The sequence below is a fragment of the Embiotoca jacksoni genome, unplaced genomic scaffold, assembly GCF_022577435.1.
Source record: "Embiotoca jacksoni isolate LCO1_2020_lvr unplaced genomic scaffold, fEmbJac1.0.p SCAF_44, whole genome shotgun sequence".
NCBI lineage: Eukaryota > Metazoa > Chordata > Actinopteri > Embiotocidae > Embiotoca > Embiotoca jacksoni.
Window position 1 is genome coordinate 1,763,384 of NW_027185397.1, and position 111,577 is coordinate 1,874,960.

Genomic DNA, 111,577 nt, shown 5'->3' on the forward strand with positions numbered 1-111,577 from the left:
ACACTTACTCCAAAGCCACAATTCAACCTTTTAAAACAAAGATACAGGTTTTCGATCCAACTTAAATCTTTGTAAGGGTTTTTTTTTTTTTTTTTTTCAACAAAGATCCATATTGTGCTTTTGGAGGAAGTATCATGACATTACTCTCTTTACCTGATTTGTTTTTCTAGGTTGTTCAGAGCCTTTTTTTTTTTTTTTTTTGTCGGTGTCACTTTTTGAAGGTTTCCAGTAACTTCACACTTAAAAATAACCAGCAGATCCTCTAATAAAACATTATTTTCCTGATAATTATCAATGTTTTTATCAAGCGGTGGTGATATGAGTAACGTGAGAAAACCAAAAAAAGGTGACATTTAAGCTAAACAAACTGCCTGCTAGGAGAAATTAAAGTATATTTAGACACAAATTAACACTTAAGTCAAAAACCAACAAGTGAAAACATAAATACAGTTTTACTTTAAATCTCTGCTGGCAATAAAAACAAAAACTGGATGATAAGTGGTTTTGATTCAGTAGAAAATGTAAATGTGTTAAGTCTGTTTTGAGTCTTCTGCATATGTCGCGTAGCAATGAGGTGGTATGGAGGAACAGCGGCATGCTGGAGACCAAACAAGCTTCCTGCAGTTACAGGCAGCCTTCCTCCACATTTTCTTCTCCCTGAGTGCCAGAGCATCTCAAATAAACAGCTAGTTTAAATGTCTTGTTCTGTGCTTGTGTTTGATTCTCGCAGTGTGTAATCGCACATTTCTGTCACTGTGTTTATTTGCTCAGATGTAATAAGCTCTGCAGCGGCGGAGCGTGACTGGAGGAACACTCGCCCTGATGAAGAGGTTAGGAACAACACACATTTCTACCACTTCTTTTATGCCTCCTCATTTCACGTTACACTTTTTTTTTTTTTTTATTTCCGTATGTTGCATGACTGACAAAGGGGGGGGGGGGGGGGAAAGCAGTTTGATTTCACACAGTAAAGACAATAAAAACAGCATAATCATTGATTAAAACAAATTTCAGTGACATCAAGTCAAAATTCATGAGCATGCAAAAGCAAGCTTTGAAAAAGAATGAAGAATGAAACTACCAGAGGAGTTTTGTCTTTAGATTTGAGGACGTAGTGGAGCTTCTTCTGCTCAAAGTCTTCACACTCACTTTCTCTCAGTAACTTTAGAGATTTTAACCTGCAGTCAACAAGGAGAGTTAATGATTCAACGTATTGTCCATAAACTTCAGGATTACTTAGTCATTAAAAAGAAGATTTTGGAGAGGCGTGTCCCTGTCTGTATTTGATTGACAGCAGCAGATATGTAAATACTATTTAAGATGGATTTTAGTCAAATATGTCGGCGCTTTCAGATACATAATGGTAATTGAAATTTGGGTGTGGACTTTAAAACTGTATGTTGGAAACATGACATGAGACAATGACATGGTCTTTTTTTACTGGTTGTATTAAGATCAAAGGACAGTGCTGCTTCATCATGGAATTCATTCCCACTTGGTTATTTTTATGTAGACACAATTTCTCCATCAAATTACAAAGACATTTCTCATCATGAAGTAAAATAACATTGACAGTGGTGGAGCGACACTGTATAATGAATGCCTCTAATCTATTTAGGCTAATTTTATTTTGTTTTGCACTGTTGAACTTCCATACCATCAGAGGCCATGACTGTATTTATAATTTAAGACTCCAGGGAGGTCATCCTTAATATTATTCTCATGTCCAAAAGACAAATCTAGAAACGGAAATTAAAACACAAAAAGCTCACTGCGCCTTGGTCTAAACCAACATTATTATCATTTTTCACCATTATAATTTGTGTTCCTGGCTAATCCTCTGCACAAGTGACATTTACTTTTTGTCTTCTGAGACATTCATTAACACTTAGACAGTCAGGATATTAAGGATTAAAACATCCACAGCGGCATTCACAATGTCAAAGCTAAGGGTCATCTACAGTGCAGCTGCAGTGTCGACGGCTTTTATGTCCCTTAATCAGATTAAGTTTTCATTCCTGCCGTTTATTTCTGGTTTGAAGTTTCCTGAGTTAAATATTGCTTTCGACACTTGTGCTTTCCAGTGACCAAAAACATCTTAACAGCTCAGTTATTAATCTGTTGTCACTTCATAAAAATCATCATAGCTTTAAATCCAATGGTACAAAAAAAATGGTTTTAAGTACGAGTAAATTACATTTCTATTGTTTTTCTTTAGCAATTTAGAATAATTTTCAAATTTTTTCTTGGAGTTCTTGTTTCCAAACAAGTTAATTTTGAGTAAATCTTCTTTCAGATGTCTTTTAACATTCAGCTCGTCTGCATGAGCATCTGTTGGCTCCCGCGTTTCCATGTGGAGGGTTTTCTTTCTCCAGTCGTGTTGAAACAGGTTACTGAGGTTTTAAAATGAATAAAATAAACAACTGGAGCAGTTTGCCATTATAACCAAGTTAAAATTACTACGAAACTAGCATTTAGCTCACATTAGTAGTACCCGTACTTTAAGTGCAAAGTACCATGGGAGCTGTAGTTCTTCAGGGTTAACAAAATAATGTGAACGCGAACGACCAACAGTTAATCTTTGACATCAGATTTAAGTTGTTCCTCTTTTTTTGTTGTCTAACATGTGTAAAAAAAAAAAAAAAAAAAAAAAAAAAAAAAGTATTTAATGTTCACATCAGCAATGCAGCAAATGCCTGGGCTCAGTTTTATGGATTCAAACACCAAAGGCTGGATGTAAATGTAAATAATAAGTCAAATTGGCCAACGGAGATTTTTTTCTTTAAAGTGATTAAATATATTTACCGAATTACCCCAAAAGACATTCCTTGTAACCTTTGGCCAGTTTCTTAACTGACTTTCTACAGTATTTACGATGTCGCACTGTTTACATAAACACAGATATATATAACATTGTTACAATATAGAGTCACATATATCATGATAAAAGCTTTTCCCCCAATATACTCGTGAACTGTATCTTCCAGGAACATCTACAGCCATCGATACACTGCAGGCTGCTGCAACTTGATTTATTTGAATAACTTTAGAGGGAAATGAAAACGTTTGGAGGAAAATGGATAATGTGTAGTTAAAACATTCTTCTGTGTACATCTTGCTTCTCCAGATCGGGAACCACTGAGTTCAAATAAAACAGCAGAGATTAGAAACATGAAGTCAATTTTTCCCTTTTAAAATGCTTTTTTGTAAAATTCTGGTATTTATCTTTAGATTGTAAAATGACTACTTAATATACTAAATGCAGTCAGGTAATGTTTAATTTGGGATTATATACCATCAACATACCAATACAGTGTTATAGACAATCTGTAAAATGCAATAATAACTCTTAATATTTATAGATATCATATTTGAGAGTGCTTTAAATACAAACTTACTTCAGTCAATACTGTATTTACATTCAAAGATGTATTATAAATATGTTTCTTTACCTGTTGCTGGGTTTTACATATTCAAATCTATTAACATGTTTATATATATTCAAAACACACACATTCATATATATATACAGATAGTAAATGTTATATTTACAAACAGTATGTCACATTGCTGTGGATGTGAATTCGGAGCGCGGCGGCGTCCCCGAAGGCAGGAGGAGTATTGCTTTGTGTTCTCGATGTTTTCTGAGCGAGCTCGGTGAAACAGAGTCTCGCCCGCTGGCTCTCCGTCACTAAAACCACACCTGGACTTGGCAGAGTGTTGCCTGAGGTGTGGTCTTCTTCCATATTGCTTTCGATATTGCTGCTGTGTCCGGCGTGGAAGGAGAACCCCACGGAGAGCCGGGCCGTGGTAATTGAGCGGCACTGACAGTTTAATATGGGCGGGGGATTAAATGAGGCGTCAGGTCCTTTTGATGAGTCGGCTCTCGGTACATCGGCGGGGTCAGAAAAGATCCTGAGGGCCCAGGTGGATGATTATAGGAGTGGCGAGGGTCTGCGGCTGGTAATAGGCACTGTCGATGTACAGGCTGCCTGCAGACAGAAGACATGAGCAACCGGCGTTAACGGGAGCAGAAATAATCATTACAGAGCTAATAGAGGGCCTCCATTCTCTTCACCTTGATGACTATAACATGAATGTGTGTGGGAAGTGTTTCACATCCTTCTTCCATGTGACCACTGAGAATCAGTCCGAACCAAAAGCTGCCATTTTGAAGTCAATGATTATTAATTTCTGTATTGAAATTGTGATTTTAACCTAAAAATGAGCTGCATGAGGTTTTGAACTGTCAGTCGCTGATATAGTGTGAACTGTACTGTAGAAAAAAGTGAATTCACATCTTGGTAGTTGATGAGTTGACAGGTGGAGGACACTGTTGTCAAAGTCTCCTGTTAAACACCCACATTTGATCATTTACCCCGTTACTTGTTTTGTCTCTGAACTCCCTGTTGCCATTATACCGCCTCTAGTTATTATACATATAACGAGTCCTGATTGTGATGGGATCAAACGGCCTGATATATTTTGTCAAAGCGGGGAACACATGCAGCCCACACACTACATGACCTAACACACCTACATGCACCACAGATGAAAAATAAACTTCCAGCTGAGGCTAAATTTGGCATTAATTAGCTTAAAGTACAATGTTTCTGTGATGAGAAGTAAGTTTGGCACAAAAAAAAGAAACAATTTTTTGTTCTGACATATCTTGAAACTAACAAAATAATCTGTGATTGTTCATTCCATATTTGACACAAATCAGACCTTGATTTGTATTTTTTATTCAAAAGAATATTTTTAATTATGAAACAGTGCAAACAAATAACTTCTGTAGTTCTCACTGAGACTTCTGTAGTTCTCAGTGTGACTTCTGTAGTTCTCAGTGAGACTTCTGTAGTTCTCAGAGACTTCTGTAGTTCTCAGTGTGACTTCTGTAGTTCTCACTGAGACTTCTGTAGTTCTCAGTGAGACTTCTGTAGTTCTCAGCGTGACTTCTGTAGTTCTCAGAGACTTCTGTAGTTCTCAGTGAGACTTCTGTAGTTCTCAGTGAGACTTCTGTAGTTCTCAGTGAGACTTCTGTAGTTCTCAGAGACTTCTGTAGTTCTCAGAGACTTCTGTAGTTCTCAGTGTGACTTCTGTAGTTCTCAGAGACTTCTGTAGTTCTCACTGAGACTTCCTGTCAGCAGGTAGTTTGGTTCACTCTTTCAAATCAAACTGCTCCAGCTGTCTAATGTTTGAAGGCTGCCTTCTCCAGACTTTCAGCTCTTTCCACAGATGTTGGATAGGTTTCAGACCAGGACTCATAAAAAGCCACTTAAAATAATTCAATATTTAGTTCTGTAACATTCTTGCTGATTTGATCTGTTTTGGCTCATTATCCTGTTTGTGAACATGAACTGCGATAGTCTGAACTTTCTGACTACACGTTTTAAATATTGCAGTAAAGCTATTCCTTTAAACATGACATTACAGTCATTGCAACCACCCATCTTAAAGAATCCTTTTTCCAATCCGAGTTTTCATGAAGGCAGGTTTGCTGAAGGGTCAGTGATACTGGTTGGGAACGGGTCAGTTCACGTTGCACTCAAAGAAGAAGAACACGGGGAACGTTTTGCTCCAAAATTCAGTGATATTCTTGAGATTTCATTGAAACCTGCAGATTTAAGGAACTCTGTCAGATGAAGCAAAGCAGCTCTAAAACAGATCCGACCTTCAGCATGTTTCACAGCAGTTGTGCTGTTCTTTCCTTGAAAACCTTTTTGTCTGTGAACAAAGAGATACTCCATCCAAAGGAATTTCTCTGTAAAGTATCGGGGAATGTCTTATGCATTTAAGAAAATTCAGGTCTGTCTTTTAAAGGTTTTCTTCTAACGGTGGAGTCCTTCCCGGTCTTCTTCCACTGTTGTTCAAAAGGTGACGTGTGTGCGATCAGACACTGATGTACTTTGAACCGAAGGATGGAGGTTTCCGTTGACTCTCTCTCGAAGCGATACGAGCTGGACTCTAAAGTCGACCAGAGGTCGGATTTCCTCTTGTGGCTGCGTGCACTCAGTTGGACTGAAGTTCCATGGACCTTAAACTTCTGTATATGCAACTCTTGTCACAGGAACATGAAACTGCTTGGAGATGGACTTATAGCCTTAATCTTTAACACGGCTGTCTATATTCTCTCTGATCTCTCTGCTGTCTCCGGTCGTTGGTCGGCATGGTGCACATGATGATAGCAAAGAGCAGAATGACCACTCTTCTCCATTTTGATTGATTAAATAATTGATCACAAGATTAAAGACACACGTGATACTTATTAAAGAAAACAGTTAGTTTGAAATAAAACTATAATCCATTTATCTATAATCTTTTCTAGGGGTGAATAACATGCAGGTGCACATGCGACCATTACATTTTTTTAATGAGCTGTTAAGGATTCCAACAAATTTTTACATCCGGTCAATTTTCAAAGCGCTTCCCTTCTGAAACGTGTTGGAGAGGACGGGATAACCAACGCACAAACACGACGTTATAACCTGTGCCACGCAGCGGTAACAGTCCACGAGGTCACGTGGGAACCCAGGCTGAACAACTCAAGGCCTCTCTCACATCGGCTTATGTTAATGCTGATCAGTCCCCATCAGGAGAACACTGTACAACGATGCTGTGCATGGCAGGGTTACAAGCTGAAAAACACCGCCCTCCAAAAAAAAAATCATTGTAGCTCGTCTGCAGTTACGTCTACGTACTAAAAGCAAAGATTGACACACTACTGGTAATGGAGCATTTTCTTCAATAAATATATGACCAAGTATAATTATTTGTTGTATTTCATTTGCTTAATTGGGTTCACTTTATCTACTTTTAACTTGTGTCAAATTCTGATGATGTTTTATTTCATATTAAAGCGTAAATATAGAAAATTCCAAAATGCTCAACATGTGGAGGAATCCAAAGGTGGACAGATGCACAAACCAAGCCTTTTATTTTGAGTTTGAAATACCTTATAGTCCCTCATTGTGAAGGAGAGCTGTGTTGTGAAGAACCTTATATAATTAATGTTGGTCCCTTTAAATAAATAATTTGCTTGAAATCCTTAAAATGGACAACAGACATTTGAAAAATATCAAACAAAGAGAATAAGTCCTCATCCTTGAAGACACCACTGGGTCATTAGCTTGGTTAAAGAGCCCAAGTAAGACATCACTACCTTGAGAAAAGAAACAACAGATTTTTTTAGACCTACAAATATAAAGCTATTTTGTGCCAACAATGCATTGGGCTAACATGTTTATTCAGACCTGTCTAAATATAAGTGCTCAGATAAAACGTGTAATGCAGCAGTTCTTCCTTTGAAAGGTTCTCAGTGGACACGAGGTGGAAAAAGGGAGAGTTTTTCTTTTTTGCATTTCTGACACCCAAAAAAATTTAAATACGTGAAAGTGGGTCAAATCTGAAGTGTACATCAATGCACACGGTGAAGACAGTTCATTTAAGTTGTCCTGCAAACATAACATTTTTAGAACAGCATACCAGCCAGGGAGAGTAGTCAGGGTGAGTAAAGGCATTGTTTTGATCGAGACTTTTAGCATGCAACAAAAAAATCATGATCGCTTGCACTAAAATCATTACGAACCACAAGTTACTCAACTGTTGACAAAAAATATTTATTTACTTAAAAAGAATATTAACTTCAAACAGGTCAAAATAAAAAGTCTCTCTGAAATGAAAGGATTTGAACTCAAAATGGCTCATTTACTCCACAAAAGCTGTAAACTCGGACATTCAGTGTCCAAACAAAAGGAAAAGGTTTCTCAGTGCAACCGATTAATGTAAACCTGTTTTTGTTCTCTCAACAGAAACCTAAAACATTAGAAAACAGACACAAATCAAAATACCAAACAAAGTTCACATCCATGAGTGACTGTTAAAGGAATAATTGACCCTTTTAACAAAGAAGCTCTGAGCAGTTACAGATTTCATATTCGGTTTCTTTAGTTCCTTACAGTTGATCTCTATTAATAGAGATCAACTCCCTGCAGTGGATATTTGTAGTCAGGACATGTGTTTTAGTAAACTGTATTTTTGTATTTACCTTTGATTGGTATTGGTTGTATATGTTGGATATTGAGGTAGTCCCCATACAGAGGATAGTTAGTTCCCGACAGAAGATTGTATATTTAGCTGGTGGTCTATGGTTTGGGGTGTTCTTTGGTTCCTTGCGGTGATTTTTCAGTTTGCTACTATTTCATATATTCAGTAGCTTTGTGTATGGTTTGGAAGTTATTTAGTCCCTCAAAGTTTTTAATGGTTTATATATTGTAGTTCCCTATTTTCCTCCATTGTATATGGAGTTGTTGGTTTATAGTAGGTGTTTTCTGTTTGGTTCAAAACTGTAGATGTTTAGAAGTTATTGGTGGTTAGTATGTTCTTACGTTCCCTTCAAAGGATGTGTATATTTTATTTAGTTCCCTAGTTTCTGCATTGTATATTTATTAGTCTGTTTCCTAACTCATTATGGTGTACATCAATAAAGATCAAAAACATGGTTGGGGTTAGGAAAAAAAAAACTCAACAAAAACACGATTACCTCCTGGATTCAAGCATCATTCAAAATTCAAAATTGTCCTTTGTCGCCTCTGCTGTGGGACCTCGGTCACATGATCCGCACCACATTACATTTACGTGCGTGCAAGTTTCACATTTTCAAAACGTGTAACTGTCACGCCAGGTCAAGTGTGGCTATTTCACATTTTGTTGTCGTGAATCGGCATGTCGATTTCACGCTTTTCCGTGATACTGCGTTGTGTCTATATAAGAGATGTTTTTTGTGTTATTCTCAACTGTGGCTTCATCTACGCTGAATATTTAGTTGATGACTATCGGGGATCAAAAACACACACGAGGAAAATAAATAAAAACCCTGTGTAGGGACACAACAGGGAGTGTTTCTTTCATACTTAGGATGAGGATGGTTCTTTAGTCTGCCTTATTGGCTTACTTTTCCTTCAGTGTTGGTTTTTCATGGTGGACATTTAGTTCAGGGAACCTAACATGTTGGCAACTAAAAAAAACCCCGCCACAATTAGAGAACTGTTACTTCATTTCTTAACTATAGTTATTTATTTAGTTGTATTACCGAGGACATTTAGTGGTTGGTGTACTTTAGTGGCTGTTTTTTGCTCCTTAGGGTGACTGTATTTCTACTCTATTTTTGGGTCCATTCAATGACTGTATAGCGCTCTGCTTACTAATATTTACCAGATACATTTTTCACACACTGCAGCTCACTACATGCTGAATTCAGTTCTTTACAGCGTAATGCTCTGATAATCAAAAAGCCTCTTTGTCAACTCAAACTGTGCTCACACAGATAATAACAACATGGCTGCAGAGCTGTCTCACGGCCAAATGAGTCTAACAGATGGAAACATGCTGTGGAACAACAGTACTGCCTGATTTGATGCTTAAAAGTAACTGGACTGCAGTGTTCTGTTGTGAATACACAGCCAAAGTATGGATATTCCTTTAACAGGTGGTTTCCTGTGAGGTGGGTGGGGGAGAGTCCTAATAGGGGTAGAGGTGGGTGATGGGGTATGCTGTGGGGACTCTGATGACTGGGACAACTACTGAGGGCATTCTGGAGGGAAAACCTGAAGAAGAGCGAAGAAAAAGAAACTCAAATGTTGAGACGTGGTGATGGACTAATTTAAATGACTGGATTATGGATCAGTTAGAGAAACTCACTGTAAGCAGGAAGGGCACCTGCAGGGCTGTAACCATAAGGAGCACCAAAACCTGTGAAGGAAAACAAAGTGGAATTACTGTATTACACATATCTGCATCATCCACAGCCTAATTGCCCTCAGCGGAGAAAAGGCTCCCGTTTACAGCTGTAATTATTAATCAATGGAGAAAACTATTGATAGTTGATTAATCATTAGTATAATAATTAATCATCTAAAGATTTTCTGCCTCTAGCTTCTCAATGCAAGTTTTTCTTTGTTTTCTACTCAGCTGCCATTTCATTATGTACACCGAGGTACAACTAGTGAAGTGTAGTCCAACGGTCCTGTGAGTTTTTTTCCAACTGTATTTTGTCCACTAATTCAGCTAAAGCACCTCACAGTGGTATTGTTAAAAAAACAAAAACAAAACTAGAATTACCAACTTCTATGCCTAATCACTAACCACTCACATCGTAGTGTACATGCATGTTGGTGCCAAATTTGTAGAGCTTTCCTCATGACATTCCTGAGATATTGCGTTCATAGTGGGACGTACACGTGAACTCATAGTGACCTTGACCTTTGACCACCAAAATCGTATCAGTTTATCGTTGATACCAAGTGAATGTTTTTGCCAAGTTCAAAGAAATTCCCTCAAAGCGTTCTTGATATATATTGTGTTCACGTGACAGATGGAAAAAAGGGGACATAAGGTCACAGTGACCTTGAACTTTGACCTTTGACCACCAAACTCGAATCAGTTCATCCTTGGGGCCGAGTGAACTATTGTGACACATTTGAGGAAATTCCATCCTGGCGTTCCTGAGATATTACGCGCATGTGAATGTGTAGAATTGAGGCCACACTGACCTCGACCTTTGACCTTTGCCCCCCAAAATGTAATCGGTTCATCCTTGGTATCTGGTGAATGTTTTAGCCAAGCTTGAAGTAATTCCCTCGAGGCATTCTTGAGGTATCGCGTTCACAAGAACAGGACGGACGGACAACCGAGAAACAGAAATCCTCCAATTCAAACAAAACTAGTCAATATCCCAAAATGTGCTAATTTTCAATTCCAACCTGATGCACTTTCCTGGAGCCCTTTTGATTATTTGTCATTATTATTTGCTTATGAATCACATAAAAATCCAACCATCCGTATCAAAGTCGTACCTTCCTGTTGTGAGACTGCCGCCGCTGCGTCAGAAGCGTTGATGGGATCTGTCATGTGACTCACCTGGCGGGATGTATCCGTGTGTGGGAGGGGTGCTGATGTAGGGAGCTCTGGGAATTATGGGGAGCCGTGGAGGTCTGGCAGCGAGAGCCGGGAGGGTCAACATGGAGGTCACAGGTCGCTTCGGCTGCACACACACACACACAGACACACACACACACACACACACACACACACACACACACACACACACACAGACCACATCAGCGCTGGATGTGATGTTTCATTTAAGGAGCACTTTCGTCAGGTTTGTCTCGTATTTATGAAACTGCTAAAAGAGAAATGATGGATTTAAGATTTAAGTGTTAAACTCCCTTTCAGGTGCAGATGTCTCTATGTTGGTTAAAAATAGATTCTACATGTTTAATTTCTCAACAAAAAAATGCATTTTGTCTGTGTTGCAGCCAATTTCCTGTTATTTCCTTCATATATATGTTTTTCATTTCCTGTTAATTATTCTCGGCTATTCACACAAATTAAATGTTAAAAAAAAAAAAAAAAGATAACCAGATTGGAGATGTTCTTACAGAATAACAGCACTGAATAAACTGTAACATTTGGCCGTGAATAGGAGGACGACTCTGAGAGAAGACAGCCGTTAACTCACCGGCGGGTTGGGACGCTTCTTCTTGATGTTGGTGGACTTGCAGCCGGAGAACAGGCTGTTCAGGGCGGCGAGCGCGGCGCTGGCTTTGGCTACTTTCTTATTGGGACCTGTTCCCCGAAACACCTGCTTGTCCACCTCCACCTGTCCCAGCACACAGAGATAAGACAGGACGGCCCCTTGTTAGGTACTAAAGGGGGTGTAGATGACATTTCTCATTTCATAGTCATAAATTCTTATAGTGACTACACATTGGAGGGCGCTAGAGGCTTCTGGGACGTCCAGAGGGGATCTGACTTAAGAAAAAAAGGGCAAAAAAATTCAGACATGTTTTCTTTTTGTGGGACGTTGTGCAGATGGACACAAAGTCTTGGTCCATATGATGATCGATTACTTGAGTAAATCCTGTATTAGATAAGAAATACTCAACTTGTTACGCCAACATTTTTTCTTGTTTTTTTGATTTTTCAGAATTTTCCCGGAGACAGAAACATTCTGCGTTCGTCTCATGTGAAGGTGGAAGAGCTGTTAATGACTCGAGGTCGTATGATTGTAGTTAACTGGTGACTGACAACCGACACCACGTCCATTCAGTTTGGCCTTTCTCATGATGTGACAACGTTCACGTTGGTTTGATTTCCAGACTTGTCTTTAAGCTCCATGTTGGACATGTTTGAGCTTTCAGGAAAGCTGTTTCTCAGTTGTTGTGAAGTCGATACGAACAGAAATGACAAGTCAGAAACTGCCGATTAAAGCAACGACGTGCACATGACATGAGACATTTTAAATATGCTTCATGTGCACTTGTAGAAGCAGCCAATCAAAACTTTATTTACATCTGTAGCTCTAGTTTAAAAAAAAAAAAAAAATTCTAACACAGGGGTGTCAAACTCATTTTAGTTAAGGGGCCACATACTGCCCACTTTGATCTCAAGTGGGCCAGACCAGTAAATTCATAGCATAATAACGCATACATAACGACAATATTTCTCTCTGTTTAAATCATTGGTGAAGGTTTTTGGATGATAAACCCTATTTTAAGGTCTTTCTACAATAAACCAGAAACATAAAGACCAAAAACTCAGACATCAGCCCACTGTTTATCTGCCTGGGCTCTCCTCTGCAGATTCCCTCGCAGCGAGCGCTGCTGCCTCCGGAGCAGACGTCGCATTTATGCTGTTTTTGAAGCAATTACTGGATCGATTAAAAAAAACAAACAAAAAAAACGTTTGTACTCATAAACCTCCATATTCTCATAGAAATGCAATTTATGTCTTTCTGCAATTTTCACACTTCGCAAAGTCATCCGGCGGGCCGAGCTGGACCCCCTGGCGGGCCGGATCCGGCCTGCGGGCCGTATGTTTGACACCCCTGTTCTAACACATAAACAGCTCTTCTGTTTGGTTTAAACAGACCTTTGTGTGCCGACTAATTTCTTTTCTGGGGAACGTGTTGCCACATGTTTAACATTAAGATTATTCAGAGAAGTAAACCTCCATGTGACCTTCGTTTTATGCAAAAATTACTTGAAAGCACGAACAAGCACGTCAACGGTTGGCAATTCAGTCTGCATCGTCCAACACCAGAGAAACACACTCTGCAGGGCACTGATCTTAATTTATTTTGGCAGTTGTGACTTAAAAACAAAAACAGTAGATTATTTATTTAATAGTTGAAGTTCCAATCTCGCCGATCTGCGTGTCTTTCTGGCAGCACCTGTGATCGGGACGCACAAACTGCTGCTGTGTTTTGGGACTTCACTTCCCAGAGACGCCAGCTCATTACAAATCTGACCATTGAGTGACGGACAAAAACAACAACAAAAAACTGCTAAATCAGCACCGAGTGAACTCGTTTAGTGATATCGATCTGACAGACATTAAGTTAAATACAAATCTTTAACATTATTGTTTTAAGCTGTAAACCTGTAATTAAAGTGTTAACCACGTGTAAAGAAAGCAAAATGAATATCCATCCATGTTGTTGTTCCTGCTCATTACACAAAGCAACAACGGCCGTGCACCAGTTGAGGTGTGATGTCATCGTTTTCCCAACGAGTTTGTACGGAGAGGGCAATGTTTGTTTTGCAAATTATTTGTATTACGTGGCCAGAATCTCTTTAAACAGAGCAGAAAATGATTTACTGCAGTGATTCGCACGGATTTCACGAAGTGAAATTGGTTTCATTTTTGGCTCTTTGCTGGCATTTGAAGATGTTTTGATATGCAGGAAGCACCGAGTTGCTGAACATCAAACACATCCCCCCCACCCCCCTCATCAATTGCTAATAAGACCCTCTGAAAGGAAGACAGGAAATCTATGCTACAGAGTACAGAGGAGTGTGTGTGTGTGTGTGTGTGTGTGTGTGTGTGTGTGTGTGTGTGTGTGTGTGTGTTCGTACCTCTATGATAAAGCGTTTGTCGTAGCTGCTGCCGCTCTCTGATATCAGCTCGTATTTGAGGCCGCGGCGTTTCTCGTTCAGCTCCATCACCGGGTTTTTACCCCCCGCTGTCAGGATCGGACCTGGAGCTCTGGACTGTAGACGGGCAGAGAGAGCGGAGGTACATTCACTTTATTCTACAACCCCGTTTTCACAAGTTGGGACGCTGTGGAACATGTAAATATAAACAGAATGCAATGATTTACAATGGTTTGCTTTGCATGGCAGAGTTTTAACCTGCATTTGTGGACGCAGCGATGAACTGTGTTCACAGACGATGGTTTTCACAAATGTTCCTGAGCCCATGCAGTGATTTCCACTCCAGAATAGTGTGTTTTTAATGCAGTGCTGCCTGAGGGCCCGAAGATCACCACCATCCAATCTTGGTTTCCAGCCTTGTCCCTTGTGTTCAGAGATTTCTCCAGATTCTCTGAATCTTTTAATGATATTATGAACCGTCGACGATGAAATCCAATAATTCTTTGTAGTTTTACGTTGAGGAACATTATTCTTAGATTGTTGAACTATTTTCTCACACAGTCTTTCACAGAGTGGTGAACCTCTCCTCATCTTCACTGCTGAGAGACTCTGCTTCTCTGAAATAATCTTTTTATACCCAATCATGTTACTGACCTGTTGCCATGGTAACCCAATTAGTTGTGAGATTTTTATCTTCACACAATTTTTCCAGTCTTTTGTTGCAACTTTTTTGAGACGTTTTGCTGCCACCAAATTCAAAATAAGCATATATTTTTCATAAAACAATAGAATTTCTCCATTTTAACATCTGTTATGTTCTCTTTGTTCTATTTTTAATTAAATATAGTTTTATGTGATTTACAAATCATCACATTCTGTTGTTATTTACATTTTACACAGTGTCCCAGAGTGCTCGCTTTTCCTAAAAGTAAAACAAGATTTCCTAAATCTAGATGTATCAGTTTATGAATTATATTATATTACAGCCGAATATCATAAATAAAATTACTAATTAAAAGGGAAAGAAATGGAAGGGAAAGCGACAGACGATGGATTTCTCAGACAAGTCTGACAAACAACACAAACTGTTTTGAGTTATTTGTTTTTTTGAATTAATATCATAGATGTGTAAAGTCGCATTGTGATCCGTCTCAGGTTAGTGACACTGATATTTCACAAAAAGCCACTGTCTGTCTATGCATTAGTTTTGTGTGTGTGTGTGTGTGTGTGTGTGTGTGTGTGTGTGTGTGTGTGTGTGTGTGTTCCCACCTCCTGCGTGTCTGTGGAGGAGGTGATGGAGGCGGAGCTGGAGCTGGTGGACATTCTGTCGTTTTTGCCTTCGCCATCTGACCTCTCGTCGGCGCTCAGGGAGTCCACGTCTCCGTCGCCGCCGAGCACGTAACCCAGAGCCTGCAGCGCCTGAGGACGGGAAAAACAAAACACAAGATTTCAGCACCTTTCAATGATCTTTGAGACAGAACAATCATCTAATTGTAAAAGTAAGAAGTAAAACTCTCTCTAATGTGCTGACGGTCCCTGAATGCACCGACACAGAAATGAATCACGCTTTCAAATCCATCATCTCTGACTGAGCTGTCCTTGAGGTGCTGCTGCAGTGAACAACAACAACAACAACAGCATGAAAACTGGCTGTACTGGAAGTGTGAACGTGTAACTGAATGAATAAATGTGCGTGAAAAAGAAAAAGTGTTAGCAGTTGAAATGAGCAAGTTCAGTAAAAGCTTGGAAACAAAAAGAGCATCCTGTATTCACTCATCCGGTGAAACAAGTTCAGTTGTTTCTTTGTTGGAGTTAAAGTACACGATCACTGACAAACTACAAAGTTTCACAAAGATGGACAGTTTGGAGTCATGCCAGCAGCCACGAGGCTAACTGCCTTAATAAGCTCCTAATAAGCTCTTTACCATGTTGACCATGAGTGTTTCTCACAGGTTTTCCACAAAATACATGAGGACGATGACATCGGCATGTTTTTTTTTTATGTACTGGACAAATACAATATTTGACCTGATGATAATGCTGGATGAAAAGTTAAAGAATAATTCTGTTTATTTTGTATTTAATTTATTTATAAAATACATGTTACTACATGTCAAGTACCATATTTATTTATGTGTCTGTGTATGCCTGCGTGGGTGAGTGGCTGTTAATCAATTTGTACTAAAACGTTTCCTCTCACTGAAGATGGAAAATAACAAGTATCTAACTCTGGTACAAAGCCTGTCTTTTCTTTGTGAGATGAATGTATTTTCTACATGGTCTTCATTACAAATAAACCCAATAAACAAAACATTAAACTCTGTCAGCACCTTCAGGGCTACTTGAAGCTTGGCGGTCCTCTTGGAGTTTCCGGTGGCCTGGTAGGTCGTTCCCTGGATCTCCACGGACATGGTGAAGACCGGAGCGTGCACCGGTCCGGACTGGGACAGGAGGCGGTACTGAAGGCCCGGGTGAATCTGGTTCAGACGCATCAGAGCGTTCATGGGGTGGTTTGGATCCGTCATCCTCCAGTCCAGAACTGCAGGAGTGGAGATGCACATGTTAGACGGAGTGTACATCCCCGTGATTGGAAAAACCGTCCGGGCCCGTTCAAGCCTGTGGCGGCCAATCAGAGTCTGCCATATGAAGTGTTTTTCAAATGATATCATAATTTTCAAGATCATGACCAAATAAATGCATCATGATTCACTGAAGTACACATGGGGAAGATGGATGCATTGTCAGATGTGCTCCCTGTATCAAAATGAATGTCCGGTGAAGAAACATGTGAGGCTGCGGACGTTTTGTACTTTTGTAGAAGCCGCAATACTCTTGGATTAAAACCGCAACTGGGATATGTTTTTATAGTTTGCTAGTGATTTAAGATTTAGTGCCATGAAAAGTATCAAGACAGACAAATGGAGCAACTTCGATGTTGATATACTGACGAGGCTGCTCTTCAGTCGACCGCCCATTAAAACCACTCAGTCTCACTTTTTTCTTCCTTTTTAAACAAACTAATCCTTGGCCACACACCTGTCTGAGTGACACATGAGACCCCCATACTCATTAACATCTTATCATACATTTAAAAAGTGTAGTTTTCAGTTTTTGGCTGCTGGACCAGTGAAAATATACAAGCAGCCAGAAAAACTGAAACCATTGTTGCAACATCAATCAAACTTTTAGATGTACTTTGCATTACAGATGTGTATACATCCCAATAAACACAACCATGAGTTGATTTATATCATATACACAAACAGGTCAATAGAAAATGCTGATTAATTAAACGTTAAGTCACAAATTACACCGTTTTGCATTTGAATCACTTGCCAGCTGATCGTTACAGTTACTGAAGCTACAGTAACTCTGGTAAGGCTCAATAGCTGCTGTGAAAATGATGTCTTCCTTGAAATACAACCCTTAAACAAGTGTGTTTCTTCTTAAGAGACACAAGAAAAAAACCCACTATGAAGACAAATATCTTCCACAGCGTCTATAAAACTGACTGAACAATGACACTAGTGACGACTGGTATGTTGTATTTGTAGTTACGGGCTACAACATGTGAGACCTCTGGTTTGGTCCTTTAAATGATGCTATTTGATGCAGAACACAGCTCCCTGCTGAACTCTTGTACACAGTCCAGGTTGATATAAGAGTAATGAGTAAGATGGAGAGCTCACATCTCTCACCATGCCAGGAGCAGGAAGTGTCACCAGCAGTGGCTGAGCTGGCTGCTTGTTAGCAGCCCATTGATGGGATTGCGGTGACACTGGCCGCGGTGTTACACCGATGACACTTCACACCTACATACTGACGAGAGATGAAGAGCGCTCTCTCTTCCTCCCCAGAGTCCCCAGCAGTAATATCTCACAGATGAATGGGAAATGAAACCTGACACCTGGTCACATCTATTCTAAAAGTCAATTATTTTACTTTCTTCAACCTGTAAATAAACAAGATATAAAAACTGGGGAACTGAATTTGAATGAAATCTGAGAATCATGAAAAGAATTAACCTTTAATATTACCGTACAGTACGGAGAAACATGACTTCATAAGCCTGACAGAGTGGATTTTAGCTCTCAGAGATGCTTTTGCTGAGCGGAGTTTCAGCAATGCTTATTGATAGGCCAGTGTTTCTTTGGGTACTTTTCCAACAAGGGATGTGTGACGCACTCATCTGAGGCCATTTTGGTATCATTTTGAGGTGAAATTGCACTTGCAGGTCTGAGTACAGCTCAGCCGGTGGAGGGCTAATTTTGTCACGTCAGGGGACGGAGCGCTCATGAACAGACGGATCCAAAATCCCACAGGCAGGTCTGGCGGATGTTCAACATCTTTTATCCCACTTACATAAATAATTATAGCAAAATGTTTGGAATGCAACTTTCTGATTCAGTTAATCATATAAAAATGAAGATGACTCTTGTCTGTTGAATTGTTGAATCAGGCAGTTGGCGCCAAGCATCAACCAGCAGTGATGTCATCAACCAGCAGTGATGTCATCAACCATCAGTGATGTCATCGTTGGTTTGTGAACGTTATGAATCCTCCAGTTCAGATTCTGTCCGTCATCATCTTTGCTAGTTTGGAGCGGTTTGGAGCAGGAAGTGACCATATTTGGACGATCTGGGGGAGGAGCCAGCTGACCGATCTGATTGGAAACCTGACAATACTACGTCCCGCCCACCGATAGCTGTAACCTGACTGCACCACAGGCCTGTCAATCAAACAGACACGCCCCCAAAAACAGGTCTTCTTGAATCTTCTTTTCTAATGAATGAGGGATTATTTTCAGATGGACCTCCAGAAAACTAATAAGAAAGAGTGACTTTAGCTAACAACACCGAGATAACCTATGGACACATTTTATTCACTTTGGATTTGATGAGAGAAGTTGAATGGGAGTCTATGGAGCCGGAGGCTTTTTGGAGCCGACCTCTAGTGGCACTCGCTGGTATTGCAGCTTAAGACACTCGAAACCACAAATGGTTCCGATGCAGCTACGAACACTTTTACTTACTTGGCACGCTTCATGAAGCAACAGCCAATCTCTGCCATAAAATATAAAAGGCATTCAGGTGAACTACAAATGAATTGCAAGGAAATTACACATAAAGGGGTAAAATGGTAAATGGTCTGTACTTGTATAGTTTTATCACCTTTTGGTCTCAAAGTGCTTTAACATGGTTTTTCCATTCACACACTAATGAGACAGATCACCATGCAGGGTGTTGTCATCAGGAGAACATTCACACACTGATGGTACACCATCAGGAGCAACTTAGGGTTCAGTGTCTTGCTCAAGTACGCTTAGGCATGTGGACAGGAGGAGCTGGGGATCGAGCCACCAACCTTCCGATTGGTGTTCAACCCACTCTACCGTCTGAGCCACAGCCTCCCTAAGAAAACACGGTGCCATTTACACACAAAAGAAAGTAAAAGTCAAATACGCACAGCCACAGTCTCATTCCTCAACATCGTTCCAGCACCTGATTTCACTGTATTAGATGAAAAAATAAATAAAGCTATGAGTTCAATGAAGCACATTTCCAATGCATAACGTTCAATACTAGTGGGAAGAGCTACTCTGTTACAGACAGAAACGCATGGGGTGATTTTGAGAAGGGTCTGCGCCCTCTGGCTCTAAACTGGATTCAGGTTCTGGTGGCTTGAACGTGTACGGCAACAATAAATCCAACAAAGATGCTCGATGGAGCGGCCATGTTTCAGGTCATGGTGTTTGAGCCGAGAAGATGCACTTTATCTTTTTAATACTTTACAAGCACTTTAAGAGTTATATCTCCGTTACACTTTTGAGCCTGAAGAGGGAACTTCATTATTCCATCAGATTCTGCAGTCAGACACAAGAAAATGGATGTAAGCCGAACTACTGTCCAGCATGAGGATGCCATCCCTGCATCAATTGAGTGCATTAATCCACTAATAACAACACAAGTGGTAGGGTTGGTGGATCAGGTGAGGATCTGTAAAAGAAGTGAAATTCAGGGGCAAAGCGAATAAAAACTAAAAACTTTATTTTTCCAATCCAAACTAGGAAGCAAAGACAAGGTGTGTTAAATACAGAGAAAAACCTGCAAATAAAACTTGGAAGCCAACCAGACATTTGGAAACACTTCCCTGTGAGTTGGCAAATAACTGATTGGATCTCTTTCAAAGGAAGGAGCAGGAGATTAAGTCATTGTTTGAGGTTCTTTGTGGAAATCTGACATCAGATGACAAAGCTCGGCTGCAATACGGGTTCTTGCTGTGCGGCCACGGAAAAACACCTCAGAGCAAAGTCATCGACAAGAAATAAGTGGAGAAATGAAAATCCATCCTCCTGAGTAACAATAGTGTTTCTTGAAGCATTAACGATATCTTTGTTGGAAACATAATTTTAGGAGGATTTATCAGGAGGTTTGACAATTCCAATTAGAACAGCAGGTGCACATTGTTTTTGTCTATGGAACGAGTGCGTGGTTACAAAGTGGACCGGGGAGATTGAAAAGACATAATGACAGAAACAGCAGAGATGTGAAAAGAGTGAAGGAGGCAGCTGGCAAGGACATTGTAAAAAAAAAAAACTCCCAATCTTGACTATCTCTGAAAGAAGTAATCTGTGTCCTCAAGTGTTCTGAACTTTATCAAAGGCAGCTCTCTCAACAATACGCTTTTCTGATAAGCTGTGTGAGTTCCTCCCAGTGTTTGTGATTTGAGAAATTAAATTCCTGCTTTCCTCCTCAGGAAAGAAGTCCCCCTTAGTTGATTTGTTGACCGGCGACTGGCTTCCCGCGTTGTTGTATTGTCCACATGTTTTTTCATCTTTCAACCAGCTGAGTTTAAACTTCCAACGACAGCACTACAATGTTTTGTGAAATTGGGAGCACAATTCTCGCTTTCCAAAAGTCCCTGAAACTTTCACCTTGCAGGACTCAGACATCCAAACACAACTCACTGCATGTTTCCTACTGATGACACAAAACACCTGACTGGACTCATTCAGACAGACCGCATTGCACTCATTAATAACTTTGATTCCTATTTTCCAACTGACAAATATGACATTTTGAGAAATTTGAACTCCCAGAGTCGCTGCTGGAGGAAGGACTAATTCCTGCTGAAGAAGCAGAGCAGCGATCACACGAATGCACGACATTATCTTCATTCTGAAGGATCGTCTCGTCTACATATCCTGTCCTAATTTAGGCAAACATGTTGCTTTCATAACCACATATAACTGTGGAGTGGAATATTCTGTTCTCACAGAAATGAGGACATAAACACACAGAAATAGTCCAAAGTGGACCTAATCTGCACATTGCGCTGGAATACGATGTTAAAAAGCAAGAAGGCCCATCGATCATTCACAACATATGTGAACCATTCTGCATTTAGATGAAATGAAGGGTTTCTTTCTAATTTTACAAAAAGATGATGATACTTTTTTTTTTTTTTTACAAAACCGGAAGAAGAGTAATTTATATCATGTCATTTTAAATGCAGAAATTATAAAACCTTAATGAGCTATTGATCATGCTGAGGTACAGTAATGATTACAATAATTTTTGCATATGGCCGCCGACAGATTTGAGCTTTTGTGAAAAAGGTGTCACCGGGAGAATACTTGATGCCTGTAAAGTGTGGAGCAGCTCGGCCCCTGTGTGCGAAGACTGAAGACTGTAGGTTCACTATGAATATGGATGCAGACGCTGTGAAAGATGAATGTGAAGGGGATGATGGACAGGTGCTGGGAGGAGGAGAGGGGGAGGGGGAGGGTGTTTTAATCTGTGTGTGTCTGTGTGCACACAACTCAACATTTCTGTGCGCATGATGTGTGCGCACGCTCGTACGCTAACACACGTGTGTGTGGTGGGAGGCGATGAGATAATTGCATGGCAGCAGTCTGCAGGTTTAATCCCTCTCTACGGTATCTCTGCCTCCCGTCACCCCCTTTGAACTGGAAGCAGGGGAGAGTTGCCGGGGAGGATTGTCCCAGTGAGGGCTGATTTAATTACTGTGACACCGATGGGCAAGACCAAGGAAAGGAAGTGGGGGAGGAGGTCAGGGGGGAGTTAAGAGGTCGAAGGCCGCAGACATCCTTAGGAGGACGGTTTGGTTCAGGGCTGCAGCTCATGATTATTTTCACTGTCAATTAATCTGCGAATTATTTTCTCAATTCATTTATATGTATATATATATATAGAATGCAGTTATATATCACTGATAACAAGCTGGATGGTCCCTCTCTTCTTCAGCCTGGAGAACGCAGCGTCCATTATTTTCCAAAAATAATTTAATATTTGGCTTTATCAGACCTCAGGACAGTTTTCCACTTCGCCTCAGTCCATCTTCAATGATCTCGGGTCCAGAGATCATTGAAGTGTTTCTGGATCATGTTTCTATCTGGTTTCTTCTTTGGAGAGTTTTAACCTGCATTTGTGGACGCAGCTATGAACTGTGTTCACAGACGATGGTTTTCACAAGTGTTCCTGAGCCCATGCAGTGATTTCCACAACAGAATTGTGGCTGTTTTATTTGCGGTGCCTCCAAAAGGCCCAAAGATCACAGTCATCTAATATTGGTTTCAGTCTTTCCCCAGTCTTTCCCCAAACTCTCTGTAATTTAACATTGAGGGACACGATGACATTAAGAACATATAAGACTCTGGATTTAGATCTCACTGACATTAACACACAGGCCTTGTCTAACCTGAACACAGGGCTGACTGATTGTTGATAAACTCCGTGTCTTTCAGCTCTTACCAGCTTCCTTTTCCCACATTTGCTTGCAGCTCTGTGAAGATCTGATAATTTCACACAATTTTCTGCTTCAGGGATACATCTCACCTAAAAGTCACTAGCATAACAATTTCAACTCTTTATTTGATCTCTTTCATGAAACTGGGTGATGTGACTGATGCCTCTCAGAGAGACGGTGATGGGTTGATTCAGTGCACTGAACTGGATTCCTAATCTGATCCTGTGAAGATATCAGCCGTGACTGCTGAATTTCACACATTGGCCTGCGATGACTCGCACTCAGGCGGGGTCAGGTTATTTTCCCTCGTTTGATACAGACATTCAAGCGAAAACAGTCATCTTTTTAACGTGACAGGCACTTATGATCCCTTCAGACCTCATCTCTAAGGAAAGATCAGCCTCACTGCTCACTTCTTCTTTCAGCTCCACTGACTTACTTTTCCACCTTTTAGACAAAACCTGTCAGGAAGCACTTTGTTCCCAGTCACCTGAAGTTAACACGCGTCCTGCACGCACACACAGCGGACAACAAAGTCTTTTGTCTCGACGATATCCACTCATGGGCGTTAAGTAACTGAGGATTCTCATGGGAAGGCCGCCTCCACGTCATGTGGTGGGTTTGAACAATACAGGTTTCTGAGGGCTGAAATAAATAAATAGATAAATAAATATATTTTGCTTAAATTGACCATTTTCCATTATAGTAAATTCAGCTTTAACATTATAATCTTAAAGGGACACGAGCAGGACCCACAGACATCGTTCACACTGACATAAACACTGCATATAAACTCCACTTCTTATTTGTTGAGTTGCTACAACAAAACATCATTCAGCAACACGGTGATCAGCATTCAAATACGTACAAGTGTACCTTCGTGGAAGCTTATTTTTTTTAGTGTCAATGCGGTAATTCTACTATTAATCTAGAACAGGTGAAAAATATTTGCCGCCTGAATAACTTTGCTGTAAACTCCTGTAAACTACCAGAGCATCATACGCTTTTATTATGTAGATATATAAAAGCTCTGTTTGTATGCAGGAAATTAGTAAGTTAACTGTACAGGGAAATTTCAATCCATAAACATAATTTTGAACATGTATTGAATTTTGGGACAGAAATATACAAATAAATAGTGTAAAATAAAGGTGTAACAATGAATTTGATGTTTTGAAATTGTATATGCTGTTCTCTACTTCTGAAGGACACTGTGTATAGTATCTATCTTTTATAAATCCTTCATCTGTTCAGCCCTCCATCAGAAGGTAGAAAGTTGCTCCTCTGACCCAAATCAGCTGTTTCTAAAAGGGATCGGACCTGGCAGAAAGCTCCTGTGGTTCTGGGGACGGTTTAATACACCAAAAAGACAAAGCAGAGACAAAACTAAACCAAAAAAAGCCGTAGTGGTCATAAATAGATCTGAACCAGTTGTCCTGCACCACTTCACTTCTACTGTAACGCGTCCTGTGTTTCAGAGGGGGGAGCAGGAGGAGGAAGCAAGAGAATCGATGTTCAAAGTCACCTTTCATCCTTTTGATGAAGTCTCTGTCATCTGACCCGACGTCCTCCCGAAGCCTCTTGCTGCCTGCGGAGCGGAAACAAAGCAGATCATCACTTAACCCGACACACATCCAACGCAGACACAACTTATCCAAAGTTATTATTAATACAGCCAGTAGGGCATCACCTTCAGGAGATTTTAATTAACAATTTATTGTCATAAAAAAAAATACTGATTAACAATTTAATCTGTTCATGTTATACCACATTTATGTTGGTGTTTGCAGCTCAATCCATGATATTAATGTCAATAGATACTATTGCTTGAGCATTGGAAGTTCTGCATCTCGAGATAAACAGTTGGTGGCGCTAATAGATCAGACCGGTATGTCGTCATCCAGGGCAGGCTCTCGTGACCACGCCCCTTTCTGGGGGAAAACAGACCCGCGCTGACAGCAGCGGAGGATCGCAGGAAGTTGAGACTTTTCTCCAAACTTGTGCTTCAAACTAAATACTTTTTGCTTTGCTGAAGAGTTGCACCAACAATGATGAACTCTTAGCTTTGATTTCCCCCCCCCCCCCCCCCCCGTCGAGTCCTAAAAAAGATCCTGATAGAAGGACTTTATGGCACCACTCTACACAAGGGAATCCATCGTGTGCTGCTGTGGGTTTTAATGGAGCTCAGCCAGTTGTCGGAGCACGTTTGCTCACCTGGAGAAGGTGAAGTCGATGTCCGCGTTGGACACCTCTGGACACTGAGTGGGGTTAAACATTAGCCTGATGCTAGCCAGGAGACTGAAAGGACATAACTAAGGAGGGATCAAATTTAACTTGTTTATCTATCCAGCTGGCAGAGTGGACATATATTTACTTGACATGGTGTTTTGGGGTCATTTAAAAAGTGATTTAACTCTGGTGGTTTTCTAATAATTTGGTTTTGTTCTGCTCTTTTACATTAAACTCTACGGAAGGTCACTTGTTTTCCCCCAAAAGGGGGCGGGGACGTGCTGGAAGACAAAGTTCCTGGATGTCTGATCTATTGTGCATTTTTGTAACATTAAACCGTAGCAGAAGAAGAAAGTTTGAACAACGAGATGATGTCATTAAAAGAGCGCCAGTCAAACCTGAAGATACGGAAAACGATGTGGAAATGATGGAAATATCTGTTAGTTTCATCCAGCTGCTTTTATACAGATGTATTTAACCCTCCCGTTGTACACGGGTCAAAATGACCCGCAGCTGTGTTCAACCAAGTTCTATTTTATTTCTATATTTTTATATTTTTTGGGATCATTGGTGATCATTCTTTAAAGAAACCCTCACAGCCTCCTTGTCACCAATGATCCCAAAAAATATGAAAATAAAATAGGGTCATTTTGACCCGAGGATAACGGGAGAGTTAAATGATTCTAACAATTATGCAAAATGATTATCGTTAGCTCACATAATCACGATCAGGCAATTATGTATTTGTGACACACCTAATATTCTAGACTGTATCTAAACAGAGGAGTTTACAAAGGACTCTGCAGGGAGGCATAAAGCAGAATGTAGTGGGGAAGATAAAAATAGTGAATAAAATAAAGATGCACATGGATGCAGACAAATGAAAACAGAAATGATTCACACACCCGGAGAAACCCAGAACACTAACACACCTTCTAGCAGCCGTGGTGAGGGCTTGCTGGCGGGCAGAGGATCCATATTCAACACCTTGTAAAGCTGTCCAAAGGCTAGGAGGCGTAACGCATGCTGAAACACACACACATACACACACACAGCAGACAGAATAAGGGCACATCACTGTAGTGGTAAAGCAACAGACCCCCCCCTCAGCCCCTCCCACACACACACAAACAAACCTGCCCTCACAGGAGAGCAGAGAAACAGGCAGCAACGCTATCATCGATCAATAGCCTTTAATTATCGAGGAAACTCGAAGCATTTGTGTAGACCAACTGAGGAACTTCATGCAGGCGGAGCCATAAACACTCTGGGGGCTTGACGGAGGAGGTGGAAAAGAAAGAAATATATTCCCAGACTTTCAGTTCAGTCCAGAGAGAAAAACGAGGACAGACAGAGAGAGAGAGAGAGAGAGTCGCAGGAAAAAGATGAATCTGAAGTTGTCTTCATATTTCTCAGTGCTGAGCCCACATTTCTGGCCCGGGGGGCAGACTTTGTTGTTTTTTATGTGCTGCGCGGTGGCAGTGTCAACACGAGCAGCAGCCGTGGTAGTAATAGTAGCAGTGCTGGTGTGGGTGGAAACGGGGAGGAGTGTTCCCACGCTTATTAGATGGCTAATTAGGCTCGTCAGGCCTCCAACGCACTGAGGGGCTGCTTATCCGAGGTCAGAGTCCGGCCTTTTTGCGGACACTCAGCTATTTATAGTGCTGACGTGAGCTCGGGGGCTTCGCCGGGACGGCCGAGGACTCGCTCCAAATAACCCTCCTTCAATCAGCGTAGTAGGAGGAAGAGCGCTACCAGTCCGGTTGACTGGAAGAAATGCTGACTTTGGAAATACACCCCAGCGGGATGTTTCAAGGTCTTTGGAGATGCACGGCTGAGGCTCAGTTTCTGTTTCTCAGCCTGGCTAATGATTACGCTCAGTTAAGTAGAGGAGACAGGAAGCAGGAAGGGAAGTTTTATGATGCTCTGAGGAGTTACTGAAAAGATAATGTTCATAATGAAGCAGGTTTTAGATGTAAGAAGTCTGAAATCAGAGCATGTCTGTGCTTTTGCAGCATTATTCACCATCGGGGAGGAAGGAGCTTCTATTTGAGTTTGGACTGTAATGATATATGAAAATACTCCAAACAATCCAGACTTAACTTTAAATTTCAAACAACAATTCTATTAATGATTTTGTACACAAAATATTTCTGTTTTTGATGATATTTAAGGTGAGCATTCATTTTAACTTCAGCACCTTTGGGAGCAGTTAAAAGCAGAGCAGCTGCTCAGCGGCGAGACATGGACTGTTTCTGGAAGCTTTTGATGGAGCCAACGGGATAATGTGGATGGGAAATGCTTCTGTCTTCCTTAATAACTTCCATAAAAGTGTCTTTGAGCTCGACAGTAATGTGATTTTTATCATTATATGATTGGGACACTCACTAACACACCTCTGATTAAATTATTTTTTTTTTAGGTTGTGTCTGGAGTTCAACTGACAGCATTCACACCAGAAGAAATGAACCAAACTAATCAGGCAAATACAAAAAAAAAAACTTTAATTCCTTCAGTTTGCTGTTTACTGAGACTTCTGAGGTTTTTCTTGCTGAAGAGATAATTAGATTTAACTGAGGGATATTTTACACTCGACTTTAAAGCGGACCAACCACACAAAAACTCTCCAGTGCTTTAGTATTCTTTGATCAAATAGTTGTTGATTGAAATCAAAGTTCTGCTACTTTTCCTATTTTATTCATGTATAAATGTTCATCTTTAGTTCACATTTTAGAAGTTTGGGTTGTTTGAACGAAAAAAAGAAATGAGTGAATTTTAGTTGCAGGTTGCAGAACAGCTGCAAATCGTACTATTAGATAATATGTAATGTATAGATGGATATATATGCATGTATAGAAAAACAAGTATAGACATCAGCAGTCCAAGCAGGAGCTCGTCTGTGATTTATTTGTATTTGTGGCCTCAGAGTTTGCCGTTTTCTTAATGCAAAGGTTTCCAACCCCAAATTCACCGTTTGAGTTTTTAGAGCTTTCTGTCTTCCTCTCTTCTGACATCTTTGTTGCCACAACTGATTTTTCAATTTGTTTATTTTTAATCAGCCTTTTAAATTTGAATTATGCATCAGTTACTAAAGTGTTTTACCCATGAGAGAGTTTCCGTCGACCTTTTTTTTTTTTGCATTTAAATACACAAATTGTCGAAACTTCCTTCGTTACAGCGACAGCACAGTTTGAACAGACTGATTCCGGGTTCAGAAAAGACATAATGACATGATCAATGTGTCAGATTAGTCAACTAATTATAACTTGCTATCTTTCACATCCTGCGTGACGCCATCGGGAGGGAGGTGCTGGCGATGTCAGTCCGATAACCTGTGAATCACTTTATTTATGTGTGCAGAAGTTTCCCGATCTGATCTGACCACATGACACGTATGATTGCGCATATGTGAAACATGTACGTTGCTCACGGGAACGTGTGGTTTTAGAACATTTTCATGGTGTAAAGTTTTCACATGGGCTCGAGCGATGTGAAAACCTTTTCACATATTTTCCCCATGTTACCATACGTTATAAAACATGCGATAAACACGTGTAATGCATGTGATCTTGTGTCAAAAACATGGTAAACTCGTGTTTTTTTTCTGCGAGGGGCTTTGGCTCTGTGGTGGATGTTGTCACACGGTGGGACGGACAGTCAAACTAATTTTAGGTGCTATTCTTCTGCAGCATCGGGCTCCTGGTGGCTGAACTCCGGCCTTAAAACGCATCGTCGGTCTGTCGGGCAGCAGGTCACTACTCTGACAGTCAGTCAATACTGTACAATGTACAGCTGAGATGAGTAGCTGATAAACTACAATTTGAGCACTTATTAATCTATTTTAATTGAAAATGCCAAAACAAATCTGATTCCAGCTTCCTAAACAGCTTCGTGAAAGCATGAAAGTAAAATGAACCTTTTTAGGTTGTGGAGTGACGGTCAAACAACATGAGACATCCAAAGACACCTCATTGGGCTCCTGGACATTGTGATGGGACTTTTTCACAATTTTAAAGCCCAAAGGATTTAATACAAATTTAAATAACACTGCGGGTGTAAATGGCCGAATGATTCAGACTTAACATTTTAGTTTAAAAACCTCATTACTGAGTGGAATCAAACTGTGCCGGCGGCAGAGAGGGCTGATGGGTAAAAGGAGCTGCCGTGTGGCGTGGACAGACCTGCGCGCTGTGTGTGATGGCGTCAGCCTGCTGGGCGCTGAGCTCGGACAGCACGTCCGTGGGTTCCCTCTCGCAGGGGTCGTGAACTCCTGGACCTCCTGAAAATAAAAACCAGGACGGGGTTTCCACGCCGGGGTCAGATTCACACAGAAAACAGAATCAAACACTCTGAACACGTTTTTTATTTCACCTGACAGGAAAACACGCACAAAAATGATTCACTGCCTGCAGAAAGGTGCTTTACTCGTACAACCAAACCTTCCTTTCCTTATTCTGATTGCAGCATTAACTCATCAATGATTCAGGGGATTCAGGGAGCTGAAGGAAATCCTGAGCCAAATTTTAAACATCCAATCACATCATCACCGGGACCAACTCGCTGCTCCGTGCTATCAAACAAGGAGCTGGAGGTTTCCCAGATCAGGGATTAGTGCAGAGAGAGAGCAGTGGGGAGAAAATAAATCTGAATCTCATTGGATCTGTGTGTTTACTTTTCATACGGACAAATAAAATCTCTGAGGAGGAATTTTTACGTGATGAAAAATTATTTGAATTGAATGAAAGACGGTTGAATTAAAGCAACATTAATGTTGCTGTGAACTGACTGGGACTCTCTGAAGGGAGGATTAAATAACACCAGTTTGTGTTTAGAGGTTACAGCCGAACACAACTGTTATCCAAAAAGAAGTGCATTAAAGATTTTTCTAAATGCTTCTCCTGAGAATAAAAAGCTGTTTCGGTTTATTTCTGTGAGACTTACTGTCCTTGTTTTATAACCCTCGGCTGATTTCTTTCTCTTTTTTTTTTAACATTACAGAATGCTTTTTGTTTGTTATCAGAGTACATAAGAGTGAAAGTGCAACAGGGAGCAGATTTTACCCTCCAGTGACAGACATATTTTTCTAAACAGTTGGAGCTTCGGTATTGCTCGACTCAAAGATTGCTGTGATGAGGAAGTTAAGAGCATTTGCTGCAGTTCTAATCTGTGTACTTTGAATAAAATGTTCAAACACTGCTCCGTCTTTTGATCTGTCCAACTCAATGTTCGGCAAAAGGTTTGTAGTCACTGTAATCGGTGTCTGGGAGTAACTAGTTACATGTGAAATTACCAAATAAAGCTAAATTGCAATCACTTAAAGAGAAAAAAAAAACAACAGCTTTTAAAATGTATTTCAAAATTTAGTGGTAGAAAGCTCATTTGTAAAACAGAATATTAATTCTGTTGCTTTGCATCTCTTTGCCGTGCAGGAATTCCTTCTGTGTACGTCTAGACAGGCTTAATTTATTTGGCAGTATGCACTCAAGTATTGAACCCTGTTTCTGATTGGTTCTCCTCCTTGAATTTACACCTCTTCTCGTCTGCCAATCAAATCAGTGTGGATTGCTTGCTACACCAAGGTTATTGGTCATGTCGTTGAATAAGACCAAGATGTATTTAAAGAGAGTCATTAAGGAACCAGTGGCAAAAGACAAAAAACCCAGACTTCTATCATCACTCAGGATGGAGGCTGACCTGAATGTAGACTTGGTTTGAGTTTATTGGAACATTTCAGTTGTGATTTAAAACCCTGTTTCCAAAAAAGTTGGGACGCTCGGTAAAATGTGCAAAAAACCTTGCAAAGAATAAACCAGATCTAAACATGATCCAGAGATGATGACGCCTTTTTCTGGGCCTGGAAAACTGTCCTGTGGTCCGACACATCAAAATGTGAGATTATTTTCGGAAATCATGGACGCCGTGTTCTCCAGGCTGAAGAGGAGAGGGACCATGCAGCTTGTTATCAGTGCACATTTTAAAATCTGTGATGGTAAAAGGGTGCATTAATGAACACGACATGAGTGGCTTGTACATCTGGGAAGGAAACATTAATGCTGAACGATATATTCAGGTTTTGGAGCAACATATGCTGCCGTCCAGACAACGTCTTATTCAGGGAAGGCCTTGTTTATTTCAGCAAAATGATGCCAAACCACATTCTGCACGTATTCCAACAGCACATCTCTCTAGTAGAAGAGTGTCAAGAGTGCTAAACTGGCTTCCTGCAGTCCAGACCTGCCTCCAAATGAAAACATTTGGAGCATCATGAAATAAATACGACAAAGGAAACTCCAAACTTTTAAGCAGCTGAAATCCGATATCAGGCAAGACAACATTTCACTTTCAAAACTCCAGCAACTGGTCTCCTCAGTTCCCAAACATTTACAGAGTGTTGTTAAAAGAAGAAGTGATGTAAACACAGTGGTAAACATGCCCCCATCACAACCTTTTGGAAATGTGTTGCTACCAACAAACTACTGCAACTCATCCGGCGGACCATTCAGGTGCCATTTTAAGAATGATGCACTGGTCAATCAGTCACTTAATCCCAAACACTGAGTAATCATTCTAACTACATGGTCAAATTACGAACCTACATTCTCACTCATTCTGACTTCAGTAATACATTTCCTCTCTTTTTAAACAGAACATTCTTCTTCAAGTGTCCTTCCTGTTTTTAATTTCAGTGCCAAACGGTGTAATTTCATTTTGCTGCTCTCTCAGCACAGTCCGATTACTGGAATCATTCACTTTGATCAAACCACTGACGGCTCACATATTAATTTCTGGAAATATAAATTTCATCATAAACAGGATTAAAACTGTTTAAGGTATCAAACGGAGGGCAGACCGTATGCTGCATACATGAGAACTTTGCTCTTGTGCTGCTATAACAGGAACTAAAACTGGGAGTAGAAACTGCCTTATTTCCAGATGACTCAATGTCCTGCTGCCATAACAACATTATTTTATTTTACCTGAAATCCTCACGAACCCTTTTTGCAGAGAATATTGTACAATAGATCACTTCCACTAGCAGTTAAATGCACCAATATAAGCATTTGTGAGTCAAAATGAAAACCAAACTCGACTGGATTCAGATTCTATCCATGAAAATCGAAGACAAAGAGTCGGTCTGGTTTTAAAAGGTCTGGATGGCTTGGAGCAGAAACCACTGATAAAAAAAAAAAGAGATGCCAGTCATCATTAATCTCTCCAATACATTGTTTTTTGACGATGCTGAGTGATTTCCAACAGAGAGCTCGGCTCTTCTGCTGTCCTCAGTTTAGAGTTTATCTTCCCTGCAAACAATGACCTGAGCCCATGATTGGGGGATTACCTCTTCATCTGAAAGATTCTGATTGTTGGATTGTTTTTTTCCAGCCTTCATCCTTAAGCCAGAACACAGCTGGTAAACATGCAGCAGTTCACCTCTGTTCACATCTCTCTATAAATTCTGTATTTTGGCACTCATCAGATGTTATATGTGCAGCAGAGAGCAAGAAATGCAAAGGCGAAATCAAACAACAAACGGAGCTTGGAGGACTAATCCCTGACCTGGCAGGAGGATCCCTGAGGCGATGCACTCCATGACGCGGCGCAGCGCCTCGCCCGGTCCCAGCGGCCGGTTACAGGTGGCGATGGCCTTTTCACAGATCAGCTCCAGAGGCTGCACAGATCGGACGGAGAGAGGACGCTCAGCAGAAACTCAATCCATTACGGTCACAGTTCTGTTCCTGGGTCACAGTTCACCACACATCCAACACGGAAATACTTTGTAAAGCTTCAAGTTTCCCAATTCCATCTTATGATTGTGAGGCCGTCACCTACCCATCCTTTGAGCGGCTGCCACACAGCCAGTCGGTTGCAAACGTCTCTGAGGATCCTCAGAACGAAGACGCAGGCCTTGAGGTCTGTCACTCGAGCCTGAGGGGACAAACGCACAAAACTCACCGACAGCAGGAGGAGAATCTCAAGCAGACAGAAGTCTGGAAAAGTGTCTGTGACATGTCCTGACCTCAAAGACGTGAAACCAGCAGCACTACAAGAGGAGTTTTCAGGACCCCTGATTATACTGCCGATACAATTGTTAGAGGATGAACTTGAGATTTATCTTAATGATGTTCATATCGAAGATCTATATTCTATTCAGGGCAGTACAGCTGTGGTAGAAAATACCATCCTATTCCATTTGTGTCGCGCCCCATTATAACTGTCCTCAGTTTGTCTTATTGCATGAGGCTTTTTTGGTTTACTTTTGTTTGTGCTTTATCTTAATCAATTAATAAACTTCAGTTTAAGATATTATTGACTTTATTTTATTATGAGCCCTTTTAGGTACTCTGATTTCAGCATCACACTCACATCCCTCTTTTGTATGTTTTTCTCTATATTCTGTTTGCCTCTTTGTTATTACTTGCAAATCAAAATAAAGTTCAATTCTGTGACAAAAAACTTATCTCTTGGCTTAAATTCTTCTACTGAGGCCCATAAATATTAGCCTGGTGTCATCAGAACCAGTTCCACTGTGTGAATATGAGTCTGTTCATCCTCCATAGAGAATCGTTTGCAGTCGTTCCATCCTACTTGTCGTAGACCTCAGGTTAATTTTAACCAACCAGCAAGCACCGAAACCGGCCGACACTCTGCCACCGCTGCTACCCCCTACCGTGTCCACCAAAGTGTTTTTTTCCCCGAGAACAGCAGATTTTGAAAATTGTTTACATGAACAGCAGCAGCTTGACGAGGTGCTGCGTGTTTATTCTGCGCTGAACGCTTAACGTGCTGCAATTCTTTTTCCTGGTCAATGAGAGTTGAAAAATATTAGCACTGCACTCGTCATTGTCACCAGCAGTCCAATCACAGTGAAGGAGGGGCGGGACAAACGCAGCTCCCTGAATGGTCCGGCCTTCAGCAGGCTGTGCAAATGCTAATATGAGCTGAGTTACTCAGAGAAGAAAACTGAAGCTGCGACAGCCAGACCACATAAATATCCCATCTCTCAACTTTATTTACTCTTCACACACAACAGACGAGTGCATGGCTTCACAGCACACACAGACGAGAGCAGAACAAAAGAAAAGAGAAAACAACAACTGAAGAAAAAGAAGCTAAAGAACTTCATCTAAAATGTATCTTTTGAGAATAAAATTCTGACCAGAATATGAAATATTTCAGCAAAAACAGATGAACAGCCAAGATTCAAAGTCCTGTTTAAAATCAGTTTTCAGATGGTTTCATTTTAACATCAGTTACATTTTTTCATTTCTTTGCTGTTTGGATTTTGAGGAGTTAAATACAGCAGATAATTGCAGACAATGCTGGTGCAAGTTGATGTGCTTGGCATATCTACTGGCAGATAACCACAGTTATTATTATTTTATGTACAACACTGGCTATAGATTTGGGAAGATTTTTTATTTTTAAAATCTCTCACTTCAGTAGGAAATGATGTTTTCTGTCTTTCTTGCTTTTTATCTCTTTGTTGTCTTCTTTTAGGAAAAAGGGAGGCCGTCATGGCCTGATATAAAATGACTCTTCTTCTTTCACTACAGTATCTTATTAAGTTTATTTTTCTCCTCCTGCTCATTCTTACATTTGGTAACAGATTGAAAACCACTTTGACAAATTGCGATCCAGATGAAAGAATAAAACGTGGCGCACTGACTTTGATTTTAGGCTTATTGTGTTTTTATCTTTGCTGTGAAGAGTTTTACAGATTTTTCAAGAAACTTTGTTTTATTGTTTTTTTTCCAGTCAGTCTCAGTAAATGGGTAGGTAGGTAGGTAGGTAGGTAGGTATATACTTTATTAATCCCCGAGGGGAAATTTTTTAAATGAAGAGAGAAGGTACGAGAGGTCCTCTAAAGTCTCTTTCATCAGGCTCATACAGTCCATTCTGTGTTTGAACAAGGACTCCGGTGTTATTCACAGGCTTGTTTATTGAGAAAAATGACATTCGTGATGTACACAGTGTGATGCATATATAAATGTGGCTCTTCATTACGTTCTCTTCTTGCACTCTTACTGTGAAACTCTGAGTAGATTTCTGTGTTTATGCCTGACTAAACATGTATTGTACTTTTATTATTTCTTCATGTATCGCTTCCAAAGGCAGAAAATAGTCCTTTCTAGATCCAGGATATTCGCATTTTATAGTTGATGACAGATGATTCACTGCAAAACTCTGCATGAAATAATAAAACCTGTTTAAATCTCTGGTAATCAAGAAGCAATTACCTTAAAAATATATAAAATTAAAAAAAAAAACTTTCTGAAGGTTCTGCCAAACTTGAAAGACACTGCTTCAGAAAATAGGAAAAATAATGACTGCACAACCCAAAGAAGGTGGTGCATGAGGTTATAAATACAAAACAAATTATGCTAGAGATTACACACATCGTAGTTTGCACGGGGTGCCTGTTCCTACAAATTAAAGTTTGTTATTTTATTCACGTGTTTTAACTAAAACTGTACAGATGTGGTACATAAGGTCTCTAATTGTATTTTATCACAAATCAGTGCAGGTCTTCAGGTCATATTAGTCCAGTCTGAATATGAAGAAACAGAATCCTGCTTTCCCTCCAGGCCACAGCGCAGCCACTTGGCATTTAGCTCTCCTTCCCTGAGGGAAGCTGCTCGCTGCTTCAGCTGACCTTGACTCTCATCTGCCTCCTGCCTGTTGAGCAGTAGATTAAGTCTCGGCAAAGTCAGGACCAAGTTGTAGCTCATCTGAGACCTGATGTGATGAAGAATCTCATCCCACTGTCACGCTCCTCCTCTACTTGCACTGAAAAATACCTCTTTTACTATTCACATGATGTTTCCTTAATACTTTGATAGTTCTCTACAATTCAAGGTCATTCTGGAAACCTTCACTTTCCACTTTTAGTTGACAGTCATGTTGCTCCATTGTCAGACTTATTAGTCAAGTTTCCATTCAATTGCAGAGCAAATTATTATCAAATTTCCAGAAAATCTGCAAAAGACAATGCAAACGAACGTGCACCTCCATGTACGTGATATCAGGCTTTAACCCGCAACTCCTGGAGATCTCTTGCACTTGAACAAGCGCACCTTTAAAATACATGTTAATTTATTTTATATTTGAACTGTATTTGTATTTCATTTTATCTGGTCGTATGTATTTCATTTTTATTCTATATTTTAAAATGTTTTTTTTATATGGGAAGAACTGAATGTAATTTGTTTTGCTGTAAAGCACTATGAGCTGCATTTCTCATCTAAAAGGTGAAACACAAATCAAGTTAATTGTAATTATTATTATTATATGTTTGCTTAATGTATTAATTTGGAGGAAGTTCTAATCTCATTTTTGATTTTCTTTCTGATCAGTGGAGGCTTCTGTTGAAGAGATTCAGGAAAACTTGCACAAAACAGCATATATTGGAGCAAACAGTGAAAACTCCCTGCAGCTCTCCAAAAAAATTTGATTTTTACATCAATGTCTAAAACTTTGACGAAGTGAACACAGAAACGAGCCGCCTCCAACAGCCTTTGTGTGAACTGCATTAAAGATCTGCTATCGAGGATTCATCCACGCAGGCTGGTCACATGCTTCAGTTTGCATTCGACTTTTCCATTTACTTCTATTGATACACCAACTTCTGCACCTTCGCCAAATGTAAACACTTTTTTTAGCAGAACCGAACCGAAGGCCCATCGCGTCTCCTTTAAAACCTGCGTTTGTTGTTTCTTATTATATCATACAAATACCTGGTTTAAATATTCAGGGTATAAAACAGATTCTCACCTGGAACCATTTGGCGCGTCGGAGTGAAGCCAGCGCTGCCTGGCACTTCTGCTTGTCCAGGACATCCTCCTCCTCTTCCTCCTCTTCCTCCTCTTCCTTATCATCCTCCTCCTCCTCCTTCTTCTTCACCTCCTCCTGCTGCTCCTCCTCCTCCTCCTCCTGCTGCGCCTCCTTGTCACCGCCCTGATCGCCCTCCTCTGGAGAGATGGACAGGATGAAGACGGGACAGGCTCATCACGCTGACCTCCCCCCCCCCCCCCCTCCTCCCACACACACACACAGGCAGACAGCTTGACAGCTAGTTATTAGGCAAATCCACTGATCTGACCCAATCAATGAGCTGGGGGTGTGTGTGTGTGTGGGGGGGGGGGGGGTGAGAGATTGTATGATTTTTATGTTTTTTTCTGGGAGAAGGAGGGATTCTCATGCACAAGGCAGCATCTTTCATCACACTGACAGGAGGAACCGGAGAAGACGTGAGCGCATGCGTCTCGCTGCTCAGCTGGAGTCTCACTCTAGATGCAGATCAGTGGCTGGAGGCGACGGCACACGTTGGATTAGTTTGTTATCAATTACGACGCAGGACGAAAACGAGAGCATGGCGACGACTCAGGACCAGAAGCCAGATTAAAGATAAAAATACCACTTTGAAACAGGGGCGTCTTCTTGGATTGAGAAAGAGACGCGTCGGCCAAACTCCTCCTGCTGCAGTTTTCTGAGGCGCCATGCTCGTATTTTCAGTCTTGCGTTTGGGAGGTTGGGGGGGTCAGATGTTTATGTTTGACCGAAACGGTCTCTCCACACCGGCTTCCTGTGGGGGAGGGGGGGCACTCCTGCCATGACTGGAGGTCAAGCCATGGGAGAACGACGGCAGAAGAAGAAGAAGAAGAAGAGTGACGGGCAGATGACGAGGACAACATAAACATCTGAGAGCGAGAACGTTCGCCCTGGAAAGAAAGTGAAGGCCGTTTGTTCTCGGGAGCAGCTGAAGGAAGCCCACTGAGGGACGGTCAGGCAGACGGACAGAGGACGGGAACAGACTGCAGAACCACGCGGTGACGGCTCACAGCCGCTCCATGATGTCATCGGGGAAATCGAGGACAGAGAGTTTTAGATCTCGGTGCCCCCTCACACTGGAATCAGTGTCACGAGGGTGCAAACATCTCTTCTCTTTATTTGGGGCCATTTTTCAACGTCACCGACAGTAATGCTGACACAGCATTAAAAAAAAAAAAAAAAAAAAAAAGAGCTCCTGCTCATCGGGAGGAGGTACCGGTGTTGTCTCTAATTTCAGATTTTGTCCAGATGACAGCTCAGCAGTAACGTGGTTCCGCAGTCTGTCGCCGTGGAGACTGACGTGAAAGCTGAACAGGATGGAAGAGGTGGAAGACACATGAAGGAGCTGATGAGAGACACAGGTTTTATGTCCCCGTGTCACTCCTCCTCCAGGACCAGGGACTGAGGACCTTCATCTTCTGCCCCTGGGACTTCTGGGTAATGCAGTACTCTAAACTACTCGGACAGGACGTCTGTGGCTAATACATGATGTGTTTTAAACCTACACTTTAAGGTTTTCCTCTGTAAGAGTTTCCTTGTTTTGTGCAGCTGAAACAAATGGAAATGTTAACTGAGGTGAAACTTCACAGAAATCCATTAACAGGCAAACTAAACACACGTTAGAAAGTATACAAGAAGTCCTGGAGATCACATGTGGTGCAGTGACACTAGCGCTGCTGTGAGGATGCACTCATGAAGCCAGAGAGCACGACGAACACAAACACCGCCAGTATATCTCAATAAATATGTCACTCGAAGAGGAATACAGTTTATGGTGTGACAAATAAATAACTTATTTTGGTTTTTAATCATAATCATAATAATTTTGACAAAAACACAAAACATTATGAATTTTTCAATTAAAAGCAGCATTCAATTATTTTGACTTTAAATACAAAATTTTATTTTGAAATGTATTTACATTTTAATATTTTATATATGTTTTATAAATATTATTTACATCACATTTACCAAAATCCATTATGGTTTCTTTGCATTTTTTACTCCAACATAGATTTTAAAGATGAGATGGAGTTGGTGGATTTATTTACTATAAAAAAATAAAAACAGATTATAAAGCCTATTCAATTTAAAACTGCAATCAGTTAATCGACTTTAATGCAAATTATATGATTATATTTTAAAATGAAATTACAAATTTGATGTCAAAACAAATTTCCCTTTTTTAATTTGTATTTTATTTTGTAAAATACATTTCTTGCAACAGATTCGTATCAGTCGTTCCTTTCTGCCACTAGTGAGGTGCAGGTTGATGTCATTAACTATTTAACAGTGATATGTCATATTTTAGGGCTGCAGACAATGATTGTTTCCATTATTGATTATTTAGTCTTTCAATATATAAATTAATACATTTAGACTGTGAATAATCAGAATGTTCAGATTAAAATGATGGTGAAATGATTATTACTGTACAATTAACCTGAAACTTGAGGTAAATTACAGTTTTCAATTAATTAATGAATTAATCAAACCTTGGTTTGACATTTAATTAAAATGAGCGTTCACTCAGAGATGATTCTCTGTCATCTGAACACGTACCCAGAGCCATCAAATGAGATTCGGTCGCGCTGCCAGCAGCAACAGGACGCCGGCTGATCAGCCGCTCAGTCGTTCAACATTCAATTACTGCGGCCGCTGCACTGATTCTCCACAGAGTAACTGTCTGTAACAGATGTTCATGTGGATATTTAACGTATGCATTCCTTCTACAGACTTGGACCCACGCTGATTTTTAATTGTTTCTCCTGGTTTCAGGCGAGTTGTGGATTTCCACAGAGGCAGAGCATGAAGGACGCGTCACTCTCCGGTCAACACCACATACAGACACGGACAACCCCAACGAAACTCTCCTCGACACCGTCAGCTTCGAGGAGTTCGATTAGTAACCGGGACATCAGATGAATTCAATTAACACAGTTTTCTTCCAACATGAAATTATGGGATGTCCGAGCCAATAAACTTGATCGACAGATGTTTTCAGCCCCGGAGATCAGAGCGCAGATGTGGACGCGGGCTGCTGGGTGGTTGTCACGTTGTCCTTTTTAGAAGACATGGACCAGAATTTCATGGTGACCCAGAGAGAGAGGGAGGTGGGGTGGAGGGGTGGGGTGGGGTGGGGGTGTAGAGGAGCATGTCTGAGGCAGAGAGTGGGTGGGTGGGTTTGATTTGGTTGTCGGGGAAGCCCCTTGTACCCGGGGTCTCCTGCTGCTGGGTGGGGGGGGCAGCTCGTCGGCAGCGGGGCCGCAGAGAAGTTTCAATCCACGCAGCGCGCCGACCTGTGGAGCTACGGCAACAAAACCATACAGTCAGTGAGCAGAGGCCAGCGACAGGAGCTACAGGCTACCACCAGGGGGCAGCGCAGAGGTCAGGGGTCACTGACCAGAACGATACGCCTCAACGGACTCAGTTCAGAGCTTTCAGGAAGGAGCACTGGGTTTTAATAGCATTTTATTAAATGTGGATGCAGCATTGTTATTATTGTTTTATTTACTTTTTGTTTTTAATGCTGTCTTTTGTTTATGTTGATGTATTGTTGGTAAATTAGTCAATTCACATAGTTATGTAAATTGAAAAGTAATAATAATTTTTTTTAAAAAGAAGGTTTAATTGTAAAAACTCTAAATGGGGTGTTTCTTCAAGGAGCTACCCGTGTGGATTATTTTCCTTTCTTAAGTGGATGAAACATCTTGTTGAGTGAGTTTAAAAGAGACAGTCTTGTTTGTGGGATTTCAAACTGTGCAACAAACCCAAATAAGACAAAACAACCAACATCTTCCTTGTTTGTGCTGAAGAGACGTTGAAGCTGAAGGAAAAATGCTTCTCTCCTTGTGACTCTGACCTCAACAGCTGCTCGTGCAGGTGAATCCATTTTTCTACTTTTGTGAGGGCTCGACTCGAGCTGTCCTGCTGGGAATGGGAACGGGAACCACAACGGGACACGACTTCGCCTATCACTCATTTTTGATTTGACTTCCTATATGTGGAAGAAAACACCACAAAAGAAGCACCTGACCATCACTTTCTGGTCACCTCAAGATGGATTACTTCACTCAAACGACCACAAGTCTTTAGAATAAATCTGCCTCCGGCCCAAAATGATGGATTTGTTTTCCTGCTCTGATTCAGGACTGTCGTATCCTTTCGTATCGGAGCTGCAGGACGATACAAGAGGACACCCCAGACAGACGGCTCCTTTTTCGTCCGTCCCGACCCCGTCCCCCTGCGGAAATCATCCGTCCACGGCCATCTGCCGTTTCCACCAACACGCGACCCAGATCCGTATCATCCCTTCTCTCTTCCTCCCCGTTCGCCGCTCGGCTTTCAGCCCTTCTCCGTGTATCATCATCCCCAATCTGACACAGACTGTCTTCCATTGTCGGCTCAGGTTTCACAGAAGTTCTAGACCTTTATATTGCTGTATGCCCCCCCCCCCTCCCCTAATCCCCCTCCTTCCTCACTGTCAGCCCTCTGTTGTCAAATAAAGGTCAAATAAAGGAGGCAGGAAGCCGGAGGGGTTCTGGGAGTGAGTGGAGGAGGAGTTCATACCTGCTGTGGTGCTGAGCTCCTCCCTCATGGCCAAGGAGGAGAGGGTGATCTTCAGGGTGAGCTGGGGGTCTTTGGTGCTGCAGACCTGGATGGCCGCCTCGGGCACGCACGACCGCACCTCGTACACGTCCTCCGTCATCGTCTGCAAGGCATTAATCAAAAATCACGTACGACAGTCGTCCAACAACGAGCCGCTGGTCCACGTCGTTGGAGGACGTGTTTAGCACACGCTAACAGAACACGTCTGTTGTGATGTCTCTGGCCTACTAATCAAATTGTATAATTGCAAGATATGTACATAGAGTATAATTTGAAATATCGCAGTTTCTCAAAAATGTCGATGTAATTTGTGGAGTTTTAAGTGAGTTTTTTGTGTAAAGTTGCAGGAATTCGAAAAAATTGCAAGTTGAGAAAGAAAAATTCTATATTTTGTTTTAGCACTGCCTGATAAAGGAATAAATATGTATTCATTTCCTTTGATAATAATTATGATGCACATCACAGAAATGTGTTATTTATGACCTTTTTTAAAATGTATTGATTGAACTTAGAGAACCGTGGAGATCAAAGTTCCTAAAAGTTCCTAAAAGGTCCTAAAAGGTCCTAAAAGCTGCGTATGTTTCCAGAACAGACGGTCTGTGACTGGAATATAGAAACAAGGACTACATCAGCTGTCAAAATAAGAGCTTTAGATGCTGTTTAATTCATGTTCATTCAACACATAGACCTGCTGGATGAAACAAACAAAGAGACGTCTCTGACAACTGGACGTGTGGAGAAAACTCATTTAACATCCAGTAATATGGAATCACTTCCTCTGATCACAAACATTTAATCACATCATTTTAATGTGAAGAACACATTTCCCACAAACCCTGTCACTTCCTGTTTCTCCTCTTGTTCCTGTTCCTCCGGTGAATAGAGTTTTATTTGGAGATGAAAACAGCAGCAGAGACTTTCTGGTTGAAATGAGGAGTTATTTTTCTCACGAAAGTTTTTTTGAAAAGATTTACTTTATGCTGTTGATATTTTCAGCACAGATGTGGATGACGAAATTCTTAGCAGAAAAATTGCGTGAATTAAAATGTAAGCTCTCGCGGATATTGCAGTTTGCTTGAATTTGTGTCCCAAGATCAGATTTCCTTGAGGGACTGATTTATGCTGTTTGAGTTTGTCGACATACTCAGACAGACAGACAGACAGATTTGACTTCTTTGACTGCTTCAACAGGAATTATTTTGGCTGCACTATAAACAGATATCATCGGCACGACTTCGTCCTTTGTTGTAATTCTTGACAAATTCAATCACCAGCACTTACCACCAATAATCACCAAATCAACCATTTACATCTGGCTCCACTCAATATTCAGGATATTACAGTACCTAAGCAGTAATTAATAAAAATGATATGAATTAGGAACCGACCGGTGAATGCAAAACTGAATTGGTGTTAAAAAGAGGAGCAGAGAACGTAGGATTGGTGGTATGACATCGTGCTGTGGACACTGACATGAGTTATTATATTACAGGTAATTAAACCTATCGATCAGGTCTTATTATTGACTATTTTTTTGTTTTTTTTGTGCTGCCATTAATAAAACTGTCATTATCTGAACAATGACTTTATTTTGATAATTTGTGGATATGCATGCGAAATAATGACATTTAGGTGCCAAGAGAAATAAAAGCTAATATCCAACATGTTGTTGTTTACATGCACCTTCATCTGGCGTTTATGCCTCTGTTGTTGTTGCAAGCAAATTCCCAGCATGCCAAACTCTCCTGTTTTTCTGGGTTCCCGTTACTCTCAGCGCCGTGTTTTCATCCTCTCCAGAGAAGTGACCCCATCCATCAGCCCTCTGCCCGTCAATCTCTCCCAGCTTGGCCCAGGAAATGAGAGCTTCAAATGGTTTTCCTCCCCCGATGATGAAGCACGCGTGGCAGCGATGGCAGGTAATTAACGGAGACGGTGGCAGAAGAAGCACATTCAGGCTCCGTGAGCGGCAGCGCTGCCGTGTTAGCGAGCATCTTCTGGGGGCGGGAGGAGGGAGAAACATCGAGGAGGAGATCTTCTGAGGAAAGTATTTTCGAGTTGGGAATTTCAGAGCTGGGATGTTAAAATTCACCAAACTCAGAGTTGTTGGGTTTGTTCAATAGAAATAAACAAAGAAAGAAGGTGGTCAGAAATGTAAACGTTCGATTATTCTGCAGTTTGGGCTTCATACATCTCAAAGAAACAGGCTGGTGGAGATATATGTGGGAAGGACTGAGCAGCAGCAGCAGACACTTCCTGTTCATATCAGACCTACTTCAATCATCTTCTCCTGACTACAAATATTCCTTTCATCTGGTTTAAGAATTAAAATAAAAAATGTCTGTAATATTCTGGGGACAGAATAATGGTTTTCTGTATTCAGACTTCAAGCTCTTCTCTCCTGGTTTTCGCTGTTAATGATTTTGAAATGTTCTGCAGGAATAATTAGGATGTTGGAAATATCAATCAGTAACTCCAGGAAATCACAATGTTCCATCGCAATAATTAACGCAATTTCAAGCTTAACATTTTTTCAATTCCTGCGATTTTTCCTGTAAAAAATGTCATCATCAGAATCTGTGCTGAAGGTATTAATGACATAAAGTAAGTCTGAACAAACATAACTCACTTTACTAAGAAAAATTAATTTCCAACCAGAAAGTCTCTGCTTCTGTTTTCATCACCAAATAAAACTCTGTTCACCGGAGGAACCAGAACGAGAGGAGAAACAGGAAGTGACGGGGTTTGTGGGAAATGTGTTCTTCACATTAAAATGATGATTAAATGTTTGTGATCAAAGGAAGTGATTCCATATTACTGGATGTTAAATGAGTTTTCTCCACACGTCCAGTTGTCAGAGACGTCTCTTTGTTTATTTCATCCAGCAGGTCTATGTGTTGAATGAACATGAATTAAACAGCATCTAAAGCTCTTATTTTGACAGCTGATGTAGTCCTTGTTTCTATATTCCAGTCACAGACGGTCTGTTCTGGAGACATATGCAGATTTTAGGACCTTTTAGGACCTTTTTGGAGCTTTTATCTCCATGGTTCTCTAAGTTCAATAAAAGAATAAAAATTATTAGAACTAAAATATTTCTATAATGTGCAGCTTGATTATTATCAAAAGAAGTGATTTATATATTATTGTTTATCAGGTAGTGATTAAAAAAAAAACATCTTTCTCCATTTGCAATTTTTTCCAATTCTCGCAATTTTACTGCAAAAAATGATAACACTAATGTTGAGTGTCATTCAGTGTTTATCTGCCAGCGCTTGTGTTCAGGTGGAACGGCAGCGGCTCAATATTTCAAATTAACCTGGTTGAGGGAATAATTCTGGGACTGTTTTCCATGTCGTTCTGTTTCACTCATATTCAGCTGATTTGTTTTAGTCCAGAAATGATTTCTGTGGCCGTATCTTTTCATGTCCTTCTGCCTCCTGCAAACAGAGAAATATTCTAAAAATATTCTGAGTGTTGAGTTTCTTTAACTGCAGTCAATGTATTTTTAAATGTTTTTGCCGAGCCTTCAACGCAACATCCCTGCTGTCCGTGTGATATTAACTTGGCAGTTTACCATCCAGTTTTAAACAGAACTGTTTCATCATCAAGTTTTCAATGTGTCTAATCTTCGCATGTTAAGACATTTTTTGTTTATCCTTTTTGGTGGGAGATTATAATAATTAAAATGATTATTGTCTTGTACATATTTGTTCAAATTTACTGAAGGCTGTTGTTACGTTGTTTGTTTCGAAATATGTAAATTTGATTCCACTGAGAATGAAAAAGTGTAGCGACACATCATAAATCACTAACCGTGTAAAAAAAAAAATGGATTTAATTTAAGTAACGAAATCCTTTTTTTCTTTTTTTAATCTCACAACCACGTCTCAAGATCAGTTCCTACTGTGAAAATGAAAATAAACATTGTGTGTGAATACTTGACACCGTACACTGAGCAGTACAAGACAAAGTGCATTTTTGCATTTTAAAAGCTGTTAAAACTTTGATGTATTTTACAAACTATACACTGTTTGTACGTAAATGAAGTACTGTATTCAATCTACCGTCCTTCACATGCCCTCTTGCACTATACGAGAGCTCCCATACTAGCTATATTATTATTATTATTATTATTATTATTATTATTATTATTATTATTATTATTATTATTATTATTATCTCCTCCAACGTCACCAGAAGAACTCCTGGACTCTGATCACACATGAACAACCTGCGCTTGTTCTCGGTGGACGAGTGTTTTTTCCTCTGAACCTCAGATCATAGAAGTGCCTCTTTCTTATTTTAAAGCCTCCCCACCCTGCGGTCGGCTCTTCGGCTCTGCTTTCGTGGCTCATTTTGGATGCGGAGTGCTGGAGGTGTGGCTGTACCTGGATCTGCTGGGGGAGGTTGGCACTAATGGTGTACAGCAGGAGTTTGGTGGGTTTCTCTTTGCACATCAGCACCAGCTCCAGGTCCATGTCCCCTTTGATCAGCAGGCCTTTGGCGAGCAGGCCGACGCGCGTCACCCCGCACAGCACAGATGTAGCGTCGGGCCTGAGGGCACATGGAGGACGGCCAGTGTCAGATTATCCCACAGCCGAGCGGAGCGGAGCGTTGACAGGTTTACAGGTGACAACACACACGCTGCGGCCAAAGAACAAGTCAGCGAGCGGCTGAATGTATTTCTGAATGTTCAGCTACGGATCATCAACATTTAACACTGTGGAACCTGAATCTGCACATAGATCATGTCTGCTGTCAGCAATGATAACGATCCTGTTGTTTCAAACTCGTCTCAGCTGACTCTGCATGCATTTTTACCCAAATAACAAAACAATTTTATTTATTTTTTTTACAGTTCATACTTTCTCATAAATGTTCCTCTCCTACCTGTACTGGTCTTTAGTCAAATTCAACCAGTAATGGATTTTTAAGGGCGAATATTCTTATTAAAATGTTGAAAAAAAAAAATGTAACATCGACATTTGACAGTCGCATGGTCATGGTGATGATCCTTTAAATACAAAATTAAGACCAAGGCATGTAGTGAGGGACATTTTGCAGCTCAAAAAATAAACTTGTCTCTGGTGGACAAACTTGTAATGGAGAGACTTTCCGAGTCAAACATTTCTATCTTTCTATCATTACTTAGTGGAAGAAGAAGAAGATGCTGCAGCATCGAGTCATATAGTTTTGGCTTTGTTTCTCTCGGTCCTGTGCTACAGGATCTCTACATCCGATCTGCATAGCTGCGGAGCAAAAGGCATCAATACACTGTGAGATGAACACATGCAGACTGTGAACACATTATGTTTATAATACATGGTGTGCTGATGTGAGTGTGTTCAGGCTGCACGCCGACGTCCTGCAGCCCCTCCATGAAATGCGGAGGACAAATGACAAAATGTACATCACTGGAGTCCTTTAAGACACGTGAACCTAAAAAAAAATCAGCGTTTAAACCCGACAAAATAGACTTTTATGTAATCTAAAATGAACAACGTTCAGGATTATGTGATTGGATCAAAGAGCATGCAGACTGGTTTGTTTGTCCAGATTTTTAGCGAAAGATATTTTAAACAAGAAATAATTCCACCAGTGTAATTACATTACTGACTTGACCTCATTCAATACATGTTCTTCTATTGTACTGTTTGTGTTTTATTTGCACAAAACCAGCTCCATGCGATCATTTCTGAGATGCTCTGCTCATGCAGAACCTCCGCGACGCTGTTCATTCTTTACGAGGTAAATATTGAGAATGTTCTGACTGACTTCATCTTACAATCATCATGTGTAACAACAGCCTGCTGAGTCATCAGCTGCAGGAACAAAATAAACTGAAACAAACATGAAGTTCATTTCATCTTCCTCTCTGAAAACATGTCCACTAATATTCCACTCTAACAGGGGGACATACTTTGTCTCAGGAGCGTCCTCCTCCACCGTGTTGTCCCCGGCCTCGTTATCGGTGCAGGTCTTCCCTGAGGGTTTGTTGAGGCCATCCATCCAATCAGAGACCTTCTTGAGGGCGCCCTCCACAGTGGACACCAGCGCCTGGACGGCCTCCAGCTCCTCTGAGGCCGGGTAGATGCTGGCGTGCTTGGCCATGACATGGCGGTCGTCGTTCGCAAATGATCGGAACGACCTCTGGAAACGAGGACAAAGAGAAAGGTGTATTTTTCTCTCACTTTTCAATCCAATCCAATAAAGCATGAATCACACAGGAGGAGGGTCAGAGGGAAGCTCAGGGACACGCAGACAGGAAACACGTCTGCTGATGGACCGAAACACACTCAAAGCTGTGACCTTTGAGATTTATCATTAATCAGCATTATGGTCATGTTGTTTTTTTGTTACAGCTGTCCGTGAGCACACGAGCCAAATGGGTTTTTGTATATTAAACTGTCCCTCCAGAGTTTTTCTGGTGATTGTTGCGATCCAAATTGTTCGATTTTGCGGCGGATCTTCTCAAAAATTTGCGAAGTAATTTGTGAGATGCAGGAATTTGAAAAAATTGCAAGCGGAGAAAAAAAAAAAACGGCCTTTTTTATGCACTAAAACAATGATATGTAATCAGTTCCTGTGATAATAATCCTGCTGCACATCAAAAAAATATTTTAGTTTTAACATTAAATTCCATTTTTGTATTGAACTTTGGGACGAGTGAAACAGAACGACGTGGAAAACAGTCCCAGAATTATTCCCTCAACCAGGTTGATTTGAAATATTGAGCCGCTGCCGTTCCTCCTGAACACCAGCGCTGGCAGATAAACACTGAATGACACTCAACATTATCGCGAGCAGTCGGTCTTCTGTGAGGTCAACATCAAACTAAATATTAGCCCTATTAATTACATTGCAAAAATACAAGTAATGACTGATAGTGTATATCCAACAGAACTATTGCAAATGTATTGTTTTATTGATTATTCCCTCCAGGAGTTTTATTGTGATTGTTAAAATCAAAAATGTTTGATTTTCATCAGATTTTCTCAAAACTTGAAGTAATTTGTGGATTTTTAAGAGAGTTTTTTTGCAGTAAAATTGCGAGAATTTGAAAAAATTGCAGATGGAGAAAAAAAAAGTTGTTTTTTTAAGCACTACCTGATAAAACAATAATATGTAGTCAATTCATGTGAAAATAATCATGCTGCACATTACTGAAATATTTTAGTTTTTTTTATGTATTTATTGAACTTGGAGAACTATGAGGATCAAAGCTCCTAAAAGGTCCTAAAAGTTCCTAAAAGCTTCTAAAAGGTCCTAAAAGGTCCTAAAAGCTGCGTATGTCTCCAGAACAGACCGTCTGTGACTGGAATATAGAAACAAGGACTACATCAGCTGTCAAAATAAGAGCTTTAGATGCTGTTTAATTCATGTTCATTCAACACATAGACCTGATGGATGAAACAAACAAAGAGACGTCTCTGACAACTGGACGTGTGGAGAAAACTCATTTAACATCCAGTAATATGGAATCACTTCCTTTGATCACAAACATTTAATCACATCATTTTAATGTGAAGAACACATTTCCCACAAACCCCGTCACTTCCTGTTTCTCCTCTTGTTCCCTCCGGTGAACAGAGTTTTATTTGAGGAAAACAGGAACAGGTTGGAAATGAGGAGTTATGTTTGTCAAGACTTACTTTATGTCATTAATACTTTCAACACATGTTCAGTTGACGACTTTTTTTGCAGAATAATTGCGGGACTTTAAAAAAAATTGCAAGCGCTCTCGTGGAGCAATTTTCAAGAGGGACTGATTAAAAAAACCTGAAAACATAGTTTCAAATCAGAAATAACTTTACAATATTAATTTTTTTTTTTGACTAAAACATTCATAGAGTTATAAATTTGTAATATAATCCGACAGACTATTAAAAGCCGTGAATAAAACAGACTTCATGAATGTCAACAAATCACCTGATGTAGTTTATACAGTCGGTAAGATGCCTGTCCGTATACTTTAACGTACGCGCCTACAATCCAACATCAACTCATTGCAGGTTGTTCTGGGCGAAATGTGTTAAACGTCATGAAATATGAAATGCGTGTTTTTCGTTTGACTGTGACTGACTGAACGACGGCCTCCATTTTACCCCGTTTCGCTTGGCTGATAATTACTGAAAACATGAATCGATCATTTCCTTCATTAAAATCAGCTCCTCAAGCAACTCGTCCAGCAGGAAGTAGTTAGTGGATAATACAGAATTACTGTACGGCCTTTGCTGGGTAATATTTCACCTCTCGTTCTGTAAAAGTTCAAATATGTCAAATATTTAGGTCCCGTCCTGTAACACTACTTTGTACCTTACATGACATATAGTCGGTCCTCAGCGCCTCACACAGTTTTGGCAATTCGTTTAAATTTTGCATTTTTTTGCCCCGATGTTGTGTTTTTTTCAACTGATGATTGTAAAGTTAAAATTGTAAGGACCCAGCAGCAGATCGACTGAAATAAAATGCCAATCGGATAAGCCTTTAGTTTAACTACAACCTTTTTTTATGAAGGTATTTCAAGTTCCAAACGTTTCTCGGGGATCCAAATCCGGCAAAGTACGAGTGGCGAGGAGCTCCGATTGTGTTGTTGTGGGCGAGATGCTAAAGATGCTGCTGAGTCGTCATGTTGATGAACAAAAGTCCTCAGCAGAACATCACTTCTCTGCTGTTGGACCGTTATTCGCCTCTTCAAATACCAATACCACCAAAAACATCTCGTCCTGCTCGTTGCTTTATTGCCGTGAAGTTTCTGAAGCATTTCAAGGGTTTCTGCTGATGACTTCTCAAGTTTGACGTACCTTCAGTAGTGGTTGCTACGTTGCCAACGTTACCACTAACAGCTGTTTATGCATCAGAAACAATGCAAAGTTACACAACACCGCCTCCTGAGGTGGACACGGGAATGACAAGCTCAGGCTAGCTGGTTAGCAAGCTAACTTTAACAACTGCAACACGCACAATAAATGTCAAAGCTGGTATTTGTTCTCTTCTGTTTTGAAAGCAGCTCCTCCAGGTGAGCCAGCAGCAAGGTTATGTGTGCTGCGCAGTACAGAGCTGAAAATGCAATTATGTTAATGCTGTGATATATTTTTGCATTATACATGAGATTTATGATGGTATTATCTTGAAGGATAAGATGGGTTCACACCCTTCCTAGAAGAAGGCTCCACCGGAGGCTGAAAAAGCAGCAGTTTGAAAAAAAAAAGAGACGTTTCATCCACATACTTTTGGTCATGTAGCAGAAGGGCCAATTTTCTCCACATCCCTCATTTTGAAAAAAAAAAATGTCACATTTATATTCAGCTTCTTTTTATTAACTCGGGTGCCGTGTTTTAAAGGTCACAATGGAAATCTGTTTTTCTGGTTCGAAAAAGGAGCATCATCATCATCATCATCATCAAACACCACCATCAATCTGTTATTACAGAGAAAACCAGTCTGAAATTGTTGACAGTTAACTAGCTGGAGGAAAATCCAAAGCCGAACAGACACGGTGTTTTGAATCCGACGGCTGGTGTTGTTTTCCTCGACTTCCCCGTCAGACGAGCTGCTGCGAACGCCAGTTTTCTGGTGTCAGATCCGCTCGTCTCAGTCTGCGCGGTGACAGCAACACCTAAAGCAACCTGTGCACGCTGCCAATCTGCGACTGGCCTACATACCACCGTCGTTACTTAACATTAACATTTATGACATGTGACTAAGGGGACGGAACCCGAGTTTCTGATGGGGGAGAGAGAGAGAAAAAAAATAAATAAATAAAAGGTGCGATGTGCAACATTAGCTCGGCGCTGGCTTTCGCAGGTCTGAGTGCGTCCGTCCGCCGGCCTGTGATCGCAGCGGGCTGTCAGTCCGAGGTCAAAGTGCTGGACCCTCTCAATCATCCGCTCCTCTTCAACCCCGATCCTCTCTTCCCCCCCCCCCCCCGCCCCCTCCTGCCTGCAGCGTGTAAGCTCCCCTCATTACGGTGAGTTATTTATGATGGTGCTTAATAATTCATGGCCACGAATCTCGGGGGCTCGTGCCGGAGTTGCGAGGGTCATTCATCAGGACCGGGCTAATCTCTCGCTGAACTGCCGGGGGCGTTCGAGGCCGGTGTAGTGGCAAGCAATCGACAGGCGCGACACGCAAACGCACACGCAAACATTAACGAGGTCTAAATGAAAGATTAAGACCTTCACAGCATCAGCGCTGATTCTGGATCCCAGCCCGGCCGCGGGTCAGACGCGCTTTCTAGTATTCGTTATACCGACAAGACAGTTGGGAGTTCAGCCTCGCTCCGCAATTACAACATATTCACATTCACTGCTTTCATTAGTTGCATCGCAGGGATTTTGTCAGTGGATGCCATTTGCTTAAAACACATTAGAAATACACGCGTGGACAAAATTGTTGGTACCCTTCCACTAAAGAAAGAAAAACCCACAATGGTCACTGAAATAACTTGACAAAAGTAATAATAAATACAAATTGACTGAAAATTAACTAATGAAAATCAGACATTGCTTTTGAATTGTGGTTCAACAGAATCATTTTGAAAAACAAACTAATGAAAATGGACTGGACAAAAATGATGGTACCCTTAACTTAATATTTTGTTGCACAACCTTTTGAGGCGATCACTGCAATCAAGCCATTTCTGTAACTCTCAATGAGACTTCCTCACCTGTCAGCAGGTATTTTGGCCCCCTCCTCGGGAGCAAACTGCTCCAGCTGTCTCAGGTTTGAAGGGTGCCTTCTCCAGACTACATGTTTCAGCTCCTTCCACAGATGTTCAATAGGATTTAGATCAGGGCTCATAGAAGGCCACTTCAGAATAGTCCAACGTTTTGCTCTTAGCCATTCTTGGCTGTTTTTAGCTGCGTGTTTTGGGTCATTATCCTGTTGGAGGACCGATGACCTGCGACTGAGACCAAGCTTTCTGACACTGGGCAGCACATTTCGCTCCAGAATGCCTTCATAGTCTTGAGATTTCATTGTACGCTGCACAGATTCAAGACTCCCTGTGCCAGATGCAGCAAAGCAGCCCCAGAACATAACCGAGCCTCCTCCATGTTTCACAGTAGGTACAGTGTTCTTTTCTTTGTATGCTTCATTTTTGCGTCTGTGAACTTAGAGCTGATGTGACTTGCCAAAAAGCTCCAGTTTTGTCTCATCTGTCCAAAAGACATTCTCCCAGAAGCTTTGTGGCTTGTCAATATGCATTTTGGCAAATTCCAGTCTCGCTTTTTTATTAATTTGCTTTCAACAGTGGTGTCCTCCTCGGTCGTCTTTCGTGAAGTCCACTTTGGCTCAAACAGCGACAGATGGTGCGATCTGACACTGACGTACCTTGACCTTGGAGTTCAGCTCTAATCTCTTTGGAAGTTGTTCTGGGCTCTTTGGTTTGGTATTAGCCGTCTCTTCAATTTGTCGTAACTTTTCGTCTTGCGGCCGCGTCCGGGGAGGACGCGGCCGCAAGACGCAAGACAGTCTTGTGGACCTTAAACTTCTGAATAATATGTGCAGCTGTAGTCACAGGAACATCAAGATGCTTGGAGATGGTCTTATAGCCTTTACCTTTAACATGCTTGTCTATAATTTTCTTTCTAATCTCCTGAGACAACTCTCTCCTTAGCTTTCTGTGGTCCATGTTCAGTGTGCTACCAAACAGCACAGTGACTACTTTTCACCCTTTAAATATACAGACTGACTGATTATAAGTTTGAAGATACCTGTGATACTAATTAGAGGACGCACCTTAGTTTAACATGTTCCTACGGTCAAATTATTTGCAATCTTTTCTAGGGGTATCATCATTTTTGTCCAGGCCATTTTCATTAGTTTGTTTTTTAAAATGATTCTGTTGAACCACAATTCAAAAGCAATGTCTGATTTTCATTCGTTAATTTTCAGTAAATTTGTATTTATTATTATTTTTGTCAGTTTCAAGTTATTTCAGTGACCATTGTGGGTTTTTCTTTCTTTAACAATTTAGTCCACGTGTGTAATTCCTTGAACATTTTGTTTTCTCTGGAGAATCACTCAGAGGAGATGACATCTGATTGAAACCAGCCTGGTCCACCTCTAGATGAAGGCACCAGACCGCGTGCTTAGATCAATCAAAGTTACCCCATTTCTTTACCAGAGCAATGTGGTTCCAGTTTTGGTGTTGACGGAAGAGATGGGCCAATTAGTACTTCTTTGTCAAACACAAGGTTTACAAAAAAATCTCCCACAGCCTCCATTTTAACACTGACAACATCCAACCGAGCTGACGTACCTTCGTGAAAACTTTTAGGAGAAAGAAGAGCATGACCGGGACACCACTGCGTATCACGACTTCGACGAAGGCCATGAGTGACCTTGACGGGGTGTTTGATTGGATTTTGTCCCACTTCAGAGTTTTCCCGTTCTAATGGTGAAGTTATTTGAAGTATAAATCTCTGCAGTGAGCTGGGGATCTCCGGGCAGCTCCAAATGGATGGAAGCTCTTCCCAGGATGGTCGTTGTGGTTACAGTGAAATGGAGGTTGTGGAAACTTTAGCATCGGTCATGTGACACGTTTTAAACTATGTCAACGTTACTGAGGAAGATTTGTATGAAGGTATTTTTGTGTCTTTATTATCCAAGAAAAAAAACAGTTTTGAAAATTAAATTTTCTCGCACTGCAATGAAGTAAAAATGTATAAACTGAGAATTAAATTATTTGAGTTGCAAACAAATTTGCTGTCAGTTTTGGTCACAGAATTAAGATTTTTGCTTATGAAACTTGATTTTTTTTTTTTGGGCTGCAAATTGAAAACTTTTGGTCACAACTGCAGCTGTTAGCTCCCACACAGAGGAGGGTTAAAAAGATCAATCAGACTTCAACCACATCAAACACTTAATTCTACATTTACGAGTTACAAGCACCTCCTACCATGAAACCACTCTGCTTAGCTCTTATTGGCTCGCAGTCAAGTGGTTTCACATGATGGATGTGATGGTCTGAATCCTAGTTGATTAGATGTGTAACTGCTCCTTAGTGCAGGACAAGTATTAACTGTTGCAGGAAGAGAATTGAAAGAGAGATTTTAATGTAGAAATACATTTTGAAACATCCTCATTTAAATGATACACACGCAATCTGCTCGACTCAGTCATTTCTCCATACAAAGCCCGCCCCATTTTGCCCGAGCAGAAGCCCCGCCCACTTGTAGCTGGCTCTGAGAGATACCCCTCTCATTAATAAACCAAATCCTTTCTCAGTTACTGTTTTTGTGTTTGCAATCACCACACCTGAAAATACATGCTAAAAAAAAAAACGTGTAAAACCAGAAGTTTTTGTGAACAGACTGATGTTAAAGGGGCTTCAACAGAAACTCAGATATTACACCATCTGGGGAAACTTTTCCACAATAACTAAGAAAAAACAACAACAAAAAAAAAATCACATCTTTAGATATTCATGATTCTGATATGACTACAGTGCAGCGGGATTTTATCAAAAAGCATTGATTATTCAAGTTAATTTGTTTTGTTTAGCTTCCTGAGATACGACTTTTTTAAGACTGCGTAGGAAGTCAAGTATTAAAAAAATATATATCCCGCTGCCTGAACAGTGCACTTACAATTAATGAACGAACCGTTATCCTGTCATCACAATCCAAACATATTTACATTTAGACGGGTACACAAACAACGATGAAGGTTTTGGGAACCAAAAGACAAACGAATACGACACTTTTTTTCGCCTGATTAGACAAAAATAAAACTTTGTAACTGCCAGAAATACAGAAAATGATCCATTCCAGTATTGGCCAAGTTTTGGTTTAGGAGTCTCCCAGCCCAAAGTCTTCAATAATCAATAATCAGGGCTGTCTGATGTCTGGGATAATAAAGTATTTTATGTCACTCATCTACAAAAAAGAAATACATTTACTTCCAGATGTATTTTTGCCTCTTCACACTAATGATCCGTGAGGCTGTGAACGATCAGGGGATGTTGGTATTAAACCGCTGGATGGGAAGTCACCAAATACCACATGAGTAAACAGCAGACATGCGCGGGAGGCTCACCATGTCCAGACAGCAGTGTGATGGTGGTGGGGGGGGGGTGAGTTCTAGGTGAGGACCAGAGTCCCGTCACTTGGCCTCTTCATGCAGTCAAACGTCTCCCGGCTGTCGTCCTCTCGGTCAGTCTCACCGCAAGAAAAAACAGACAACGTTTCAACGTCAAAAACAGGATCTGAACCTGGAAAACCTGATGTTGTGCAGAAACACTGAGAAGACACAAGTTCACGCAAGTACATTTGTTGCCTGCTGATATAGCTTTAATCTTTGTATTTGTACAATTCGTTGCTTATAATGGTGATCCAGGATTTAAGGCTTATTCTAAGCTCTTCTGAATAAACATCAGCTAGACGCTTAAAATGCGGAGCCCTGAATTATCAAGTCTAAAATGATAATCCCAAAGGTCACATTTCCAGCCATTGTGCTTCATATTTCACAATGATTAATCGCAAACGTTTTTAATTTTTCTTCTTACAAATGCAAAAAAAAAACTACAGTAGACCAGAAATGAAAAACTGAGAAAGCTCTCGGAAACAGAACATTTTGGGTCAGACGAGCTTCATCAGAGTGAAGCTACCGAAGCATGTAGATGTTCCTTTTTTCATAAAAAGTAGGACCATAAGGCCGTATGGAGAAACATATGACGATACGATATGACATGTCAAACAATGACAATCCCATTGGATTTGAAATTTGACCATGAAATTCCAGCATTAACATCTTCTAACCTGCAGTGATTTGCTTTGAACACCAAACAGAGACAACTATCTACAGTATTTATGGAGTTGCTTTGTGCACGAGGTCATATTGAAACAGACAAACCCAAACTGACACAAACACTAAAATATATATTTTTTTTTCTCCAGTATGAAGATTAGTTTGCGCTGAAATTAAGGAGCCTGGAGCTAATGTCAATATTACCTCTGAATATTTGAGCTTCTGACAGAAGGCTGTTTTACAATTTCATCTGCAGAAAGCTTCCCAGAGTTCACCTTGAAATCCGACTTATTTCTAACCAGGAGGTTGAACTGCTTTTAATGGAAAAAGCAGGTCAGACAGAAATCATTGTTCAAAGTAGAGTATTTTTCATTCATCTCTGAACATGCCTGGAGGGGATCTTTTAGTTATTTATTAAGCAGAAAATATAAATAATCCTGGTTTCTCAGATATGAGGATTTGCTGTTTTCAATCTATGTAATTTCAGCATCTTTGGATTCTCCACTGTAATTCTGACGAATCAGTTCTGAAACAAACTTCATCTGTTGGCATTTTTGTTAACTAATTTATTCTTTTTTTTGGACATTTTGTAGGCTAAGTAATCAAATTATAAAAAGGAATCTGAAAATGAATTAAAACGGTGTACTGTTGCAACTCACAATGAACGGTGTAAAAAGGGAACAGAACTGATGCAGCAGAACCTGATATTTCATCCAATACATTATTCTCCCCTTTCTAACTTGGCTCCTGCAGCACCAACAGATCAACGTGACCGCTGACAGCTTGGTCTGGGATCGGGATGTATTATGTTGTAGTCCAAAGCCCTGGCAGAACTGTTGACGGTGGAACCGTTACAGCACACCGGCGTCCAGGAATCGCCAGGAGCCCAGATACACACTTCAAGGTGAGCCGTCTCGAGTCCGGACTTTAAAGTAACCAATCAACCGCATCTCTCGAATTTTCACCGATTTTTAATTCAATTCAACTTTATTTATATAGCACCAAATAACAACACAGGTTGTTTCATGTCACTTAACACATTAACGTCCTCACAGCAGAACTTTACATTATACAGAGAAACCCAACAATTCAACAATTCACACATAAGTTAGGAAGGAAAAACTCCCTCTGAACAGGAAGAAGCCTCCGACAGAACCAGGCTCCAGGGTGGGCGGAGCATCTGCCTCGACCAATTGGAGGTGAGGGGAGAGCAGAGAGAGAAAAGGACAGCATAGAGATCCAAAACATGAACTGTTGGTGAGGCCGACAATCACAGAGCAGAGACGTGCAGCTCCATGCATGCAGCTTGTATAGTCTTATATGTCACTTTCCTGCCTCGTGTAGAACTAAATGAGCCATTTTCAACGCACACTTTTATTTATTTTTTACACACCATTGTGATTCTGACGCTGCTCGTTTTAATGTTATTAATTACTCAGAATATACCGTAATCTCAACACGAAATGCATCAGATGAAGCTGCCCACACGGTCAAATGCTAATGAGCTGTGAGCCGGAGCCCGTGATGGAACCATGTGGTGGATGTGGTGGAGGAGGTGCTGCTGTAAAACAGCCGGGCGGTTCGAGCCGAGCATCAATTAGATTCTCCGTCACCTTGACCTCGTTTTTTCAATGACGGAACAGCCGGAAGGCGTTCGCCGCGACAGCTCTGCCTTCACTCCCACTAAAGCCTCGTTGTGGTGGCGGCGCGATCGTTTTAACACCCGGTGAAATAAACGCAGTGCAACTGTGTGAAGAGAAATATCAGATAATAGGATGCCGATCAATACAACACAATAACTAGATGAGATCGGTGCCTTTCAGGGCCTCGTACATCCTCTGTTTTGGAACAAAAACTCCCCAAATGGCGGAACTTCAAAGCATTTACGACTGCTCAATAATGGACGACGTTGCTACGTGTGAGAGACCAGGAACGCAACACATGCATGCTAACAAGCCTTCTTCTCATGCTAAGAGAGAAAAAAACAGAGCCGTGGTTCTGCCAGAGCATTCAGGCTGATGATATATCACCTCTTCACTCCAAATTTGATCTGCTTCTCCGCTCTAATCTGGTTCACATGTCTCTGATAGGAAAATGGGACTTGATTGACCGTCAATGAGTGATTACTGAGGGGGAAGAGGAAGAAGGACAGAGGAAGAGGATGGAGGACAGAGGAAGATGATGGAAGAACAACTACTCCTGGCCAAAAATGGATTACTTCAAACTTATTTCAGTAATAAAATTGAAAACAAATTTGTAAACCTGTGCCATATCACTGCTGTATGAAATGTGTCGCGAACATCCCGATTCACATGTAACAAGTTAAAAATATAGTGAATTTGAAATATAGTGAAAATGAAGGTTAGATTATGAAAAGTAAAACAACAAACTTGGGAGAAAAAGAAACCCACAAGCTTCGGCTCCATAAAATCGTTTTAATCCATTAAGTCTTACACCAACTGGAGATGGACCGGCCAGTCCTACACATCTTTAAATGCAAGAAACTCTTTCTTGCCAAAATTCTAATCTTATGTCCAATTTGATTTACCTTTGTTTGCCTCCAACGGACAGAACCTCAGCCACAGTCAGCTCATAAAACCGATTATTTTTAAGATTTGTAATGGATTTGAAAGGCACTGACAGATGATCCTGTTCCACTGAAAGGGTCGACCGATCAACAAACTCTTCATTAGTCATTAGAGCACACGGACGAAGGGCTTGTTTTTTTTAACCCGACAAACCCGATAGGCGATTTTCAGGGTGATTTCACTACCTTCACTTTTAAGATCATATCTTGGTCATTATAGAGGCTAACCATTTATGCTATGTATTGTTTTATTCAGGACAGTCTAGGCTATCCAAATCTTTCATCATTTGATTTCATAATAATTTGAGAATTTTTATATTTGCTTTTTTTTTTAATCGAGGAAAGCAAAATATTTTGAAATGTTATGATTTTACATGTATCTCACCATAAAATATTGTCAGTAGATACATTTTTCTAATAATTGTGTTGAGGTGGTTTTTTAGAATTTGTCAATATCTGAACCATGTTTGTGGGACATTATATGACTCAGCAATTTCCCCAAAAATATGTGCTTAATGCCTGACAGAAAATAAATGTCATGAATGACTCCGGGTGTCCAGAGGCCCAAACGGGGACTCACACTCAGGACATCAGCTGTAGTGCAGATCCACAAATGATTATGTTTTCATACCAAGTGGGATGTCATGTCAGCCCTATGTTGCAGACAACGCAGAAGTAGGCTGTGATTTCCAAGCTGGACGAGTTAAAAGGCTTTGTGGCAGCAGAGAAATGACGCGCATCATCAGATTCTACAGGCTTGGACGAGCAGGGTGACGTGAGGCGTGTTCAGTTGGTTGCCACCGAATCCTACACACTGCTCCTTTAAAAGGGCTTTTTTTTTTCTTCCTATAATTGGGTGTTTAAATGTGTTGCACAATAGCGACACACACACCCCAGCTCTCTCTCTCTCTCATTGCTTTTGTCTGTCAATTTTTCATTTTTTAATGAAACATGCAAGTGATCGAACTTTCCCAGGAACACAGTCCAGAAACTCAGCAGCATTTGCAAACAAACAAGATGTGACAGGGGAAGCAGATGCACGTTATACAGACAGGCTGATATAATAACAACCAAAAGAGATGTTCAAATGGAGATTGTCATTTTAGCCAAAATGCTAAAAAAAAAAAAAAAAAAAAAAAAAAAAAAAAGTGAATACAGAGATACATGACACAAGGACACCAGGAGCTCCAGTGCCATCCATGGCTGTACACGGGCATACGGTAGTCTGCTGCAGTTTTAATGAATTCCCCATGCGTGTTCATTTTCTAATAACCTTTCATCTCCCTGAAGAGGGGAAGTGATTAAACCAGGATAATTAAGGCTACAGCAATGACTTTATAAGGACGTTGACGGTGCTGCAGTAGTGGCAGATGGTGAGCTCAGCGTGTGACTAAAAAGACAAAGCTGAATTAAAAAAATAAATAAAAACAGGCCTGAGAGTGAGAGAACATAAGCAAAGAATTTATTCTCTCTCTACCTAAAAATAGACTCTCATGGTCGTTCTGACATGCTTTACTCTAATAAAAGTCAACACGATGAAGGATGTATCGCTCGGTGCTTTAAGAGCATGGACTCCCGGTGAGTCGGGTTTATTTGCATAGCCCTTAATCACAGCTACAGTCTCATAGGGCTTCACGACGCCCACGTTATGGGACAATAAATTAAAACCACACTCTCCAAGCTCACATTTGAGAACAAAAACCCTGCGAGAGGTTTTTGTTTCATTTCACCAATTAACATCATTAAACTCCAGTCAACGTTTAATCAATGAAAGAAGATCAGGTTCTCCGTGGCTCTTATAGATGTACTTGGTCGCTGCGCGTGGAGCGCAAATAACCTCGGTTGTTTATGCAGACTGGTTATTTATAACGGAAGAAGGGCCAAGCCGGCCAACAACTCACCACAAATAAAGGTTGGCTTCCCCGTGAGGACACGGATCAGCTCCAGAAAAGGCTCTCAAATGGCCGTAATTAGATAATGAGTACGACAAAGATTCAATCCCAACTTGAGTCTTTTAATATTGACTGTCTGCCAACACGTGTGACATGACATCATTTACCAGCACCAAGGAGGTGAGGTCTATTTGTCAGCAGGACTACTGACCCTTTACATTTTAGGTTGGATCCATAAATTATTTGTTACTTATATTAACGATGTTAGAGAGGACATCTGGCCTTAAAACCCAGTAGATGGAAGTCGTGACAAAACAGGCCAAAAAATACAACGTCTCCATATTACAATCCACATTCAGTTGTATTCTGGGATACAAATGTACTTGCTCAAACTTAATACAGAAAGCAGTCAGTGTGGAGCTGTCAGGACCGGTTTCACAGGGGAGAACCAGTACAACTGTAAATATGTAATATGATCGGGGCCAAGTAAATTGAAAGCAGAGAAGACACATGATGGGAAACCACCTGCACACACCGCAACACTGTTGACCAGTTGTACTTGTCCACCCGTGAATTTGAACCACGGATCTTCAGGTCACCAGAGAAGGTGACTTCCACACTGAAACATGCAATTCCACAACCATCTAGTAACTTTAGGGGAAATACATTACATGTGCAAAAAAAAAGAATAGTTGTGTCTGTTTACACTTAAAATGCATCAAAATTTCAAAAGTTTTAATGTAGATAATCGCAAAAATGCAAAGTTGATTGTTAAAGTGCCACCTTCAGTTCAATGTGTGTCATTTTTTTGTGCTTGAGCAGTGGTGAGTGTGTGTGTGTGTGTGGGGGGGGGGGGGGGGGGATGTGCAACCTAGCTGGTGATTTTGGTAAAGTTTGGACTTACAGTTTTTGCCACCTGATCACTTTTAGCGGAGAAAATATAATACTATAGAAGAAGGTTCTGTGCAGCGAGGCTGTTTGGACCCCTAAATATGTCCCGACATGTGCTGTAGTCGTTGTGGTTGCATAGACGAGGGGATTGTTGGCCTCGGCAGAAGTCTGGTTTCTCCTGGGTCGAGTTTTTGTTGATTTATCTCAATATAAATGTGGTTAGATTAAGTTACATTGAAAGTAATAAAGCAAATTGTGTTTATTTAGCAAGCTTAATCTGTAATATACTTTTCTACTGACTGCACTTTTGTATCATATCTGAGGAAAAGGAATTCTGTTTTGATTTCTGGAACATCTTAAATCTCCATTTAGACAGTGATAGTGGAGAGAATAGGTGCAATAGAGCAAGGAAAGATGAAGTTCAGTTCAATTACATCTGAATATACAATCAAATTGATAAATAATAAAACTGAACTGAGTAAGTGAGATGATATGCACAGATAAAGCAGGCAGCGTTTTCAATATTGGAGTTCTTAAAATACCTTTCTGAAAGGAACCAAATACCTGCAGGAGAGAGGAGAGGCAGTAAACCTGCTGTCAGTCAGAGGACTAAAGGCTGCGAGCACAACTGGCAGGCGAGAAGATATTGTAAGAGATTGCCGGTATTGCGAGAGCAGCAGAGAGTCGACTAAGAACGACGCTCTGAGGCAAACAAACACTTCACAGCTCCAGATATTTTTGGAAATCTGAGTGAAATCCAAACGTAAGCCCTCCCCGGAGCAGCCTTTGTGATGGTGGTGTACAGGAAAGCACCGGTGATATTGGTTCCATTCCCGGTGGGACGGTAACACGACCGCAGTCACAGGTCAGACTGCCGCCCTGCTAAAAATGCAACCACTCAGGCTGCTGTAATGCACTCAGGACAATAACGTCCACCTAATGGCTGAGCTCTGCCACGACGAAAACCATCCATCCTCAGGTATTCTCTCTCCCTAATGCCTCCTCCAGCCTCTCCAGCTCCCCATCCTCCATTTTGAAGAAAGGTTAGATGAACCCGGGGAGGGTATTATTTCAGGGCTGTCTTTATTTAGGTCGTTTTCACTATGGGGAACTTTTATGAGCAGGCTTTTATGTTCACACATGTTTTCATATAATGGCCTGTGCAATCCTGTGAGCCTGAAACCAGGGATGGGAAGCAAAAAAAAAAGCCTTGTTCTCTCATACAAAGCTTTCGTGACTACCTTTTGATCTGACAACAAAAGGCAGCGCAGACGCTCGCATAATAATCCAAGTGCTGTGGATGATACGCTTTCCAAAACTTGGGAGTTTTTGCTCTGAAATGATACGTGGAAACTAAAGTAGCAACACAGCTCAAAACTTCTCACTAATAAAAAACAAAATCACAATAACATTGATTGGATTATATAGAATCTAAACTTGTAACACTGTATTTAAGTGGAGATCCGCTCTGTTGGACAGATAACGCAGAGTGACCTTCAGGTCAGGAGATCTTTCCCTCAGATGGACGCTGCCTTGCCCGAAGCAATATTCCACCAGAGGGCGATGCTTTAACGTCATTATTGGCACCACGGTGATGCTTACCGACCGCATCGCTGTCTGCCAATTATGACGTTAAAGCGTCACCTTCTGGTGGAATATTGTGATTAAACAATAAGTTAACAACTAAATATAATATGTAATTAAAATGTTTTCATATTCTGGAGCAATTCACTCTCAAAATACAAAACTTTTTGTTGGTGTGATCTCCGTTTCCATGGCAACACATGGGGTATGCCTAAGAATTGGAAAACAATCCGTCCCGTCAGTAGACTCTTATGTAACGTATGCAATGTTACTAATCCAGGAAGTAGTCCGACCCTTAGCAACCACCGAGCAACAGAGAGGATTTCTAGTCTCCAACTGAATAAATACAGAAAAATAGAAACACTAAACCGCTCAGCTAACTCAGTCTGGTTGGAACAAAGATATCTGATGAACAAAGATATCTGATGAACAAAGATATCTGATGAACAAAGATATCCACGGACTCATGTGTTTTTAACATTTTAGCTCCGTGTCATGTGTTCAAACCAAACCGGTCCAGCTAGCCGCCGCTAGGATTGTAAGTGCGTGACTATCCGTGGTGTTACGGTACGGGTGCTCGGAGCGACCAAAAAGGACCAAAAGAGACCCGACTTCACCAAATGGGTCATTTAATAGAACTATAACAAGTAGAAACTACATTATATTACTTGTTATATAATATTCTATTCTAACTCTATGTTCTCATTGAGGAGGTGGAGGGATATTTCTAGTGATGAGCAGGATGTGATGTCATGAGGATTTGTTTCAAATGTTCAGTTGACCAATCAGATCTCTGGGGCGGAGCTACTTGTTGTATAATATAAACATTACAGCACTACACAATGATGTGAACGATCTATGTGAACAGCAGAGAATATATCTAATTGTGTGTGCTGCACTTCTGCTCTGCATCGAGAGGTGAGAGTGATTTTTGTTCAGTTTGATCAATACATTGAAGGTTTTCTGTGCTATACATCTGCCATCCATTCATTTAGGTTAACACAACCCGAAGACCAGAGTGGTTAAAACAGATTTACTGCTTTTCACCCTGCATATTCTCAGCCCGGTGTGATCCCGGGTTAAGAACAGCCCTGGGCCAACATAACCCGTTCTCACACACACCATGTTAACCCGGGGTTAACCTAAGATCAGGGCTTTACGATTCACACGCCACCTCTACTCACCTTAGGTTAAATGTCACGCATTCTCGAGGGATGCATCAGGCTGCTCATTAACAGGAAGCAGCAACGGTGAAATGGCAGATGGGGACGGCAAGTCCAAAAACATACGAAATATTTCTTGTACACTTGATTGTAAGAACATGGGACCTTATTTACCGATAAATTTGTTCTTAAGAAAGGTCCAAAGAAAAGTCTACGTCAGATTCACGATGCGCCCTCAAACCACAGATCTGTTGTCTTCTTATAGTGATTAATCCCATTTAACTCAATCCTAATTAGCATAAGGAAACGCCCCATAAAAGGGCACGAGACTGCAGTTAGTTGTGAAGTGGAGGTGGTGCTGCAGGAGTGAGCAGAAACAGAGCTGCTTTATTTGGTAACGTAAATCATGGATGTAAAATAAAAAAAGATGCATGGGATGCAATTAGTTGCTCGGTGAACGGTGTATCAGGAGATGTGAACACAACTGATGAAATCTGAGGCCAAAAAAAGCCGCCTGTCCATATACAGAAGACGGATGCAGTAGGCTATAATGGTTTGATTTTCATCATTTAATTAAAGACGGGAAGCAACAGAAGCTGGAGCCCCTCGCAGCCTCCGCCTTCCTGCAGCAGCACCTCCATCCAGGCACCCAGATCACATTCAACTGCCCCAAGTCCCGGATAACCACGAGCCCAAACGCCGACACAGACGACCTCCACACCGGCCACAATCTCACAACCACTAAAGGATATGAATACCAATTTAAAATAAAGAAATAAAATGACACTGAAAGCTGTTTGTATTTTTAGTTACATGTTCCCTTCTTGGGAGTAATCGTAAACCACAAATAATGACACTAAAAGTCTAATTAATTCCAAAGTCTTTTGTTTGAAACAAGCATTAATTTGATGTCAAACTTGGACAGCAATTTTGTTGTCCGGTGTGTTTATTTAAAGCCGATTAATAGAAATAATTATTAAGAGATATTATAATATTATAAATTATAAAAAAAATGTCATAGTAGTTTAACTCCGTAATATTATACAAGTGAAAACATAATAACTATTTGTTTTGCACAAACAAGTCAGCACTCAAATGTGCATAAGTGTGCTATTGAATTCATGTAGATTCTGTTGTTGAACACAGAATTAGTCCCAAATAAGAAAACACGGCTGAATGCCAGAATCTTTGTGTGTAAAAGTGCCAAAGTGGGTTTTTAAGAAGAAGAACGCTTGGTGAATGAATGTCGGTGAGTCTGGACCCGGCAGCCTCACCGACAGGTTCATTCTCTGCAGCTTTCTCCAAACACAGCCAATCTGGGTGGGTGCTTCACACCGTTCACCACAGCGAGCAGCTCATAATGTCTTTCAGAGCAGGACCTGTAACCCTGGATATCAGGACTCCTCACAACGCGGCGGAGAACGTACTTCAGCGGCTGCACAGAGTCTCTGTGATCTCCTTGCAGAGCCGAAGATGACCGACTCCGCTGCAGCGCCAATAAAACCGACTACAAACGTTATATAAGTGAATCACAGCTGGCGGGGTGAAACAACACACGGCAACATGAGCACACAGATGTACACACCTCCAGCAGGCGGGCCGGTGCTTATAGAGACCAGGTTATGTTTACCCTTGAAATACCATAGTAATCTTCCAGCATGCTCTTTTACAGCCCGATGCTAACGGGACTGGAAGAGAGGAGGAGAAATCTGAGCCAGGCGTAAAGTTCCCTCTCCGAGATGACAATGAAAAAAGGGAATTGAATAATGAATAAAATGTGATATATTTAAGTGAACTAGCTGAAACTGATGACAAAAGACAAAATCCTTACATCATGAAGACGTGAAGCGGCGTTTGTTGAGTGGTCAACCAAATAACCAAAAGAGAAGAAGTGTGATAGGAAGACATGGTTTAGTCCATGAAGTCCAGGTAAGTGAAAATAATGTGTAAAATATCATCAGCATATACTTGGATGTAGGAGCAGGAGCACTGGGGAGTGACGAGTGTGTTGTTGCAGGCAAGAAATTTGCGGTTTTCGACGCACTGTGACGTGGGGAGGGCGGGGGGTGGGGGGGCAGCGGAACCCCCTTAAATGTCAATGAAATCCCACCTGATCGTACTTTCACCTGTGAACACCTTTCTCGGCCTCGGACAGTGACGTTCCACTCTTTGGAAATGCAAATGTCACTCAAAACGCCTCGCCAGCTCATTGCTTCACTGTGATTTTCTTACGGCCTTTCAAGGGTCTCTGTTGCCGATTTCCCAAGTTTGACACAAAGTTTGACTCTTTGCTCATGTCCACAGAGACACGACTTCTCATCACCACGATCGTTGCTCCTCACCACCGTTACTCCCGTGCAACTTCCAACTCGCCTGCTTGAGTTTTAAGTCCACGGTGAAATTTCAAATACGCACAATCCAGTGCTTACGAAAAGTGAGTGTAGCGTTAGTTCTGTCGGGCCTCGAAGTTGAGCTCGGCTCTCTTGACAGCTCAACAGCTGATCTCCAGGTAATCCCACATCAGCTGGATTCTTAACTCCTCCCTTAAAGCTGTGTTTGATTTAATCAATGTCGTTTCTGCTGTCATTGATGGCTGCTCTGTTCTGCTGGTTCCTGCTGCTGCTCTCCCTCGTCCTTCCGTCCAGGCACATGGGCACTGCAGACTTTCTACACGTGTTTTACAGAGCTGATTGGAGACCGACAGCTACAAACATCAGGTGCTCTCAGGGTTGAAGCAGACAAGCCATGGCAGCTCGGGTAACAGTCCTAAAACCTGCTTTCCACGTTTAAAACAATGTTTTAACCGTTTACACCAAAGGCACAATTTTCTCCTGTGATTATGCTGAAGATGTCTCTCAAATGTCCTAATTTGTCCTCCACAACAGCAGGTGGCGCTGTAAATAACTTCAAAAACTCTCATATAGCTTCAAAAATCTGCTACTACTTTGATACTGTAAAAATGATAGAACTATAAGGCGATATGCGGATTGATGGACGGTAATGTGGCTCAGTGAAGAGTGAGTCGCCTTATGTGCATAAATGACTAATAATTGGAACCTTTGCAGTGTTAAAGTATAACATCGCTACGTCTCTGGAGGAAGGCGGTGGGGAGGTGAAGTTTATAAAGCCCAGCTGGGTGACGCCCACACCGACGGCTCAGGAACACAGCTGCTTTGTTATGAAACAGCAGCTTCAGTTTTAATTTTTTTGCAGTTGAGGATTAAAGCTTTCATTAATGCATTAATGGATCAGCGCCGCACGGAGGGCCTGAAAACATCCAAGCAAGCACAACACGCATCCCTCTGATACCAAAAGCAGCAGCAGCAGTGTGTGTGTGTGTGTGTGTGTGTGTGTGTGTGTGTGTGTGTGTGTGTGTGTGTGTGTGTGTGTGTGTGTGAAGCTGGGCACTGACATTGTGTGTTTTAGTCAGTTCTTATTGTTGTGCATTAAAACATGGGGCTTGGGGGGATGGGGGAGGAGGGGGGGGGGGGTTCTAAAGCCAAACAGTTTTCCTGAGAGGTCCCAAATGAGAGCAGCAATTTGAAAATAAAAAAGCCTCCTGGTGGCCGAGGGCTCAGACGCAGGTCTAAGTTCTGTGTGCTTTGTAGGTGTGGCCAACGTTTCTGGTAATGTGGTGAAGCAGGTGGAATCCATCATTTAGCAGGAACAAACTTTACGCAGGAGAGGTTCAGGCTTCAGCCACCAAATTCATGGCACTACGAGACATCATATCAAACTGGCTTGAGAAAAGCTAACTACTATTATAAATTCTCCTTCCCCTGGTACTGAGAACCAGTGTAGGAAGCGGTTCAACGATACAAGATGAAGGGTCACAACAAAAAAACCTGTGCTGATAAACGTAAAGTAAATTACGCTTAAAGCTCCGGATGCAACTCCTTCATTAACAACAATGATGAAGAGCAATGTGCTAGAAACCAACTGATGTTGGGGGAATGTCAATAGTAGTCAGATAGTCATAGTTTACTTTCCAATTATTAATTAAATGGCTGTCGTGCAGAAATGTTAGTGTCACCCTCCGTGGCCTCGTGCTGCTGGCAGATCACTGAACCAGATCAGTAAATAAAAAGGCTTTTGAATTGTTTCCCCTTTATGTGTAATTCAACTGCAACAATTTCATTTTTAGTTAACCGGAGTTGTCTGCTGTATTATAAGGCTGAGATTGGCTACTGCATCACGCTCCCCAACCGCCTGATTCACATCCAATTCAATAGACAAGAGACATCTTGATATTTGTTATGATAAACTGAATCGGAAGATTGCATTCAAAACATCTTGTTCTAATGGTTTATCTAAGTTGGATGACAGCCAGCCACCAAACCTGTCCTGGGACTTCAGATTGGTCTCTTCATGTGCACTCTGCCCACTGATGGGGGACAGATTTCAGTGAAACACCGCCTCCTATAGTTTCTGCAGTTTGGTAGAATTCCCACACCCTTGCCCTGCTGTGAGTTTTGTTTTTCTATAAATGAAGATTGTAAAGTTAGATTGTACGGACCCGGTCGAGAACAGACAAAAACCTGATGACGAGTTAAGGCTGTAGTTATGTTACATTGTGCTTAGCTCCCTTTTTAGGAAGACCGGAGTAACAACAAACAGCCAAAGCAAGATTATATTTGGACTATTTTTAGACTGGTTTAGAGTACGACTTTTAGCTGCACTAAAGATATGTTTTGAACTGTCCAAACAAGGTCACCTGGTTTGTTTGCAACAAAATTTGGTAGACAGCTAGATGACGAGCTAACTGAGCAGCGTGGGAGAAACTGTAATGGATCTTTTGGCATCTACCAGCCAATAGATGCGGCAGTAGCCTCGATGTGTTATTCAGGGTGACCCACTTGTTTGTGGCCTTGCTCATGAGATGTAAGCTAGTGGAAACATCTTAAAGGATTGCTTGGTTATGTCATGTTTTCTGGCAGCTGGCGGTTTTGTTCCGTTTGGGTTTTATCTGGTTATCTTTTGGCATGCATTTCAAACATACTGTACATTTCTGAAAAATTCAAAGGAGAAGATATGGATACGTGTTACTTATCAGTTTTGTATTTGGTCCAATTTTAGACCTCAATCAGTCGCCCCCAGAGAATTTCAGAATGGAGTGAATTTCTGCCTCTGTTGTTATTTGATGTGCAGTTTGACGGATCGACCTGGCAGGTCACAAGTTCTGGTTTAATAAGTTGAAGTAGCAGCAGTTCCTTGGCACCATTTCGCCCCCCTGGCTTCTATGAAAACATGTCATAAAGTGAGTGTGTTTTAATATTAACGCCGTAGACCTTAAAACTGAGACCGCTCTGATATAAAACTGAACTTTTTCTGAGAATTTTAAAGGGCTCGTCATCAAAGTCACCTTGAAAGTTAAAGTCTTGGAAACATTCTGGAACTAAATGAATGAATTCAGCGGTAGTTCCAGAGTGGAGTTTTAGGATCACGGTCTCCCGGCAGGTACCGGGGGGGATCTGAAAATGCGACCTTTCCGGCGCTGTATGTCAGACATCCACACCGTCACGTTTCTACATCAAAGCTTTACGGTGAACTAGTAAATCGAACGGCTCACCTCGAGCTGCCCCCGACAACGACCAAAACTCCTTCCAAACCGTTCTTAAAAAAGTTGATTTTTGGAACAAACAGAAAAACGGAGTGAAACTGTGAACGTCAGTGTCATAAAGTAGAGGTGTAACCATCGGTCGAGATAAAACCGCCTTGGTATCCACGACGACTCAAAGGAGAGTTTCTGCCTGGAAATGATGAGCGAACAGAAAGCGCAGTGAGCAGCTGCATTCTTCAGACCTGCTTTATTATTCTCGTCCACAGAAGGAGGCTTGCGTTGCATTTTTATTGCTCGCCATACTGTCTTCTTTATTGTTCTAATACGGTTTGAAAAGCACTTCCCCGGGAAGTTTTATATACAGCAGATTAAGTTTACATCTGGTGTGGGACTGTTTCTGTTGGTGTGAGTTGCAGGAAAATGAACAGGTCGGGTAAATTTCCACTGTGGATGTTTGCCGACAACACGACGGCATCTATCCATCAACTGAAACATCTTCCCTGTCGTAAAGGAGCAGTACACTCAACTGCAAATTGAAGCTTTTTTTTTTTTTTTTTAAACATCTATAGGTTTTCTCCTCATTTCCGTGTTGTATGACACACAGTTAGTGTTAGACTCTTGAAACTGCATCATAATGATCTTTAAGTCTGCATCCATGTCTTTCATTTTAAGTTTCGAGAGTTTCCTAAAATAATTCTTATTGCATGGAAATGAATGTAAACTAGTAGCTTCCTGGAACAGATTTTAGCAAAATGTTTAGTTTTGATGTGCAGTCTATTCAATCTGTAGAAGAACCACGTCTGGTCTGTTTAAGTCCAAGTAAGATGTGCTGAAACAAGAGCTACTGCAACTGCAAAACACCAAGAGAAGAGAACACGGTATGATTTGTGCTTTTGAAAAGGCTGAAGAAAAGACTGCAGGATGCTTTTTTATTTCGATCCAAAAATTTAATTTGTTGTAGAGCTCAAATAATTAGCTTTTAAATTGGTTATTCAATAGGGGAAAAACTTCACTGGCAACTAGCTCAATAATTCATCATTTTTTATTTTTATTAAAAAACAACAAATAATTGGAGAATTTGCTACTTCACTATAAAAATAAATTGACAGAAGTCCGATTGATTCCCTTTTCAAATTCGTATTTTTGAAAGCACTACGTGGTCTTGTATATCACACATGCTGACGGAGTGTGAACCAGTACGACCCCTCTTTAGTCGTTCCTCCATGAAGGACTAAAACTTTTGGCGAGTCAGCTTTTAGCTGCTTTGCTGCTGGAACAGACTGTGTTGAACTTTTTAAATGTAAATTGAAAACCCTCCTCTTCAGCCTCGCTTTTGCACGTATCTTAATTTGAATATACTTATCTTTAAATGTTTCGTTTTATCTATTTGCTTCTCTTTATTTATTTCCTCCACACTTTCATACCTGCATGCATCTGTTTACTTTGACATACTTTTAATTCCTCTTACCTGTCCTATCTCATTTTTATCCTACCTTCAGATTAACAGTCACTTTTAATCTTTTCGATGCGTTGTGCTCATCTTCCCAATTAAATTTTAGTTTTTAGTTATTATCTCACTCTATTTTACCACTCTTATTGTCATTTTAGCTTTTAATCTATCTTCTATATTTCTTTTAACTCGATCATCCTGTGTGCATTTGGTCTCAAAGTGGTTTTTAAATAGTCTTATTTTCCTGTTAATTTGTTTTTAAGTCATGTTTTTAATTCGTACTCAAATTTATTTTATTTTTCTGGGATACAATTGTCTGCCTTATTATTGACCTGTCAATCATCTATAAAGAACTTTGAACTGCACCAAAATGTTTGATTGATGTTAGTTTGATTGATTGATAAACTGAATGTGTTTTTTTTTTAACGGTTTGTTGAACGATGCAACATATTTGAAGGCACCACCTTTTATTCTGGGATCTATTTCATATGGGCTAAAAGTTTAAGTGAGAAAATAATCATCAAATGAATCGCAAACAAAATAACGGTGATATGAAGCTCTAGTGAGGTGGTAAAGAAAATGAAGTGATAAGAGAGCAGCTTTGAGCCTTCACAGTGAAAACACCAAAGATTGACATCAACACGTACAAGTTGTTTTCTTCATGAAAGTCCGTATGAATTACCAACATGTCATTAACCGTCAGCTGTTTGCAACAGCAACTGGCAACAATATAAAGATTCAAGCTGATCTGACTGTCAATGTTGGTGTTAAATTCTAATAACAGTCAGGACACCTCGACTGTCGACTCATTTAACAACAACAAATAAGGTGGAAAGTGGAAAATATGTTGAGCTGCACATCTGCTCCTGGATGCAATTTCAACTCCTCGCGCTGCCCACAACCAATCTGAGCAGATACGTGAAGCGAGTCACCTGCGGTGTGCACACGCTGCAGGTGGTACGTGTGTGTGTGTGTGTGTGTGTGTGTGTGTGTGTGTGTGTGTGTTTGTGTTTGTGTGTGTGTGTGTGTGTGTGTGTGTGTGTGTCCGTGCAGAGAGGGAGGCGGTGTGTGTACCTCCGAGCCAGGTAATGGAGACATCATGTGGCCGTGCACGGCTGACTGCTCAGCGTTCAGCACTCCGAGCAGAGTAAACCTGTACAGGGATTTACGGCATGTTTCCATTTCAAACCGCACGGCTCCCTCCCAGAACGCCTCGACATCTCTATGTTCCTGGAAAATGTTATATTTGGGAAAAATTGCTGCCTTTATTTCTCACAGAGAAATGCTGAAACGCTCTTGTTCAAAGGCTAAATTAGAAATGACAAGAGACCGAAACTGTTTGTTTTTTAAGTTCAGCGAATCATTAAAACAGAGTTCTCTTCCTGCTGATGTACGAGTATCATGACAGGTATCATACCGGTATCATACAGGTATCATACAGGTATCAGTATAGGGAGGCTGCAGCTCAGTTGGTCGAGTGGGTTGAACACTAATCAGAAGGTTGGTGGTTCGCTCCTCCTGTCCACATGCCTAAGTGTCCTTGAGCAAGACACTGAACCCTAAAATTGCTCCCGATGCTGTACCATCGGTGTGTTGTAAGTCGCTTTAGATAAAAGTGTCAGCTAAATGTAAATGTATCATACAGGTATGATGACAAGTATCATACCGGTATCATTACAGTTCTGCCTGCTGATAAATACATTCACCTGCTCATTAAATACGATGTCATCTTCTCTGTTAAAAATCTTCTGAAGTCTGTAGTTTTAAAACATTTAGTAGCATTTCATTGAAACTATTGATTTGAAATTCACAAGGTTTCCTTGATTAATCTCAATATTTATATTACTATTCATATTTTTACAAGAATATCCTTAATCCTATATCAGGCAATCTTAATTCTAAGCAAAAACATCAAGAATCTCATCAGCATTCAGAATCATGCAGTCGTAGTCGCTGTTCGCATCCGACGCGCCAAAAATACAACATTTATCAAAAGTATCGTAATCAATAAAGGCGGCAGAGGAAAAAATAAGAATCTGACAAACTGAGTCGAAAGAGAGAAGGAGAAGCAGAGAGAGAGAGATGAGAAAGGGCAAGAAATGAGCAAAAAGTTATGCGACTAGTGCGTCAACAAAGTAAGCATGTTTTCAAATTTTAAATTTTTTGCTTTACAGAAAGATTCAGTGTTGGTGAGCAAAGATGTATAACGTTTCTAGCAACATCAGATCGGACGAACAGGTCACTTATTTAATTGCTATTAACTGAAGACTTTTTCTTGGTGTCTTGGACAGATATGATTTTAATGTATTTTTGTTTTAACATAATATCTGAAGAAGATTTTACAGTTTCTGTTTGTGCGTCGCACTTTGTACTTAACACGATGAAGAAAAGATTAAAACTTAATGCATACTGGAAAATCTTTACGAGAGTAAATATAGCTACTGTGCATTGATTCAAAGCAACAGATCCAAACAACAGCTGTCAGAAGCCAGTTTGAGTATGAAGCTCGTCTGTCACATCCATTTCACATAAATACAAGTTTGACAGATAAGACTGATTAACTGAGACACACAATGTCTAAACCAGGACAAACATCATCCATGCCGTTGGCGAAATACTGCTGATGTGTCAGCACAGATAACTTATTAAATAAAGAGAGAAAAAAAACGTGATATCAGACTACTGTAAATCAAAACTAATAGAAGTTATAAACAAATGAAATGCAAACTCTTGTTTTTCTCTTGCTGAATCTTGTTATTTTTGCCATTACGATCTTTTTCATGAGCTTTTTTTGTGTGGATGCGGACAGAATGAAATCCCTTTTCCTGCGAGCCCCGTTTGAACTCCAGAGGCTCATTATGCAGCAGCGTAGTAGTGGGCACCAGTCCAAGGCAGTCTTCACGGACCGAACCCAATTTCACAACATCCTTTCACCTCAACGCCGTCCACATCCTGTCTCCCTGCCAGACGTTTCACCTCGCGGCTCTACAACACCTCAGACATCAAAGCTGTGAACTGCACTTTCAAATCCACTTTTAAAGTTCAGGGAAAGTCAACGTCACACGGGCACGTGGATGAACCGAGAGACAATGCTGTGGTTTTTACTCCCTGCTTCTCCAGTCTTCACTCCATTTCCACCACAGGTAAACATCACATTACAACACCTTGTTTAATTTTATTCAAACAAACTCATTCTTGGCTACACTCCTGTTTCAAGGCGAATCCCCACACCAGGCGCCATCACTGTGGGACTTTAATTAACAGGTAGAAGACTTCTATATCGACCAACGGCTCCGTGACATGTTAAGTGGTCTTCTTAATGACCGATTTCTCGTTAGCATTTAAGACTTTAAGACAGAGCCGAGGGGTTAATAGCACTAATGCAGCTGAAATTAAAGTCAGACTGGCCGACGTGATGTACACTTTTTTTCTGGAAATATGACTCATAACATACACAGTCCTTTTTTTCCATGATCTAGTGTCAACAAACTCAACAAAAATCCCAATAAATCATCAAATTGAATCACAATTCTTGCAGAATCGCAAAATTTTTAATTAGCAACACATTGATCTGGTTCTTAAGTACCACGACAGCATCGAATCTCCCAGCAATAATTTTGATGAGGTGACTCAACGAGGCTGAACAACAGAAGGCAGAGACATCTTCTGTGCCGCAGCATGTGATGTGAAACACACCTCGGAGTAACTGAAGACCTGGAATCAGATCCATGAACGTCCGACAGTAGAGGTCGTGAGAGTGAGTAGCGTTGGGGAATGTGACGTATACAGCGCGAGAGGATTCTTCACATCACAGACGTTTCGTACCAACGTATCCATCCCTGTTATATCTCTGGTTTTGTTAGATCATCAGCTTTGTTGTATAATAGGTTTTAAATCACTGGATCCAATTAAAATAGGTATTCCTATACGGTTATTTTATTTAGAACATTTACAGAAATTAATTCCCAAAGAATTTACTACATCTGCAAATCTAATTCTATACCTTTTGATTGTACTCCAACAAACATTCAGATTCAGGGGCAGGTCCTAATGTTAACATTTGAGTCTTGATTGATTACATCAAAACAGCAGTGATTTTTTTTATGTTCCTTTAATTTGGTTATTCAAGACTCTTTTGTTTGTGAATGGTGTGCAGCAACGGGACGTTCATAGAGCACAGAGAAGCTACAACCTTCGTGAGTACTCCAAGTTTGGTCGTATTGAATTAGACTCTGTATCCAATATTATCTATTTAATATTAAAGATCTTGGTTCGGAGGGCATTAATTACATCTACTGTTCAGCTACAACATGAGGGCCAACTTCAAGTTTTCCATGTGGCAAAAACACCCACACTTTGATTGTCTCGTGAGAGTGGAAAACCCTCTGAAACATATTTAGACTCTGATGAGAATCTAAAACTCTACTGAAATCACACTCGTGACATTTTCTTTTGGCTTGCAGCTCTTTAAAGGAGTGAAGCTCAACAACATCGTCCACCGTGGTGAAACTACTATCTACTATCTACCTAAATCAATAGATAATTGACAATGCATACAGATGAGGACTGAAATGTGTATGATCAAATTCATAGCAGGTCTTCACGCTGTGTCCGGGGAGTATCGACAGCAGACGTCATGATACTGAATTAAATGGCAGCTTCAGCTCAATATATCCGTGTAACGCTGAAATCTGTTCTTTATGCTTCCCCAGTGTACGAGCTCCGTCCTGCATCTGGGGGAGCTGTCTGAATGGGGATGCACAGAAGAGGATGTGAGGACTGTCCTTTCATGCTGCCAGAGCAGAAATGCCTGAGTGAATATTTCAGTCCCAGTGAAACTGCTGGCAAAGCGCTCTTTACTGGGAGCCTCAAACGAGCGGCGCTCGTCCTCCACGAGCCGAGCGGCACTTGAAGATACGCGGAGGAGATGTTACAGGAAAGGATGCCGCCTGGTGTGTGGATTCATTTCTGGGCTGACAACAATCAGGTGGGTCTGCTCGTCCTGCACACCGCGTGGACGACGGAGACGGAGCGAGGACCCGCAGGACAAACGCGTCCGTCTCCGACTGAAGCTCACAGATTCAACGTGAGACTAAAAGTAAAATCTCGAAGTCAAAATCCAAATAAGGTACATTAGTTGAAATATAAACCCGTTTCAAGCAAAGTGTAAAATGGAAACAAAACAAAAAAACTGATTGGGATGATTTGCAAATCACGTAAATCGATATGAACTGAAAAACAGACCAAGGTAACATATAAAACCATGAAACTAAGATATATCATTGTTTTTGGATTCAAAATGAGCATATATATGCGTGTATATATATATATGTATACACACACGCATGTACACATATGTATATATATACATATATATATATACATATATATACACATATACACATATACACACACACACACACACACACACACACACACACGATTTCTCAGTGTCAACATGTTATCTTTGGTCTATTTTCAATTAACTATGGGTTTACATGATTTCCAAATCATTGCATTCTGATTTTATTTCCATTTAATCATCTGTGGTTTTAAAAACCTAAAGTATAGACAGGCTCGACTTCTGTGTTATGTTCCAAGTAAAAGGTATAACAAATAGTTGATACACATCTTTAACTGTTATATGTGCTTTTTTTTTTTTTTGAAGCGTGTATCTAGTCATTTTAATAACCAGGCTCACGTGTACATTTTCCACCAAAACAAGTTTCCCTCCGACACCGTTTTGCTTGAAACAGATGATTGTGACTGGTTGTGTGTCCGGAGTGCGTCCTGATCGTTCTCCAGCGCTGCGAGCAGCGTGAAGAGACGACTGGCTGTGAGACTGGTTTTCCACTCAGGGCTCATGGACGTGCATCCTCTGCATTGAGAATATAAAACAGTCATAACAGTCGCTCGGGCTGGTTTACTTTGCTTCATGCGGCATTCGCTGAACTTCTGACTACATTTTTTTGGTGGCATATGTTAATAATGCGAAACGTTAATGCTTCCCGAACTAAAGTATTGGAAATAAATCCTTCAGTGCTTCAAACCAGGTATGTGAGTAATGATATCAAGTTGATTCAGTGCCTGCAGTGACATTATTTTTCTGAAAATTGTATTTGGTTTAAACGTTTTTTATTCTGCAGCCTGTAAACACAAGAACACTGAACTAAATCCTGAATCACTAAACTGATCAGGAAAGTAGCAAAGTCAGCACATGGGGAGTTAAAAGTAAATAACGAGCTCCGAGTTTGTGAACGAACGCATCTTCAGTGCATCAAACTCCTGACTGGTTCAATCATTTTTTTTTTAATCGATCCACTTTGATATTCTATCAACGTTTTTAGACTAGACATATAAGAATGATGAGTGCACGATGTGAAAGGAAGAAAGTGAATCCATTTCTCAGCATCTTAGCATCTTTCAGGTCGTTGTTTTGGTTCCGTTGAATGTACATTTACTGTTTTTACTTCATCATCACAAACCTGGAGCTGTAACAAGCTGCTGTACGCCACAGCGACGTACATTCATCAGACTCAACTCCACGAATGATGATGACCTGCTGGTTGTAACAAAAATAAAAAAGTTACTTTTTGTAAACATGTCGACCATATCAACCAAATAAGACTGTCAGCATCATATAGCAACGTGGCTAAAAATAAACTTCAAACCAACATCAGCGTGATGGGAATAGACACAGTTTACTCCATTTTTTCCCCAAAGGAAGCCGCTGCAAAGACCTCCGACAACACTTTAACCATCCTCAAACCTTTGTCACATTTCATTACAACATCAGGATAAAATGAGAGTGGATGTGACAACTTTCTGGAATCAAAGACTCCTTCCTAGTTTCATCATCTATATTACTGTGCAGAGGTTTCTTAACGCCATTATTTTTGGTCTAATTGCCTAAAACGTCTAAATGGCACATCTGAAACACTACAGAGCAACAGGGATGCACCGAGTCTCACCCAGTGGATCAGGAATAGACCGTTAAAAATCTATTCATCAGCGTCTGTCGAAAACTCTGTTCATCTCAATAACAGTCCGCTGCTGACGCAGAAATACAGAGTCACATTTCACCCAACATACAAACGCTTCTGAGGAGTTTCACACCGCATGGTACACCAGAACATACATTCAGTGACAAACAGAAAGCACTGGTATCGGGTCAGCATTCACTTGCACATTTGAAACAACCACCGGAAACACCTAGAATTCTTTCTTTCTCAAATCTTTTTATTGATTTTGCAAATACTTTAGACCAAAAAGGAGAACAGGACTACCCTCAGGAAGTTGGGACACAGAAAACATTACATTCAGCTGTGTGTCACCTGGAGGTAGTGTCACTGACAAACTGCCACTGAATACAGAAATTTGAAATAAAACAAACAAACAAACAAACAAACAAGTCGCTCTGAAGAGATGTGGTGTAAAAGTTGGTTCAAACAAAGACAAACCCCCCCAAAAAACGCCAGGAAACAAAACATGTTTTCTTCTGTTTTTAGTACATTTCAATTGAAAAACACCAAAAGGTCTTGCTTTCATTTCATAGAGCTCATTAAGAAATGAAGTACAAATGTAAGCTGATGGCCCGATGACAGGCGTCTGTGTGCTGGCGAATGAAAGTGATTGGCAGCTGCCTCAGCTCAGACCTCCAGGCTGCTGCAGTGTTTCTAGTAAAGCACCGCGTCCAAGATGATGACATATTTATTTTAGCCAAGCAAAGTCAGAGAGATGTCCAAGTTGATATCAGATTCCTTCTGTCCTATCATCGTAAGGGCTCTGAAGCGAGGCTACTTCAGGTTTATAGAGCAGGATGAGCTCAGCTCTCAGGGCTCTCTGGGTTGGTGAAATAAGAGGGAAGGAGGAGCTGGAATAAGAGAAGATGCAGCTGACGGCAGCAGGAAACTCTGCTCGGGTTTCAGTTTCACCTCCAGAAGGAAAGCAGCTCCTGCAGCCGGCCGACACGCAACACCGAGCCGGAGTTTAAGGTTCAGTCCTGGCAGCAGGTTGGGTAAACAATATGCTGATGTAGTTATCACTAAATATTAATGTAGATCCATAAATAACGTGGTTACACCGTTATCAGGATTCGATGTCGAGTAGTTAGGAGGTTGTTTTATGATCACAACAGACCCGTAGAAAAATTCTTTGCAAGTGAAAATGTGTGCAGAGTTTATTTTCTTTGCATGTTTTATTAATTTATTTTGTTTGCTCTTTTTTTTTCTGCCAAAAGACATAAAGATAGTAAAGGCTAGAAGTCAGAATCATGTGGATAGACTGTCGTCTAAATCCTGTTTCAAAAGAATTCATTCATTAAAAGTTTGAGAAAAAACAGAATCTCAATTTCTATTCCAGAAGTTATCGTACACACATACTCAGTTATTCGTCTGAAAAACTGACCCATCACCTCAACTGTGATCTAGTTTGCATACAAACTAAAATCCCCCAAAATACCTTATTTACAATGATATAAATGCAGAAATAAATCTGCAAATAACCACATTTGAGAAGCTGAGCTCACGTATATTTGACATATTAATTGTCACATCCATTCATGTGGTACAGTGACAATAAAATTCCTCCGTGACCACAGACTTCAAAAGTACAGGACTCTAAAACTGATATTAATGATAATTTGTTTTATTTGATTAATTCTTGAGTCACCACAATGAATAATATGTAAAGTATATAGTTACGAAATAAGTGTAGTCGGCCTGTCAGAGCCTCTGATATCAGATTTCCCTCAGTATGGAGTAACGTGACCTTCAGAGAAGATAGCTGCCAATGGTCTCCGCTCACGCTCACTTCCTGCTATTTTTATTCCATTACTATTCACTTTTGAACATTTTATGCACTTTCTTAATGGCACAAATTACTTTGTTGCACAGGAAATGGCTGATGGTCCAAAAAGACGCCCCAGAATCCTTCTAAAGATGGAAGATCTACGGCACACTTCAACCACAATGTGCTTTTATAGAGGAGCAGTTCTCCCAGTTCAGAAAAACACTTGGATGAGATTCACAACGACAATTTGATTAAACTGCAGCTGAAGCTCAGGAAACAAACCAGGAAAAGGAAAAATTGCGGGTACAGCACATAATTCCATCGATTCCTGTAAATCTGGCATTTACAATGAGGGAAGTTGCCGCACACATCTGCAGCGATGTCACATCAGGTTCAGCTCAGTTCAGCTGATTAAAAGTGCAGAACGAGGCGCGACCACCAGGAGCGCCGTTTCATACGGACCGACCTCTGACCTGAACTTGGCCTATACCCACATACACAAGACTCAGTTATGGAACCTGGAAAACATGCCAACATGGACCGCCGGATAAAACATATGTTACTGATCTGCCTCGCAACAGTAAAAAAACTAAAAATGCTGTCATTGTGCTGGAGTACTTTATATACTCTCACAAAACCTCAGTTATTACGTGTTGATATTAAATGTCGACTTGCTAGGATGCATGTTGCTGGTGAGAACTCATGTTTTGGGAACCAAGAAATACCTGTAGCAGAGGTGCTAATAATGATTTTTCATTAAAGATTCATTTGTTGAATCTTTCTTGAAGATCTAGTTGCCTCTCAATAGTGTTTGAAATTAACACTTGAAATGTTTGTTCAAAAATAGTTATGCAATAAAAAGTACAAACAAATGTGTTGATGTAATTTCTGGGAACTATGAATGCACCATAATAGTGTCATTGTCCATGTTATCAGCTGATAAAAGGAAATATTCATTCCAGCTATTGTGTCCAGGTTGAAAGAAGTGCAATAAGGTGTCTGCAGGTTTTCAAGTGTTGCAAACAGATAGCCGAGTTGCTAGTTGCAAAGACAACATTGGTCATACGAGCAGGAGCCCCTTTTTATGCTCAGTTGATGAACCGTCATCCCAGTTATAATGACAAGACCAAAAAGAAGAAAACAACAAAAGATCTTCTCCTGATTTCTGGACTACATTGAACCAAACGACATGATGCCCAGTCAGAGGTTAGATGTGGCCTTCTCCTACCACAGCTTTCATCTCCAGCAAAATCCCAAAGCTCAACACTGATGCCAGTTTGATTAGTTTTACCAAACACATTTGGAGACCAAAGGTCAGCCCATTAAGCATGCCGAGCCTCACGAACAGATAGTCGAAGACTTTGTAAGGTCGTCCTTCATTCACCAGTCCCGTCGGTCTCATACAGCAGCTGCAATCGCTTCCGCTTCTGATGGCATGTTTGGGAACTGGAAGATCCCGAAGGAGACGGCACATAGTGGCGGTGAAAGACCAAGCACACAACATGTGGACGGCAGCGACGGAGTTCGGTGTCCCAAGTTTGCCGTTCATGGCTCACAGCTTGAGGTGGACGAAGGTGGTCTGTCTCAGCTGAGTGTCGCAGATGTTCGACCACGGGGGAAGACGCTCGTCCAATATTCTCAGCATACGCAGCTCGATGGAGTCGACTTCAACACGCACAGAAAGAACTGGGGATGGCCATCGAATGGCCACAAACACAACCAGGTGAAATTCAACCTTTTATATAACGTAGAGCCTGGCGCAGCAGAAGAGGATTTCTATCTGACAGCGACAGCAAGTCAGGAGGGAATTGTTGAAAATATAATCAGTCTGTCGGACATGTCGTCCCGCTGTGGCGGCAGGGACACGGATGATTCCCAGACGGCAGCGTGCAAACTGGCAAAAGTTCCTCATTGGAAGCTGGCGGCGACCTCTAATGGTGCAAACCAAAGACCTCGCTCAGCTGCACGGTTGCAATGGAATTAAATATAACCATTAATATTTCAACCCGAGGTGGAACAGGGCTGCACAGGTGTGAAGAAATGACGGAGGAGAATTTCATCTCTGAAGAAGAATCCACAAGCAAGGCAGTATCAAAGATTAATATTAATAATGAAAATAATAAACTATATTTGTGTAGAACCTTTCATGCAAGATATGTCGACTTTTCAAGACATATAATTTTTTTCCCTTGGAGATATAGAAAGAGACGAATTCTATCAAAATAAACAGGAGGACTCCCTCTTTCTAATGTCTGTTGATCTGAGACAGCAAATGTCTGCATAGTCCTGAGCATAAAACTGACATGACATTCCACCTATCCATAAGAAGTAAACAAGGGAAATAAATATGTTTGTCTGGTGACGTGCTAGTCGAGCAGTTAGCACGTATACCACACGGGAACATGTGACCCGAGCAGAGTCCCCCGGCAGTATTCACCAAATCATCATGGTTTGGATATTTCTTCATTATTAAACAATATATCCTACAAAACTATGAAAATATAAATCTACCGGCAGCATTTAATGGTGAGATACATGTAAAAATATAACAGATTTGACATTTTTTCTTTCTTGTATATAAACACTGACATAAAAGAATCTGCAATTATTATCATATCAAATAATGAATGATCTTGTTGAGGCTGAAAAAAACAAGCCAGATACAGAATGTGTGGCTGAGAGCTTCACAGTCCCGGAGTGAAACCATGCTGGACCCGGTCCAGAGTTTATGGGGTTGAACGAGGATGAAATGAATCTGGGGACGGTTGCAGCGACGGAGCCTCTCCTGCTCAACTTTTATAGCTGGACGAGCAACAGATGAAGACGATTCTGGAGCTTCTCCTCCGAGCCCGAGGAACGGAAATGGAAACGGTAACCGGAGCCTCGCGTCGGGAGCTCGGTCGCCTCGGGACGGGCGGCGGCTAAAAGTGTTGACGAGGTCGGAGCGCCGCTCTTGTAAACGAGAATTAAACGTGACGTGACATTTTGATTTCAGTTCTAGTTGTCTTGCGCCGCGTGTACACACGAACACTTAAATGCAACCCCGGCTCCGCGGAACGTTTCGTTCCCCGCCGGCCCACTAGGGGGCAGGATTCACTGGCCTGGAAGCTAAACAACGAAAACAACACTTTGGCCATCATTTTGTTGAATTATTATGCACAATAAATACAAAAGTGAAGTTCTTATTGAATTGGATTGTTTAGAAGAACAGAATTTATGATCAAACTCGTGAGCATGAGCTCAACAATAAACTTTTTTGTCAAGAACTGAGACGATGCTTTGAGGTCTGGGTTGTCTTGTGGCGGTCGGCGGAGCAGCACATGGCTGGTGTTCACGCAGAGACTCGGGTACTTTAGAGGGGGAGAGGGTAAACCAGGGGATTTTCTGTTGCTACAATTTACAGATGTCCCCTAAACGCCTCCCGTTCAGACAGTCGGTAGACGCGACAGTTTACCGAAGGATCCTCGGTTCCTCGGGCCATCGGGAGCTCGACAGCGAAGCATCTCGTCAGCGTGTGCAGCTAAAAACAGCTTTTTAAATGTTGTTGCTCCTTCAGTCAGTCTTGATATGTTTCCAGGAGTTTGTCTTTACGAGCCATTGCCGTCAAATATTTTTTTAAAAAACCAGATTTGAGGTTTTCCACCAAGGAGTGTTGTTGCTTCCACCAAACTAGAAAGACCATCTTTCTTTCTGCAGCTTCTTACTTTTCTTAAGCGGATATGTTTTGCCTCTGAGAGCCTGTCTCATAGAGCACTCATCCTCCCCACATGCGTTTCAATGAATGATGTTACACCTTTTATACGCATAAAGCGTATTGTCACTGTAAAGTATAAAAACCTCAGGAAGAGTAGCGGCTGCTGAGCAAGCATAAAGAACTTTACCACAGTCACACTTCAGTCATCACCAAACATCTGCTATGACCCCAGTCCATCATTTAATCACTTCAGGGCTTCTAGTATCCTCTTTTTCAGTTTTTATATGTTGGGACTCCACCAGAGTACTTTTTCAATGATTCACAGTTCAATAAAATCCTAATTGATCTTCTACTGGCCCTTTCTGAGCCCCTCGGTTCACCCTCTGCCTCCCTGAAAGCTCACTTTCAACCGACGTGCAACGTCACATAAATGTTACATGATTCTAAATCGTATCACTGCTCAATATTCAAATAGACAAGTCAAGGATTTCCTCCCATGAACCATCAAAAACAAATACTTTAAAAGGACTACGGTGAAAATACAGGCCTCAAAGTAGAGACTCAACAAAGGTGAACACGGCGTTAGCCACCGACACACGAAGTAGAAATGATCCAAAGTGAGTAAACAACGGTTATAAAATGACCTGTGAACAACAGAACTTTCTCAATTTCGGAGATGGGTTTGAATTTTTTCCATCATGGCTGCACATGTGAAGGAAATCCAGAGGAATTGAGAGTCTGATTGGTGAGACTTCACAAAGATGCAGGAAAAATAAGCAACTTACGCCGGATACCAGACTTTTATTTTACGGCACAGACCGAGTTGCTTCGTTACAATCAACTATCGGAAAAAGCCTCCGTACCAAATTTCTATTTGCAGGCTACATCCACACAGATACGTTTTCATTTTTAATACGAGTAACTTTCGCTACGTTGCATCATAAACAGAAGTTCTGCTGAAGGTATTACAGGGCAAGGTGAGCCTTTCAAACCACCTTTAGGAGCCAAATATCTCCTCATTTACAGTCAGCGAGGCTCTTCAACCTCTCCTCATCATCAAAACAAACCCAGCTTCTCCAACAGGACCTCCTGCTTTCATCTATCAAACCGGGGCCACTTCACTACAAATTCACAGACTGGTTGTTGTTGCTGGTCCTGATTTAATCTATCTGATGTTTTTTTGTTTTTGTTTATCATCAATTAAAAAAAAAAAAAAAAGAAAACCTTACAAATGTGTAATGTTAAAAAAAAAATATGACGATCTGTTAAAATCATAATCTGTAAAGTAACTTGTAGCTAAAACTGTTAAATAAATAGTGGAAAAGAAAAAAGTTGCCCTTGAAAGTGTTAATTAGACTGAAGAACAGTGGACTAAATGTTTGATGTACAGTGTGACTCCACACCTGCGACCCAAACCAGGCGGTGAGAGGGCGAGGCTGCAAAGTATCGATTATGTAGAGATGTAACCTGATAAATCATTCATGCTGCAGGTCCAGAGGCGGCGTGGACCGACCCGTGGACCGGACCGACCCGTGGACCGGACCGTGGACCGGACCGTCCTCCTCACTGACTACTGAACATCTGCTGGCTTTTCGGGCAGCAGCAACACGATGGAGGCTTGATTCATACGCAGGTAAAAAAAAAAAAAAACCCCACCTGGACTACCTGGAACACGGGAAACCATTGGTTGTCATTCTCAGCGGGACAAACATAGTGAAAGCCCCGGTGAGGACGCGGTGTGGCCGGTTACCGGGCGGGAGGAGGAGGTCTGTCAGCCCGCCGACGCACCTCACAGGTTCACCTCAAATTTCACCTCACGCTCAGCTGCAGGGAAGAAGAATCATTTGTGGAAAATAATACGCCTCCTGTATCAAAACGATGTAATCTCCTTTGCCGGCTTCATCCGTGATGATTAACGATCTGAAGTCTGTATTTTTTTGAACATTTAGACTCACAGCATTTCCATTGATCTGAAAGTTTCCTTGATTATTCTCTACGTATTTACAGGCCAGCCTCATTAACATTCATATTTCACAACAACATCTGACAACGTGTTTTTAAGCATAGATTTCAAGGAGTCACAGGCTACTGAAATAAGCTTTTTAAATGCGGACGAAGGAACGTCAGGATGTCACATTTAAAAGTTGATCAAATAAATAATGTGCTGATCATTAATGATGATTGTTGCTGCGGATTTCAGGTTACTCAAAATGTACGAAATTAATCTCCGTGTACGTGTCGATGAAAAAGCATTTGATTCGTGGATGTCCAGAAATAAAGTTGCAGCGTGGATGCATCGTGTCTCTCGCGAGCTGCTCCGATTCTCGGCGGGCAGCAGAAGCCAAACACCGGCCGGAGGGAAACTTGGTCCGCACCATTCATCTCCTCTGACAAAGCGACGGTTTCAATTGATTCCCACATGAAACACAGGACACACCGCTGAAGCTGAGCTCCACACGGGCTGAAGTTAAACACCGCGGTGCGGGACAGCGGCACCGCAGCAGCCGCCTGTTCATTCCGAAAACTGTCACAAAAAGCGGACACTTACCTCCACCGGCTGTCCGCTGTCCACCGGGAGGAGAAGAACAAGCTCAGCGCGTCCGAAAGCCTCCGAGGACACTTTGTCGCTGATGTTTTTTGTTTCCGGTTGTAGAAAATTAAAGTCCCGCTCCGGTGTCAGTTTGTATCCGGACAACCAGCTCACAACGTGGAGTGGAAGCGGCTGAAGCAGCGACGGTCCCCGGCCAGCCTGCTGTCGACGCTCCGCACGGGATGAGCGCTTTGCGGCCGCGCATGCGCACGATGACTGTTGCTGCAAGAAAAAAAAAAAGATCGTCTAATTTGTAGATGGTTCACTGTACGGCAAAATCGAGTGCAGCTTCACGTCTGGAAAGTTGTGCTTGTCCCCCGTGTTTTTTAAATCAATTCATGAGTTCACCAACTGGACAAACTAAGTTTCCAAAAGTTGCATGTTCACTCACGTTGCATGTCATTTCTGTCCGCCGTGACTGGAGGCATCATGGTTCCAGGATGTTTTAACACCGTGAGGGACTTTTCTTTTGCATTATAATCACTTTGCCCAAAGGATGAACTGATTAGCTTTTGATGGTCAAAGGTCAAGGTTTCTGTGACCTCACTACATTTGCGATCATAACTCAAGAGTTGCTAATTCTAATAAAATTTCACAAAAATGTCTTACGGGGGAAAACAAAACAAAAAAATGAAATGTTGACATTTTATATCCAAAAAGTCAAAAAGTATAAAAGGTCAATTTCACCGTGACTCCATCATGTTCTGTCTGATGTTTGTGAAGCACAAAAAATAGACTTCAAAATTACAACTTTGATGTGACTTTCTCAGGAATGTTATGGAAACTGGGCTCAAGATTAATGGATGATCACCCACAATGTATTCTACTGTGTATACAAGCCATCCCATGCTGCCATTTAAATAGACATGCATGTCTTGATCTGCAGCCTCTAATTTAACTTGACGCTACACTTCATTCCCTTACAACACTGTTTGCTCTTAAACCGTGTCCAGGCTGCTGTAAAGTCACCCTTCAAACCTCTGCTGGCCGCGTGCACCTCGTTCTGGTTGGAACGTGATACTCTGAAGGTTTCAGAGAATCTCACGTCTAATTTAACTGCAGCCCACAACAAAGTCAGTCACTACCCTTGACAATCCTTGAGTTATCCACAGAGAACGTGACGGGAATGGATAATTATCATCTCCTCAAACTGTATAGCAACTTCAAAAGCTACATCGGCTGCATCTGGAAAAAAAAAATTGTCTCAATGCTGGTACGTGACTGACATGGAAATGTTATTTTCTTGTTTTGTGAAGCAATTTTTTAAAATGTCCGACTTTAATTGCCAAAGCTGATTAAAGACTGAGATCTGTCTGTTTTGACATATTTTCAGGATATGATTTGGTTAGATCATGCTTCAGTTGCTACAATTGAATATGCTGTTTGGGAAAAATTCACTTAAAAGTTCAGTATGAAAGTAGGTTTACTCGTTATGTTTGTGATAAAATAATGTGTGCAGCATATTTAAGGTGCAGTGTGGTGTTGCAGATTGCAACCACGAAGACGTCCCTCACCTCATCCTCCGCTTCAAAGTGTGTTAGAAGTGTTGAAGTAATGAAAACACAAACATTCTTAGTTTCAGGAGACTATACATTAATGTAAACATAACTATGAATATTTTGTTCCAACGCTGCCAATAGATCCACTTAAAGCCTTCACGATGAAGTTGTTTTCAAAATGTAGGTGCTGTTGCAAATTAGTAGCATCATTTCCGTTTTACCTACATTGGGACAGTCTCACGTTTGTGCCTAAAACTATGTTTATATGAACAATTGCATATATTGTTTATGTTTTATGTCTCTATCCTGTCGCGGATTAACTCTTCTTTTCTCTTGCTGCATTCGATTCTGTGAAGCTCATTTAAATACAAGAACGGGACAGTGAGATTTGCATGAAGATTCACAGCCGAGGTGTGAAGATTGTTAATGTGTCATTTTCACAGCAATGCAAACATGACACCCTGGGAATTAGATACTGCTCAACAAAAAAACATGTGTTTTGTGTACAAGTTGACATGAAAGCACCTGTTTCAACTGCCATCAGACGATTAAATGTCCGTTATCAGCTGTCATCGGGACCACAGATATGGTTAGTAGGGCCCTCCGCCACCTCCTAGCTGCCATATGGGCTGCTATCAGTGATATACAGTATCAGTTACAGTTGTAGTAGAACTTTGTCATCATGGTAACCATGACCCCATGGTTAATGTTGGTAGATGGCCGTAGTGGCTGTGAGATCATGGTTTTGGTTAAAATAAGTACGTTAATTATGTTCAGTAAAAATAAGTAACGTAACCGACTTGTTTTGGAGCAATTATTTACATAGAAGAATCAATTTATTAGTTATTCTGGAGCTTTCAATCATATCACACCATAATCCTCAACACGAGAGGTTGCCCAGTTGTTCCTGAGCTCTTTAAGGACCTCCCATCCATGTCAACCAATCAGCAACCAACAATTACGTCACCCGTTGGTTTGTGAACGTTATTAATCCTCCAGTTCAGATTCTGTCCGTCACCATCTTTGCTAGTTCGGAGCGGTTTGGAGCAGGAAGTGACCATATTTGGACGAGCTGGGGGAGGAGCCAGCGGTGGATCTGACGGATCTGATTGGAAACCTGATGACACTACATCCCGCCCACCGATAGCTATAGCCTGACTGCACCACAGGCCTGTCAATCAAACAGACACGCCCCCAAAAACAGGTCTTCTTGAATCTTCTTTTCTAATGAATGAGGGATTATTTTCAGATGGACCTCCAGAAAACTAATAAGAAGGAGTGACTTTAGCTAACAACACCGAGATAACTGATGGACACATTTTATTCACTTTGGATTTGATGAGAGAAGTTGAATGGGAGTCTATGGAGCCGGAGGCTTTTTGGAGCCGACCTCTAGTGGCACTCGCTGGTATTGCAGCTGAAGACACTTCAGCATTGGCCTCATTTTTCAGGGCCAGAAGCTACGAACACTTTTATATACGGTCTTTGATGTCAACACGATCTCACCACAACATTATTCGTTCTGCGTTTCGCTGTCCATTGCTCTCACTGTAGGCCTCTCGAGGGACGGGGTGTCTTCACCCCCGCCTGCATTCATTAACCTCTGGTGGCTGCAACCAGCAGTTTCCCATGTGAGAGTCGTCTGATACTTGGAACCTTAACATCGGTGTGGTGCAATTACTGATGCTATTAAACAGTAAACAGACAGGATAGTTTTCAAGACACACATGCATTCACACAAAGACAGAGTTGGACGGACAGCACAGGAGAGCGCACCAGAAACACACTGCCCTTTACTGCCATGTTAAATTATTGACATATTATAATTAGAGCCTATACCGCTATGATTATATAGTACACGTGATCACAGACCTTTTCACTGCATAATGTGCATCTCTAACTTCTCCAACCTGTTAACATGGGAACTAACATGAAAATCAAGACATTCAGCGAGCGCAACACAGTGCAGGCAGTGTGACCCAGGACCAGTTGTTGGTATTTCTACTTTAAACTATTAAACTGACCTCTTTGGATTTACCTGCTGTCAAATTAGAGTGGTTCCATCAGAGCATGACGTGAGGGAAAAAGTACCCAGATGTGCTGATCTCTTCCATGTGTAGCTGAAAGCATTTTTGGTTCCCAGAATAAGCAGCAAAGTGGCGCCTCATAGATTTTATTTTCACTCCTGTCAGGTGCAAAAAGCACAAAAGCTTTCCCAAAGCAGAATGCAAGGCAATTCAGGTAACACTAAATAATCCTGCCGGTGAGTCACCACCACGGCGCAGATTAATGCACGAGGAAGTGCACCACATTCAACGTCTCATTAGCCAAATGAGCAGAACGGCACTTTATTCAGATTAGTTCACGCCAAGTCATGTCAACAATTACAGTAATTGCAGCAATCTCCATGCTTAGTTGGCTTTTCTTGTTAATTAAACACCCTGGTGAATAACCACACAGAGTTTTAGCTGGAAGTTGGGCCGGGGGCTGATGAAGATATGACATGTGACAGCTGATCATTAAGGCTCCAGTGGTGTTCGAGCTCGAGTGTGTACACCCCTATTACTGTTTCCTGCTCCTCTTCTCCTTACTGCCTTTCCTTTTCTCCCACATTCTCCCACCCGATCTCACTCTCTCTCTCTCTCTCTCTAACACACACACACACACACACACACACACACACACACACACACACACACACACACACACACACACACACACACACACACTCAAAGCTGCGCCCTCCATCTGGCATGTGCTTAACGCCACAGACGTCAGGTCCCCCACGTCTATCTATAACACTGTGCATCACCAGCCATCTCAGCCCTTCAACTGGAGAGGACGATCTGTCATGTTGCACTACTCTGTAGCTCTGCATGCTCAAGTAACCCTGTTTAGATGGAGAGACACACTGGCTGTTGTACTGCTGCATCAGCAAAGTGCTGGGTTACAGGGGTGAGGCTGTGTACGTGTGTGTGTGTGTGTGTGTGTGTGTGTGTGTGTGTGTGTGTGTGTGTGTGTGTGTGTGTGTGTGTGTGTGTGTGTGCGCGCGTGTGCGCGTCAGAGCTATGTCTGCGTCACTTAGCAGCAGGTGGACTGTGGAGTGAGAAAGCCTCCCTCTCTGCAGAAGCCTTCCAGCCTGTTTTCATACACACACGTTTTGATGGTTTTCACACTTGGTATCTGGTCTGGTTTCATCCTTCTTACAGTCCTGTGGATTTATGGAAGTTTAATAACGAGCAAACTGTTTTGCAGCTAACCTGATATGTACAAACCTGTTTCCACAAAAGTTGATAGGCTGTGTAAAATGTAAATCATGTATTCAATAATTATTGAAAATAGAATAAAGATTTTTTTTTTTTTTTTTATGTTTACCAGAGACATTTTCATAAACATGTGCTCATTTTGAATTTGATGACAGGTTTCAAAAAAGTTGGGAGAGGAGCAACAACAGATGGGAAAAGTTGTGTAATGCTAAAAAAAACACCTGGTTGAACACTTCAAAACTAATTAGTTTAATAGACAACAGGTCAGTGAGGTACACGGCCGAATACCAGTATAGATCTTCAGGCCTTCAGGCAGCTCTGCACGATAAATAGCCATAAGGAGAAATCACTGCATGGGCTCAGGAACACTTGTGAAAACCATCGTCTTTAAACACAGTTCATCGCTGCGTCCACAAATGCAGGTTAAAACTCTCCAAAGATGAAACCAGATAGAAACATGATCCAGAAACACCGCCGCCTTCTCTGGACCGAGATCATTGAAGATGGACTGAGGTGAAGTGGAAAACTGTGCTGAGGTCTGATGGATCACAATCTGAGATTCTTTTTGGAAATAGCGGACACCACTTCCAGAGGAGAGGGATCATACAGCTTGTTATAGTTCTAAAGTCAGCATCTGTGATGGTACAGGGATACATTAGTGCACATGGAATGATTAGTGTGCACATCTGGGAAGGAACCATTAATGCCGAATGATATATTCAGGTTTTGGAGTCCAGACCTGTCACCCATTGAAAACATTTAACGCATCATGAAATGAAAAATACGACAAAAGAGGCCACGCACTGTTGTGCAGATAAAATCCTATATCAGACAAGAATGGGACAAAGTTTCACTTTTAAAACTCCAGCCAATGGCCTCCTCAGTACCCAGATGTTTACAGAGTGTTGTTAAAAGAAGAGGTGATGCAACACGGTGGTAATACGGTGACCCTGTCCCTACTTTTTTGAGACGTGTTGCTGCCATCAAATTCAAAATGAGCATATATTTTTTTATAAAACAATACAAATTTCTAATTTTTAACATTTGACGTGTTGTCTTTGATCTGTTTTCAATTAAAAATGTGTTTACATGATTTGTAAATCAATGCATTCTGTTTTTCTTTACATTTGACACCGTTCCAACTTGTTAGGAAATGGACTTGTAAAAGGATTGTTTTCAACATTTTGCAATGAAATGAATTAAAGTTGTTTGAGAGCAAAAACAGAGTATTGGTCTGGTGTTCCTAATAAAGTGGTTGGTGCGGCTATGCTCACAGCACTAGTAGCTTACCATTAGGAATGATGACAGAAGTTTGTAAAAAAAAAAAAAATCAATTTGATCTTATTATGCAACTTTAGTCAGTAAAGCTCAGCAAAATTTAGATGAAAAGTCAGGTAATTATTAATCACCCTTTTGGAACAATCAGTGTCTCAACAAAATGGTGTGCCAATAAATCCAGTAGATGTTAAGATAGGCTGTGTCAGTATGATGATTCTTGTCACCACAAATAGTTGGATAAGATTTCATGGTAAACTATTCAGCAGATGCTGATACATCGTATTTCAGTGTGGTCCAAAGCAGCGGACCAACAGACTGACATTTCCATCATAAGAGCCAAATAGTAATTTGATGACACAGTATGGCTGGTGCAGCAGGTATAAAGTTGGTAAACCATAGAGACAGTTAGCTCATCATAAAAAGATTAAATTAAGCGTTTTAGTTTGAGGATGAAATTAGGACCCCCCCCCCCCCCACCCCCTAATTCTGTTCTGTGTAATTCTGTGAATGTGATATTTGCATAGAGAAGCTCACTTAGAAAATGAGTGAAATCCCATCATGAACAACAAAGAAGAGAAAATGTATAAAACATTTATTCAATGTAAATGTGTTACTATTTAATTTGACTACTTCATTGGAAAAAGTGAGTTTTTGGGTGTAATGACATCAATTAAAACTAACTGGAGGGAGAAGTTAGCAGCCGGAGTCAAATCAATGAAACGGGATTATAAATGTTGGTTCGGGCTACTGATGTCGTGATTAACTGTTGAGAGTTTATTTATCTTTATATTAACAAACTGTCTATAAATGGAGATGATTTGCTTCTCTCCCTGGTTGAGGACACAAAGTTTTGATGACTTCAAATGTAAAACTGCAGAATTGTGAAAAAGGAATCACCGGAGCTGGTCAGCATTTCTGTCCATTAGTTCACTATAACCAGGTCTGATGTCCAATGGCAGGACGCCATGGTGAACAAGAGACTTCCTGGTGGGAATATGTTTTATACACGTCTGTTCCCCGAAACTTTTAACTGGAGTTTTTTCTGGCCAGTTGTTAAATCCAAAGGGTCAATTTGTTTTTCTTGTTTTGACTGGTATGTTTGTAGATTCTATACATTCATACTATTCGTACTAATTTGCCCATTTTATTGAATTGAACATGACTTGAGACTTCATATTATATGTTGCATTTACCATATATGACTCATCTGAAAACATGTTTCATGCCATAAAACAAATTAATGCAGAATCTAAAGATATTTGTATGAATTGTTAGAAATTGTCAGAGATATTTACGACAACTTCTGTTCACATTCTGAATCCATTAAATTCAGGCAATCTGATAAAGATAAAAGAATTCAGTCATTTTTAGACATTATCTGGTTATTCCACCAGAAAGTTGTCCATCTGTATAATTCATTTAAGTGGATTAGTGGCATGACAACTGATTTTTGAACTCTGCTGTAGCTTTTTCTGCTCACACAAACACACCCACAACACATGATGTTAAACAGCAGCAAGCGTCTCATCCACAAATCACCTCCCTCCCCTGCTTTTCTCTTTCACACTTTCACTTCCACTGACGCACAAATGCTTACACTCCCTGAGTTCCATTTTTTTTTTGTGCGAGTCACCTTCACCCTCGCTGTTAATCACCTCTTCCTTTGTTTGTCCTCACTGCAGATCTGTCCATCGCCTCCGTCTGCCCTCCAACGGCGAATTACATTCAAAGGAGTAGGACAGAAAAAGAAGAGAAAAAAAAAAGAGCTGAGTACAGCAGTGAAATAAATCAACAAAGTAGTGTTCGCTGTGTGTATTTAACAGCTAAAGGGATGTGGAGCAGCGATACCGCAGGTCTAAGTGCTGCGTGCTGGAAGCACATGTAGGTGTGGCAAACTTTTTAGTTAATGTTGTGAACACAAATGCAGGCGCATGAAGTGGTAAAGTAGGAGGACTAGATAATTAAAAGGTGTGTCACAGCCAAATTCGATCACGGCCAATCAAATCAGCTCTTGTCTGTCCCTTTAAAAACAGCACGCATTGTCAGAAGTAAATTATTCACATTTAAAGCTCCCGATGCGATTCGTTTATCAACCACACTGATAAACAGCAACGTTCTGCTGATGTCGTGTTAATAAATGAATCGCACTGGGAGCTTCAAGTGTGTCATTTACTTTCTCATCATTAATTAAATGGCCTAAAGCTGCCAGGTCTAAATTGTCCGAACCTTTTGTAAGTAAGGGATGCAGCGTCACGCTCCGAGGCCTGCAATGAAACGGTGAAAAGGCTTGCAATGAATTTGTTGTTAAACCAAGTGCTTTTTATCTTTTATGGCAGTCTATAAAAATGTCCCATTTTAAGTTGAATTACAGAAATGAACAAAACTTTAATACGTACATCTCTTCCACTCTGTTTCTGGACCAGATCTATTCACTGAAGAGGCTGCCTGACACTAAAATGACTAAAATGAATGCATTATTGTTGTGCTTCATTGTTGTTGTTCAAAATTCTCCAATGTCTATATTATCCTTGGAGCCCAAGGTTGTTCAGTTTGGACGTAAAGTTTTGTAAATGTTACTGACTGGATTTGAGGATTCTTTTTACATTTACGGGCGGCATGGTGGTGCAGTGGTTAGCATTGTCGCCTCACAGCAAAAAGGTTCCGAGTTCGAATCCGGTCCTGGGCCTTTCTGTGCGGAGTTTGCATGTTCTCCCTGTGCTTGCGTGGGTTCTCTCCGGGTTCTCCGGCTTCCTCCTATCATCCAAAAACATGCACCTCAGGTCAGGTTACCTGGCGCCGCTCTAGTGGCAGCCTGCTGCAGCAGCTCCCCCCTGAGAGCCCCCCTGCTGTAGCGAAGAAATTTCCCCTCGGGGATTAATAAAGTGAAATAAAAAAAAAAATTCCTAAATTTGTCTGGGGCTGAAGGGGTTAAACAAACTGCAAACAACGAGATGATTCAGTAAAGTTTTCGTCTCACAACTCCAGTCTTCTGCATTATGACTGGATTGTGCGACATGCCTGTCCACCACCTCAATCACCACACCCTCATTTTTCACCGCGCTACATAAAGGACATTGTATTTCTTAAATCGGCAACTAATGTTGGAGTTGAATAATACAATAAATTATTGTAAATAAATTACTGCAACAGGCTGTTTGATGATCAAGTGTTGATTCAAGAGGTCTTCGTCAAAGGGGTGAAAAGCCACCTTTCACAGAAGGAAACATGGTGACATAACATTTAAATGTTGGGATAATGGCACACACTATCAGAGTCTCTCACTCCTGTACACATTAGGTTAGGTTAGGTTAGGTTAGGTTAGGTAGTTACTTTATTAATCCCCGAGGGGAATTTTTTTTTGCTACAGCAGCATACAGAAACAATAAGATAATAATAGAATAATAGAAAAGCAATAAAATAGCAGTAAAATAGCAGTAAAAAATATAAAATATAAAATGCACAGTATATACAGTACAGTATATATCTATATATATTATATACAAACAACCAAGAAACACAGTAACAGTGTTATTGTTATGTGATGGATTTTGCCAGAGGTGAGTTGTTGTACAGTCTTATTGCGGTCGGCAGGAATGATCTCCTGTATCAGGAATGATCTCCTGTATCAGGAATGATTTCCTGTATCTGTCCTTGTGACAGCGGAGCTGGAGGAGTCTTTTGGAGAAAGTGCTCCTCTGTCCCTGCAGCAGGTGGTGGAGAGGATGGTCAGGATTATCCAATATGGATAATAGTTTGTTCAGCGTCCTCCTCTCCACCACCTTTTCCAGGCTGTCCAGTTTACAGCCAATGATGGAGCCGGCCTTCTTAACCAGTTTGTTAAGTCTGTTGGTGTCGCCGGCTCCAATGCTGCTCCCCCAGCAAACCACAGCGAAGTACAAAGCACTGGCCACAACAGACTGGTAGAACATCTCCAACATCACGCTGCACACATTGAAGGATCGAAGTTTCCTCAAGAAAAAGAGTGGACTCATCCCCTTCTTGTAGACAGCGTTGATGAAACGAACCACAGATGGTTGCTATAATTAAGAAAAAGAGAGCTAAAGAGAGAAATCAAATCTTGGCTCCCTTCTCACGTCTTCACAGCTGACCAATCAGAGTGCAGAGTTACAGACACACAGACGATCTAAAGCTGTGGGTGTCATCAGTTAGGGTTCAGAATAAAGCCAGCCAAGCCTTCTATTGTTAAAAAATTCACACACTGTGAATTAGTGTGTTTCGTGAACAAATATTGGACGTTTTAAATGTAAAAAAAAAGGCTAGAGACAAATGAAATACGACCTGTTTTGTTATCCAATAAGAGAAATCGAGGCTCACTAGGGATTCGTCGTTTCCTCTTTCATCCCCTCTCTTACTTTTGGTATAAAACAGCTCAAACTGATGTCACCTTGCAGTATTTCTGTTAGCAGTTAGAGCTGCCAACCTGTGAAGCGGTTTTCACCTTCATCTCACCGTCGCCCAAACTCAGGATGACGCTGCAACGTACCAAAGCAAGAGCCAATGATCACACCTTTAAATCTGGATGGAAGCACTGTCAGAACCCATTTACAGCCGTGACATGGGGCAGTGTGTGTGCGTGAGATTGTGTGAGTGTGAGAGTTTGAGTGTGCCTGTTGAATTCAGGCTGCTGCATTTTGTTTTTCCACTTTAATGAAACCAAAGAAGCTGGAACACAAACTCACCACGTTAAAGCAGCCTGCTGCTTCCACACACTGTACGCCGTCCCGTGTAACCACAGTCCTCAGTGTTAGTGTAGCAGTGAGACCTTAGCCACTCTTTTTCGAGATTAAAAGGCCATTTCCCTCGCGCTAAAATGTTTTTCCAAAGTATACATCTGAAAATGCCAACTAGGGAAAAGAGCTTTTTTTTTTCAATTTTATACATCAAACCTAAAGATAAATTTGTGACAACAGCAGATCCTTTTTCTTTTGGCAGCATCCACTTCACAAATTGACTAATTCGTTTTATGGTGGTTTTGTGTTAGCAACATGTTGCTAGCAACATTACTGTACTTGTACAAGTTATTTAGCCCTTTTTTCATCCGCAGTGCAACTTGCGGCAAAATTGCAAATTGGTGCAAGCGTGGAAAAAACACCTTGTGCTGCACCAAACCACCAAGGTCCATGTTGTACCAGGAATGAAAGTAGAGCCCAGTGTCTCAGATACGTTTGCCAAGTGCCTGTCACCTATGCTGACAGTTTTTTTTTTGGCTTAATTTAGCTTTTTAATGTGACCAAGTGATAATGCAAAGGATCCAGAATGAACTGGAACTTGCATCTTTGGCGATATGACAGTTTTATTACTGTATAAAATATAAAACTCATCCCTCATCCAACTAAATTACAAAAGAGGCCTTAACACAGGAGGTAATGACGGGTTGAAATAAACTATGTTTAATACAAAAATCAAATCAACCATAACTTAACAACCAGAGAATATAACCGTCAGGGAGGCTGGTGGAGAGGAATGTGTACAACAACAACAAAAAGGGAACATTAGACAACTGCAACGTAGGCAAGCAAAAATTAAACACCACTGCAAACAAACTATTTAGAACTAAAACAAACCATTTTACAGCACTACAATATGCTGCAGCTAAAGAAACTCAAACAAAACATGCGTAAAGACTGCCACCATTAGTTCACCCCGGCAGCCCGACTACAGACACACTGGTAGGAAATGAAACAGAAAAACAGCCCAAACAATTTTGTATTAAGACAAACTAAAACCTAACAAATGGTGGAAAAAGAACAGTGGCAAGCTTCTCTTAGAAGTATCTGGTAAAAGAACTAAAGGAAAGAAAAGACATTAATATACAAAAGAAACTTTACACCAGCATCGTACAAGCTATATGCAGAGTGGAGACAAAAATAAATACCTTCCAGGCCTGAAACAAAGCCTTTCCCCTCAGTTGGAAACATGCAGGTGTCTGGAGACTATTTATTAAACAATTTTTTTTTTTTTTTTTTTTTAAAAAGGCAAAGTAAATGTATTAAAATGCATCTTTTATTTTATCTTAAAAGCTAAAAGACACAGTTCATATTTATATTTGTTCACTACTAAAACCATGTTTTTCAGCAAATCTTTTAAAACAAAGGGGAACCTACCAAAATCACCACCAAACGAAGGCGGGCCTCAGCTCCAGCTCAGGTTTACAGGAAAGAGACCAGGTGAGCTTCCTGCCTCCCTTTATAGCCTCTCTCCTCCCTTCCTGCCTGGGTCCTAGTGCTAGACATCTACATACCCCTCCACATTAAATAGGAGTGTTATTGCCATTATGTTAAGAATTTTGAAACTAATATTTGACAATAATATTCAATATTGATTGTAAGACTTTTCATCAAAGTAGTATTCTGTGAGATAGATGGTGAAAAACTGTCTCCTCTACATGTGTGCATCTTAAAATGGAAACCACATTAATGGTCCAAGGAGATTCTACCCTCATTCATTCTCTTCAACTCATTTTACTCGCTGCCACTTCGTCAGCCAACACACAACATGCCATCAATACTCAAGTATTGTGAGAGTGAGACGATACTTCACCCTCTCTCCAGAACACGAGGACATCATTGTCTTACAGAGGACAAAAATGTACTGAACAGAAATCCTACTTTTGTTTGTTAAAGCTCTTCCCGGTTGGTGGAAGGAGTGAACATTACAACTGTGAATACATATTTCCGAGACATATTCCAGTCTGGACTAAAGTGGTGGACTGACCGACATTGTCACCCTTAGAGCCTTGGGGCTAGCGTGGCCAAACGGAAACGGAAAAAGGTTAAATAAATAAAACTCCCAAAATAATCTTTGTTATCGTAATAACAATCAGCATTTTCACGTCAAGAACATATCAGTTTTCAGACTTTAGTTCAAGAAGACAGACTGAACCACAGTTTAAAGCATTAACCATCAAAAGCTGCTGTAACAGCTCCGAAAGGGATGAAGCGTGAACGCTGCTTTTTATGTGTTCGTAGTGACTCTGGACGTGAGAGCCTTTGTGTTTCCTGTCTTCTTTGGCTGCCTGCGGCCAACAGCCCGAGGCCGGAGGAAGACGGACCACATGAAGCCCTGAATCACATGGAGCCGTAAATATTTGATGAGCTGCTGCATGTTTTCCGCAGTTTCATGGGCATCCAAGGTCAGAAGACTGCAGTCTCTCACACACACACACACACACACACACACACACACACACACACACACACAGACACACACACACACACACACACACACACACACACACACACACACACGCACGCACACACACACACACACACACACACACACACACACACACGCACACACACACACACACACACACACGCACACGCACACACACACACACATAAACACACACACACACACACACACGCACACACACACATACACACGGGGACAAACATGTAGACAAGCAGATAAATATACTTACAGTACAAAGCACACAGAGGAATATGGACACAAACAAACAAACAGTCACACATGGGCATATGTAAACAGATGTAAACAGATGGGCGGGGCTATTGAGGGTTTGGGGAAGATTAGCTTCCACAAAATTATCACTGAAATATTTTAGAAATATATATTTTTTTTAAATCATGATTGTTTGTTTGTTTTTTTGTGCACAGTACTACTAGGAAACATCAAAACCTAATCACGCCCCTCAGCCAGAGTTACTACGTTGTCAGGTTGTCCGTCTGTCTGTCCCATTCTTGCTAAATGTGATATCTCAGGAAGGCCCGGAAGGAATTTCTTCAAACTTGGTACGAACATCATTTTGTCCAAAAAGATAAACTGATTGGATTTTGGTGATCGAGGCTCAAAGGTCGACGTCACCGTGACCTCACCTCCGTCCCATCTGTCCATCCAGCCTGGACCAATCAGGTCACGCTCGAGTTCAAGTGAACGTTTGTTTGAAGAAGTTACGTCAAGGTGTTCCTCAGCAATAGCGTTCATGAGACAGATGGGACAGTGAACCTTGACCTCTGACCTGACATTGCCAAAATCTAGTTACCTCATCCTTGAGTCCTCGTGGACATTTGAGCCAAATTCGAAGAAATTGTCTGAATGAGTTTCCGAGATAACACGTTTACAAGAGTCAGGCAGACAGATGGCCCATTTAAAACAATTTATTTTAAAAAAAAGATGTCCTGTTCTCCAACATTTTCCTAAAGTTCATTTGAATAGGCACAACTACTAAAAATACAAAAACATCAACGACAAAACACAAACTCAACAATATACTGTGTATAAATATGAAAGTATGAAACACAGAACTCAACAAGGAGCACCGCAAGCACAAAACACGCCGACCATTTACTCATTTTAATGCGTATCGAACCTAAGAAAAGGCTGAGATATTTTACTTTTGAAACTTTCTCAATAAATTTCCTATTAATGTTTACATCAAACTTATTAGTGTGTATTGATAATGGAGCCCTGGAAGGAAAGCCAACCAACATTTTTCCTCAAATGTTGAGTGAAAGAAATGCCACTAAGGACTTTTAAATGATGTGACGGCTGAGTGGAAACTGATAAAGTCGTGCTGCTGGATTCGTATATCAATGTATTGTCTGCTCCTAGATATGACTCTGGTAAATCATTTGTATTCAAACTAAAAAGAAGTGGACCAAGAGTGCTCATTAATGCAGAACCGTATCATAATGTGAAGTTAAAACACAAAAAACACAAACATCTGCTCCTTGATGCGTCAACTGTTCGAAAAATGCTTGATCAATTCATCAATGCAGTTTGTCCTCTCATCCATCATTAAAGTGTCGTCGATACTGAACTCATTCACATTTAAAAAGCTTCGAGCGATCAGAGAAAACAGCAACAAAAGAAAAGTCCTCGCCTCCGTCTCTTCGCTGCTGCTGGCGCCGGTCCATCTGGGCTGACATACATATCACTGCCACTCATCCATCTGCTGTGAAACAGAGGCTGAGCCTTCGTGTCTGCAGAGGTGCTGGCTCGCTCATGGATGGAGAAGAGGATGCAACACTGTTTGGTTGGAGGTATTAAGAGCAGCGAGATGAACCTTTCTCTGGTCGTGGTAACCAAACTTTTACCATTTGGCCACTAATGCACCACGATCAGATGGAGCAGGGTTCCAGTTATACACTGGAAGGTTGCCTGAATTTCATAGTAATGTGTAATACTGACATCAATCTCTTGTGATGTGAAAAGGTGTTAATTATGATCGCAACAGAATCTTCATCTTTGGACCTTGTCTCATAAAAATGACGTTCCTGTACAGCGTTTCAAACTGCAGCCTGCGGGCTGGAAACATCCCACTTAAAATGTTGTGATGCCTGCAAGGCAATGCCTGTCAGGATACCGACTCACTGTTTTCACCTTTAACAAATATGGATATGAACTATAAGCACCATGTCTCAACTCAGTATCACGGCAAAGTGTGAAATAGACACGTCGGTCCACTGCAGCAAAGTGTGAAATAGCCACGCTTTGGCCTGTCCAGGCGTGAAAGTTACATGTTACTCGCGTGAAACGTTCATGTCATGTGACGCGCGATCATGTGAGCAAGGTTTCGCAATAGAGGCAACAAAGGAAATTGTTTGGCAGTATTAGGAGGCAGGAGGGGTGTCTTGGTGGTATTATTCACAGACTGCCATGTGAGATGATGAGGTTTGAATCCAGGAGGTGACAACATTTGAGTTAATTGAGTTATTTTTTGTTTCCTATCCCCAACCATGTTCTTATTTAGTAACCCCAACCACGTGTTTTAGCTATAAGTTTCATTGTCCTGTAAATCACATCTGCGCATGCAGTAGATTTCCTTTTCGTCCACTATAGGAAAATGTGTAACTGTCACGCCTAGACAGGCCAAAGCGTGGCTATTTCCCTTTTTGCTGTGCATGTCTGCTTGGAATTGTTTTGATTGCATCACTAGAAAGTTAGGTGTCCTTCCAGTGAAGATTCAGAGACTTTTAACTGAATTGATCTGTGAGCTTTTTGGACGAGCCTGACCTTAATTTTCTCTGTCCTCTTTACATTCAACACAAGTTAAAAGTGACGACAACGTTATGGTGACGGTGGAAGTCAACATTATAATTTGTATACTTTACAGAAGGGTTTCCATACAAATTTAGAGCACATTGTGAAATGACAAATTATTGCCTCTTTTCATCCACTATCTCTGCGCGAGCACTCTCGGTTGGTTTTGTCGAAACAGCTGGTGGCACTAATTTTCCAGTCGGGTGTGATTAAACCATTGCAGTAGAAGAGGGCGCAAACAGATGACATAATTGTTCGAGCTCCAGTCGAACTTTTAAAAAAGAGAGATTGTAGGTATGACAGTTTGTTTCATGTTTCTTCTTAGATCTCCACAAACCTCATTTTCTGTTTCTGTAGTAGATCTGTAGCTTCAGTTAAAGGCACATGCTTCATTGTTTACAGTATTTGTCTGTTTCCGTTGCAATTTTATCGTTTTTTCAAATTGTTCACCTCCAGTTCAGCGTAAAAACCTCGTGGGAATATTCAGCCACATTTAGGGATTTTATTCTTTTGGAAATACAGATAAAAAGAGGTGGATGGGGATTCACCTTGTGGAAAGACAGTCATCATGTCCCTGTAGAGGAAAGACCTTTTCTTAAATCAAGATCAAGGATGGTGTGTGCACTCCTCCATGAATGACTGATGAGTTGTTAACAGTATTTGGTCTTTAATATCACACCGAACGAGATCATGTCCCTACGAAAAAAGTTTTTAATCAAGCACTTACCCATAAGCCCTCATTTGTCTTAACATAGGTAGAGAAGTCGTTCAGGAGTGTGTGCATCAGCTCAGAAAGGTTTCTAAGGACTGCATTAAAGTGCCGACGTATATATCGTCTCAGGGAACGGGACGGGGCGGGGGGGGGGATTTCACATATCCTCCGCAGCCTACTTCTGGGTGATAAGTCTTCTATTTTGGGCAGTCGTTAAGACAGGTAGCATCACCTGGGAATTACCAGAGAGCCACAGAGTGGTGATAAATCACAGCCGTAGAGATGTGCTCAGCAAACGAAGCACAGAGGGAGAGGAGGCTGAAATTAGCAGCACGACGTGTTTCTTTCAGCCTCCGGAAGGTAAAAAAAAAAAACTAAGACGGCATATAAAGGCAGCTCTCGAGGAAAAGCGGCGGACTGGGCACAGGCTGCAGCGAAATGAAAATAGTGACAAACTGCTCACATCACAGGACGGCTACCCATCCTCTCCCCCCGGGGTTCTTAAAAACATGGCCTGCACTGCGGTTTTCGCTAACAGTAAACAGTCCTGGTTGGCTGGCAGGAAAAAAACACCCCAGCGCTCATGAGTCAGAGTCAAATATCTTAGACAGCATCAGCGAAAAGGGAGCCTCATCAATATTTCAGTGCGTGCGATAACAAAAAGGAGGCCATTGGCTTTATGCTGACATTTCTGTGTCATTATTCACAATGAGATCTGTGCTGTTCATTAATGCTTCGGGGAATATATATGCAACAAGGCAGAGAGGCAGGAGACAAATCCACGAGGAAGGGTTTGGATTGAAGTCGGGTTATATGTTATGCCAATCTCCTGACACAGAAATAAATATACAGGTGAAAGTACTTTTAAATGCACTGAAAGTGCTAAAAATGGACATAAGCAATACAGAAAGAGTATTAAGTATTAATCCACCACTGAAAATAGTCCTCAGCAAATGCACCATTTGCTCTTGTTTGAGTCACATCTCATAAAAACGACAATGACCAGCTGTTATTATATGATATTCCTGGGCCATAAAAAATACCACAGTATGGTGTAAACATTTTTGGTACTCCTGAGAAGTGCTTTCAAATACTGATGCCATGAATAGTATATAGCAGTTACCATCATAATGAATATGTGCCTTTAAAACAGCTCCAATTCTCCTCTGTACACTCACACAGTTAAAAGAAATGGCAGTTGTGGAGAAATTTGTCAGTCCTCGTGGATTCAGGGTGTTTCAGTGTCTTCTCTCTCTGTTCCTGTGATTTCAGATTGACTCCATAATGTTGACATCAGGGCTCCATGGGGACCGTCCCATCTGTTGCTTTTTCTGTTATTGAATTTAGGTAGAGCAAAATGTCTCCCTGATGAAACTGCTCGAAGGACCAACTGTCTCAGGTTATTTGGATGTCTGTAAATCTTAAAGTAGCATGATGACGCATTTAAATGTGATGTGGCAAAATGAACCAACCATTAACTGTTAAACTGGGTCAGTGGTCCTCTATCCAGCTCAGGGTTAGATTGGTCTTGATCTTCTCATCTAACACTCTGTAAAAATATGAAGTTTATTTTGGTCTGTGTAGCGTATGCCACCATGGTAAATATTCTAGTTTCAGTTTGAAGCACAGAAAGTTGAGTGTGACAGCAACTCACATTATTGGACACATTATGGACTTTATGATCCAAAGTTACCATTTGATGGTCAAATGACTAAAGTTGTGCTTTGTCCATCTGATACATTTACCAAGATCATATTCAGATGAAGAAAGAAGATCTCTCATCTCGTCCAGAATTGACTTATGCACTGCTCTTTATTCTGGTATCAGCAGGTGAAAATAAAAAAAAATAAAAAGGCGGCTGCCAGGGTTTAAGCACGCTGTAGGACAACCGACCAGGTCACACCAAAGTTTGCAACCTTTGTTTGGTTACATGTGAATTTTAGAGCAGATTTGATATATACTTACTACATACTTAGTGGTACCTTGTATAAGAGTTCTGGGTCCACTCAGCAGCTTTTACTAGTCTCAGGTGTCTGTAGAGGGTGTGATCTGTCCCGGATAGTCACATGATCTGTGAATGTTGACGTGGTACGTCTATTTATAGAACGACTGGCTGGGTTTCCACGTCGGAAACAATAACTAAAGCCTATAGTGCAAGTTGGGTTATCTGAGCTTTGTGCACACATTTCAAATTAAAAGCCTTCTGGTGTTTCACACATAGTCCAGCCATGTACTCAATTTTGAGATTGCCTTGAATCCTCAAGAGAAAATCTGTCTCAGGAAACGTGTTTGATAGATTACTACTCATTCCATCAGTTTTATTCTTTGTTTTAATGTGTAGGTGTTATATACATGAACTTATTATTAACCCTCTGGAGTTAATGTTCTTTTTTAGCACAGCATGGGCTACTTGAATATATCACAAAATATTATGAGATGGTAAAAGACCAATAATCAGAAGAAAAATCAAATGGATACAATAAAGTAAATCTGTAATCCCCAAACTTCAATTTTGTTTCTACGACTATGTCCTAAAGGTACGCAGTTTATACAAAAATATTTAAGTGAAATTTTCATCTGAAATACCCAGATGTTACTCTTTCTTCCACTGAGGCTACAGTTAAGTAGCTGTAATGAGCTGTAGGCTGTCATTTCTTTGTTACCTGATTATACAAAGAAATTACACTATAAATCACTATCACCGGCTGTCACCATCAGTTCTGCAAAAAAAAAAATGCATCATGTTTATAATTTGACTCGTTGGTCTTTTGTTTTTTGCTCCGTCCTAAATGAAAAAGGAAATGTAACAAGAATCATGTAGTGTGAAAGTTTCAGCCTGGTGTTGTTGAGCTATTTTTCTAAAAGAAGTAGAATAATTTGGCCTCTCTTCCTGCTCTGGGTAAACATTCTTGCAGTCCTGTTTAATGCAGTGTTCCTGTAGAAAAATGTTGTGCTTCTGAAGACTTGTGTGTGTGTGTGTGTGTGTGTGTGTGTGTGTGTGTGTGTGTGTGTGTGTGTGTGTGTGTGTGTGTGTGTGTGTGTGTGTGTGTGTGTGTGTGTGTTGACATCCTATAATGAAAGCGCGCGGATCAGGATATAATCAGTTCATGAATAATGCTCTTTTCGCTCCATAATCATCCGTGATTGATTAGGATCTGATCCTATATTTTATTCAGAATGACTTTAGCCAACTGCCACAGGAAAATGGCAACATGTGTCTAATTAATATGCATTGATTTAGCATTTATTCATTTGAAATGAAAAAAAAGAAAGAAACATCATAAATTAGCGAGAATACAGCTCAGTGGGCCAGATGGTGTCGTTAGTTGAGGGACACATTTTAATTTGATCAACCAGATGTCCTCATATTCTTCCCGTTTATTTGTGGTAAAGAGACCTTGACGACATCATGTCAGACGTCATGTTTCTTTACTGGCAGATGGCACAAGCAGGAAAGTCCTCCAGCAGTCACCGAATTCTTTCAGGGACGTTTCCAAGTTTTAAGGAGATTACTGTGGCTACACTTCCTCATCCGAGGACAGATTTCAGACCTTGAACAGAGCTGTGATGTATTTTCAAATATATTTTACTCTCAGGCACAAAAAACTAACTTCATTGGCAAGTCCAGCAAGGATTGAGTTTCAGCCCTTATAAATTGTAACTATAATTCTTTTCATATTACTGAGGTAAATAGCAATGAAATACAAAACAGTAAAAATAGTAATCGTAATTATAATAAAGTCACACCTCAAAATAATAGTAATGTTGCTCTGTGTCTGCTGGATGTGTATAGAGCCTCCTGTTTCAACTTGTTCTCCGTTTTGTCAAAGCTTGCTGGCGATTCGCACAACATACCTTCGTTGGTGTCTCTGAGATACACACATGGTGCCTTAAAGTTATTGACACTGTGAAACTGAAATGAAATAATTATGAGGTTGCATGTTTTTTCAACAACTAAAACACTGTATGCTGCAGCACAAAAGTTAATGAAACAAAAAGCAGAAAATGGACCACGAAAATGAAACCATTTAACATTGCAGTCTATGTACCCGCGCTAGCGGCACAAAAATCAAAACCAGAACACACCTAAATCAGGAACATTGAACCAATCACTTCAGAAACACTCCTGGAGGGTATAAAGCCGTGTAGAGGATATTGGACAGGCGACGTGACCACTGACTGTATATAAAAGTGGATGTAGCTTTCAGCTTTGAAAAATGGTTCTGATCCAGAAGTGTCTTCAGCTGCAGTACCACCGAGTGGAGAGGTCGGCTCCAAAAAGCCTCCGGCTCCATAGACTCCCATTCAACTTCTCTCATCAAATCCAAAGTGAATAAAATGTGTCCATCAGTTATCTCGGTGTCGTTAGCTAAAGTCACTCCTTCTTATTAGTTTTCTGGAGGTCCATCTGAAAATAATCCCTCATTCATTAGAAAAGAAGATTCAAGAAGACCTGTTTTTGGGGGCGTGTCTGTTTGATTGACAGGCCTGTGGTGCAGTCACGTTGCAGCTATTGGTGGGCGGGACGTAGTATTGTCAGGTTTCCAATCAGATCCGTCAGATCCACCGCTGGCTCCTCCCCCAGCTCGTCCAAATATGGTCACTTCCTGCTCCAAACCGCTCCGAACTAGCAAAGATGGTGACGGACAGAATCTGAACTGGAGGATTCATAATGTTCACAAACCAACGATGACATCACTGCTGGTTGCTGCTTAGATGTGACAGACTTGTGTCCTGTTAAGTTTAGAAACCAAAACTACTGGGTTATGTTTAGTAAAGGATCAAGATATGATTTAAAACAAGTTTATTACGTAAGTAACATTATGCACTTTGCATAAATTACTTAACGTTCAGGACATAAGTTATGAAAACATAGGCTAACCCCAAACCTCCTTCCTACGTGGACTTTCTCACTCGTTCTACTCCGTCACCTGACTACCGCCTTTGAATTGGGGGGTCATGGCACCAACGCCAAAGGGCTACCTCATGCATATTTCTGAGACACCAGTGGGCTTTGTCTAAACAACAGGAGGCCTCTTTGTCACACTGGAGTTTAGATTGGGCGGGCTGTTTGCGTACACAATAACATTTCACAGTTATATTAAATCAATGTTGATTTATTATTGCCCTCAAGAGGCCAAATTAAATTGAATTAAGCCTAAACGTGTCACAGTCCGTCTTTGTAAGTTACTTTTCTGTTATTTTCTGTTTTCATGTTTCCTGTTTTATTTTGAAACTCACCTTGTGTCCCATGTCTGATTATACAATGAGTTATTTTACGGTTGATGTCCTTTTACAACATACTAACTTTGAAGGCTACACAATTACAAACACTGTAAAAGTGGCCATTCTGCTAAGGCAGTACTTCTTTTGGTAAACTTTGTCATACCCCATTGTGCTGATGATATTAAAGCAGAATTTTGAATGCAGTATTTCTGCATTGTGGTATTGCCACTGTTTATGTAAAGGATCTACTTCTTCTGCCACTGGCAGTAAGTACCAACAGAAATGAGTGTCATACTGCAGTACTGTACTTTAGTAAAGTTCAGAGGTTTTCAAATTCAATAAGAAAACTACTGTTGACCCAGCTCGACATAAAAAAGACACTGAAACATTGTTTTTCACAATAAGAGATCTTGTTTTAATAACTTATCACATTTTGTTGCTTGATACTTAAATACAAGATGTGCAGTCACTTTTACCACTGATCTCTCTCTCTCACTCATTGTTGCATGAGGACTTCTGCTGCCACCTGGTGGCTAAAACCAGAGACTCAGCCAGGACACAGGCACTCATCCAATCTCACATCCAATTCTCTCTTCTGAGGGGTCAAACTCAACAACAACAAAACATTCTGTTTCCTGTGAACTTACTGATTTAAAGTTGTTTTGTTCTGTGTCTTGGCAAATTACTTGGCAAATGAGCAACTTTACAAATTATGTTCTTCAAAATGGAAAAGAATGATTTGCTGACTTATCCAAACAAAAAGGAGCACTGACCGCTCTGTATGCAAGATATGCAAACACCTCATTCCTCATGTTGGCATAACTGTTATGACACCAGATTGTTTGCATATTTGAGGAACCAGTTTTTGGACTTCACAGCAGGTTTCTGGATAAAACTTCACCAACATTTGAATGATCCAATTAAAATTGTTTTAACACTGTGTACACAGTGTGTAACAACACTGTGTACACAATGTTACATCCTCCAGATACATGTTTTGGGATGTGACCAAAATACAGAGTTCAGCACAAATGGAGGCTTTTTTTGTTGTTGCAACTTTGCACAAACCAGCGATGGACTGAACAGAAAGTCATGATAGAGACACAGTGAGGACATCATGCTGCTGCAGGCTTACACAGATGTTGTATTGGAAGAGCTTTGACCACCACAATCAACACATTTCTTTTAACCCACTACAGGTAAGACTTACACCAAGCTGCTGTCTCATGTTCAAGTGCATCTATTTTATATTAGATTACTTTGAAATAATTTTGTACATGCAGCATCACGACCTTTATTTTGGTGCTTTTCAGTTAATACATCTCCTGTGAGTTGTTCAGTTACTCAGATTTTATTCGTGAATACAGTAACATGACTTTCTTGGTACAGCGTTCCTTCGTCTGCGTTCACTCGTTGTCCTGACGACATCACAGCTGTTATATGCTGCAGACAGTAAGTCAGTCACAACCGCCAGCTGGGACCAAACACAGCTCAGCACCATTAACAGGCCAGATAGTGTGAAAGTTATAAAACAACTCTGAAGGGAGCGTGATGAAGAGTTTTTATTAATCCAAGACATGTCTGTGTTTCTCTCAACACGACCAAGTCAACACCATAATAAAACACAAACAAACTCCAGTTTCAATTGTAGTAGGACTTCAGTAGAGAAATGTAACAGAGTCATTTTACTCAGGTATTGAAGCAGTGTACACATTTGAGGCGTTTGTACTTTACAAATGCCTCAAATTATTGTTTAAATGCTATTTCATATTTCCCCTTCTCCTGTTTGTTAAATCGGTTATTAGCTACAGATGCCCTAAGTTGACTCGGCACCACTCAAATTATTATGGTACCAACATCAGCCATAATTGAAATATCAGTTTCAGATTTTTTTTTTTTAAATGTCTTTCTCTCCTTGTTTGGGCTCTCATGAAAACCAGATGGCGATTTGTGCGGATAATTTGTAGCCGTCAATTAAAAGAGTCCAATAGGTTTTTAGAGAGTAGTTATGTTGTTGTTGTTGTTGTTGTCTGTCATGGAACATATGGAGGAAGTAACAGTTAAAAACAGGATTTTCTTTAATGACGTCTGGAATAGGACAAACAGATCAAAAATATGTTGTTGTTTATAAGTCCCTGGTGAATAAAATAACAAGTGTATATTTTGCTCTGTACTTTGGAAAAGTGGCATCATTTACACAAATAGGCAAATTTGATGTTAAACTATTCCAAATATAAAATGATGACTTGACAAAATGTAATTTAAGTTAGCGATGATAGAATGTTGCCAGCACGAATACTCAGTATTCAAATTCTTAATTGGTAATCTATAATTTGTATAATTCGCTCTGAAGCCATGAAAATGGCCCAAGGTGGCACCAGAACTGCCCAGCATGGGCTCATCCTTAACCACACACCAAAATGACTCCGTGCCTGGAACGAAACCCTTTAATTCTTCTTCTCATTGTGTTTATGTGTTGAGCTTGAATTCGGCCCTCCTTCCTTCTGTAGCGACGGCGCAACGGAGAGTTGGACTGACAACACCACCCGGGGATTTACACCCCAGGAAATACTGCTTCCACAAATCTCGAGCATGGTATTGGTGAGTTACTTGTTAGGCACACAGGCTCGTTACTGAGAGAAGACAAGACACGTGTTCCAAATTAGCCCAAAATATTTTATTGAAGTGACAAAATGATAAAGTGGCAGGGACTGCAGCTGCTGGGGAGGGAACAATGTTAACAAAGGGGGAGGGGGAGTCATATAACAATAAGGGAATTAAATTACTAAATGTTAATCTAAAAATAAGACCTTGACACAAAACTAAAATCTAAAGGAAAGTCTAAAATTCCTAAAACTACAGTCCAAAATAAGGAAAACTAAAGAAAGAAAATGAAAGGAACTGAGGCCGCTATGTTGAGCAGTGCCCAGGAGTGCTACCAAAAATTCACCTTCTGGTGCAACACAGCCAACCTCACAGCAGACAAGGGTGCAACTTACAATATGGTGTCCCAGAAGAGTGATGCCACTACATACCTGCAACACTAACCAGCCACAGAGCACCTGATGTCAGTTGCTCTGTGGCTGGTTGGTGTTGCAGGTATGTAGTGGCATAAAAATATTCTGTGATTTGGTAACACCATTCCTCCCTTACTTTTAGGCCGCTGAAGTGTCGTAATTCTGTCGTAATGTGTTATTCTTATTCAATCTAGAAATCATCTTATCCCAGGCTGTGAGTTTATTT

The 111,577-nt window shown here is 40.9% G+C and overlaps 1 protein-coding gene across 5 annotated transcripts; it reads right to left on the reverse strand.

Moving 5' to 3' along the window:
* Window positions 1-700: 700 nt before the first annotated feature.
* Window positions 701-86,504, reverse strand: LOC138210251 (spermatid perinuclear RNA-binding protein-like). 5 transcript variants are annotated; one of them, XM_069169305.1, is made up of 19 exons: window positions 86,286-86,376; window positions 85,394-85,561; window positions 55,416-55,537; window positions 47,293-47,522; window positions 45,761-45,926; window positions 41,334-41,475; window positions 36,708-36,904; window positions 32,766-32,861; window positions 32,493-32,604; window positions 29,117-29,214; window positions 25,868-25,961; window positions 24,232-24,294; window positions 16,268-16,476; window positions 15,207-15,356; window positions 13,920-14,054; window positions 11,522-11,662; window positions 10,918-11,041; window positions 9,700-9,750; window positions 701-3,992 (listed from the first exon to the last, which is right to left on the reverse strand). In XM_069169305.1, exons 3-19 carry the CDS (start codon window positions 55,416-55,418, stop codon window positions 3,904-3,906), a joined length of 2,100 nt encoding a protein of 699 aa, XP_069025406.1. In that variant the 5' UTR covers window positions 55,419-55,537; window positions 85,394-85,561; window positions 86,286-86,376; the 3' UTR covers window positions 701-3,903. The 5 variants fall into 5 exon arrangements, with proteins under 5 accessions (XP_069025406.1, XP_069025405.1, XP_069025409.1 ...); XM_069169304.1 differs by lacking the exon at window positions 85,394-85,561 and having other exon boundaries at window positions 86,286-86,377; XM_069169306.1 differs by lacking the exons at window positions 701-3,992; window positions 85,394-85,561 and adding an exon at window positions 7,606-9,605 and having other exon boundaries at window positions 86,286-86,377.
* Between the last annotated feature and the right edge of the window lie 25,073 nt (window positions 86,505-111,577).

Bases quoted from the DNA above. Each gene is read 5' to 3' on its own strand.
- LOC138210251 (XM_069169304.1), bottom strand. The intron at 36,905-41,333 runs GTATGAACTCCT...CCATCTCTCCAG, and splicing joins GGAGCTCAGCACCACAGCAG to AGGAGGGCGATCAGGGCGGT. The intron at 32,862-36,707 runs GTGAGAATCTGT...TTGTCCCCTCAG, and splicing joins GACGCGCCAAATGGTTCCAG to GCTCGAGTGACAGACCTCAA.